At 40.4% G+C, this 144,179-nt stretch overlaps 5 protein-coding genes across 12 annotated transcripts in view; all 5 read right to left on the bottom strand.

Moving 5' to 3' along the window:
• The window catches only part of dip2bb (disco-interacting protein 2 homolog Bb), a 93,508-nt gene extending 78,747 nt beyond the window's left edge, over positions 1-14,761 (bottom strand). The window contains exon 1 of the mRNA XM_083972415.1: positions 14,486-14,761. Coding sequence (XP_083828541.1) covers positions 14,486-14,570 — 85 coding nt within the window. The 5' untranslated portion in view covers positions 14,571-14,761. The remainder of the gene's footprint in view (positions 1-14,485) is intronic.
• Positions 14,762-23,745: 8,984 nt separating this feature from the next.
• atf7b (activating transcription factor 7b) lies at positions 23,746-37,628 on the bottom strand. Of its 8 annotated transcripts, none has more exons than XM_083972388.1 (11): positions 37,533-37,628; positions 35,438-35,499; positions 35,129-35,225; positions 33,915-34,060; positions 32,985-33,119; positions 32,727-32,878; positions 31,322-31,418; positions 30,400-30,522; positions 26,939-27,127; positions 25,620-25,725; positions 23,746-24,372 (listed from the first exon to the last, which is right to left on the bottom strand). In XM_083972388.1, exons 2-11 carry the CDS (start codon positions 35,483-35,485, stop codon positions 24,101-24,103), a joined length of 1,365 nt encoding a protein of 454 aa, XP_083828514.1. In that variant the 5' UTR covers positions 35,486-35,499; positions 37,533-37,628; the 3' UTR covers positions 23,746-24,100. The 8 variants fall into 8 exon arrangements, with proteins under 8 accessions (XP_083828514.1, XP_083828515.1, XP_083828516.1 ...); XM_083972389.1 differs by having other exon boundaries at positions 23,746-24,363; XM_083972390.1 differs by having other exon boundaries at positions 23,746-24,360.
• A 4,977-nt stretch (positions 37,629-42,605) lies between these two features.
• Positions 42,606-61,184, bottom strand: larp4ab (La ribonucleoprotein 4Ab). The gene is made up of 15 exons (XM_083971598.1): positions 60,667-61,184; positions 56,785-56,923; positions 56,265-56,529; positions 55,444-55,580; positions 54,993-55,096; positions 54,646-54,756; positions 53,982-54,035; positions 51,694-51,909; positions 51,071-51,171; positions 50,094-50,315; positions 48,542-48,593; positions 48,282-48,446; positions 47,575-47,720; positions 46,132-46,342; positions 42,606-44,037 (listed from the first exon to the last, which is right to left on the bottom strand). The coding sequence occupies exons 1-15, from the start codon at positions 60,667-60,669 to the stop codon at positions 43,642-43,644; spliced, it is 2,322 nt and encodes a 773-aa protein (XP_083827724.1). The 5' UTR covers positions 60,670-61,184; the 3' UTR covers positions 42,606-43,641.
• A 9,555-nt stretch (positions 61,185-70,739) lies between these two features.
• On the bottom strand, positions 70,740-74,408 carry pfdn5 (prefoldin 5). Its single transcript, XM_083971633.1, has 6 exons — positions 74,319-74,408; positions 72,680-72,782; positions 72,354-72,385; positions 72,160-72,234; positions 71,954-72,059; positions 70,740-71,073 (listed from the first exon to the last, which is right to left on the bottom strand). Exons 1-6 carry the CDS (start codon positions 74,382-74,384, stop codon positions 70,997-70,999), a joined length of 459 nt encoding a protein of 152 aa, XP_083827759.1. The 5' UTR covers positions 74,385-74,408; the 3' UTR covers positions 70,740-70,996.
• Positions 74,409-103,063: 28,655 nt separating this feature from the next.
• On the bottom strand, positions 103,064-140,849 carry LOC310985546 (separin-like; the record flags this gene model as incomplete). The annotated part of the gene is made up of 32 exons (XM_083971161.1): positions 103,064-103,265; positions 105,803-105,967; positions 109,680-109,763; positions 110,037-110,152; positions 111,387-111,491; positions 111,618-111,788; positions 113,085-113,234; positions 114,590-114,712; positions 115,951-116,078; positions 116,638-116,846; positions 117,792-118,005; positions 119,645-119,776; positions 121,920-122,166; positions 122,281-122,334; positions 123,454-123,936; positions 124,793-125,520; positions 126,631-126,740; positions 128,019-128,175; positions 128,319-128,459; positions 129,168-129,339; positions 130,158-130,274; positions 130,387-130,521; positions 131,212-131,351; positions 132,094-132,253; positions 132,403-132,547; positions 133,201-133,443; positions 134,619-134,812; positions 134,948-135,075; positions 136,338-136,449; positions 136,933-137,034; positions 137,912-138,697; positions 140,814-140,849. The coding sequence occupies 32 exons, from the start codon at positions 140,847-140,849 to the stop codon at positions 103,064-103,066; spliced, it is 6,189 nt and encodes a 2,062-aa protein (XP_083827287.1).
• Between the last annotated feature and the right edge of the window lie 3,330 nt (positions 140,850-144,179).

Below are 144,179 nucleotides of genomic sequence, written 5' to 3'. Positions count from 1 at the left end.
TGAGTTTGATGATGAGGGAAACCAAGAAATCCCATAATGAGCCTCCGTAGCGTAGCTCTGAGCAGCTCACGGCTCTGCTCCGCCGTTCTAAAAACAGCTTGCACCGACAATTAAAGGTAACGAACCTACTGCTATGACTATAGGGATTATGGCAATGGGCCAATTTGCCAAAATGTTGAACTATCCCTTTAATTAAATGAAACATCTTTGAACTTTTACATGTTGAGTAAAATGAGCAGTTTGGTGGAACTGATCTGTTTTTATTAATCATCGATTCATCTGCTGATGATTTTTTAAAGCACATTATTTATCGTTCAATTTTAAAGTTCTTAAAGTTCATTTTTTATTCTCTATATTGTAATAATATAAACAGTGAAGAGCTGTTTCACACTTCGACAGCTTCACAGCTTCAAATCGACTTAATGAATAATTAATCAAAAGAAAATAACTGGTGATGAATTTTCTGTCAACTGACTTTTTATTTACTTTATTCATTATTCAGTTTTTCTATTATTAGACCACTGAGCTGAAAATGGATTTGTATTCACACTCGTCACTTTCATCTTCTATTTATTTGCACAACGTTCAACTGGTGAAACACAACGCAGCTTTATTTTGGAGAGTATCAAAGCTTCATTCAAGCTTCCTGTTGTTCATGTTGCACAGTGACTGATCATATTTCCACCATCTGCCACGCGACACGACCGAGCTGGAGTTTCACCGCCCTCCTCCTGGTTTTACTGTTTCTAAGGAGCAGCACCTGAATGTCACCTACAAATAGCTTGCTGTCGTCATTAATTAATGCATTACATCATTATTATTATTAAATGAGATAAAAGAAGAACTAAACATAAACTGTACACTGCAAAAACTCAAAATCTTTCCAAGAATATTTGTCTTATTTCTTGTCAAAATGTCTCATTTCTAGTCAAAACTAAACTCTTTCCACTTTAAATAAGACTCATCACCTAAAAAATTACTTGTTTTTAGATCATTTTCACTTGTTTCAAACTAATTTTCACTTGAAATAAGTAGAAAAATCTGCCAGTGAAAGCAAGTTTTTTTGTGCTTGTAATAAGAAAGAAAAACCTTTCTACTTATTTCAAGTGAAAATATGTTTGAAAGAAGTAAAAAAATGTCTTAAAACAAGCAACTTTTTTATGTATAACTATGTATGTATATGTATAAATATACGTATTTTAGGTATAATGACATTTGTTTTGACTAGAAATAAGACAAATATTCTTGGTAAGATTTTGAGTTTTTGCAGTGTAGACTTCTACTAAAGAAACAGGAACAATAAAAGTCCTGTCTATAAATAAAAAAAAAGGATTCCTGTCCACTGAAATCACAGGGCTTTTACTGTAATAAAAAAAGGAAGTGATCACTTTAGCAACAGATAAGAAAGGTCAGACTAATTATACTGTCAAACACAAACACAGATAATGAAATATGATCATTTACATAAAGAGCAGTTATCGCTTAGTCAAATCACACAATCACTGAGGAAACTACGGTGGCTGAGAGGGACAAAATAACTTCTAACTTCTTTCTCTGATTGATTCACACGGACAAACATCACAGCCCAGTCTGTGTCTTTGAGTTTTGTGTTTGGTGATTTTGTGAACGTAAACAGAAACAGAAATCTGGCTCTGTAGAACCAGTATATATACGTATATACAGCTCTGAAGACCACTTCAAAATGATCAGTTTCTCTGGTTTTTACTATTTGTAGGTTTGTGTTTGAGTAAAATTAACATTATAGTTTTATTCTATGAACTACTGACAACATTTCTCTGAAAAATTAATAATAATGCAAAGAAAACATGTTCATATTCATTGCTCAACAACACAACACAAATATTTTAACTTGGGAAGAGTTTATTAATCAGGTTCGGTGGGAAAATGTCAATGTGAGTTTTTTTTAAACTGGAAACTTAAAGCAGAAGTGAGTGATCCGGTCGTTTTCGTTTTCGCGTTCCAGGCAGGCTTTTGAAATCGTAAATTACAGCTTCAAGTCACAACTTACGACTTTGTAGCGTTCCAGGCAACCCACTCGTGTTTCTCCGACCTGTTTTACCGGTGAAAGTCACTATAACGGCCACTCGTAACTTCCGACCCGTGAACTCGTACCAGATCGAACTGGTACCACTTCACGGTCGGAAAAATACGAGTTTCCTTGAACGCACCATAACAGTCCTCGTCGCTACGTCACCACATTCACGGCGTTCCTTGGCTGCACACACAGCCCTGCATGCCGTTCTCTCTCCTCATTGGATAAAAACTGTAGGATACGATAAATGTTTTCTCTTCGGCTCAGAGCAGAGCAGAGTGACTGACAGACCCGTGTTTCAGTCCAAACACTCTATGTAAGTGATTGCTGTCGGAAGATATAACTATTTAAGACTTATATTAACACAAATATATCACTCACTTCTGCTTTAAGAAACATTTGTAAAAGTGGTCCCTTAATCTTTTTGCCAGAGCTGTATATATACTGTATATGTAAGTGAGTGTCTGATGCTGTTTTCACTGATGAAGCATCATTGTATTTATTCATTATCATTATTATTTATGAGTTAAAAGCTGCAGAAATGAGAAAACAAGCAGATCAGAGAAGGTCAACTACTCTCATCATCAATGGAGTTTTGTAAAGCACAACGACAACAAAGCTAGAACAGGTTGGAGAGCCACCTGCAGTGTGTGTGTGTGTGTGTGTAGGTGTGCGCTCGAGTCACATCTAAATTATTCAGCCTTTCTTGTGCACAAAGCTTCAATGCCTCCTCAGTGTTTATGTGTGTGTGTGTGTGTGGGTGAGTGTGAACGGTGAAATTAGACACATAATGTGTTATATAATAATCGTGATTCATTTCCCAAAACATGAATCCTGCTGCTGCTGCTGTGTTCCTGTGTGACACGGTGGCAGCAGCAGCAGCAGCAGCAGCAGCAGCAGCAGAGGAAGAAGAGAAAGAAGAAGAGGAAGAAGAGGAAACTCCGTGTGTCCGTGGTGTCAGACTGAGTGTGTGGCCTGCAGGCCGCTCGTCTCCTCTGCAGCAGTTAATGAGCTTTTAAAGAGATATAAAGCTAAATCAGCTTCCTCTCTGTCCCGCTGCTGCAGCTGACACACAGGCAGCGTTATTTAACCCCACGGCTTCAAAGGATCAGGCTCAGGGTTTCCTACAAAACCAAAACCAATGAGCACTTCAGTCTAAGAACTATCCCTTTAATGCACAGACAGATATCTGGTGTTTCCCTGCACATGATAGATCCTCTCTCTCTATTTGATCCCAGTCTGGATGCAGATCCCTATGCACTCACTGTACTGAGGAGGTTTAACCTACATTTACATCACACACACATACATACACACACATGTCACGGCCTGTCCAGACCAGACCGCTGCTGTGCCGAGCGTCTTGTGTTGACTGTGTCTTTACCAAGATGAAAACTCAATAAACGTACGAGAGGATTTTATATATTTGGAGATCATTTGTAAATATTGAAGTTGGAGCATAAGAGATAAAGAATATACCGCTGGTTTTTGGTCTTTTCATTGGATTGGAAAGAAAGAAAGAAAGAAAGAAAGAAAGAAAGAAAGAAAGAAAGCGTCTTTTTTTCATAAGAGGAGGAAAAATCTGAAATGAGACAGTAGGAGTGGGAATCTTTTACTATCTCACGATTCGATTCGATTCGATTCGATTCGATTCGATTTGATTTGACTACGATTCGATTCAAAATGGATTTTCGATTCAAAACGATTTGATTCATAATGATTTCTGCTTCAGTCTCTCGGTGTGCAAAGGATCCTCATGATCTACTCCAGTCTGCTTTACAAGACAAAATGACTAAAGTGTCTTTTTCACATTTATTGAGTTTTAAACATTTATCCATGCTTAGATGGAATTGTTGAAACTGTAAAATAAAAGCATAAAAGCAAGCATAAAGTGCCTCTTTATTAAAATAAATAGTGCAGTTAAACACGCTGCCTTTTAAATTCTAAGGAAATGGAGGCCGACATCCACCAGATTTGTTTCATTTTTTTTATTCTTTAAAAATCGATTTTGGGACATTTTATATCGATTCTGAATCGTATTAAATAGGACGAATCTCCTTGTTGTTTACAACTACTTCCGGGTAGAAAACCAGCATGAGAACAATAGTGACGGACGAGAGTTTCACTAGGCTATCTAATTTTTCATGTCACTATATCACCGTTTAGACTAATCTGATGTTTGTAAAGTTTATAAAACCAATGATTGGACAAACATTACTATTTCTGTGTGCACATTTTTGTAATTAGTCATGGTTATCATAGATTAGCCGGGCTAACGGTTAGCTACCTGTTTAACTTTAATAACTCAGTGACTCAATAAACGCTCCATGAAAAAATATTTTCTCCAGCGGATATCTGAGTTCCAACATGACTGAGCTAACTGGAGTAGTTTCATGTCGTGTCCCACAACGGGAGGGTTTTAACAGCTGACGTCCTGCTGTTAGCTTAGCTACCGTTAGCTTAGCTACTGTTAGCTTAGCTACCGTTAGCTGTCCCTGTCAGCTGAACCACTGATGCTTTCTAGACACCGTGATTCCCCCCAAACTGAATAAATACAACACATAGCAACACAAAACACACACACAGAAATAGTAATGTTTCTTCAATCATTTCAGATTTGTCTAAACAGTGATAGGGCGTGAAAAATATGATATATAGCTAAACTCTCGTTTGTTACTATTGATCTCATTCAAATTACGTGCTGGTTTTCTACCCGGAAGAAGAATGTAAACAACAAGGAGATTCGGTCTATGAGAAAATCGCGATTCTTATGTGAATCGATTTTTTGGCACAGCCCTACAAGACGGCGATGGGAGGAAACAGGAAGACTTATAGACAGATAGAGAGAAGGTGGCGGTGGCGTTGTCAGTGCCCGATCCGTACCCGGAACAAGATCCGTTCCAGACTTCTGCGCATGCGCCCCTTTACGGCATTAGCTTCAAAGCTATGCTAACTGATAGCCTAGCAGTAGAGCAGCTAAAAGTCGCCGTAGCGTTGTTAAAACATCACTTTATTAATTTTAAATATTTTTTCATGCGAGAAAGTCACAGTTTAGAGTCCTGATCTGTGGTCAGTTTATCCAACTGACGTCTGTTTGGAAGTTTGCTCCGAGGTTTTGGGAGAAGTGCAGAGCTAGCTGGGAGCAGAGCTGGGAGTAGCCACCGGGAGCTAACGTTAGCTCGCTGCTCGGCTCATCTCAGAGGCAGCAGCGGCCGGCTGAGGTGATCGACCGGTCACCCAGACGTCGTCACACCGGTGGAGAAAGGAGCAGATTAATTTATGGTCTCATTGATTAGTTTGTGTAAATGAAAAGTGAAGCTTCAGGAGGAGCTGGTCAGAGGAGCAGTGCTGACTTGCTGCTGTCTGTATGTGCAGAAATCACCACATTTACATCAATAAATAAATGTTTTACAACTAACTGATCGGTCTACATTACATTTAATTTAATCAGAAATAGAACAGAGGGGAATTCGTTGCGACGTGCTTGTGTTTTTCCTCATAAAACGTCTCTGTTTTCATCCATATCCGCGGTGTCTGCCGTAAACTAAAAGAAGGGGGGAAGTGCGCATGTGCGTGCGCATGTGCAGAAGCGTCCTGGAACGGATCGTGTTCCGGGTACGGATCGGGCACTGACAGGCGTCGGTGGCGTCATCAGAGGAACAGATCCCCAGCAGCAGCAGCAGCAGCAGCAGCAGCAGCAGCAGCAGCAGCAGCAGTTCTGCCCCAGTGTGACTGACTCTCAGGCTAAATGAGCCGGCGTGTTGTTGCCCCCTGATGCTCTGTGACCTAGATTGAGAGACGCAGGCAGGACTGTAATCTCTCTCCTCTTCTCTCTCCTCTTCTCTCTCTCTCTGATGAAATCCTGCTTCTCTCTCTCTGCAGCAGCATCATCACCACAGACTGACAGCAGGAAACATCCACACCACCACATCGTCCACCGCTCGGGTCGGACAGCGACAACAGTAGCTGAGTCGCTGATCAAGTTACGGAAAAGCAGAAAAAAACGACGACTGTGAGGAAGAGTGTGTGTGTGTGTGTGTGTGTGTGTGTGTGTGTGTGTGTGTGTGTGTGTGTGTGTGTGTGTGTGTGTGTGTGTGTGTGTGTGTGTGTGTGTGTGTGTGGTGCATTTACTGCACCCGACGGCACAGATGGCACGCATCACAGCTCGTGAGCAGCAGGAGTACTGTGGGCCGTATCACTATGAACACCTAACAGACATCTGACACTATACAACAGTTTCTTTTAATCACACTAAAAGGGATAGTTCAGCATTTTGGCAAATTGGCCCCATTGCCATAATAATCCCTATAGTCATAGCAGCAGTAGGTTCGTTACCTTTAATTGTCGGTGCAAGCTGTTTTTAGAACGGCGGAGCAGAGCCGTGAGCTGCTCAGAGCTACGCTACGGAGGCTCATTATGGGATTTCTTGGTTTCCCTCATCAAACTCATCAAATACACAATCCAACAACTCCACAACGCTCTGGTGGACAAGTTGTGACCTGCACATTCACCACGCTATGAGATAATAACACAACGTTACCACAGAGAGTTGTTTTAGAGGGAAATACAGAGACTGTTGATGAAAAACTGTCCCCGACGGAAACACGTATAAGCAGTTTTGCATGAATTTACGTATCATGAAGCTGTATTGCGATATATTATGATGTGATTTTTCTTTCATAAAGTCTTATTTTAGTTTGCACAGACACTATTTTCATGCGTTCCTGTACATTATGACTCAGCTTGCACCTTGCACCTTTATTTCTCAGTTCCTATCACATCCTATATCAGAGTAGAAACATCCAAGAAGCTCAAATACAACACAAAACCTCTGTCACCATGAAAACTATATTCATAAAATATCAATACAGCCGATCACATTGAATGAATGAAGAATAATTAACAAATTAACTAAAACGGCCAGTTTTGATCCTGGTGTGACCGTCAGTCGTCCTGCTGCGTCTGTTCAGAGTTTCAGTTTGTTCGTGTCACTTTCTTTCACACACCAAAACAGGACACTGACTGCAGACACTATGAAGACCACACACACACGCACAGACACACACACACACACACACACAGATACACACTGAGCAGCTCTAACAGTTGTGGTCCAGTTCACTAAATTCCAGTCCGGCTCAATCACCAAGTCCTTGATCTCCTCAATGGTTTTCTTTGTGGCCTGACAGTCGAGGAGGTTATAGTAGGTGGAGCTCTCTCTCTCTGTCTCTCTCTCTCTGCATCACACACTGTTGTGCACTGTACACACACACACACACACACACACAGACAGATACACACACTGCAGCCCACGACTATTGTAGAGGAAAAAGTGCTGATGCATATTTTCCTCTGTTTGTTGCTAGGGGAGTTTCATCCCTGGCGACAACAATGGGCTGATTGTTGCCATGTAACAGATATCCATGAGAAAGTTTGGGAGCAGCTGCTGCTGCTGCTGCTGCTGCTGCTGCTGCTGCTGCTCGCCTGCTGCCGTCGGCCACCGAGCAGACGGCCGCCGCCCTTCATCATCATCATCATCATCATCATCATCATCATCATCATCATCATCATGGCTCTGTGAGACGTGGACACGGCAGCAGCAGAGCATCTGGACAGTGACGAGCAGAGAGAGAGTCGTGTCTGGGTTCATGTTACAGAGAGACCGACCACAACAGAGTTCTGGTGCTGAGAGGCTGCAGAGCTGCAGCAGAGTTATAATAGAGTTATAATAGAGTTTAGAGCTACAATAGAGTTATAATAGAACTACAATAGGGTTTAGAGCTACAATAGATTTATAATAGAGCTACAGCAGAGCTACAGCAGAGTTACAATAGAGTTATAATAGAGCTACAGCAGAGCTACAATAGAGTTATAATAGAGTTTAGAGCTACAATGGAGTTATAATAGAGTTTAGAGCTACAATGGAGTTATAATAGAGTATACAATAGACCTACAGCAGAGCTACAATGCATTATAATAGAGCTACAGCAGAGTTATAATAGAGCTACAGCAGAGCTACAATAGAGTTATAATAGATCTACAATAGAGTTATAATAGAGTTATGATAGAGCTACAGCAGAGCTACAATAGAGTTATAATAGATCTACAATAGAGTTATAATAGAGTTATAATAGAGCTACAGCAGAGCTACAATAGAGTTATAATAGAGTTACAATAGAACTACAGCAGAGCTACAATGCATTAATAGAGCTACAATGGAGTTATAATAGAGCTACAATAAAGTTATAATAGAGTTATAATACAGCTACAGCAGAGTTACAATAGGGTTATAATAGAGCTACAATAGAGTTATAATAAAGCTACAATAGAGTTACTATAGAGTTATAATAGAGCAACAATAGAGTTATAATAGAGCTACAATAGAGTTATAATAGAGCTACAGCAGAGTTACTATAGAGTTATAATAGAGCAACAATAGAGTTATAATAGAGCTACAATAGAGTTATAATAGAGCTACAGCAGAGTTACTATAGAGTTATAATAGAGCTACAGCAGAGTTACTATAGAGTTATAATAGAGTTACAATAGAGCTACAGCAGAGCGACAATAGAGTTATAATAGAGCTACAATAGAGTTTTAATAGAGCTACAATGGAGTTATAATAGAGTTATAATAGAGTTACAATGGAGTTATAATAGAGCTACAGCAGAGTTACTATAGAGCTACAGCAGAGTTACTATAGAGTTATAATAGAGCTACAATGGAGTTATAATAGAGCTACAGCAGAGCAACAATAGAGTTATAATAGAGCTACAGCAGAGTTACTATAGAGCAGAGTCCTGCACGGGTCCAATTTTGGAAACCCGCGCCCGCCCGACCCGTTGGTTTTTAAGCCCGTGTCCCGACCCGTCACCCGTGATTATTTCTGACTACAACCCGGATCCGACCCGCCCGTCAATATTAAGACCCGCTGCCCGACCCGCTGCCCGTTAGATCGCCGTCATCACCGGCGATAACGGGGGTACAGCCGTACTCTTTAGAAAAAAGAAAAAAGAAAAGAGAGAGGGGGGGGGGGCGTACTCTTTCGCGGCTATTTCCGGAACGGAGAATGATAGCGACGTAATTCTTTTTTTAATGAAAGCAGGACACTTCAGCCTTTACATTGATCCCATCGGTGTGTTTGTAGCTCACCCAGAAGCCGAGCAGTCAAGCCATGACAGGCTAAACTCCAGGGAAAGCTGTGAGCGGTCACACGAGCGGCCAAAGATCGTTTATTTACATCAAGATGCTGCTCTGTTGTTGCCGTGAGTGATAAAAAAATAAAGATCTGCTACGCTGGTTCATGCAGCTGCGCGTGAGTTTTCCTCTGTAGGCCGACACATACACCCGCGTACCCACCCGTGTTCATTTGAGTTCCGCCCGTGCCCGACCCGTGAATTTTCACAAGACAGCTTATCCACCCGTTGAACACCGTTTTTGCGGGGTACCCGTCGGATACCCGCGGGGATCTGACCCGATGCAGGACTCTGCTATAGAGTTATAATAGAGCTACAATAGAGTTATAATAGAGCTACAGCAGAGCTACAATAGATTTAGATCAACAACAGAGCTACAACAGAGCAGAGATGATCGACACACTAAACCTGTCGCAGGCGACTCTGGCTGCAGAGTTCATACAACAGATCAGTTCTGCCAGAGCATCTCACCAAACTGGAAACTACAAACTATTCCAATGCTTCACAACTTCACAACTCATCATCACATAATAATTCATAAACAATTTCCTCATTCAGCAGGAAAACTATGTTAAACATCAGGGCTGAGAAAGGTTGTGATCTTGTGAGCTGGATGATATGTTGCACAAACAAAGTTCATTTTTATACACTGCAAAAACTCTAAATCTTACCAAGAATATTTGTCTTATTTCTTATCAAAATGTCTCATTTCTAGTCAAAACAAATCTTATTATACCTAAAAATAAGTATATTTCAGTCAGGACCACTTTTGTCAAAATAATCTTTATTTACTTGCACAGTTTTATTTGGCGGTATGATACTGTTCTGGGACCCCCTGCTCTTCCACGCGCTTGCGTGGAAAGCCTGAGGCAGGAAGAGCACCTTCCTGCCCTTCACGAGCCATCATGAACGGCATAAGCAGGGAGCGCAGCAGCAAAGAAAACCCAGACAGAGCAGAGCAACCAACATGAATACAGGAGGAGCTGGGGTGGAGGTGGGTTGCGAAAGTGCCAGCAGCAGAGGAAGCAGGAAGGAGGGTCGGGCGAGAGCAGTTTAAATACCCCGCTCTGAATACAATTTCCCAATAGGGAGCGGGCACGCAGAGTCAGCTGAGCCATCAGCTGATCTGCGCCGGCGATGACAGCTATGCAGTTAGAGCTTGACGTCGTGGCCTGCCAGAACTAACGCTACGCTCAATTTATACATATACATACATAGTTATACATACATAGTTATACATCTTTCAAGCCTATTTTCACTTGAAATAAGTAGAAAAATCTGATAGTGGAGCAAGTTTTTCTTTCTTATTACAAAAACAAAAAACTTGCTTTCACTGGCAGATTTTTCTACTTATTTCAAGTGAAAATTAGTTTGAAACAAGTGAAATTTATCTAAAAACAAGCTAATTTTTAGGTGATGAGTCTTATTTCAAGTGGAAAGAGATTAGTTTTGACTAGAAATGAGACATTTTGACAAGAAATAAGACAAATATTCTTGGAAAGATTTTGAGTTTTTGCAGTGTACCTTCATGCTCAGAACAGTTGCACCTGTATTTACACTTCACACACACTTTCATATTAAAAATACTTTTTGTACACTCAGAAATCAACATCTGCCTTAGAAAGTTAAAAAGAAAACTCAATAAATTCTACAGGAAGGATCAGATTAACATTAAGAGATTAAATGTCACTGCAAAATCCAACAACACTACACTTCCTGTAAAAGATCAGAATACTTCATGTACCGTTGGAAACTGTTGGCGACCTCGACCTCAGTCTGTGTCACATAGTTCAGATCTTTCTAAATGAAAATGAACTCAAATTCAAGTTGAGACTTGACGATGATATTATATTTTATCCATCGCTTCATTTTAAATTATGTCTAATTACTCAGAGAGACCAGAGCAACAAAACGTGTGTGAGGATTTTCTGGCTCTGAAAGTGAAATGTTTTTGTACTTTTGGATAAAATACAATCTGAAGATGTGTTGCCACTGGTTTTTAAACCATTTAAAGTTCAGATAACTATCTAATAATGGTAATAATCATTACTTTGGGATCCTCTGGGCTCTATTAAATATATTTACTACAAATAAACAGTCTTTTAAAATGTTTCTTGCTTTGTTTTGCTCTAGCTTTTGCAGCATAAAACTGTTCCATCTGTCACACTGCAAAAACTCTAAATCTTACCAAGAATATTTGTCATATTTCTAGTCAAAATGTCATTTCTAGTCAAAACAAATCTCATTATACCTAAAATAAGTATATTTATACACATACATACATAGTTATACATAAAAAGTAGCTTGTTTTTAGACACTTTTTACTTCTTTCAAGCCTATTTTCACTTGAAAGTAGAAAAATCTGATAGTGGAGCAAGTTTTTCTTTCTTATTACAAGCACAAAAAAATTATTTCTACTTATTTCAAGTGAAAATTAGTTTGAAACAAGTGAAAATGATCTAAAAACAAGTTAATATTTAGGTGATGAGTCTTATTTTAAGTGAAAAGAGATTAGTTTTGACTAGAAATTAGACATTTGGACAAGAAATAAGACAAATATTCTTGGAAAGATTTTGAGTTTTTGCAGTGCAGACTGTTTCTGTTGTTCCAAACTTTAACTCGAGGATTAATAATAATATATTTCTTTACATCTCAGGACTGTGGTGTTGACAGGAAACAGAGAAACTACTGTCATCATGAATGTGCATCACTGTTTTGCACACACGATGAAGTGACCTCCCATTATCATCTCACCAGTGTAAAGTGAGTTGAACACACACACACACACACACACACACACACACACACACACACACACACACACACACACACACACACACACACACACACACACACACACACACACACACACACACACACTCCTCCTCCTCCTCCATTATCCAGCCTCATTATCACACTGTTAATTGCAGTCTATTAATAACTACTGTAGAGCACATTCTCAACTCTTCAGCAGCAGCTCAGGTCAGAGCAGCGTCGCTCTGTGACAGCGTGGTGGAGGAGCAGGTGGTGTGAAGGGAAACCGATGGAGAAGAAGGTTTGGAAGGTTTTTCCATCTTTGTTAAAATCCTCAGCGTGTTTTCATGAATGGAGGCCTGAAGTACGCTTGAAACGCTGCTGATGTTGTTGGATGTGCTAAATAATAAAAGCACATAAAGGTTAAGCTTAAGTGTGTGTTCTCTTTTCTTTTTTTTTTCTTTATCTACATTTATTTTTGAGGCCAGCGCCTTTTTAATTGGATCATGTGCGTGACCTTTCTACTTTTTGTAGCTACACAGTTCAGCTGTTTCCACTTCACCTGCACTGCAAAAAAATCTAATATCTTACCAAGAATATTTGTCTTATTTTTTTGTCAAAATGTCTTATTTCTAGTCAAAACTAATCTCATTCTACTTAAAATAAGACTCATCACATTAAAATGTAGCTTGTTTTTAGACACTTCTGAAGATGTGTTGCCACTGGTTTTTAAACCATTTAAAGTTCAGATAACTATCTAATAATGGAAATAATCATTACTTTGGGATCCTCTGGGCTCTATTAAATATATTTACTACAAATAAACAGTCTTTTAAAATGTTTCTTGCTTTGTTTTCAGCATAAAACTGTTCCGTCACACTGCAAAAACTCAAAATCTTACCAAGAATATTTGTCTTATTTCTTGTCAAATTGTCATTTGTAGTCAAACAAATCTCATTCTACCTAAAATAAGACTATTTATACATATACATACATAGTTATACATAAAAAAGATTTTTTTTTTACTTCTTTCAAGCATATTTAAAATGGAAATAAGTAGAAAAATCTGATAGTGGAGCAAGTTTTACAAGCACAAAAAACTTCCTTTCACTGGCAGATTTTTCTACTTATTTCAAGTGAGAATTATCTAAAAACAAGTTAATTTTTAGGTGATGAGTCTTATTTTAAGTGGAAAGAGATTAGTTTTGACTAGAAATGAGACATTTTGACAAGAAATAAGACAAATATTCTTGGAATGATTTTGAGTTTTTGCAGTGTGAGCTCCCACACAGGCCCAGGTATCTGTGTGTATGTGTTTGTATGTGTGTGTATGACTGTCTGTTTGGTGCAAGAGGGACCAGGCCATCCTCGCCATCATCATCATCGGTGGCCCATCCAACCCCCTGCTCAGCGTCTCTCTCTCCACGTGAAGCATAACATTACTCATCCACCCCCGGGCACCTGAGAGCAGCTCAGCACCAATCAAGCTGCTGCTCTGTGATTCACAGTGTGAGGAGGAGAGAGAGACTTCTTGCATAACAACAGCAGCTCCATGTTCCTGTTCCTGTTCCTCTCTTCTTATAAAACCAATAACAGCCCAGCCAAGTGTACGAGCTACGAGCTGCTGCTGCTGCTGCACGGCTGCACGGTCCAGAGTCAGAGTCGGAGCATCACTCAGAGAGAGTCGGTCCACTGATGTCTGAGGAGGATGCACATGCACGAACACACTCATGCACACACATAAGGCCTCGGGGATGACAACCGTGACCCATTTTCCCTCTTCAGGAGTTGAATCTAGCAGCAGAGATGATCAGGACTGTAGCTATGACACATATGAGGAGAGGAGAGGCAGAGCAAGGCGATTTTATCTGTATAGCCCGTTTTTACCACCAGTTTGTCTCAAAGGGCTTTACATGGCATCGTAACAACATCCTCTGCCCTTAGACCCTCACATCCACTGAGGAAAAACTCCATGGAAAACCCTTTTAACAGGGAAAAACCAGGAGAAACCTCAGGGTGAGCAACAGAGGAGGGATCCCTCACCCAGGACGGACAGACGGGACAGAGATGTTGTTACAGGAGAGGAGAGGAGAGAAGAGGAGGAGAGGAGAGTGTGGATCAAAACAAGAACCAGAACATGGAGGAGGAAGAGGAGGAGGAGGAAACACACTTTCAAACAAGCAACACACATAACATGACATGTACTCATAGTAGCCTAACATGGTTTCATTTCCCTGTGTGAACATACAAGAACACTTAGCCCATAGAGAAAATGACAGCTGTAGAGAAAAAAAAGGAGGTCAGTGTATCATCATGAGCTGTAGTCGTGTTCAGCTCCTCTGCAGCAGCTCAGCAGCTCAGCAGCTCTACGTGTAAACACGCTCAACAACATCCGCACTGACTGGAGTCAAGTGAACCGTCTGCAGCCCGGGCCAGGCTGCAGGTTTCTGGGGGTTTCTGGGTGTTTCTCTGGGTCTCTTACCTTCCGACAGCTCCAGGTCCAGCTCCGCCAGCTGGTCCCGGACCTCTTTAGGCAGAGCCGACAGATCGACGCCGCGGTCGGCCATGGTCGGCGGCTCGGCTCGGCTCGGCTCGGCTCGGCTGCGGGATGGTCGCGATGTTTCCGGATGAAAGCGCGTAAAAGTCCAGCATGAAGCGGCAGAAGAAGGAAGAAAGAAAGAGAGGAGGAAGGAGGAGGAGAGGGAAAGCGGTCAAGATGTAGTAGTGGTGGAGGAGGTGTTTATAACTCCATCTCCTCGACTCCCCGACACCGCCATGACTGAGGGAGAGAGAGATGGAACAACTCGGCAGGGGAGAGACGCTGCTGGTCACATGACCGAGCTGATGGAGCTGTGGCTGGGGCAGGATGAGGAGGAGCAGCGGCCTCTCTGCTCCCTCTGCTGGAGGAGGAGGAGGAGGAGGAGGAGGAGTTAGTTTTAAGTTGGATATTTGACAGACATTCTCTCCTTCTCAATACATTAAAAATTCATAGAAAATATAAGATGTGTTCAAATGCAATAAAAACAGGTGTGTGTCATAGAGGAGGCTTAGCCCTACCATCCTGTATTGATTTTGAACCAACAGGTCACATGACCTGGGAGTTATTGAGCTCCAACGCTCATATAAAATATATTAAAAATTCATATAAAATAGTAAATGTGTTTAAATGCAATAAAAACTGGTGTGAGTCATAGAGGGGACTTAGATCTTCTGTCCTGTGTTGAGTTTGAGACAACAGGTCACATGACCTCGGAGTTATTGAGCTCTAACGCTCATATCTGTATAAAATAGGCTATATAAAAAAAAATCATGTGACCTGTTGACTCAAAATCAACACAGGATGGTAGAGCTAAGCCTCCTCTATGACACACACCTCTTTTTATTGCATTTAAAACATGTAATATTTTATATGAATTTTTATGTATTGAGAAGGAGCGAATGTCTGTCCAATATCCAAATTAAAACTAACTTCACTGCGGTTGCCCCCTCCCTCCCCCAGGTGGTTTCCATATGGGTTCACTTTAGGCTCCCCAATAGCATTGACTTTTGGGCCACATGTGGCATTTAGCTGGCACCTCTGGCTGAGATGTGATATGGCAAAATGTATGAGGACCAAATCATAACCACATACGCATTGCCATATATTCAAATTTGGAGGGAATTATTCTTCTGGTACACTTATTTAACTGAGGCACTTGGCCCAGATAATAGGATATTCTTTTGGGCCGCATGTGGTATGTGACTGGTAAAATTGGAGGGAATATCTCTTCTGGGGCAGTTCTGTAATAGAAGCACCTGGCCCTATGTAACTGACAAAATGGCAAAACACATGAGGTCCACATCATAACCACGTTGGTTTTGCCATACCTTCAAAATTGGAGGGAATTTTTCTTCTGGCACAGTTCTGAAATAAGGCACTCTCCCAGATGATAGATGTTAGCTTTTGGGCTACAGTTGGCATGCAACTGGCACAAGTGGCCATGGGTGGAGTTTATTCTGCGACACCCTCCGGACATTTTCATTTTCTCTCACTCAGTTTCTGGACTGGCTGCTGCTTTGGGTAAGTGAATTTTAAACCTTTTACATTTTTGTTGAACTACTGATAACTAATGGCACACACTAGACCTACATCTTTAGAGGAGAAAGCTACAAGTTAGCCGAACAGAACTCGGTTTTAATTTAATAAAGCGTGTGTTTGAAGCCCATGGTGGCAAGAGACAGGCTATGGCTGTGTTAGCAGCTTTAGCAGCTTTGCTAACCCTACTGCTACTGCTCCTGGGATGAAAAAGCTTGATTTAAGTTACTCCAATGTCTGATTTATTTTATTTTGATTCACCGGAACTTCACACAATGTTTTTTATAAACGCGTTAACGCAAAAATGATTTTAACGGCACAATTTTTTTTTTTTTTTTTTTTTTTAAGAAAAAAATAACGAAAAAAGAAAACGCACGATTAAGTTAACGCTGTGACATTGGAACCTCAGCCGTTGCCGTCTTGTAATGTTACAGAAAAGCTGCATGTTGACAGAACTTGTTCTTCTTATCACCAAACAAGGCTGCTCTCTCTCTCTGACAGCTGATTTTTAAATACCATGAATGGAAAGCATAAGAAACATCCAGATGTTTCTTTTCTTATGTTTCTTATCCATTCATATTGCTGTGATTTCAAGCAAAAAAGAAAACGATGCGATTAATCACGATTAACTTAGGAAATTTTGAGATTAATCGCGATTTAAAATTTTAATTGTTTGACAACCCTAACACTACTGTTTCAAAATGTCCTGTGTTCTCAAGGTGGCGTAGACGAAACCCTGACTGCAGCTGTTTCAGACAAGGAGGTGGAGGTGATGGGAAACTGGGCCTTGGTGTGAAGAGAGACAAAAAATACAAGCTGAAACTGACAGTTAAGACAGACAGTTTTGATGCACAAATTAAACTTTCTTCATTTCTAATATTTCTACACTGTTCTTGTATTTTTGTACAGTATTACTGCAGCCTATCAGTTTTTTTCTGATTCTGTTTTTATATGGATGTAATTTCTACATGTTCTGTACAGTTCATTGAAGGCAATTTTGAAGAATGAAAAAATACAATTTTAAAGGGAAACTTGTGTGTTTCTTAATTTCTCATATTGATTTTGTGTGATTTAAGTGATCTATATAGGTATTGAACAACTTAACCAGTTCTGCTATTGCACTAAAATTATCATTTTTTAATTTTGGCGCCAGAATTGACCTGTCATTCTCTTCATAATGTGGGGCAGATGGAAGGTGTGTTATCTGATGAAAAAAAAGTACCAGTTTTATTCTGTCAACCACATGTGGGCCACAATGATTCAACAGAACTGAGCCACACGTATTCTGTATGTGACCCATGAGCCATATAATTATTTGAATTTAGTTTACTCCTGGTAGAAGTCTGGTTTTGTTATGGTTCAGTTTGGGCTTATATACCTTAGGGCCAGATGTGGCCCATCATTCACTTCCAAAAGTAGGCCAGATGAAAGGTTTGGTGTATATTAGTTTAGGTTCTGGGTAAAATCTGGATTTTGGTCTGTCAGCCACATGGGGGCCACATAAGAGCCAGTAGGCTTTACCTGAACACAGCCATACAGGCAGGCCCTATGAAGCCCAGCTATAAGCCATATGTAGTTGGTACAGTTCTGGTAGAGGTCTGGTTATGTTATGGTTAAGCATAGCTTTCATATACTTGGGCCAGATATGGGCCGTCATTCACTTCCGTAAGTGGGCCAGATCTTTGCTGTTTATTTGGGCCACATCCAAGCCAAAGGAACTTTGCTAAACAGCCTATTTTCTTATGTATTTATTTTCTGTTATAAAAAGCCTTGCAAAATTGTATTCATGAAAATTGATGCCTTGTACAAAACAAAAAAACAATATGTTCATATCGAGAGCCTATGTAAGTAGCCTACTTGAAATGTTCAATAAAGTTTGTAATTTGTTTTTTTTTTAGGTCTTTAGGCCTCAGGTAGATAGATAGATAGATAGATAGATAGATAGATAGATAGATAGATAGATAGATAGATAGATAGATAGATAGATAGATAGATAGCAAAGACTATATATAGAATAGAAAGAATATAATATAGGCCTAATATAATATAACAGATAACAGACTTTATTGTGTCCCCAGAAACACATGCTGTTGAGTTGGGGGGTTTACAGCAAGTTTGTGTATTTTCTTAAATTGCAGTGCATTGAACCCTCAGGGCCACCATACATACTAGCTATAAACTTTATGTATTTTGACCATTGGCTGTAAGAAACAATCAATATATAGGGACTAGAATAATAATAATTTCACATTTCTCACTTTTTTCAGTCCAGAACTACCCTAACATAATGATTTCTGAATAAGTTTATAAAAAATAATAATAAAGTGATCCGATTTCAAATAAACTTCATAAATTGTGTGGAGGGATATGATCGATTTAAAAACTCAATTGAAGTTGATTAAAATTAGAAAGGCTTCGTTAATGCTTAACAAACTTAAAGCATTTCCTCATCCAGCAAATATGAGACTTTTATTTGATATTACCTCCATAATGTCTAATTGTTGTGTATTTGGTCCAGACCTGCTCCTAGAAGAGAAACATCTGGCTCTTCCACCTCATTCAGTTTGTCTCTGATGTCGTTGTTCACTCGCTTTTAGAAATAACAAAAAAAGAGAGAAAACATTAAAAACAGGATATGCTGCATGAGATGGGATGATCAGGGCCGTTGCTATGAATTCTGGGCCCCCTTAAAGAATACTAAAGTGGGCCCCTCCCCCTAACTTTTCCTTTTTTTTTCTTAGACTACGTATGTATTATCGTTTTTTATTTAGCCTTCTTTGTTTTGATGCTAATGCAGCATTACACTGCAAAAACTCAAGTATCTTAGCAAGAATATTTGTCTTATTTCTAGTCAAAATGTCATTTCTAGTCAAAACAAATCTCATTATACTTAAAATAAGACACATCATATTAAAAGCAGCTTGTTTTTAGACACTTTTTACTTCTTTCAAGCAGATTTTCACTTGGAATAAGTAGAAAAAATCTGATAGTGGAGCAAGTTTTTCTTCCTTATTACAAGCACAAAAAACTTACTTTCACTGGCAGATTTTTCTATTTAATGTGAATTTAAGTGAAAATGATCTAAAAACAAGTTCATTTTTAGGTAATGAGTCTTATTTTAAGTGGAAAGAGATTAGTTTTGACTAGAAATGAGACATTTGGACAAGAAATAAGACAAATATTCTTGGAAAGACGTTGATTTTTTACAGTGTACTATGAGTATCAGTCAGGGTCTTATGCAGAATAAATCAGTCATACAAAGATTAGACTACTGGGGTTTTTTATGGGCCCCACTGGGCGCTGGGCCCCTAGAGTTATCATCACCTTTCTCCCCTATACAACGGCCCTGGGGATGATTAATTCTTCAGTAAAATAAAAACTGAGTTGTAATGGAAGCAGAGAAGAAACACAAACTAAAGCTTGGTGAAAACATACAGATGCCTGCTTTGTTTTCATTAATTTATTTTATTATTTGCCCGAGACAACTTATTCATTAGTTGAGACTATACACAAGTTATTTTTCCCATCTTGAGGCCTGAGTATTTGACAAACACCGCCCATACCTAATATATCTTCTTCTCCTTCTTCTTCAAGACATATTTTTCATGTGTTTCAACGTCTTGTTAAACACATAAAACACATCCAATGTTCTTAAAACAACAAAAATACAGAAACCTGTTATCACACGGTGGAAAAACAAAACAAAAAAAGAAGCCTAACATGCCCACAGAGAAAAATAAACATCTTGAAACAATGACATGTTATATATATATATATATTAAAAAAAAACAAAAAAACACAGAGTGATAAGGGGAAAAAGCAATACGATGCTCCTGGAAGTACGATGCGGTATAAAACAATCTGCATTTCAAAAAAGAAGCACCTTGCACAAGTTATGAAGTCTACTTCATGATATATAAGACGGCTTTTCAAATGTTGGAAAGCACCCAGGGTCTGGAACATCTGCAGTTCCCTACAGATGTGCATTCGTCAATCAACCAATCAATCAATCAATCAATCAATCGATCCCATTCATTCACTCATGAAAACTCATCTTCACATTTTCTCTGCTCAACTCATCATCACTTTAGCTTTCGACTGAAATAGACCAAACCGCCCTCATTAATAATATTAAAGGGATAGTAGCATTTTTTTTTTAAAGTGGGGTTGTATGATCTACAAATATCCCCTAAGTACTTTAATTGCAGTAGAAGACTCTCTGCACTCCTCCCGTTAGCAACGCCAGCCCATAATAGCCCTGCCCAGAGATTTACAACATACAGTGTTGTGAACAGACCCAAAGAAACGGCCTATTTTCACGGCCTAAAAGAGGTTTTACCTGAAACCAGCCCTTCAAAGTGCAGGAAAAACACAGTTTTTATTTGGACCTAACCAACTGCTGATCGGCGGGTGCTAACCCTGGGCGGAGGGATACGTGAGGTGGTTAGGTCCAAATAAAAACAGCGTTTTTCCTGCACTTTGAAGGGCTGGAAAAAATTATATTATAGTGAGCAATCGAACTGTGTATTTTTTTTTCAGGTAAAACCTCTTTTAGGCCGTGAAAATAGGCCGTTTCTTTGGGTCTGTTCACAACACTGTATGTTGTAAATCTCTGGGCAGGGCTATTATGGGCTGGCGTTGCTAACGGGAGGAGTGCAGAGAGTCTTCTACTGCAATTAAAGTACTTAGGGGCTATTTGTAGATCATACAACCCCACTTAAAAAAAATGCTACTATCCCTTTAATATTAATAATATAATGATGGTGGCGGTGGCTGGGCTACACACGCGTCAGCTAAATACAACAAGAACATTGATATTCAATAGAAAAATATATTGCACTACTCTTTCCTCAACTGAAATGCCAGGATAAATGATTTAAAATCTACTGTAAAATGGGTTTGATTATCATTTAAGGGCGTCCTAAAGCTAAACCGTTTCAAAAAGGAGTGAGGATGGAATTGTTACATAAACAAGGAGAAACTCTCTGCATCATCAATACCGTAATAATCTGATGTGAAGAAACAGAAGTAAAAAGTAGCAGATCAGTAATAATAACCAGTGATAGTACGAAGTATGAAGCGCATACAGACAGTGGTAAATTCCTCGTAAATCCATGCAGCCTGTCGGGGGGTTCGATCGATACATAACACGATTAATGTAAATGGCGCCCATTGTTAAAACAAATGGGTTCAAAACTAAAAATAATGCTACAAACATTCACAGGGGAAAAAACTGTGCACACGTCGAGAATTTGGTGTTTTTTTGTAGTTACGCACTTGGCCGGGTAAAATAAAAACCGTTTGTTTGTCTTTATGTGTTTTTTTTAAAGGAGAATTAAACCGAAAAAGTGGCAGAAAAGTGGCAGAAAAAAGGGATAGTTCAACATTTTGGCAAATTGGCCCATTGCCATAATCCCTATAGTCATAGCAGTAGGTTCGTTACCTTTAATTGTCGGTGCAAGCTGTTTTTAGAACGGCGGAGCAGAGCCGTGAGCTGCTCAGAGCTACGCTACGAACGGAGGCTCATTATGGGATTTCTTGGTTTCCCTCATCAAACTCATCAAATACACAATCCAACAACTCCACAACGCTCTGGTGGACAAGTTGTGACCTGCACATTCACCACGCTATGAGATAATAACACAACGTTACCAGACAGAGTTGTTTTAGAGGGAAATTCATGCAAAACCGCTGATGCACGTTGCCTTCAGGGACAGTTTTTCATCAACAGTCTCTGTATTTCCCTCTAAAACAACTCTGTGTGGTAATGTTGTGTTATTATCTCATAGCGTGGTGAATGTACAGCTCACAACTTGTCCACCAGAGTGTTGTGGAGTTGTTGGATTGTGTATTTGATGAGTTTGATGAGGGAAACCAAGAAATCCCATAATGAGCCTCCGTAGTGTAGCTCTGAGCAGCTCGCGGCTCTGCTCCGCCGTTCTAAAAACAGCTTGCACCGACAATTAAAGGTAACGAACCTACTGCTATGACTATAGGGATTATGGCAATGGGCCAATTTGCCAAAAATGTTGAACTATCCCTTTAAACAGACAAGGTGGAAAAATTAACAACAACAGCAGAAGCAACAGAAACATTTTTCTCCAGCCAGGCTGCGTTTTACTGCGATCGGCCAGAAACTTTCTCTCTGTCGTCGACGTCAGAGAAACACAACATTATGGGATGTGAACGGCCGGGTTCAGGCACATAAACGAACTCACACTCTTGCATGAACATGAACATGAACAACACAGGACATGTTACAGTAAAAACCATCAGCCTGGGAAACAACAATCAAACAGACGACCTCATCACAGCCAGCGTGTGGGACAGAGTCGGATCGAAGCTGCATTTTTTTTTTTTTTTTAACCTTTTTTTTTTTCTTTAAAAGTGAAATGAAAACAAAACAAACGGGATGAGATTTTTTTTCATTCGTATATAGGCCTACAGCTCTGGAAAAAAATTAAGAGACCACTTCAAAATGATCAGTTTCTCTGGTTTTTTACTATTTGTAGGTTTGTGTTTGAGTAAAATTAACATTTTTGTTTTATTCTATAAACTACTGACAACATTTCTCCCAAAATTGAAATAAAAATATTGTCATTTAGAGCTTTTATTGGCAGAAAATGACTAAACTAGTCAAAGGTCTTTTCAGACCTTAATGCAAAGAAAACATGTTCACGTTTATTCCTAAACAACACAGCAGGAATATTTTAACTCAGGAAGAGTTTATAAATCAGTTTTTGTGGGATAATGTTTAATCAATGTTTAATCCCAGCAGTGGTTTTTATAATCTTCCTATAAAACCAGATAGGTAGGGATAGTTCACCCAAAATTGAAATTATTATCTCCCCCTCATGTGGACTAAGGGCTGGGAGAAGTTTCAGAGTCCTCCGTGGCTTCTCTGAGTTACAGGGGGTCTTGGCGTAGCAGTGCATGTCCATATAACGGTTGCAAATGGATACCAACTGTCTTCGTAACAAAAAGACACACCAAAAAACATCCAAATACCTCCATGCTGCTCGTATGTAATGTCCGTCTTGTATTGAAGCCCCGAAATGCAAAATTGTTCCGAAAAAAATTAAATAAGTCTATATTTCAAGCTTGTTTTGTAGGGGAAGTTCCTCTTCCTGGTTCGTCCAAATTTGGACAAACTGGGAAGAGGACGGACCCTGGTTCGTCCAAATCCAAAGGTATTTGGATGTTTTTTGGTGTGTCTTTTTGTTATGAAGACAGTTGGTATCCATTTGCAACCGTCATATGGACATGCACTGCTACGCCGAGACCCCCTGTAACTCAGAGAAGCCACGGAGGACTCTGAAACTTCTCCCAGCCCTTAGCCCACATGAGGGGGAGTACCGTAGATAATAAGTGCAATTTCAATTTTGGGTGAACTATCCCCTTTAAGTAGAATGAGTTGTGTTTGTGTTTAAAAAAGAAAAGAGAAGAATGACTGTCATACATGTAGATATGCTTTTAAGAAACATTTGTGAAAGTGGTCTCTTGTTTGTTTTTTTCCAGAGCTGTATATACTATTTCATCCCACATCTCAAACCTTTTACCTTTTCTCCTCCTGCCGCCGTAACTGAACGAGAAACCCCCCCCCCCCCCCCCCCCCCCCGCTCCCCCCCTGAAGCCCCGAAGCCCCCGAAGCCCCGAAGCCCTGCAGAGTGAGTGTCCGACGTGTTATTCATATTTACATACATAAGAAAGACAAAGAGTTTCTCTGGACAGGGGGAGGCTGCTGGGATGGAGGCACTGTGCCGTGTCTGTGTGTGATTATCATCGGCTGTGAGGGAGGAAGGGGGGAGGAGGGAGGGAGGAGGGAGGAGGAGGAGGGGGGGGGGGGGGAAGGGGGGAGGAGGAGGAGGGAGGAGGTGAGGGGGGGTCGGGGAGCATCTTAGTCTCTCCTTCTCCTTCGTCTCTTTTCGAAAACATTTTTGCACCAGCAGTTCCGGCCTCGGACATAAAAAGCCACTCGGTTTAAGTCCATCTCTTCTTCCTTCCCGCCGTCAGCACATCCCATCATCTCGGGGTCGACTGTGGTGACTGCGTCGCCATGACAACCCCTCCTCCTCCTCCTCCCCCTCCCGACCCCATGCCGGCCAGGACCGACATGGCGACGGCCTCGGCGGCGCGGACGCTCAGCCCGTTGATGGTGGCGGTGGCGGCTGAGCCCGGGCTGGGCGTCGCCGCGGCGACGGCGGGCGGTGACGGCCCGTGTTGGATGACGGCGGCCGGCGAGCCGATGGGTTCGGTGGTGGAGGGTTCATCTCCTCCTCCTCCTCCTCCTGCAGCTACAGACAGAGAGAAACATTCACCCTTAAGAGAGGTGAGCGAGTGAAGAGGAACATTAGATGGATGAGATGACGATGGAACCTCACAGAACAACAACTGATGCAGAGGTGGAGGCGGCGGAAAATTCACTTTCTACATGAACTAGTTCAAAGTTCAGTTCACAAATTTTAAAATGAACTAGTTCAGTTCATAGTTCATAATTCAAAATTTTGAACTATTGCTGCGTTCAAGACAACTCGGAAGTCGGAAAAAAACGAGCTCCGAGTTGTAAAAAATGAATTGAACAGCGTCGAACTCGGAAATTACAGGTCGGAAACTCGGGTATCATATCAGAGCTCCGACTTTCCGACTTGACGTCACGACAACATCAAAACATGGCGGCCCTCGTCTTAAACGATTAGAATTTAGACATTTTAAGTTGTTTGTTGAGGTTTGGATGCAGATTTTTTGTGTATTATTGCAGTAGCTGGCGGGTTCGAACCCAGAACCCTCTTGCTGTGAGGCGACAGTGCTAACCACTGCACCACTGTGCTGGGGCCCTTCTGTGTGGAGTTTGCATGTTCTCCCCGTGCATGCGTGGGTTCTCTCCGGGTACTCCGGCTTCCTCCCACAGTCCAAAGACATGCAGGTTAGGTTAATTGGCGACTCTAAATTGCCCATAGGTGTGAATGGGAGTGTGAATGGTTGTCTGTCTATATATATGTCAGCCCTGCGATAGACTGGCAACCTGTCCTGGGTGAACCCCGCCTCTCGTCAGCTGAGATAGGCTCCAGCTCACCCGTGACCCTAGTACAGGATAAGCGGTATAGAAAATGAATGAATGAATGAATTGCAGTAGCCTATATGAAATGCGTTTATATTAAGCTGTGATTGTTGTATGGTGTGAAATTGTGGTTCCTCGTATATCTCCTCGTATATCTCCTCCAAACTAAACATAATTTACTGCTGCATTTATTGCATTTATTTTTCGTATTCAGCGATGAGCCACAAGATGCCAAACTTCCTTCAGGTATCCATGTTTTTTTTTCTTCCGAGTTCCTGCAGCGTGAACGCAATGATGTCGGAAGACGGAAATTTCCGAGTTGGGAATTCCGGTGGTGTTATATTCTATGTAATTAAATTTGTATGTTTCATCAAAAAAATAATAATAATAATAATAACGTGATTATTTCTCTGACAATAATCGTGTAGGAAAAGAAAACCCAGAATCGTGACATCCTCCAGCGGAGAGTCTGTGGTGTTTTACCTAAGAAAGCTGCCTTCTTCTGCATGACAGTGACGGGACAGTCTTTATGGGCCAGGAGGAGCTGCTTCAGCTGGGCCACCTCGTTCCTCAGCAGGCCGACTTCATTCTGATGCAACACACACACACACACACACACACACATCATTCCCAACATGCCCCTGCTCACCACATCATCAAAGAGACGACGGCGCTGTGCTCAGGTATAACAGGGTTTATACAGGAATCTTGAAGTTCATTTTAATACCTTTTTAAGACTTTTTCAAGACCTTCTCAATATTTTTTAATACCTCACTGCCACTTCAAGCTGTGACCATTTACATCAGTGACACTTAGTTTGTGATAAAGACTATAGACCAGTGTTTCTCAACTGGTGGGTCGGGACCTAAAAGTGGGTCTAGACCCGTTCTGGATGGGTCGCGGACAGCTGGTCAAAAAAGTAAATAATATTTAGTGCACATCTGATGTTGGACATGTCTTTTATTTTGAAAAATAACTTATTTTGAAAGGCACACGAGTCACGTGAACACATGCAGTTGTAATGCTCCTCCTCACTTTCTTATTATTTGCTCTGAATGCAAAGATATCAGTTTCTTATTAATGTGGCCTGAATGCAGTGAATCTTGTTTTTGTGGGTCTTTATTTTGTGCAATTTGATATTGATTCACTTTTGTGAACATGCTCTGAATGCAGAGATGCATTACAAGTCAAATATATCGTTTTGTTGGTCTCCATTTTGTGCAGTTTGATATTTTTTTATTCACTTCCGTACATGCAGTTGTCATGGTAACTCCTCAGTTTCATTCATGTGCTCTGAAATGCACTTTGCTCAATAAAGACCAAAATTAGTTTTTAAAGGCTTTAAAAAAAATAATCTTGGTTTGAATTCTATAAAAGTGGGTCGTGACTTAATGACCATGGGACAATGTGGAGCCCAGAGTGAGACTAGTTGAGAACCCCTGATATAGACCACTATGATACAACAGAATTCAAAATAGGCTGGGGGCGCTCTCAGAGACAATTTACGAACGCACCCACAATAGCCTTGTTTTTTATTTACCGGTTCATCTTTGTTTTTTAATAAAACGAATAAATTCACACACTTTCACAATGTTTTTTTTAGGACTCAAACTCTTGGACAGCTAATTCAGAAAAATACCTTCAAAATGTAAGACTTTATGAAGTCATGAAAAGACTTTGTAATACTTTTTAAGGGTCTTAATTTTCCCACAATTGATTTATCACCTTTTAATACTTTTCAAGACCCCGCGGATACCCTGTATAAATATTTGATGGCGGCGTGGACACTGAGACAGACTCACTGAGAGCGAGACATTCATGTTGGCCAGGTCCTCGGCCTTCTTCTCCAGAGAGTTCACCCACAGCTTCCGTTTCTGCCGGCAGCGCGACGCCGCCGCCCGGTTCCTCTCCAGGAAACGCTGCCTCCTCTCGTCCGGGTCCATCTCCGAGGCTCGCCGCCGCCGGCCGCCCGTCGGCTGAGCCGGGGACACCTGAGGAAGAGGAGGAGGAGGAGGAGAATGTGGACACAACTATGTAATAATGTTCATGTATTGAATTACAGAAACGTTTCATCACAGGGAGGAAGATATTTGCACAAACATGAGAACTAACTATGTAATTCCGTTTGTAGTAAATATCATAAAGTGTTATCTATCTATAAAGTGATATTTTGGTTTTTTTTATGTCATTCTTCTTGCAGACACCAATATAATGTCATGAAATCGGTAGACATCACATTAGCACATTCACAACTCGACAGAATAACATTTTCTGTGTGTGAAAACTGCACCTGTAACAGACTAAACAACAACTCAGGTGCTTCAGAAAATATGCAAATAATTATGCGAGATTATAAATGACTAAACCTATGTTGTCTTAAAGGTCCAGTGTGTAAAATAGGTGGGGAAACCGTGACATCCAGCGTTCAGATTCTAGACTGCAGCGCTCGCTCACGGTTACCCCTCCCGTCGACGGTGGCCTCTGAGGACAAACAAACGTGTTAACCACGACTGGGAGTATTTCAGCAGCATGGAGCGATGAGGTGAAGATCTAAACCATTTTACCATATGTCTGCGGTTTCCTCCTCCTTTTTGTTCACAAAACTTGCTAAACGTGCTCTCCGTTCGGGCTGCCATAACCAACATGGCGGCGCAAGATGGCGACACTCTCTAAAGCAAGACCCTTGTTATATGCAAATAAAAAGGAAGAATTAACGAATTAAAGAGACCCAGAGGAGTTTGCTTTTGGTTATAAAAGAGTCTCATATTAATGTGGATGAATCTATGTTACCCACACCACACTTGTTAACGGGTCCATTTTTGATAAATATATCGTTTTGTCTTATAGTTATTTTCATATTATTATTTAGTGGTCAACAGTGGTCAGCATTTTCCTAGTTTCGGTTTCCCGGACGCTGCCCGGCGGGTCATGGGAATAACACCGTCGGATCGCTAGTTGGCATCGTTTATGGGCGGAACTACGACGGCATCTGATCGTCTTCCAACCTCCAACTTTCATTCTTGATCAACGAAAACATTCTTGGCAAATGTTTTCGCTTTCGTCCGTCTTGCGCCGGTCCAAGAATTTCACCGTGTGCGCGGAGGCTCATGGGAAATGTGGTGTGAAAACGCTTTCCGAAACTCATTGTAGTCACTTTAAACTAATTTTATTTTATAGCGAAAAGACGAGATGCAGAGCTACTTGGAGCTAACGTCTGGAGAGCTGGGACTATTTTTTCACAGTGAGGCTATTTTATTGGATAATATGTATTTCTGGTTGAATAAAACTACATGAAATTGATTGCGTATCCCTCTTTCATATTGCCTTTATTGGTAACCGTTTTATAAAAGCAATATATCACGACAGGCCGTGGTCTATGCTCATTATACCACTCCAAGGGGGAACAACGCCCCTTAGCCGTAGTATATTCAGATTTTTTTACGCACTGGACTTTTAAAGAATGATCTAAAAATAAAAAGTCCCATGCTCTGTTGGTATTTAGGTGTTTGGTTTCTATCTGAGCCGATACAGAATGCATGCTACCTGTGGTTGAGCAGGTGACGGTGCATCTGAGTTTTGAGTGGGCTGTTGGCTCTGTTCCTGCCGCTGTGGGACGGCAGGAGAGGGTCCTGCCCCCCCACCAGCCCCATCGTGGGCTGCTGCAGCCTGATGACTTAGAGCTGCCTTGAGCCGCTACAGAAACACACGCAACACCCCACGTGAGGCAATTAATGTGAAGCTCAGGTGTCTATTGTTTCTCTTGTGGTAGTTTCTTGTATAATCGCATTAAATATAGAAACATAATTCAAGTGTGATAAGTTATATGTGCCAAATATTAGGGCTGGGTTAAAAAAAAAAAAAAAAAGATTTTCCGATTCATATCGATCTTCATTTATTTAAAAGATCTGATATCGATTCATAAAATCCTTCGATTGATATTTTAATGTATGCGACTTCCTGTTTCCTCTGTTTGATCTGCACAATTATCACCCACAACTGCACTGAAGAGTTGCACTGTTTACTTCGGTAGTGAGTCATGTTAAATAAATGTGCAGTGATGTAACTGCTTTTGGGTCGATTCTGTATGTAAACATTGATATTTTTGATAATGCACCAGATTAGAGAGGTTCCATCTTCTGTGAAAATCTCTTTCATAACCGAGCAAAATTGGTATTAAAACGGAAATATCTCTAAATGAGCCAAGTCAGCCAATATATATATAAGATACCAAAGGCAAATTTCCACTGTGTTTTTAAACCATTGGACAATAAAGTCTTTTTATCTTATCTTATCTTATGGAATCGAATCGGAAATCAAATCCAAATGGGACCTTGTGAATTGATCCAGTAAATCAGATTCATAAAATCCTTCCATTGATCTTTTAATGTATGCAACTTCCTGTTTCCTCCGTTTGATCTGCGCGATCGAGATTATCACCCACAACTGCACTCAAGAGTTGCACTGTTTACTTCTGTAGTGAGTCATGTTAAATAAATGTGCAGTGATGTAACTGCTTTTAGGTCAGTTCTTTATGTAAACATTGATATTTTTGATAATGCACCAAATTAGAGAGTTCCATCTTCTGTGAAAATTCTCTTTCATAACCGAGCAAAATTGGTATTAAAACTGAAATATCTCTAAATGAGCCAAGTCAGCCAATATATATATATATATATATATATAAGATGCCAAAGGCAAATTTCCACTGTGTTTTTAAACCATTGGACAATAAAGTCTTCTTATCTTATCTTATCGAACCGGAAATCGAATCCAATTGAGACCTTGTGAATTGATTCAGTAAATCAGATTCATAAAATCCTTCAATTGATCTTTTAATGTATGCAACTTCCTGTTTCCTCAGTTTGATCTGCACGATTATCACCCACAACTGCACTGAAGAGTTGCACTGTTTACTTGCAGTGATGTAACTGCTTTTAGGTCAGTTCTTTATGTAAACATTGATATTTTTGATAATGCACCAGATTAGAGAGGTTCCATCTTCTGTGAAAATCTCTTTCATAACCAAGCAAAATTGGTATTAAAACCGAAATATCTCTAAATGAGCCGATATCGAATCGAATCGAATCGGAAATCGAATCGGAAATCGAATCGGAAATCGAATCGGAAATCGAATCGGAAATCGAATCCAATCGGGACCTTGTGAATTGATGCAGTGAATCAGATACCCAGCCCTACGACATGCTGTTATTCAGGGCCACCAAACACAAACACAACAGCGAGCAGAGCGATCCGATGGTCTCACCATCTTGGTGTCAGAGTGCATGCTGTAGCCCGAGGGCGAGGACGAGCCGCTGCTGCCGCCGCCGCCCACCGGAGGTCCTGGTATCCCAGGGATGTTAGGCACTGCGTTCACCGTCCTCGCCAGCTTCAGGGCCCAACAAACAGTCACACAGAGAGAGAGTAGAGAGTTAGAGATACGGTGAAGTACAGAAACATCATCAGGATCATTCGTTTTAAAGGGATAGTTCACCCAAAATTGAAATTTCACTCATTATCTCCTCCCCCTCATGTGGACTAAGGGCTGGGAGAAGTTTCAGAGTCCTCCGTGGCTTCTCTGAGTTACAGGGGGTCTCGGCGTAGCAGTGCATGTCCATATAACGGTTGCAAATGGATACCAACTGTCTTCGTAACAAAAAGACACACCAAAAAACATCCAAATACCTCCATGCTGCTTGTATGTAATGTCCGTCTTGTATTGAAGCCTCAACATGAGAAATTGTGCCGAAAAAAATTAAGTAAGTCTATGTTTTAAGCTTGTTTGTAGCGCGATTTGACGCTGGCGGAAATCGCGCGACATTTGGACGGACCAGGAAGAGGAGCTTCCACTACAAAACAAGCTTATAATATAGACTTATTTAATTTTTTTCGGGACAATTTCGCATTTCGGGGCTTCAATTCAAGCTGGACATTACATACGAGCAGCATGGAGGTATTTGGATGTTTTTTGGTGTGTCTTTTTGTTACGAAGACAGTTGGTATCCATTTGCAACCGTTATATGGACATGTACTGCTACGCCGAGACCCCCTGTAACTCAGAGAAGCCACGGAGGACTCTGAAACTTCTCCCAGCCCTTAGTCCACATGAGGGGGAGGAGATAATGAGTGCAATTTCAATTTTGGGTGAACTATCGCTTTAATTTAGAGACTTTTGAAAAACGACTTACAGATATAACCGAGGTCATCTGCACTGGACTGGGCAGCAGAGGGACATTATGCCCGTTAGGGAAGTGCCTCACCAGTGGAAACGCACCTGTTGGGGAACTGTTGACAAAGACAAACACACGTGTAAACTGACTTAAAGCAACGCTTTGCAGTCTCTCCACTTTAAAATACTGTTTCTAAACTCAAACTCTAAACTGGTAGAAAAAAGGGTAACTAGGATGAATCGTGTTCTACAAAACCGGTGCAATATTTAGTCTGTCCGTGTTCAGAAACTTCAGTGTTGCTTTAATTCAGACTGAAGACACATATGGCGCTTTTCCACTACACAGTCACGGCACGGTACGGCTCGGTTTAGATGCTTTTCCATCACAGCTGAGTTATTCATAGTTCCTCCACAGCGGGGGCGGGGCCGTCATATCACGGCGGTAAGGCAAGGCAATTTTATTTGTACATGTATAGCCCGTTTTTACCACCAGTTTGTCTCAAAGGGCTTTACATGGCATCACAACAACATCCTCTGTCCTTAGACCCTCACATCCACTGAGGAAAAACTCCATGGAAAACCCTTTTAACAGGGAAAACCAGGAGAAAGCTCAGGGTGAGCAACAGAGGAGGGATCCCTCACCCAGATGTTGTTACAGACAAGAAAACAGTTTATAACAGAGAATGTGGGAGACATGGAAATGTTAACAAGAGGTGATGAAGCCACGGCGTCATCTCTCTCTCTTTTTTCGATCCTTTCATCAGCTCCAAACTCACTCGTCTGCACTTCGATTACAGACCGCAGCGTGGTTTTCTACACTGCAGTCATTTAACTCACATGAAATAATAACAGTTTCAGTCCAGATCAGTGGGCGCTGTTGTCAGTGTGTTTTTAAATTTTGCGGGTTTGATTCTCGTGTCGGAAGTCACGCTCGCGACTCTTCCAGCAGTGATGACGCTCTGGCCAATCAGTGGAAGGCAGTCGACTGATGTCACGTTTAGTATCGCTTCAGCTCGCTTGGAACCAGGGCTTAGGCGTTACCAAAATAGTACCAGATACTAGCTAGTTGAAAAGCAAAAAAACAGAGTAGAGCCGTGCCGTACCGCGCTTAGTGAAAAAGCACCAATTGATAGACTTATATTTTCAGATGAACACAGGAGCCTCTCTCCAATGCCACATGCTACAAGGCTCACACATCTTAGATTGATGCTAGTTCAGACAATCCTGTGATAAACATCTGAGTGACACTCTTCACTTTTACTTTCACAACGCAGTTTCCATCTGGACGAAACATTAAAAAACGTTTGTGAATTCACTGGACCCCCGTATCCGTGTGGACGGACTCTTCAGCTGCTGATGACCCAGGCAGGTACGGTAATCGTACAGAAATACCAATCACAACAGGAACACGCTGCAGTTTTTACCCTAGCTGTCTGTTGGAGGGTGGAGCTTGCGTGATGACAGACGTTGGAGATGGCAGAGTCGGGTGTAGCGGCTCGTTACTCAGATGAAGGGGAAGAGAACCTGGACGCACGATGGTTGGAGTCGGAGTAGAGCTGGGTTTTGTGATAACCTCCTGCTGACAGATTAAAAAATATATATATTTTAACATTCATTTTCCAAAAGATCAGTAATCTTCTTTTCCATTCATGTGTGCAGCAGTATGTGGCCACGCCTCATACCTTGCCTCTCACCCTGTCACTGCTGATGTCTGACATGCTGGAGGAGGAATCTGGACTCCCGGGAGGGGAAGAGTCCACTTGTAAAGGCCCCTCGTCCTCATCTTTCGCTTCCGACGGTGTTTGTAAAGGTGCAGCCTGAGCGACAGAGAGAGATCAGATCAATCAGCTGTTTGTTCATCTTATATCTATAGGACGAATCTACTAGTTCCGGGTAGAAAACCAGCATTCGAACAATAGTGACGGACGAGAGTTTCGCTACATATATCTAATTTTTCATGTCACTATATCACCGTTTAGACTAATCTGATGTTTGTAAAGTTTATAAAACCAATGACTGGACAAACATTACTATTTACGTGTGCACATTTTTGTAATTAGTCATGGTTATCATAGATTAGCAGGGCTAACGGTTAGCTACCTGTTTAACTTTAATAACTCAGTGACTCAATAAACGCTCCATGAAAAAATATTTTCTCCAGCGGATATCTGAGTTCCAACATGACTGAGCTAACTGGAGTAGTTTCATGTCGTGTCCCACAACGGGAGGGTTTTAACAGCTGACGTCCTGCTGTTAGCTTAGCTACCGTTAGCTTAGCTACCGTTAGCTGTCCCTGTCAGCTGAGCCACTGATGCTTTCTAGACACTGTGATTCCCCCCAAACTGAATAAATACAACACATAGCAACACAAAACACACACACAGAAATAGTAATGTTTCTTCAATCATTTCAGATTTGTCTAAACGGTGATAGGGAGTGAAAAAAATGATATATATATATAGCTAAACTCTCGTTCGTTACTATTGATCTCATTCAAATTACGTGCTGGTTTTCTACCCGGAAGTAGAATGTAAACAACAAGGAGATTCGGTCTATAAAGGAAAATGTTGCATCATTCATTCATTCATTCACTTCATTCATTCGTCGTGTACATTTATCATTGATCTCCCTGGATGTTTTGTTCTCTGATCATCGTCATGTGCTTTGCAAAACTCCTGTTCAAAGGAACTGGCCAGCTCGTTAAAGAGCCCGACCTCCTCGCAGTTCTTCAGGAAACGTGTGGGCGTGGGGGTCTGGTCTGTAAAGTAGAAAGGGCAAAAAACAAAACAACATAAAAAGAGTGCGTATACTGTGTTAGTTAAGAGGTTCAGAGGACGGGTGCTATCAGACAGCAACATACACGACTCTACATGATTGTGTCATTACTAGAGCTGCAACAATTATTCGATTAATCAAACAATTAGCGATAATTTAATTAATCGTCAACTATTTTTATAATCTAATAATCAGTTTGAGAAAAAAAAGTCCAGATTCTCTGATTTCAGCTTCTTAAATGTGAATATTCCTGGTTTCTTTGTTCCTTTATGAGAATAAACTGAGTCTCTCTTTGGTTTGTGGACAAAACAAGACATTTGAGGACGATGTCGTCTGGTGGATTTAGAAACACTGATTGACATTTTTTAACATTTTATTCACCAAACAACTAATTGATTCATCGTTTAAAGCAGAAGTAAGCAATATTTTTGTGTTAATATAAGTCTTAAATAGTTGTATCTTCCGACAGCAATCACTTCTATAGAGTGTTTGGTCTGAAACACGGGTCTGTCAGTCACTCTGCTCTGCTCTGAGCCCAGGAGAAAACTTTCCTTGTATCCTACAACCTTTATCCAATGAGAAGAGAGAACGGCATAAAGGGGCGGTCCTCTCTGTGTGTGCAGCCAAGGGATGCGCCTGAATGTGGTGACGTAGGGACGAGGACCAATAGATCCATGACGAGGGCGGGGGCTGCTAACTCCATCGGCTGACAAGACGTTATGGTGCGTTCAAGGCAACCCGTAACTCGTGTTTTTCCGTCCTGTGAAGTCGTACCAGTTCGATCTGGTACGAGTACACGGGTCAGAAGTTACGAGTGGCCGTTATAGTGACTTTCACAGGTAAAACAGGTCGGAAAAACACGAGTGGGTTGCCTGGAACGCTACAAAGTCGTAAGTCGTGACTTGAAGCTGTAATTTACGGTTTCAAAAGCCTGCCTGGAACGCAGCATTAGCCAAAACGACCGGATCGCTTACTTCTGCTTTAAACAATCAACAGATTAATCGATAATGAAAATAATGGTTAGCTAGCTGCAGACTTAGTCGTTACCCACCTGCAATGATAACAGAGTCTGTTCTGGCAGGACCAAACTTTAATGTCATCTCATGTTTGTGTTTGTGGACTGACAGGTGGTCTTCATTGGTGAATCTCTGCAAACATGAGCACAGCAAATAGGAAACGTGTGTCATATTATTTAATATATTATTAGAGATGTAAAGTGTGTCATCATTAGTGTGTCTGTTGGCTGTTGTTACATGAATAATATCAACAGCTTCAAGTGCAGAAGGCTCCACAGTGACTGTCCATCGCTTTAACCTTATAGTCCGGTCTAATTAACATGATAATATGAATAAAATCATACCTGCCCACATCCAGGGGCCGTGCATACAAAAGGTCGGTCGTCCCCCATCTCAGATAAATGTTCTGCAAAAAGAGAGCAAACGGTTATCCATCTACCTCAGTCATTGAAGCACACAGGCTAACACAGTCACACACACAGCTAACTCAGTGTATTTATATACTATATAAGACGAGTTGAGACTGAGCTGATGAACGTTTTAAATGTGAAGCTACTTGATTCATCTCTAACGGCTCTAACAGGGCGTTGAAAACGTGTCGATAGGAACAAGTGGCTGACCACAAAATGCTTTCATGTACAGTAACTGTCCTGTGAGTTAGCATAGCTCTACCTGACATGAGTGACATGCACCTGTTGTTGAGAGGCTGCTATCTCTGGGTTCGCAGAATTTAAAGGTGAATTTAAACATGAATGAATGAATGAATGAATGAATGAATGAATGAAGGCTTTATTTCAAACATGTGAGTAATATATAACACATTTAAAGCAGCTTTAGACAATACAACTTTGCATGTTTGAAAAGGAGTAGGAAGAAGCATTAGCGTATTTAGTCCTGCCCCTTCTCCACTTCGTGCTTTAGTACTTGTTTAGCCGACTTCCTGTGTGTCCTGTTTAGTTGCTTGTATCGACAATCCTAAATAAAAAGAATAATTTACAGATAGGTATATAAACAAAATGTGAGAACCCTAGTGTTTGTACCGCTGTTTGAACATGGTTGCTCATGGTTGGACGTTGCCTGAGCTGCCGTGTTAGTCTGTCCCACAATTTCACTCCAAATACAGAAATACAAAAGCTTTTCAAACTGATGTTTTCCCCACAGATAGATTATATTCCCCCTCTCTCTCTGAAAAAAAAATGTGTCCAAATCCATGTTTGGACATTTACTGGGAGTTTATTTGCGCCGTTTGAAAAATGAACCAGATGAGTGAGTTTCAATATTGTTTATTTTAAGAATGAAGGATTTGTGTGTTCTCTGTAACCAGTGTTATGAATTATCCTAATAACTCTTTTTTCTTTTCTTTTTTTTTTTACCAGTATTGGTGTGGGCTAATTTGTTATAGTGGGAATAGAGGTTCATACCTGTATCACATAGACTAGTTGGATTTGTTGCAATGGGTATAATGAAAAAATAATGCATTTTTAGTGGGTATACCTGAGTATCACATTGTATTGCCCCAAAATTTATGCACATTAACTCAAATATGGTAGCATCAATGAACTGTAAGCCCACACACAGACACACACGCACACATAGCACCGACTGACAGCTCATCGGGAGGTAAACAGGCCAACAGACAGACAGTCTTCGGCCTCATTCAAGCTTTTTTCCTTTCAGGCTCTATGGAAGATAATCATCAGGGACTAGCATCCACAAACGATGATGAAGAAGCAGAGCTGGGGCAGAGCTACAACATAATCTGCCCTCCTTCCTCTCCTCCTCTTCCTCCTCCTCCTCTTCCCAGTGTCATCAAGTCGCTGGTGGGTTAGCTAGCTAGCCTGGCGGTCACGGTCGAGTTGGTTTCCGCTGTGCTAGTAGCTGCTAGCTCTTAGCTGAGGTGGCTTTTAGGTTACGGACCTCAGGGCAGGTTAAACACCTGAGGAAGTGCCTGTTCTGTGGCTCACTAACTCTGATTTTACGAGAGATCATGGGCCTCAACAAGCTACCAACAAGCTAACACAACCTCACCTCACCGCTGAGCCACGACAAAACTAAAATATTACAAGTTTCCCTTCTCTGACAGCGGTGTCATTATAACGACTCTGGAGGCTAACACACAGCAAACTATAAGTATAAATAAAAGACAGCTGGATACGCTCCGAAAAGTCACATTTTTTTGTTTATCTGCCAGTCACAACACACACACACACTAGCTATGCTAATAATGCTAATGCTAACTGCTAATGTGATGCGAGTTCACGTTATAACAGGGTTAGTTAGCAGCTAACCGTTAGCCCGCTAATGCTAAAGAAGCTACATGCTCGTTAACGGAGCTACGGGTGTTTCATAGACCTACACGCTTTGATATTAGTGACTATATATGTTTTAAAAAATATCAGATTTTGCTTTATTTGATCGGAAAAGCGGAGACTAACTCACCCAGCGGTGAACCAGCCTCTACTAGCCCCCCTCCCTGCTCCGGACAGCGCCGCTGTGCTGCTTCTGCTGCCGCTGCTGCTGCTCCCCGTTGTTGACACTCTGACACTTCCATTAGTCAAATATCGCGAGAACTGCAACTTGGCAGCGTTATTACGTAACACGAACGAGAACATGATGCTGATGTTTTTTCCTTTTTTTTTTTTTTACTCAAATAACATACATGTTGTTCTGTTTGGGCTCCCCTGACCTGAAAATAAACAAGGAAAAAGCCAACATAACTTTTATTATCAACCTTATTATTTTAATGGCAAAATTACATATTCACAAATGTAAGTTCATTAAAAAAAAAACCTTCCTTTACTGCTTTTAACGGTGAGCTCAAGCAATACATAACCTCCATCAAATTTTCAAACAACCAGAAAGCGATTAAGACTATCAATATATGTGAAAACTTGAAAAAATAAGTGTAAACTTATAAATTCCCCTGGCGTATAAATGTGCTTTATAAATTGCATTTTACCATGAAAAACTGTTTTTGTATTGTGAAACAAAGTTTTGAATAAAAAAAATAATAATAATAACATATACATGTGAAACAAAGTTTTGAATAAGAAAAATAACCCCAAAACATATACATTAAAAATAGAAAAAACAATAAAGTGATAATTTCTAAAGCAAAAAGAAAGAAAGAAAGAAAGAAAGAAAGAAAGAAAGAAAGAAAGAAAGAAAGAAAGAAAGAAAGAAACGGGACAGCAAAAACAAAATATAAGATGATGCAATGTAGATAATAATCTCATCAGGTAAATTCCAAACCTTAATACAAAAGGCTAACATTAATTTAAATGAACACCAATATAAATGAATAAATGAACACTTCCATGAGTCAAACATCTTGAGAACTGCAACTTGGCAGCGTTATTACGTAACACGAACGAGAACATGATGCTGATCTTTTTTTTCTTCCTTTTTTCCCCCTCAAATAACATGTACATTAAAAATAGAAGAAACAATAAGTGATCATTTCTAAAGCAAAAAAAAAGAAAGAAAGAAAGAAAGAAAAAAACGGGACATAGCAAAAGGCAAGGCAAGGCAAGGCATCTTTATTTATATAGCGCATTTCATACCAAGGCAACTCAATGTGCTTTACATAAAGACAAAACATTAAAGGAGTATTATCGCAAAATTCGGCCACTAGATGGAGCCAGGCGGAGCTTATCAGATATAAACAAGTGGGCAGCTGTCAGAGAGAGAGAGCAGCCTCGTTTAGTCCCCCCCGCCCCCCCTCCTTGTCCCTCCCCCCTCCTCCTCCCTCACCATGGCTGAATGAACGTGCAATCGCGGGAAAAAGAAAACTCGCTAGTGGAAGCGGCAGCTCTACGTCGCGCACAACCACAACAACGACAACAACAACTGAAACGTCCTCCTCCTTAATAACGCTGAGAGGACAGCTGAAGAAAGACACAGGGACGTGGAGACAAAGTGTTCTACCAGCGATTCAGTGACTGTGAGCACCCTAACACTGCTACATTACTTACTGTTGCATATTTGTCCGGTTCGGAGGTCGGATTTGCGAGTTCCGAGTGCATTTTAACGCAGCAAGCGCCGGGCCGGCTTGGATCATAACAAAGACAAATGCTGCATTTGCCCCACGGACACTACACTGTTGGCGATTTTTTTTGTAAATTTAGTTATGGCTCCCCCCGACCCATCTTTTGCATATGTCAGCTTATTTTATGCTATTACTGCTGTATTTGCGATAATGCTCCTTTAAAAAAAGAAGCATAAGACAGAATAAAAACTAACAAAACACTAAAAACAGAGTTAAAAGCAAGAGCAAATAAAAGTAAAATAAAAGAAAAGAGATAAAGTTGTAAGTTCTCAGCTATAAGCACGTGAAAAGAGAAATGTTTTTAACCTGGATTTAAAGGTGCTTACAGTTGGGGCTGATTTCAGTTCTGCTGGTAGTTTGTTCCACTTGTGAAACAAAATATAAGATGCAATGTAGATAATAATCTCACCAGGTAAATTCAAACCCTTAATACAAAAGGCTAACATTAATTTAAATGAACACTAATATAAATGAATAAATGAACACTTCCATGAGTCAAACATCTTGAGAACTGCAACTTGGCAGCGTTATTACGTAACAGGAATGAGAACTTTTGTTACAAGTTTCTTTTATTTATTTGCACATGTTAAAAAAAAACAAAGAGTTCATGTGGAGAAGAAGGGAAACAGCGCTTATTTATGGAGTGACCCCACCATGGTATTACCACCAGTTACTTATGTAGAGAAAACAGTTTCAAATAAATAACGATAATAAATATATACAAGAAAAATAAAGGGAGAAAAAAAGAGAGTACAGAAATGTCAGGCAAAAACATAGTCCAACAGTTACAGTTTTTAACAACTCAATAAAGGGACAGGTGCATATGAGAAAAACACATACGTATGTGTAAAATGTATTTATAAAATAAATAAAGGCTAGGGCTTCTTTTGTTAATCATATTTATTAATAATACGAAACAGTTTAATGGCATCTTTCTTCTTTTTTTGCATATGACTGAGGGCTTTTATGAAATAAAGAAATTCATTATGAAACATGTAAAACCTAGGAGGTGATTTTTAGGAATTTGCACTTGTATGTGTATGTCAAATTTACCCAGGATGGGAATATTTTTGATGAGAAAGTCATCTTCATCTTCCAAATTGTCAGTGACAAGTCCATCATGATAACATAATGTTGACTCTAGATCTTTTTTTTCTTTTGTTATTTAATATAATATTTTATTACGCAAAACATTTTTGGTATTTCATCTCATTGAAAATATTAACATTCAAAATAGAAGACAATAAATCGATACTTATGAAGCCAAAAAGAAAGAAAGAAAAAAGTGACATAGATATGGACAATACATACAATACAAAACCAAAATATAAGACGCAACATAGATAATGAAATAAAACTAAACACATTTTATTCAGCAAGATCATCCTTAGTTAAATTCCAGTTCCTATTACTAATATCTGAAATAAAAATCTAACATTAACTTTATGAATGAACTACAACGTGGCCATGTGACTTAAATATTATATCGATAAGAGATAGATTTTATCTGATTAAAAATGTGTGTAACGGCATAATTATGACTGTGTTCACACTCACAAATGTTAAGACAGAAATGTTTAAAAATAAATCTTTATTTTTCATACATCAGGCTCAGTAATAAAATATTCAATCGATAAACCAGTGTGTACTTGGCTGAAAATTGCAATCCCGTGTTTGATTGATTGTGACAGTAATAAGCCGGATGCTCATATATATATATATATATATATATATATATATATATATATATATATATATATATATACACATATCTATATATATATCTATATATATATATATATCTATATATATATATATATATATATATATATATATATCTATATATATATATATATATATATATCTATATATATATATATACACATATCTATATATATATCTATATATATATATATATATATATATATATCTATATATATATATATATCTATATATATATCTATATATATATATATATATATATATATATATATATATATATATATATATATATATATATATATATATATATATATATATATATATATATATAAGACTGACATTGCATTGACAAGATAACATAATGAACTGTATCATACTTTACGCACTTAGCAATGGAGAGACAAAGCATGCACATAGTAACACATACACATTTAGCTCCACTCCAGCCAGCTGAGGCTACAATAATCTGAGTTTTTTTTTATTTAATTTTTTTTTTTTTACATTGAAGTGTCATGAACCAACTAACCAGCCTTGATCAGTGTTATTAATAACTCACATGCTCAAATTCTCGCACTCTTTTAAATTTTTTAAAAATTAAACACTGTTAAGGCACTGGAGGTTTGGTTTGAGATAATAATAGTTCCATGTAGTCTTGAAGAAGCAGAAGCACCACACACACTCCCTCACTCTTTCACACTGTCAAGCACAGACAAATACACACACACACACACATTAACAGCTTGACTACTGATTACACACAAAAAGAAAAAAGAACAAAAACAAAATACTGTACATCGCAGTAAATTCCCTAGAAGTGGACGAGTCGAATCACTGATGTAAGGCTATTTATTTACTTACTTATTCCCCCTAAATCGTTAATACTTTGTCACTGTCACTCATCTTTTGTTCATTTCCGTTTACACCAGGCTACTGTGATGGGAATGAAAAACACATTGAGATATAATAAGTTCAGTATTTACTGTATGTGCAATGTCTTTCTACATCTACTGTTAACTTCTTTTAATTATTAAAAGCCTTGAGATCAAAAGGATATAGTGCACTAACTTAACTTCACACCACTGTGAGTATGTTCTGCTCATCGTTATATGAGCTATATGAGCCCCGACTTGTACAGCTCAGCGTCTGACAACAACCACGTTATCTTTTCTTTTCTTAGATTTGTCAACACAACAATTTTACAAATGTTAAAAGAGACACAATGAAACATGAAAAGAGAGAAAAAAAGAAAAGAAAACACATTCAAATTGGATAGAAAAAGAAAGTTGAAGACGGCTTCTACAGCAGAAAAAACAAATACAGTAACAATACAGATCAAAAATAACCCGGTATATACACACACTCAAGAGAGCTAATATATATATTTATATAATAGACATTTACAAAAAAAAAAAAATCAAGCACGAACATGAATTTACGCCAACAGACTACAATCATCTGAAGCCTCATGTGTCCACTCAAAACAGATGATAAACTGACCACAGCATCAACCATCAGAAAGCAACTCAAACTTCTATAAGGAAAAGAAAAAGAAGAAAAAAAAGGTCCCACAGACCAGTCGTTATGTTTTAACACTTCACATGCAGGTGTTAGTTATTCACTGATCAGTCTTCAACATCTAATTAACCAAAAACTGCAGAACTATCCATAATATATCATGTGTGTGTGTGTGTGTGTGTGTGTGTGTGTGTGTGTGTGTGTGTGTGTGTGTGTGTGTGTGTGTGTGTGTGTGCGCGCACCACATGCTACAGTGGTGAGCTAGTTTACTGCATCACTTTTTAAACTGGTCCCAGTTAAAAAGTGTTTGAGAAAAAGCATAAAGAGCTTAAACCAAAAGTTGGCAAGTTAATACATTAATTAATCTTGGTTTGAGACAAGACACTAGATTTATACACACAGAGAAAGAGAAGAGAAGAGACAGTCTCACTGCTCCTATTGAAACAAAATAACCCCAATACAAGTCATAAAACTGATTTAAACACATGATTCAAATCATACGAAAAAAAATACGAAATTATCAATCGTCTCTAGACTTTACTCTAGTGCTCATTACAAATATCAGTGATGTAATAGACGACGAAGACTACACCAAACATTCAAGGATTATTAATCATTACATGATGCAATGTTGTTTTTTTTTGGATCAATGTCATGTAGTATTTCACAGGATCGTTTATAGAGTGAGATTTTCATCTTATCATGAGGATTTTCTCTTCAAACGCGGCTACTTTTCAAAAATTTAAACCTCTGTAGTGAATCACACGCCCTCTCAGTTATCCTGCTGTGGACTCAAACCTCCTCTCCCTTTCATAAATAATTATCATGTTTCCAAAAAAAGAAAAAAAACAAATTTGATGGAAAACTGAAGATGAATCACATGCAAAACACGAACCACTCATTTTGCATGTAGACAACAAAGTGTGCTAAATATTAGAACACCAGATATTTTAGATGATACAGATCACTCTTTCTCTTCTCCCTTTCGCTCTCAAACACAACACATCCACATGTTTGTGTTTGGTGTGTTTGTGGTGACGTAACTTCACTTCTTCTGTTTTATCACCTCGACGCTGCTGCTTCCTAAAAAGTAGAATCTACTTAACGTCTTTTTTCAAATAATTTCAGGTCTGCTGCAACGACGACCAACGACGCTTAGGGATTTGTCTGTCTGTCTGTCAAATGAAATATATTCACCTCTCTATTTACATATATTATGTATTTACATAGAAGTTTCTGTTTCAGTTTCAGTTCGTGGTTAAGTTACTTTGGCGACCTCGGGGGAATGTTCTGCTCCTTGCCGCTGCGCCTGGCTCCCCGCTGTGGGGAAAACTGTTTCCCGTTGTTCAGGCCTCTCTGATGCTCGCGGATCTTCAGCCCGGCTCCTCCGGCTCGGGCCTGACCGTTCCCGTTCCCTCTGAAGGAGCGGAGCGGCTGGCGGGGGGGTCGGCCGTCGCCAGCTTTGTCCTGTTTGTCCGTCGTCGTCGTCGTCCTCCTGGAGTTGTTGTTGGAGTTGGAGGAAGGTTCTTCGACCCGGTTGACCTTCAGCTCCTGCAGCGGCTGGCCGGCTGAGGAGGAGGGAGGGGGAGGGGAGGAGGGTGGGGGGGGGTCCTTGGCCTTCCTCTGACACACCTCCGCGTAGCTCAGCTTCCGCAGTCCCTAATAACAGAGGAAAATGGATGTAGTGTTTAAAATCATGAAATGAAATGTTCAAGAACAGGGATGCAAACAGGTCAGGACCAAAAAAGAGAGGAATTGTCTGGCGGAAGGAGGGGGGTGGGGGTGCTCACCATTAACAAATAATTACATTACAATATCACGCATGTCCGCGGCACACAGCTCCACGGACATGCACGGGGGAAAAAACGCGCATGTCGCGCGTCTACAGTGGAGGGAGGCTGTTACCAGTGTAATCAGAGGGAGAAAAGAAGACAGATTCAGATATGTTTGCCGTCTGTACATATAGGGAGGAGAGAAATGAGGTGTTGCAAAGGGATTTGACTACACAGATGTTATCTGTGGACTCACATTTAAAGGCCTCATGCTGTGCACTTTTCTCTGGGTTTATTTACCTGCTGATATCCCTAACAAGATGTATCACTGGTTTTGAGTACCTGTGATCTGCTTAATATCGTTATACTGCCCCTTTCTGGAGCCTCTTTCTGGAGCTCTAGCAGGCACAGGTCATTTGGCCAATCAGAAGAGAGAATGAGAACCTCTCCTCTGATTGGCTCACTGTTTTTGAGTGGCATGTGGTCGGGCCAATCACAGGCAAATAACTGAAAACTGGGGGAGTTACCTTGTGTGTGACATCACAGAAAGGAGGAAGTGCTATCTGCTCGTCTTAAAGAGACAGTTCCTACAAATGGCCGGTGTGTGTTTCTCCGTTTATGACCAGTTTGATGCATGGGGCAGTAAATACGAGGCCCAGAGACCTCCCCAAGCACCAAAAAATAACCAAAATCACATTTTTCATGTCATGGGGCCTTTAAGACTTATATTAACACAAACATTCACCTTACTTCTGCTTTAATATCCATTTTCACAAATAAAACAAAGCTGTAGACAGTTGCTGGCATCCTGCCATCACAACATTTGTGATTCAGATTTTTTTTTTAAATCAGCAATACAGCTTCAAAATGAGTCTTGTTTCAGTGTGACCACAGCATGAACCAGCCTATTGCTCACTGATTCAGAGATGACTGGGATGAATGAGGTCTTTAAGTTTTTCTCCCCCCGTCAGATTAAGACTTAGTGCCATGAATGGACACTGCCTTGCCCAATGACAGGGGGCCTGCAAGTACATTTTTCATCTATTTGAGCATTTGCAATTTGGATTTTTCTTTTAACTCTGCTTAAACAAGACAGGGACAACTCGAGAATCTGGACTCTGTCATTACAGGTTTCAGGCTCATGTGTGTGAGGATTATAAATGAAAGGAAATGCGAATATTTGGTTTGCAAGTTGATTTACATTGTAAATTTTTGCTTTTTTTTTTTGCACTCCTAAAATTTTAAGTTAGGGGCCACTGCCACTAGTAAAAAACTTTAAGTCTGGAGCCCTGACATTACTGTAAAATACTGTGCAAATCCTCCATCATTAACACACTGAGCAGAGGCAGTAGTGGATTTACCTGCGATAGTAATTTAGCAGGGAAATAGAAGACAACTTTCCTTAAGACTTTATTTTATGGCCTTTTTTTTTTTAACCAGGGAGAAACATCAGCACAATTACACAAAAAAAAACTACAATAAACATGTGGCACATACGCCACTTGCACCAAAATATATTCTCCCATCAATTTCTCTCCCTTTCAGTTTCATGATTTGTAAAGTACGAACATCTGGACAAGGGATGTCACACTTCCTCATTTTTCCATTAAGATCTATCAAGCAACTTTTCACTTCAGACCATTATGACCTTGTTTTTTGCCTCTAAAGACACAACTACTACTATGAAGGTGTTATTATCCATTACACACACACGACAAAACAAGCACGTCACGCCGAATTTCCCTCTGTAAATTAAATTGAATGTAGACCGATCAAGTCATTGTAAAACATTAATTTATTGATGTAAATGTGGTGATTTGTGAACACACAGAGCCTCGAGTTTAAAATGTTCAAAATTAATCGCACTACATAGAATATTCTTTTTGTTGCGTACTAATGTGGCTGCAGATAATGTGTATGGTATGTATGTGTATGTGTATGTGTATGTGTACGTGTATGTGCATGTTGGACTTGTTCTTACCAGATCTGATGTTGGTGTTGCAGGAGTCGGAGGAGAAGGAGTTGTTGCCTCTGTGGAAAGCGACTGGCTGCAGCTGGAGGAGGAGGAGGCCGGTGGTTCTGGTGCTGCTGCTGGAGAAACGGGCTGCGTGGACGAGATGGACGAGGAGCTTGTTCCTTCTGGAGTCTTTGGCTCAGCTTTTTCCTCTTCCTTTACTGCAGGAGGAGGAACACTGAAAAGACAAAATAGAAAGATGTAGTTTTAGCAAAGATATTCAATAAATGGAAAGATACACCATGAGCGGCTGCTCCAATGATATGAAATGGTTTCACTTCCTGTCTCTCTAAATGGGCGTGGCCAACCGTCACCCCACCTCGTCTGTGAACGTGTGTGTGGATTTATACAATTTGTAGGTAGATGAAAGTGAGATATTTATATTTTCTTATGATAACATTAAATATTTACACTACTAACAGTCATATTTAGCATGACAGAAATAATTTAAATATATATCCATTGTATATCCATTTTCACAAATAAAACAAAGCTGTAGATAGTTGCTCGCATCCTGCTATCACAACATTTGAGTCTAAGTCAGCAATTTCCAAACTATCCATCCACTCTATTCTTTTTTTATATATATAAAAAAAAATTTTAAATCAGCAATACAGCTTCAAAATGAGTCTTGTTTCAGTGTGACCACAGCATGAACCAGCCTATTGCTCACTGATTCAGAGATGACTGGGATGAATGAGGTCTTTAAGTTTTTCTCCCCCCGTCAGATTAAGACTTAGTGCCATGAATGGACACTGCCTTGCCCAATGACAGGGGGCCTGCAAGTACATTTTCATCTATTTGGGCATTTGCAATTTGGATTTTTCTTTTAACTCTGCTTAAACAAGACAGGGACAACTCGAGAATCTGGACAGGTTTCAGGCTCATGTGTGTGAGGATTATGAATGAAAAGGAAATGTGAATATTTGGTTTGCAAGTTGATTTACAGTGTGCGCCCCTACATTTTTTGCTTGCAGTACTAAAATTTTAAGTTAGGGGCCATTGCTCCTAGTAAAAAACAGTTAGTCTGGAGCCCTGACATTACTGTAAAATACTGTGCAATTCCTCCAACACACTGAGCAGAGGAAAAGTAGGTGAAGGTGTCATTATCCATTACACACACACACAGATGTGGCTTGTGAAAAATGAGTACAAAATTTACTTCAGTGACTGTAGTGTAGGAGAAAGAATCGACCATAATCTGTGTTCACGTTCAATTTTCCCATTGGAGTCAATACACTCCAGGCTGCCTCTGGTCTCCCTAAAGGGGCGTGGCCGAGCAGAAGCCTAGTGACATCATACAGGAAGCTGACTCGTCATGGAAGGTCTTGGTTTATAAACCGTCTTTGGTTTTAGTATGTTGTCCTTGTTCTTAACAGACATTTTGTTGTGTCTCGGTAAAAACTGTACCTTGAGGTGGGCACCGGTGTTTGTGGCATCACAGCAGCAGGTTTGGCAGCAGCGGGGGCCACAGACTCTGGTGCGCTCACGGTTTCGACTGAGGCGACTGTGGGCGGAGCTGGAGTCTGGGTCACGTTAGCTTCTTGGCTCACAGGCTGAAATAACAAAGAATTCAAAATATAAAATGTACGTTTACTCGGTTTTGGCAAACTGTATGTTCTGAGGTTAGTGGGATAATTAAACAGCAACTACAGCCTATTCCAACACTGTGTTTATTGGGATATATCCCTGAATCAATAAGATCACATAAGAACACTGTACACTTTTTGCTTATGTTGGGCCGAAAGGCTGTTATGACCAAATGGGTAGGAGATGAACCTCCTTCAATACATCTGTGGAAGTCTTTGATATCAGACTATATTTCTCTGGAAAGACTAAGATTTCGTATCAACGGTCAGAAAGAATGACCTTTTTACAGCAAAGTTTGACAAAGTGTTAAAGTACCTGGGAACTCAGAATGCAACTGCCTGAAATGTTAAGACCTAACAAGGACCTTTGAGATCATTGCTGTGAAATATACTCTGGATTTGCTACATACTGTATCCATAATCTGTATGCACTGGACTGGACTGTTATAATTTTACTTAAATAAGTTTACTAATCTAACTCTTCAAAGTAGAACGAACTGAAAAAAAAAAAGACGACCCCCCCCTTACCTTGTTGGTCACCTTCATGCCACGCACGACATCAGAGAGGCGCATCTCGGGTGTGGTTTCTCCCCGCGGACTCACCACTGATCCAGGTAAAGGAGGGAAGTTGGAAGCTGCCAGGTCAAACTTCGGGGGAGGAGAAACCTTGGCCTCCATCAGAGGGATGGGACGCTGCAAAGTTTCATTTTCACTCAGTTAATTAAAAAGTCAAAGTTGAGATAAGAAAATAAACCTGACAACGGACAGATCTAAAAGATTATACTGACCATGGTGTGTTCATCTTCTCTTTTCCTCCTCATGCCCCTGTGGCCTCCTCTCCTGCAATGAAGAGAGATCATTTACATTAGAATTGTTTTTGATAACCTACATTTACAAGTTAAAATCGTCACAACGTATTTTACCTCAGCCATTAGAGGTGTGCCAAAATATTGATCACATAAGAATCGCAATTCTCATTTAATACGATTCAGAATCGATATAAAATGTCCCAAAAAATAAAATAATGAAACAAATCTGCTGGCTGTCGGCCTCCTTTTCCTTAGAATTTAAAAAGGCAGCATGTTTAACTGCACTATTTTTTTTTTTTAAATTAAGAGGCACTTTTAATTGTGTTACTTAAGCAATATGTGATATTGGTGTTATGCAACAGTTTCAACAATTCCATCTAAGCATGGATAAATGTTTAAAACTCTTCCAACCTCTGACTTGAATTCTTGATGAATGAAAACATGAGTCTGTCTTGCGCCGGTCAAAGAATGTCACAGTGCGCAGAGGCTCATAAATGTAGTGTGAAAACGCTTCGCTTTTCCAAAACTCCTTGTTGTCCCTTTAACTATATTTATCTTAATATCCATTTTCACAAATAAAACAAAGTGTAGATAGTTGCTCGCATCCTGCTATCACAACATTTTAGTAGTCTAGTAGACTAGTCTAAATCAGCTTTGGAAATTATCCATTATCTATCCACTCCATTCTTTTTTTATATACTTAAAAAAAAAAAATCAGCAATACAGCTTCAGAATGAGTCTTGTTTCAGTGTGACCACAGCATGAACCAGCCTATTGCTCACTGATTCAGAGATGACTGGGATGAATGAGGTCTTTAAGTTTTTCTCCCCCCGTCAGATTAAGACTTGGTGCCATGAATGGACACTGCCTTGCCCAATGACAGGGGGCCTGCAAGTACATTTTTCATCTATTTGGGCATTTGCAATTTGGATTTTTCTTTTAACTCTGCTTAAACAAGACAGGGACAACTCGAGAATCTGGACAGGTTTCAGGCTCATGTGTGTGAGGATTATGAATGAAAAGGAAATGTGAATATTTGATTTACAAGTTGATTTACAGTGTGCGCCCCTACATTTTTCGCTTGCACTACTAAAATTTTAAGTTAGGGGCCACTGCCACTAGTAAAAAACAGTTCGTCTGGAGTCCTGACATTACTGTGCAAATCCTCCAACACACTGAGCAGAGGCAAAGTAGGTGAAGGTGTCATTATCCATCACACACACACACACAATCCCATCCTTTGCACACCGATAGACTGAAGCAGAAATAATTAGGAATCAAACCGTTTTGAATCGAAAATCCATTTTGAATCGAATCGTAGCCCCAAAACTCAGAATCGAATCGACTCGTGAGATAGCAAAAGATTCCCACCCCTAGCAGCAGCCATTTTCACTGAGCACGATAAGCCTGGAGAATATGTAGATTCCTCTCAAATTAAATAAATTCTCCCCGTGTGCACACACATGCTCTACATTCTGGTTGTAAAGCTTCATCTCTGTGGTGTTGACACCAGATAATATCATCGACCCACCTTCCCCGTCCACCGCCGCTCAGATCTCCATTGTGTGTCTGCAGAGAAGCTTCTTTCAGGTTGAAGGAGGACAGAGAGACGGGATCAGAGATGCTGCCACCTGGCGCTGGATGTGGAGTCACGGGAGCAGACAGGCCGTCCATCAGCGCCCCCAGGGCCAGAGAGGAGGGGGGGGAGTGAGGGGCCACGTCGCCCGGTCGGTGGTGACCCTTCACATGGTTTCTGGGAAAACACAGAGGAAACACAGGAATTACATGTCAGCTCCGCCACGGAAGAGGTCAATTTGATATTTTTAGGATTGTGTAGGGGTTGATTACTTCATTCAGAGCCATGTTCTGATTGGTCAGTTCTTGAACAGGTCGTAGTAACCTCTGACTGTATATATTTTGTTCCTACATGTAAAGAATGAACTGTGTATTTTTAGTATTTTACAAGTTTCTTTTGGATGGAAATGATTTATATGATGATATCTAATGCAAAGGACTTAGACCCTTTTGTACTAGCGTCATATTGCATTTCAATTATGTATTGTATCTAAATGATGTAGTACTGTATTGAACTTATGTCTTGACTGTTGCTTTGCACTAGTAGTGTATTTTTTTTTATTGTTTTAGACATATATTCTATCATATATTTCCTCTTTGTATTTTATTTATTTCCTTTGCACTTTTCCTTTTGGAGAAACCTGGCATAAGAATTTCCTTTGGGATAATTAAAGTTATATCTATCCATCAATCTATCCATATATCTATCGAGTACAGTTCAAAGGGTTTTGTTAGAGGCTTTGAACTTTTGTGTGATACTTAAAAATATAACGGAAGAGCATCTGTGGTGTAAGTGAGGGGGAAAAAAAAAAACTACAACAACCAGTCTGTGTTTCAGAAGAACACTGTGGCAAATGAATATCCTCAGAGTCAACATTTGATCCCAGTCAACAGTTAAGTAATGGAAGTTGTGTCATCGTGACTTGCTCTTACCGGTTCCTGTTCATGGGTCGATGGGCGCTGGAGCCAGAGTTTGCTTTGTAGCTCCCGGGATTGTTGTAACCATTCACAAAGCCGCCGTTAGGGAAAGGTGCCTACATATCAGAACAAAAAACAAAAAAGAAACTAGGTCAGATAGTAGAGGAGCACAGAGTTCAAACCAGACATGGTGAAGCAGCATTTAGCTGTGACGCTGCACACAACTGGAACAAACTACCAGCAGAACTGAAATCAGCCCCAACTGTGAGCATTTTTAAATCCAGGTTAAAAACATTTCTCTTTTCATGTGCTAATGGCCGAGCTCTTTTAAAGAACCTAACAATTGTTTTAATACAAATCAATATTTCCTGCATGTTTCTGTACTTTCTTTTATTCTTTTCTCTTGCTTTTAATTGTATGTTTAATGTTTCCAATTTTTACTATTTCAAGTTTTACCAGTTGCCCCTTGGTATGAAACGCGCTATATATAGTAAATAAAGCTGCCTTGCCTTGCCTTACATTTCAATGGTAGCATCAGTTTTCAATTTGTTAAGAAGCCTCTGGTCAATCACATGTTTTATGCATTTACATATTTGTGAGAAATACTGTGACTGAGGTTCCCGACGGTCCAAACTCACCAGTGGTGTTTCGAAGTAAGGCATGACTGAAGGGCTCCAGGAGGGCGACACCACAGGGTAAACCGGGTACTGCTGCTGCTGGGCGCTGTACATCTGCTGCATGTAGACAGCCGAGCCGTACTGGGCCTGAGGCTGCGCGTGCTGACTGTACACGCTCGAGTCCACGCTGCGGAAGCTGTTCTTACCAAAGAACGTGTTAATGGCCTTGATGCGCGCCTGTGGAGGAGAGGAAGAAGAAGGAAAGCTGTGAATAAGGTGTATTTTGTTTCCATTAAAAGGGATACGGCAACTTTTTTCGTGTCTTGCCTCACTCCCGAGTCCATGACCAGCAGATAGACACCATCCTTTCGACTGTGCGTGCAGTAACAAGGGAGATAGAGCCGTATCGCGGTAATTAGCTTAGCTCAAACACTGGAAGTGTATGGGTAGTGTTAGCCTGCCTCCACCTAAAGTCATCAGAGAAACTCTTCAGCAACTCTAAACGGAAACCGGCGGGCCGATCTTCCTCTCAGAGCTGACAAAACTCTCCGGTAAGGCATCTTGAGCGGTCAAATGCCGCTAACGGGACAAGATCGGTCAAAACGGAGGGTTCAAGCAAAGACGCTTTATTTTGGTTCAAGCTAGCTACATCGAGGGTAGGTTAGCTTCCTATTTCAGAGTAAAAGCACAAATTCTATCGTCGTGGTTTTCTCTATGTAAAGGGCAACGGGTGTTTTTATTTTGTGAAAGTAACCGGAAGTGCGTTGGTCACAACGGCTAGCTTGAGTAGCGCCGAATTCGTCCGAACAAAATTGTAAACTGCTGGTATTTAGACAAATTAACGACACACTGCTGATCTAAACGGCTACTTTCTCGCTAGCCTCGTAAACCAGCCTCTCTCGGAAGTGCATTTCATTTCATTCCGAGGGAGAGTCTGGCCTCATCCCCATTCTAAGCGTTTGGACTGAAACCCTCAGAAGGCCGAGCCAATCAGCGTCGCCCGCTGTGATTGACACAGCACGTTGGCCAATCAGGGACCGACTGGTGCAAAGCCCCGTCACTACACCAACTTGCTGATTGGCTGAATGCGGTTGTCTGTCAACGCTACTACCAAAGATATTAAACCGTCTTTGCTACTACTCCCGCCCAGCTCCCGCCCACCCCAAACGCTTGCAGGGGGGATGAGGCCAGACTCTCCCGAGAAATGAAATGAAATGCATTTCCGCGAGAGGCTGGTTTACGAGGCTACTTTCTCGCCTAAACATGTTTGAAATGTTGATAAAGTGATATATTTACAGAGATTAGAGCTAAAATGAAATCAGCTTCTGACTGCTGATTTCGGCTCGAGTAGGAGGCAGGCTAACACTACCCATACACTTCCAGTGTTTGAGCTAAGCTAATTAGCGGTGCGTCAGCTCTGCCCGTATCTCCCTTGTTACTGCACGCAGAGTCGAAAGGATGGTGTCTATCTGCTGGTCATGGACTCGGGAGTGAGGCAAGACACGAAAAAAGAAAAGAAAAAGTTGGCGTATCCCTTTAAAGAGACCTGCGATGAGGTTCACTGTATCTCTGTAAACTGTCCCATTTGTCCCCTCAGATCTCATAATCTCACGGTCATTAGGCCATTAAACACTGCTCTGTCTAGGGGAAAGAAGGCAGGGGGAGGTAGAGGGAGGTGGGAGGGGGAGGAGGAGGAGAGGGAAAGAGAAGGAGGGTGAGGGAGAGTAGAGACAAAAAGTAGAAGCAGTACAGAGATACAGTAGATATATAGAAGAAAGGTTCCTCCCAGGCAGCCACAGTGCTTTATGGGTCCTTCCAAGCGCGATACTGATCATCACAGGGGCTCATAGTGGACTGTTACTGTGTCATGGCCGAGTTTGTTTTATCAGGGGGTGGGGAAAAATAGGGCAAACAAGGTCAAATCAAAGTCCAGCTGAAAAACAATTCATTAAATACCTAACCTGAAACGCAAAGTGTAAATGTCATGTTGTGATAAGAAGGGCAATCAAACTGTCAGTAGTTTGTACAACAAGCGGAGCAGAGAGCACTGGGTTTTCCTCGCTGCTTATCAAGTCCCTGTGCACACAAATCCCAAGGTCACTCCTCAGGCCACGGCTTAGCCAAACAGTGACGTAACGGCTGACAACACAACTAGTCTTGTGTAACACGTGGCCACGCTGGGGTCTAAATTAGGCTCAGTCAGTTACTGCTTAGTGATGGTTCTGGTATTTAAAAGAAACCTAAACCTGTACATAGTCAATCAATTAGGTCAATCTTAAATGTGCATTTTTTTTAATGAGAAAACTCACCATGATTGGTTTTCCCTGGAAAGTTTTCACTTCCTCTCTTAGGTATCTGTACGCCTGAGGACAGAGAAATGAACCAGACATTTACACAACTGTAAAATCTACTGCGTCCACTTTTAAATCTCTGTCTAAATCTTTTAAAAACTTTCCTGACGTCACTCCCAAAGCCATTGTTTAACCTCTAACTTGCGCACACTATTTTTCAATAGGATCTAATTCTAACAGACTACATTAAACAGAGTGAACAAACCACTGTGATCACCTTTGGTTTAAAAGAACAATGAAACCACAGCAAATAACACAATTAACCGCAGTATTAAACGCCACAATTAATTAATTGTAAAGATGTCCAAATACTGTCACTTTCCAAAAAAGATTATGTAGGAACAATATCAGCAGTTAATGACTTGAATATTTCAAATATTTCCCCTGAGGGATTAATAATTGGTCATATAGATATAAGTAGTAATGTCATTTATATTTTGATGATATTTGGTTTTACACATTCATGGTGTTGTGAAATTAATTAATACATAATAATCGTGATACCGTGATTATTTCTCTGACAATAATGATGCCAAGAAAATCTATAATCGTGACATCCCTAGTCACATCTAATGATGACAAAGATTCTGTAAAGTGAGTAGTTATTGATGAGCAGACGTACCTGTAGTGCATCCATGTCAGACTGAAACGTTATGTACCAGTTGCTGTTGTGTGCAAACTCAACACTCAGGACTTTTGGACAGTTTTCACTCTTAAAAAGAGCCTCCACCTCCTGCAAGAGAGAACAACCAGCAACAACTTTAATGCAGTTCTGCCTCTAATATTAAAAACATACCACATCTTCTCTCAGGCCACCATGCATGCTCTATGACAGACTTTAAATAAGTGTATATGTGTTAAAACCAGTGTTAGAAGCAGGCACTGTGAGTAACTATCTATAACTGACTACTTGTCAGCACAAGCACGGTCATGTGGCGGCATCTCATTTGTAAGATTTACTGAGTTTACCTCCACTGGTGTAGTCTCTGGCACCTCTCTCAGGATAATAATGCAGCGGCTGTGATTTGGCCGGACCTTCTCTCCAGCTTCATCAACTTGCACCATGGGAGAGGCTGGAACAAAGACGCAGCTTTAAACATTATTGTTTTCACTTCAGAGCCCCTCATACATCCACAGAGCACTGGTGGAGAACATGCCTCTCTCTTTTCTTCATGTCTGGAGGTTTGTCATAACAATAAAATACTGGGTATATGTGGAAATTCAACAAATTATAGTCAACTCTCAACAAAAGCCTCACATGACATAAAATGTTCAGCTCCGATCGATACAAAACTTCATAATTAACAGCTGCAGGAGGACCATGCCTTCCCATGTACGTTATAAAAGATTATTGAAGGTAACAAATTTTAAAACTTTTAATGAATAATCTCATCATCAGAAACACAGGGAGCAATCGAACCTCGCAGCACATCCAGAATCAGGTCCATGTCGGTGGTGAGGGCTTTGATGTCCTCCATACAAGCGATGGTCCAGATGGGAACAAACTGATCACTGTCCATCTGGGAGATCAGGTACAGGTCCTTGGTGAGGTTCTCCCTGAAAGAAACAAAAACAAAACAAAAAACATTATAATAAGTCTAGAAAAAGTCAAACTCAACTTGTAGATGACACAATTTCTCAGCATTAGAGAGGAAACAGAGAGCCTGAACTGCTCCAGGCGTTTGTGTTTACATGGTTTGATCTCTCCCCAGACAGGACTAATCCTACTCATCAATGTAATAACTGTATAGGTGTGCTGACTCATTTAAATTCTGGCAGTTGGACACATATTACCGTCTTACTGGGTAACACTTTATAATAAGTTCACACTATTGAGCATTAGTTATAAACTACATACTAATGAGTATTTATTTATGCAGTATAAATGAAGAATTCAGTATTTATTAATGCTTAATAGTGTGTACTTATTATAAAGTGTTACCGTCTTACTGTAATTAAAGGACAATTCTGGGCAAATTCAACCTGGGGCTCTAGTTTTCTAACATTTTAGGTCTAAAAGAATGAATCTGAAGATTTTCTTTTTATTTATTTTTCTTCACGGGAACAGACCGATCTTACCTGTTGAGGCTGTTTACATCCCACAAAAAGAAAATCTTGAGAATCATTGTTTTAGACCTAAAATAATAGAAAACTAGAGCCCCAGGTTGACTTTGCCTAGAGTTAAAAATAAACTAAATGCAAAACCAATGCATCTAGATTGCAACTCTTCTCTTTTCTCACCTAGAGAAGCAGAACTCGAGCTGTTTCTTCAGAGATTCCCTCAGTTTCTCCTCGGACATCGGTTGATCCTTGGAAACGTCGTCATCGACTACGGCCGATTCGTTTTGCGGGTCAAAGACTTGATAGCCCAGCTCGGGGTGGTCGACGCCGTTCACCAGGCCCTGCTGCTGCTGCTGCTGCTGCTGCACGGGGGCGTAGTCTGCTGCGCTCTCCGGATACTCAGCGCTGTATCCTTTACACCCTGCAGAAGGAACGTCGGAGTAACCTAAGACAGAGAGAGGCGGCAAGGCGGTGAAGTACGTGATTGTGAAATAACTGTCACGTTTGGACAAAGAGGTGCAAGCAACACTTTCAACAAGCTTTGTCATGCTTCAGGGTTACACAGTGCATACAATTTCCTCATATACCAACCGTGTAATTATCTTGGCAAGGTTTAAAAAAATACCTTCTATGTCTATACGTGTCATAAGTGGTGGTTTATTATTATTACCACAGAATAAAGTGAATATGCTGCTCATACCGTTGGTCATCTCAGCAGGAGGAGGGTAGGTCTGCAGCCAGGAAGAGTCCTCCGTCCCCTCTGGGATGTCGCTCTGGTGGGCAGGGACCTCCTGCCACACTTTAGCGTTGGGATTCAGACCTGCTCCCTTTGTGGTAACCTGCAGGATGATAAGACCACAGCGTGAGTTACAGAAAATAAGCTTTGGATTCATAACGAACAAAAGATTGGTGCAGTTAATACAGGACTAGGGCGGCGTGTTGATCAATATCCTTATTACCAGTTGCGACAAAGTGGCTGGTATCATTTTCACTCTATGTGTGTGTATGTACTGTAGCAGAGACTAAAACAGAAGTGGTTTTAAGTCATTTTTCAGATGTGTGGCTGCCGTGAACACATTTTGTCACTGCCACGGTGTGTGTGAAAGAATAATAAACTCAAAATGTACAGTAGTTGGTAGAAAGAGGAAATGTGTAGTTGACATGAAAATAACTTCATGCAAATGTGGACAAAATGTGTTTGAGCAAGTCAGCTGGAAAAAAAAGGGGGTTAGAAGAACGACAGTGGCCACTGACACATCAGACACATTTGGTACTACAGACCATTTTGACCAAGGTCAGATTATTACTATTCACAACAGCAAGGCCGAGTATTTGTTTTAGACACTCACAGCCTACTTTACGAGTGTGTGTGTTCATGTTATCACGGCTAAATGTGATCCTAAAAACTTCTAGATGTAGTGGGAGCTACCACAAAGGTGGTTTTGAGTAGGGATTGACCAATTATTGGCTGATATTTGGAATTTTTACGATAATCGGTATCAGTTGTTTTTTCACAGATAACTAAGTGATCAAATAAATTTATTTTAAAACACGCTCCTTTGGCTCTGAAGCAGCCGCCTCTCTGCCTAAAGTCACCACTGAACCAAGGTTTGTGTTGGAGTTTGTGTTATTTTAGAAAATGTTAAGGTTTTTTTTATTCACAGATTTTTACAGTGTACAAAATAATAATTTAAAAAAGTATACTGTATTCAGCCTGATCCCAGGTGTGATCAGTTATCAGTTTTCCTTGATTACCAATAATTGGTATCGGTCGATCCCTAGTTTTAGGTACTTTATCTGTCTGGGAACAGATTTTTGTCAGTGCAACGGCATCACAACCTGCAAGACACATGAACAAAAGCTAACAGGTGTGTAGCTGAAATCAAAATGAAGGCAGAGTCTTAAGATGGGTGTGATCCGACCTACCCATAAGCACAGACTATGTAATAATGACTGTTAAGTAATCATAGGTGGGAACATCAACAGGTCGACAGGTGCGGCAGCCGGAGTAAAGCAGCCATCTCAAAAAAAAGTCTCCAATTATACAAGACATCGTTTTAAGAAATTGATATTCAAACTGATTTTTGGGGATCAAGCAGGCAGGTATGGATAATCATCATGTGAGCAGAGTAAAGTGAAACCAACCAGAGAAAGTTAGCAGAAGCTTCTGCACAGAACAAATGACCAGAGACACAAGACCAGAGGTGTAGCAGTCAGAAACAACAGAATACCCATGTTTTACCATGACCCAAGGCTGCAGACTAACATTTTTTACAAGGAGCACAGTGGCCCATAACTTTAAACTTTAGCAGCACAAGCAGAAACTTTAGGGGCGCAGAGTGTAAATCGACTTTTACAGCAAATATTCACATTTCCCTTTCATCCATGCCTCCATTTAGGGGCAGTCGGGAGCCCTGTGACCTCTGCTATAACCTTGATTTTTAATATTTAAACCCCTTCAACCTCACGCCTGATAACACAGTATTAACTGGACAATTACTCTTTTTAACTTGAGAGGTTTTTTTTAATGTTTTATTTATATTCAGTTGTATCTTTTGTACTTTTACTTATTTAACTGTCCCTCCCCTCTTGTTCTTTGCACTTTACACCCATGTCAAATCTCTTCTGGGTGTAAGAACTGCTTAAAAACCAGTCTTGATTCTGATTTCTGTATAAAACCAGAGATGAAATCAGGATGCAATTATAGAGTCATGACTAAGTTAAGCCTTTAAATGCTACTACTGCCATAGCTCCACACTAGCTGACCTTACTTCCTATCACAAGACAAGACAAGACAGCCTGATGGATTGACCTGCACACCTCTACATATTCTTTATAACTTGATCTTTTTCTTTATGTTTTATTTATATTAAGTTGCTTTTGTATATTTTGTACTTTTACTTATTCAACTGTCCTCCAGCCTCTTGTTCTTTGTACTCAACACCCATGTCAAATCCCTTCTGGATGTAATAACTGCTTAAAAACCAGTTTTGATTCTGATTTCTGTAGAAAACCAGAGATGAAATCAGGATGCAATTATAGAGTCATGACTAAGTTAAGCCTTTAAATGCTACTACCACTACTGCCATAGCTCCAGCTGACCTTACTTCCTATCACAAGACAAGATGGTGGATTGACCTGCACACCTCTACATATTCTTTTTAACTTGAGCTTTTTCTTTATGCTTTGCTTTTGTATATTTTGTACTTTTACTTATTCAACTGTCCTCCGACCTCTTGTTCTTTGTACTCAACACCCATGTCAAATCCCTTTCTGCTTAGAAACCCGTTTTCATTCTGATTTCTGTATAAAACCAGACAGTCATGACTATAAATTAAGCCTTTAAATGCTGACTTACTACCACCACTACTGCCATGGATGGCTCCAGCTGACCTTACTTCCTATCACAAGACAGACGGCCTGATGAATTGACTTCGTAACAGCCTATAACGCAGCAGCTCGGTGTCTTTTGCACACACACGCATCGTCTCATTGAGATTTCATTGGCTTCCTGGTGCCTCACACACACTCCGCCTCTCTCAGCGATCACATGTAACCATACATGGCGCAGGACTGGTACGCCTGCGCCTTGAACAATACAAATCCGACTTGACATCCATTGCAATAAAATAAATGTCTCCCAACTACTGTAAGCTTGAGTCATTGATAATAATAAATAAATAAAAACAAGCAAAATGGCTCCGAGTTATCAAAACCTCCTTTGTGTCTATTACAAGTCTATATCCAGTGGCCCACGGCTGAGCAACGTAACATGAGGGTCGGCCAGGCAGGAAGAAAAGCGCAGAGCACATGGCGCCGCCGTGCTCATGCAACTTCCAGGCAATCCACCCAACCGCATACAAACCCGATCGTTTTCGTTTGAATGTGAATAAACACAGTTGACCGCACACTAATCATTTGTGGGTTAGATAGATTTATTAAATCATCGCCACCACATTCATGATCTTTTTTTTCTTTTTTTTAAGTTAGCGCGGCGCAGTGCCATGACCTTTATCACGAAAACCCCCGTAGATGGCCATTTATTTAGCTCGTGTTGTGTAACAGGCAGCTAACATTTAACACCAATCACGTGCAGGAGATGCTACACATCGGGGTTGAATTGTACGTCTAATGCAATATGCTACAGAGGTAAATGTTGTATATTATTATCATCATCACCAATTGATTAAACATGCTCTTAAACACGTGTCGTGAGGTTTGTTTGAAGGTTGTCTCCTCGGGCTCCATATGGTAACGTAACTAGCTTAACTTTACTACCAGACCAGTGCGAACCGGCTGCTACTCCCTTTTAGCCAATTTGTTTGACAGGTTGACACTAAACACACGTTTAAATGATTGTGTAAAAATAACAATACATTAAAGTGGCCATTTTAAGGGCATGGAGATTAATTAAACGCTATCTGAAGTGAAAAGTTGTTGCTACACTACACGCTAATTAAAAAACTGTTTCTGTCGAGCCATACGGAAGCTAAAAAAAAAGACGCAAACAGGTTGTCGCATGTTAGCTCGCCTGCCGTGCTGTGCCGTGCCGTGCTAGAGTCCAGGCCCCGGACTAACTCACCATGCTGCCTCGGTCTTTTCACGGTGTCCTCCTCCTCCGTCTTCTAAGTTACTTCGTCTTCTTGTTCTTCTCCGGTGGGGGGATTTAACCGCTCTGTTTGTATTTATTCTCCGCGGCGACGGGAATTATACCGACTGTGTAGTTACTTCTCCACGGTAGCCCCGTCGTCGTTGCTGCTGCTTTCTCCGGCACTTAACTACCGTCTCCCCGGCAACTGGTAACGTTACGTTACGTTACGTACACGACGTGCTCCCTCCTATGGTCCTAATAACGGCTTGTCCGCGTGAGCCTCAACTTCTTCAAAAGATTCGAACTTTAAACCGCTCCCGAAACGTATATTTTTCAGGGAAAAACGTCTCCCATTGTACGGAATGGGGAAAAAACAAAACGATGCCGCTTTGCTCAACTGCTCATCGCAATGTTTCAACACCAAAGACGCCGTCGTAGTAGGCAGGCAGCCTATATTCCGCATGTGACAGCTGCGTCCTCTGTCTGCTGTGCTGCCACCGTCCGTCTCAACAACAGGCTGCACTATGCACTACTCCGCCTTCTCCGTCTCCCCGGCAACTGTTAACGTTACGTTTACGTTACGTTTACGTTACGTTCACGTACTATGGTCCTAACGGCTTGTCCGCGTGCGCCTCAACTTCTTCGATAGCTTTCTAACTTAAACCAGAAAAAAACAAACGTATATTTTCTGGAAAACTTGTCGTCTCCCAATGTACGGAAGAAGAAAAAACAAAACAATGCTGCACTGTTCCAACCAACACCCAAGACGCCGTCGTTCATTCAGACAGAAGAGAGGCAGCAGCTGCGTCCTCCGTCTCAACAGGCAGCCCTGTTCACTCCGCCTCCCCGGCAACAGCAGCGCTAACACCGCAGCGTAGCAACCGCCGACGGTGACCTCTACACGGGGACAGTGCGGCGGCTGCAGGGGGAGGAGGAGTGGAGCACAGACCCATCCATAGACTGTAGTAGCCTACTATATAAAAGACCTTGATCTACAGACATAGCATACTGAGCTGACATTATACAGGGTTCCTACGCAAGTATGGAAAAGTATGGAAAATGGAAATTATTGTATGGAAATATATTTATCTTAATACTTATCTGGGTTTGGTCTTATCTGAAGTTATCTGGGTTAATTATTTTTGTATGCACTATTGTACCTATAGCTAGTTACACAATGGCATACACATTCAGAATAAGGAAAACAAATGATTAATTGCATGACTTTTATTATATAATGCACAACTAACTATTTACTCAAATATCATAAATTATTTGATTTTTTTTTTACAGAGAGAAGTCTGGAAATTATGGTCTGGAAAAAGTATGGAATTTGGAAATTTCAAATATGTAGGAACCCTCATTTTGGACCCAAAAATAGAACTAATTGTAACAGAATGTTTTTCACCATAAATCATTTCTATGAGGTGTCCAGAACAACATAATAAAAGTCCTAAGAAATCCTAGTTGGGATGGGGAAATATGTTTAATTTGCATCATTATTTACTGTATAAAGTCTATGGTGCCTATAAGGTACCATAGACGAATGGTAGGAGTAAAGGAAGAAAATAAGCCTATTCGGGTGTATTTTGGGCATACAGTATTACCTTAGTGTTTTGCTCATTTGCATATTAAAATTAATTTTCCAAGAAACTTGTAATACAAAAAATGTTACTTTTCATGTCTACTTTCATTGTGGTAGGAGTAAAGGGAATACAAATAAGCCTATTCAGGTGTATTTTGGGCATATTTGATTAGTGTAAGGCTCATTTGTATATTCAAATTCATTTTCAAAGAAACTTGAAATACAAACATTTTTTAGTTTTCACGACTACTAAAAATAAGTCTATTTGGGTGTATTGTTGTCTGGCCTTATTGGCACCATAGACTTTATACAGTAAATAATGATGCGAATTAAACATATTTCCCCAACTTTTAGTATGTTGTTCTGGACACCTCATAGAAATGATTTATGGTGAAAAACATTCTGTTACAATTAGTCTGTCGTAAAACGCTATTTTGCCTGGACTATTATAAAGACTCCCTATCAGTAGAAAGAGTTGTCTAATGAGATTACTTATACTTATTACAAGTACATGTCTTGCACTGAAAGTCCATCTGTAAGTAAAAGGCAATGGCTGTTACAATATAAAAGTCAGCTGTGACTGTTTTACAAACTCATATCCCTGGATTATTATCCAGGGATGCAAACGGGTCAGGACCAAAAAAGAGAGGAATTGTCTGGCGGGGGGGGGGCTCACCATTAACAATATCACAGAAAAGTCTATTTCCAGTAGTTCAACCCCAACCAAGTGTTGAGTGCATATAGATGGACATAGTTTTCAGAAGGCCAACATTTCTATATTAAAAATGCTTTAAAAAAAATAAAAACCATTGCAATATTTCAATTTTGGAGATACTGATTTTTAGGTCTTCACTGAATGTTAGTCATAATTATTACTATTAAAATAAACAGAAGAAATAAAGACATGGGATTTAACATCCCATTCAGTGTGTAATGGACATATAGGCCGATATAATGTGTTAGTTTCACTTTAATTGAACACATCCTACATCGCGGAGGCGACGTCTCTCCTTCACCTCTGAAACGGGGCAGAGCTCCGTGGAGACACCTGCCTGACACAGCAACGGACATGCACGGGGGGAAACGGCGGCGCCGTCGCACCGAATGCACGCACGCGCCGCTTTGGGTAACGAGCGCGCACGTCGCGTCTACATTGGAGGTCGGCTGTTATCAGTCTAACCAGAGACAACCATGAATGAGTTGTCGCACACACTGAGGTGAGCAGCAGAGCGGCCGCACCGTGACCGCGGTCCGCTCCAGCTGCCTGGTGTCTCCATTACGCACCACGGGTCTTTTCAGTCACTTGTCCAAGTTCTCCTTCACTGTTTTTTTTCGAGACAACACTCATTCTCTCTGTCTCTTTTATCGGCGGTGTCAGCTGATGTGCACGTCTGCAGCAACCCAAACAAATGCACATGTTACTGTTGACTGGCTCTATTCCAGCCACATGATTGGTTCGGCGCGGTGGAAATCTCATTATCATTGGTTATTTGTATCGTCTGCCAAAACATGGATGAATGAAACCTATCGTCGACCACGTCTCATATTTCTATCGAGGAAAAGTTATTTCAATTTATAGACACAACACCGACAAGCACTGAGAGCCGCATGTTGCAGTGACGTTATATAGGCTATAAAAAAAAATCCGCAAATAATAAGCCGACGAAAAGGTGCAACTTGCCACTTAACTTAATTTAATTTAATTTCCTTTATTTGTTTAAGAGGGACAGTGTACATTAATGAACATTTTAAAAGAATAAAATGTAAATGCACCCAATTATAGCCAACAGGCTAATTTCCGTTGGCAGTCCCCCTGCTTCGATGTATTATTTGCGGGAGCTTTCGGGGATCTGCTGACGGTGGAGGATCTGGGACTGATTGACTGTGGACCACCACCAGTCTGATCAGGTCCATCACAGCACAGCAGCTGCAGCAGTGCCCCGCTGTCACATGACGCATATCAGCGCAATCTGTTTACATTAAACCGACATCAGGAGAATAATGAGAATTATGATTAAAAAATATATATATATTTGTTTCCAATTTTGGCCCCTGGATCATGATTTTTTTTTGGGCGCATTCTTGGTAAAAAAAAAAAAAAAAATCCTCTAAAAAAAAAAGACAGTTGGGATGCATAATGTGTCTCATAACAGTATACTGTGCGTCATGTTATGAGACAGCAGCGGCTCCACGGTGGGGGGGGGAGGGGGGGGGGGGCAGCTTCTGCTCACCTGACTCTGTGCAGCTTCTTCATTAAATCCAAACAGTCCGACACAGCGACGCACTGCTCCTCTTTGACTCTAAAGTCTCTGTAGCTCATCAGCCCGGAACTCGCCGTCATGGAGAAACGACGGCGGCGTTTGGCCTCAGTGTCTCGGACTTCCAGAGCAGCTACAGCAGCGTTGTGACCTCAACCATGGTTGGTGAGAGCAGAAATGTTGTTGTAGGCCTGTGCATATTCTCATTTGTCCAGGTCATAGTATTTCAAAGGAGGTTAAATCGAAAGCAACTGGACTTATACTGAGTCTCCACAGCAGATAGTTGGACCAGTCTCAGCCTGGTCAGATGCTACATGAACTGATGAAGCCTCTTGGATGAAGGTGAAACGTCTTCCTAGACAAATAACTAAGTTCAGTTTAACCTCCTTTGAAAAAAAAAAAAAAAAGTTGTTGGCGGGCTCGTGAATTTTTTTTTTGACACGAGTCAGAAGGAGCGACAAACCGCGTATCTCGCGTTTGGTCGCGCGTCACAACTCGAGCGAAAAAAAAGCGTTCCTCGTGTTTGGGAAGCCCCTTGTGGGTGTTCCCACCAAACACGATGAAATAGACGAAGACGCGAAGGTCCCGTCGCACAAAAAGAATCGCGTGTATTGCGTCGCAAAAAAAAAAAAGTCGCGTATACCGCGTCTCGCGCCTAATCGCGTCTTTGCGTTACGGCCTTTTACACCGCGGACGTAACGAATAAACGGTGACGGTGTGAACGAACAACATAGAACAGGACCAGACGTGGCGTTGTTTCCTCTTTTCACCTACAGCTCCACTCTCCCTTACTTACACAACTACTGTTATTGTTGAGGCCAGAGAATTGTGGGATTTGTAGTTTTTGACCAATCGCAGGTTGTGCTCTTTCTGTTTTTGTGATTTCCCTGGTTCACACATGTATTTTTTTTTTAGGGGCAAATGCGAGTGAAATGCTCGCCCATGGTGGGCATAAGAACATTTAAGACCTGTCTAAAATAATTTAAGACTTCAACACAATAATTCAACAAATTTAAGACATTTTAAGGCCTAAAAGTGTGTAATGGACATACGTATAGCCTATATAATGTGTTAGTTTCACTTTAATTGAACACATTCTACATCGCGGAGGCGACGTCTCTCCTTCACCTCTGAAACGGGGCAGAGCTCCGTGGGAGACACCTGCCTGACACAGTAATGTACGTACCGACTGCACGCGGCTACGCACCGCTTTGGGTAACGAGGAGGTAGGCAGTTATCAGTGTAATCAGAGACAACCATGAATGAGTTCGCCTCAGTTTCACGTGATTGTCACTGTCAGCCTGTTAGAAAAACATTTTACTGACCCCAGCTGAGACGCTGAGACCCCCCCCCCCTCAAAACAAAAACTCTTCGGATCTGAATGATTCACACAAGTCACCTAATTGGTCATGAAAAAAGCGAGTTTCGCTTTTCGGCGCGCTGTTTGCATCCCTGTCATTTGCATATTAAAATTAATTTTCCAAGAAACTTGTAATACAAAAAATGTTACTTTTCATGTCTACTTTCATTGTGGTAGGAGTCTGTTACAATTAGTCTGTCGTAAAACGCTATTTTGCCTGGACTATTATAAAGACTCCCTATCAGTAGAAAGAGTTGTCTAATGAGATTACTTTAATAAGGGCATTTTAGCAGATATTTGACCAATCTGGGAACTAAATCCTTACCAAGAAATTTCTTCACAGTTGTCTTTAGGAACATGCGTAGTATGATGTCTTAAAATGTTGAAATTCAACTCCCGTGGGAAACCCCCTAAAAAACGACTCAAAGTTGGGGTACCCGTAACTGGATTTTTGAACATTCCGAAATGTTAAATTTGGCCTTGAGTAACTTGTGAGGGGTCAAACTAGGGGTTTTTCATGATTCTGAGTTGATTGCAAACATTAGTTTTACACCCAAAACACTCCTTGGTGGAGAAAAAAACAGCCACACCCACTTTTCTTGTTCATCGGAACCCCCATCACCACCACCAATAGAATGTATTGCAGAGAAGCCATTCCTTATCATTGCAGAGGTTGTGTTACATAATACTACTAAATACTCAATATAACTTTCTACCTTTTTTCTATTTTTTTTTCTATTATATTTCTACAGACCCTCCAGGATTTTGTGGTGTCGCTAAATTTATTAAAAAAGTTATTATAGATGTAATTTATTATGCAGATCGGTAGCAAGCAGCGAGAGAGAAAAGACAGTGGACATGCACCAGATTTCACATACCAGCAACAACTGAAACAAGTTTGTTCGAAATGAAGATGGGAAAAGTACAAAAAAAAAACAGTGGTGCTACATTGATTGCAAACATGATAATGTTAATCTGCACACACACTGAGCATCAATCTCCATCGAGCATCCAGGCTCTAAGAGGTCGTTTTTGAAGAATGGAAAAAGATGTTGCAGTGTGTCACAAACTTGTTCATTCCAGCTTGGGCCTATTGCTTGGTCATGGCCGTGGTAGCTGTTGTAGTGTATTATGGGATTTGTAATGTGAGTAATGTGAATGCTATATTGGTGGGCCATTATTAACATAATAGGGCCATATAAAAGTGTCGCAGGACAGATCTGGCCCCCAGGTTTTTGACATGACATTGACGTGTGTGCTAGATTAATGTCCAACAATGTAAAAAGGTAGAATATAAGTTATATTAAATATTCAGTAGTAATAGTAGAAGTTTTTTTGTGACATTAAAGAAAACCTCTGTCATACACAGGAATAGCTGATCTCTAATGTATTCTATTGAGTATAGTAGATCACCTTTATTATAATAGCCTAAACCGTTCTGCAAAAATCCTTGCGATGACAATAGGCCTATGCCATGTTTTCCTAGCTTGATAGCTAATGGGGCAGTCAGCTAGCATTTAGGAAAATAAAATGGTCAGAGATGGTCATCAGATTCAGTCGCACATAGGAGTTGGCTAACTAACCATATTATTTACTGTTATTTACCAACTAACAGCCATTTTGGTAAGACTTTGACGCCTATCTCTATAATGCATTATAACCATACTTATAATGAGTTATAATGTGGTTATAGCACTGTATAACTATAATTATAAACATTCATAAATTATCATAAGGCTTTATAACAATAATCATAACACACTATAAAACATTGTATGATGACTTATAAGGTCAGGTATAATAATACGTTATAATTGTTAGTAACTGGCTGACAATGCCCACGTCGATAATACATCGTAAATATAGTTATAATGTGTTATAATTGTCTTATAAAAGTGTATAACCATCATTATAAATACTCATAAATGATCATAAGGCTTTATAACAATAAGCATAACACATCATAGAGCATTTTATAATGGCTTAAGGTCAAGTATTACAATAGAGTTATAATGGTCTATAATATGTTATGCTTATTGTTATAAAGCCTTATGGTAATTTATGAGTGTTTATTATGATAGTTATACACAACTATAAGCCAATTGTAACACATTATAACTATATTTTAATGCATTATCAATGTGGGCATTGTCAGTGAGTTCCTAATAGTTGTAATATATTAATACCTGACCTTATAAGACAAGATAAAATGCTTTATAGTGTGTTATGATTATTGTTATAAAGCATTATAATCATTTATGAGTGTTTATAACCATAGTTATACAGTGCTATAACTGCATTATAACTTTTATTATTATAACCCATTATAAGTATGACAATAATGCATTATAGAGATAGGCATCAAATAAAGTGTTACCACAATTTTTAAGTTTCTTATGCATGTTATCAACGCAATGACATGACATATTTCAAGTTCTTATGCTCTCACATAAGGTGTAAAAAGTGTCTGTCAATGATCTAAGGTTGTATATGGCTTCAACATGTCTAGCACTAGCTAACTCCAAAATTCCTCACTTTTAATGCTAACCAACTACAACTACCACTAAACAATACTTAGGCCGATTTACCATGGCAATAAATAAAAAGTAGAAGAAAGCAACCTTTTAATGTACATGTACCCAATAGTGAGAAGTGTGTGTCTGTGTGTAGGCTATGTGTATGTTTCCGTTTTTACTGGTATGTGAAATCTGGTGTGCACCTCATGTCTTTCCTTCTCTCTCGCTCCCGATCCGCATACAACTTAATGTTATATGAAAACAATAACTAGTAATAAAAACACAGACATGCAAAAAAACGTAATGGAAACACTGTGGCCACAGCTGACCACAGCTAGTAGCCACAGCGATCTATGATAGCAAATTTGCTGAAAAGTTGCAGTGGTAAGGCCAAAGAATTCATGATTGAATTTGCATTAAAGTAACATTGCGGAGTTTTTCGGCCTTAAAATAATGTTTCCAGACTCATTGCAATGGTAGAAAAATGGTTAATAGGATGAATGGTGCTGCCGCTGCAGCCTGAGCCGGGTCGCGTCGGCTGAAACTGCACTATGGAACTTCCCTGCACCAACATTCTATTGGTGGTGGTGATGGGGGTTCTGATGAACAAGAAAAGTGGGTGTGGCTGTTTTTTTCTCCACCAAGGAGTGTTTTGGGTGTAAAACTAATGTTTGCAATCAACTCAGAATCATGAAAAACCCCTAGTTTGACCCCTCACAAGTTACTTAAGGCCAAATTTAACATTTCGGAATGTTCAAAAATCAAATTACCGGGTACCCCAACTTTGAGTCGTTTTTTAGGGGGTTTCCCACGGGAGTTGAATTTCAACATTTTAAGACGTCATACTACGCATGTTCCTAAAGACAACTGTGAAGAAATTTCTTGGTAAGGATTTAGTTCCCAGATTTTCATATGTTGCCCTTACTACTTATACTTATTACAAGTACATGTCTTGCACTGAAAGTCTATCTGTAAGTAAAAGGCAATGGCTGTTACAATATAAAAGTCAGCTGTGACTGTTTTACAAACCCATATTATCACTGAGGCCATAAATATGACATTTTACTGCTGCAATATGAAGTGAGTGCATGATAAAGTTGTAGGCAGCTGATGATGAAATTTGATTATGGACTCAGCTACCGATCATTTTGTTGATTGACTGGTTTGTAAATTGTGCAAATCATCTTCAAAAAAAGAGGAATCAATTAAAATCCTCATACATGATAAACTGTGTAAATGATAATTTACTGTCAGTCAACTGATCAGTGTATGGCTCTATTTTAATATGTATCGTCAGGTTAATCTTTAACAAATTGTCATGTTTTTGGTTTGCAATAACCTGAATTTGTGAGCTAGTCACTTAAATTATCAAATAAATGTAGTAGAGAGGAACAATGACAATATTTTCCTCTGGATTTAAGTACAAGTATAAGCTTTTATGAAAAGAAAAGAATTAGAACTGCAAGGGTACTGAAGATACACAGTATTAGGTAACAGTCAAACTCCTGAGCTGAGTGGAAAAGACATTAATATGAAATTCACTCTTTCACTTTCCATTTAAGGAGTCTGATGTGATACTAATGTGAGGGTTGAAATTAGTATGTATTAAAACCTGGCAATGCCACAAAAAGGTCCAGAGTCAATGAAGCTTAAAGCAGATATCAGCTTCACGGCCGTTTCGGCTAATGCTGCGTTCAAGGCAGGCTTTTGAAACCGTAAGTTACAGCTTCAAGTCACAACTACGACTTGGTAGCGTTCCAGGTAACCCGTAGCTCGTGTTTTTACCATCCTGTTGTCTGTGAAAGTTCCCTATAACGGCCACTCGTAACTTCCGACCCGTGAACTCGTACCAGATCGAACTGGTATGACTTCACAGGAAGGAAAAACACAAAGTACGAGTTTCTTTGAACGCACCATGAGTTAGCAGCCCCCGCCCTTGTCAGGCATCAATTGGTCCTCGTGCTACGTCACCACATTCACGCGCATCCCTTGGCTGCACACACAGCCCTTCATGCCGTTCTCTCTCCTCATTGGATAACACTTGTATCCCACAAGGAAAATTTTCTCCTCTGGTTACAGCAGAGCAGAGTGACGGAGAGACTCGTGTTTAGGCTGAAATACTTCATGTAAGTGATTGCTGACGGAAAATAGGACTATTTAGGACTTATATTAACAAAAACATTCCACTGATATCTGCTTTAAACAGAGCTGAAAATGTTTAGATTATTTCATATGAGGCAGTGTAACACATCAGCTCACCTGTGAGTCCAGGTGAATCTGAAGAGATGAAGATGTAACTGAGATACGGAGCTCAAGAGTCAGACAATTAAAAACTTCAACGTTCCTCGAGTTCACAGTGAAATTTATTAAAAGTAAGTAGAAGCTTTTGCTTTGCCATGATGACTAATGAGCTACTTTACATCACTGCTGTTCGGGTTTGTGCACTTAATTCAGTAACAAAAAAAAACGATTTAATTTCTTTTATTCTACTGTATTGAACATGTTCTCATTAAGTTAACAAATGGCATCTTATTGTCTTACAACAGCAGGTTTACATTTTTTCCCACACAAACATAAAAATGATGAAGAACAGGTTTTGTCATTAGGCCTTGGTGGCTACGGCCGTCTGTTGGCTCTGCTGCAGCTGCTGGATCTTCACGTTCATCACTTCCAGCACAGCTGCAAGACAAAACGCAGTGTGTTATACAAACAGGTGTGTCTCAGGATAAAGGAGAATTAAATATTTACTAAGATGTTCTTATATTTATCCGTGGTTTCTGTTGAATCTTTGCCACCATGTTTTTTTCAACGCATACACAGCACAATAGTGACCCGATGACATTTTCTTTTACATTACCGTAATATAATGTCTGGGTTCTATTAATACAGGGTATATAGTATATACAGGAATCTTGAAGTTAATTCTAATACCTTTTTAAGACTTTTTCAAGACCTTATCAATATTTTTTAATATACCTCACCGCCACTTCAAGCTGTAACCATTTACATCAGTGACACTTTTAACTTAACAGTTCTAGTTTGTGATAAAGACTATAGACCACTATGATACAACAGTATTCAAAATAGGCTGGGATAATAAATAAAAGGCAAAGTTTATAATAAAAAAAAACAAAAAACATTGCTCCACTCTCAAAAAACCCAAACAACAATGTTCTTTTCTTTTTTATGTACCGGTTCATCTTTGTTTTTTAATAAAATGAATAAATTCACACACTTTCACAATGTTTTTTAGGACTCAAACTATTGGACAGCTAATTCAGAAAAAATACCTTCAAAATTTAAGACTTTATAATGTCGTGAAAAGACTTTTTAATACTTTTTAAGGGTCTTAATTTTCCCAAAATTGATTTATCACCTTTTAATACTTTTCAAGACCCCGCGGATACCCTGTAATAGCTGATGTGAACACCGCAGCGTTTATTTTCAGCCAATATCAACCGTTGTAAACATTTGTCTCTGTGATGCATGCAAATCATTTTTATGTTATGACTGAAATAGTAACAGATAAGAGACAGAACATCTTTGTAATGAGACTTACCTTGTTTCATTGCATGTTTTTCCTGGAGGGCCGGCTGAATTTTCTCTATTTGCTTTGTGAGGAAGTCTATTTTGCGTTTGAAGAATGCCTTCGAGTCATCCACATTCTACAGAGACAGACAAAATTAGCAGTAAAAAATAAAATTCACACACCAAAATACCACTTTAGTAGAGTAAATCGTGTCTAATGTACTTTTTTCTCCTTACCTTTTCAACATAATATCCTGTTCCCACATCCACCAAACAATGTTCCACATCATTTAATGTTCCCGGGACGTACATCTGAGAAGACGCCAGGTTAAGGACAAGTGCGGACACAATTTCATTTTAAGCACAATTCACAACACAGGAAAATAATGAATATGAAAATATAAAATATGAATAGCTGTAATGAAGGATACAGAGCTGGTGAGAGGCACGAGCAGTTCTTTTCCTGCACGAGAGAGAAGAGAAATGTTAAGGAATGATGAACAGATTCAAACATGTGGATGATTACATGAACTTTAATAAAGACGCTGCACCTCTGGAGACTAAACACACACCGAATCATGTTGTTCTGGATATTTCAAGTATAACAGAAACTTCTACAATAAAGTTAACTATTTCAACACAGGAGGAGGATTTATCACAGTAACCAAAGTAAAGAACCACTGTTGATCTTTAATCTTTCACTCCACTAAGTGATAAAAAACATGTGTCTAGAGCATTTAAATAAAACCAAACTCACCTTTATTGTTTTGGCTGAGGACGTTCAGACTGTCCTTTGCTTCAACATACTTGGTCTGGACAACTTTGAGCTGGCCTATTGAAGATGTCAAGAACTCAATCTCCTGTAAAAATTGACAAAACAATCAAAAGTCAGAGTCAGTAGTACAACAAGTGATCAAATAACTCAACAACAGCAACTGCTCACAATCACTGAGAATTACAACCAAAAGCCAGAGACCCATTTGAATCTGTGTAGTTACATTTATGAGCCTCCGCACCGTGAAATTATTTGACCGGCGCAAGACAGACTCGTGTTTTCATTCATCAAGAATTAAAGTCAGAGGTTGGAAGACGATCACATACCGTCGTAGTTCCCACCATAAACGGAGATTCGGCGGCGTTATTCTCATGACTCGCCACGAAACCAAAAGTAAAAAATGCTGGTCGGCTCGACCAGCATTTCCACCACCACTAATAATAACAAAATAACCATAGAGACAAAACCATAGATTTATCTAAAATGGACCATTAACAAGTGGTAGCGTAGATTCATCCACATTAACGTTAGACTTTTTTATAACCAAATAGAAACTCCTCGTTGTCCCTTTAACACCTACTACAAACACATTAAAACACCACTCAAACTTACACATATTCACCACCAAACACCAAGAAACAGTGATAAAGTTGCACAACCTTGTGGCCTCAAGTAACATGATGTAAAGGTTTATTGATGATGTAGGTATAATTGACTTTTCAAAATGATAATAATGCTAATATTGGACTGGTGCTCCATCTTGTGGTTTGGTCTGTTCAAATTCAAAATAGTGGAAATGTTGGTTTCAGTTCCTCTAACTGTAATAAATGTGACAGAGAAATTGGTACCTAAGTTCTGGGTTCATAAAGACATTCCTACATTGAATGATTGGTACACGGAGGTAATGAGTATAGTCCCTTTGGGAAAATTGACTTACAGCCTTCGTGATAACATGGACAAGGGTATGGCAACCAGTTTTAGATGCTGTGGACCTCACTGAGTGGCATAACATGGATGACTCTGGTGGTGTATTTATGTGTTTATGTAAGTATGTTTGTAAGCTGTGTTACTCGCTTTGTTATGTTTATTCATAAAAGGAATAATGCATGGTTCTGTGGAAATGATATGTAAAGGATAATATGTGGTCTGTTTGAACCTTAATAAAAACAGAGAGAGAAAAAAAAAGTGGAAATGAGTCTAGAGTCTAGAAAAACAATTAAACTTGTATAGACACTGATGAGGCCATTGAGGAAGGAAAACACAGCCATGTTAAGAGAAGTAACTGCTCTGTTTTAGTTATTAGAAGATTAAAACAAATACACGCACATCTAAATAGTAAAACATCGCTTATTAATTGTGGGATTATAATATTAAAGGCTAATATTTAACGTGGAAACACAACATTAACGTGACAAACACACAAACACACACCGGCTATTTAAATCACGTTTTGTAAGTTACCGTTAGCCTCTGCTGGTGGCGCTAGTTAGCCTGTTAGCTTCCCCCTCCGCCCTGTGTTTAATTCATCTAGATTATTATTATTATTATAACATAATCCTGATAGAGTCGATGTGTGACCACACGTTCAGAAGTTAAAAAGACTGCAGTTTTGAATGGTTACCTGGTCCAGCTGCGTCTTCAGCCCCTCTAGCTGAGGCAGGGAGAGGTCCGTCAGATTCACCGCCATGTTGGAAGCGCGTTGCCAGGTGACCCCGCGAGACAGAGAGGGAGAGGGAGAGAGCTTCCGGGTGACGCAGCGGGTTTAGGTTTAGTGTGAAAGGAAAGGGCGCCCCGCAGCGGAGAACACGGGTAATACACATTGAACACATTGAACATTGTTGTCCACCTGGCACTCTTTCCTACCCCCCCACGGTCAAATGAAAGGTCACTGGGGGCTGATTTTTGGCAAGGGGGTGTACTTTTGGGTCAACTCTGGATGTCCCGAATTTCAGAATGATAGTCCAATTTTTGGGCCCGTAATGTCCACCTCTGCCTATGGGATTTTTAATGCATTTTTGAAAAAAAAAAAATTAACCAACAGGTATCACCATGTAACGTTCCAATTTTATTACTCACATTTAGACAAACATTTTTTGTATTACAAGTTTTCTGAAATTTTATGTTTAAATATGTAAATGAGGCAATATCTAATGAAATATGCACTGATTTGTTTACACTTACATTTACATTTCCAGAACTGAAATGGATAAAGCTATTTTCAAAATTATTTTTTTACTTTGTTGACATATTTGTGTCTAAAGTTTTCACCGAGGGAATTTTGGATATCTCTTTTTATCACTCTGTAAATAAGAAAATACTGTCAATACCATTAAAAAAAAAATCATATTTCGCCATATCCGTATGAATAAAATGTTGTATGAATGATATATCAACAATGCACTCAGAAAAAAAACCTTCAGAATATAATACAGACTGGAATAAAGAATACATTTTTTTTTATTATTATTATTATTTTTTTTAAATCAATGAAAATAGAGAACTCATATGTTGTTGCTGCAACAACAACTGGCCAGGAAGGGGTTAAAACATTTTGTAACCCATGTCAAAAGTGATTTTTATGATAGGTCAAGATCCAGCCTTATATGTATCACAAACATTTTGGGAGTAACTGATGTCTAAATGTCTCTTACTATAAGTTGAAATTTTTGTCCAGGGGTAAAAATTGAAAAAGGCTGAAGGGGCACCTGAGGGTTAAAGGAGACACTACAGGTGAATTGGGTAAAAAAAAATAATTAAATAACAGATATCACCATGAAACTTCCCAAGTGTATCACTTACATTAAGACAAATATTTTTTGTATTACAAGTTTTGTCAAATTTTATGTGCAAACATGTAAATGAGGCAATATCTAATGAAATATGCGCAAATTTGCATAGTGCATACATTTACAGAACCGAAATCTGAAAAATGGATAAAGCCCCTTTCAAAATTCTTGTTTTATTTTGTTGACACATTAGAGTCAGAAGTTTTTACAGAGGGGATTTTGGATATCTCTTTTTATCACTTTGTAAATGAGAAAATACTGACACCAGCCCTAAAAAAAACATTTTTTTCCATGTTTTTAGGAATAAAATCAGGCTTTGAATGATATATCAACAATCCCCGCTGTAAAAACCTTCAGAATAGGTATAGAAGTAGTAGTAGTAGTATGGAGGGTGACGGTTAGGCCTCCCTGTCCGGTGCACCGGGGGTTGGCCCTGGCTCCGATGGATACCACACTGGCCCCAGGCCCCTGATGGGCTCTCAACAGTGTTCAGAAGCACACAGGCACACCCCCCCTGCACCTTCTTTTATGCACTATATCTACTATCAACATTTATCTTCCCCCACTCCTCACCTCTTCTTTTTTTGTTTTCACAGTCCTTCACCTCCCCCTTTCTATTTCACTACAGTCACTAAAATATATTTAAAAAATGCATTAAACTCTGGAATGGTTACCACCCCTGTGGAGGTAATCCACTCAGACAATGCAGACAAAAAAAAAAATCGTAAGTTGTGACTTGAAATGTAATTTGTAATTTACGGTTTAAAAAGCCCGCCTGGAACGCAGCATTAGCCAAAACGACCGGATCACTCACTTCTGCTTTAACACATGGTAAGTGGTATTCTATGGTTGTAATTAGTCTCAAATCTCAAAATAATTGGTAACATTTCGACATAGAGAAGTTATGATGTTACTATTTTAAGTGTTCTAGGGATATAAGCCTTTTTTACACTACACAAGACCACAAAACTGTTCCAGATGAGGACCTCCTGCAGCTGATGATGACAGGATGAAAAGTGTGTGAAAAGCTGTCATCAAAACTGGAGAAAGCTCAGGGTGAGCAACAGAGGAGGAATCCCTCAGCCAGGACGGGCAGACGTGCAATAGATGTTGTTACAGACAAGAAAACACTTTATGCATCATAGTGACGTCATCATTGGTCTCATCCGTGATTCTGCCACACTGCAAAAACTCAAAATCTTTCCAAGAATATTTGTCTTATTTCTTGTCAAAACTAATCTCTTTCCACTTAATATAAGACTCATCACCTAAAAATTAACTTGTTTTGAGACAATTTACATTTATTTCAAACTAATTTTCACTTGAAATAAGTAGAAAAATCTGCCAATGAAAGCAGGTTTTTTGTTCTTGTAATAAGAAAGAAAAACTTGCTCCACTATCAGATTTTTCTACTTATTTCAAGTTAAAATATGTTTGCAATAAGTAAAAAACTGTTCCAGATGTTGAGTTAACTCATTAGAATAAACACATAATGGGATTTTTTGATTTCCCTCATCAAATACACAATCCAACAACTCCACAACGCTCTGGTGGACAAGTTGTGAGCTGCACATTCATTGGAGTTGTTGTTTGGTGTGATTGATTACATTGTTGATAAACTGTGTGAGTCTGAGTGTGATGTTAAAAGATCTACACGCAGGAGACTGATGACATCCAAGGTTTATTACAACATGCATGACAAAGCTTTGACATTCAGTTTTTGTCTCCATGGTGCATTGCATCACATTAACACTATTTGTTTGATCTAATTGGGATAAAAAAACAAAACGAAAAAACAACATTACAAAAACAACATTGTTATGCAAATAATGCAACATAGAACAGAATAAAGTGCCATCACAATTGATATAAAGTGTTATGGGGCATTACATTACAAAAGTAAAGAAAACTCTACAACTTACAACCTTTTAGCCTAAGATGACTGACACATTGGTACAGTACAGTAAAGTGCAGAGAATAATGTAACATAAATATAAAGGAAGTCAATCAAACATCAGTGCACAGCCTCAGGTAGAGTCGGGACCTGGTAGGCAGCAGGAACGTGTGACAACAAACCACCACACACACACTGACATTGACTTTACTATTTATTAGGAACTAGAGTTTAGATTCTCTGGCTGTGCCTGAGTTCGGGTTGGACATCGGACCGGGCTTAGCCGGGATTTCCCACCACTTTCCTCCTAAAGGGACAACGAGGAGTTTGTATATTCAAAAAGTCTCATGTTAATGTGGATGAATCTACGTCACCCACCTGTTAATGGGCCCATTTTAGATAAATATACCGTTTTGTCTCTATCGTAATTTTGTTATTATTATTAGTGGTGGAGGACGCTGCCCGGCGGGTCATGGGAATAACGCTGCTGAATCGCCGTTTATGGTCGGAACTACAACGGTATCTGATTGTCTTCCAACCTCCGACTTTAAAGGTACAATATGTAAGAAATCTAAAGCAACTGGCCGTAAAATCCTCCTAATATGTCACAGAGACTCATGGAATAATATTCATATAACATGATGAACTCACTAACAACAATAGTACAGCTAGAGTATTCGCATTAAAAATCTTTTTTTTGCAGATGTAACGGATGTGCACTCACTCCACCCATAAAAGACGTGCTAACCAACCCGCCAAGTGGTTGTCAACCTCTTGGCGAAGAGGTTAGCATCGTCGCCTCCGGTGCGGGAGGTCGTGGGATCGAACCCCACCTAGGGCAGGCCGTGAGAAACACAACGCAGAGGGCCAGATATGACATCGGCTACACAGACTGCAAATCATGTTTATGTTTTGAATTTACGTGTTGGCATGTTGCGCCACCTAGCCCTCTCTCCCAGTCACGTCTGTTTCCACTGAGCTGCCGCTACGACTGGGAGAAAAAAACAGATCACTTTGTTTTGAATTTGACTGCAGTAACCGTTTTTGGCCACATTCTTACATATTGTACCTTTAATTCTTGATTATAGTCTTGCCAACAATGAGTACCCGGAAATGTTGAGTACCCCAAAGTTTTATGTTAGAAATATATAGTATGGGTCCCCAGTATTCAGAAACTGCCGGATGCTAACTTATATATATTGGACAATTAGCATAATTGACATAATTAGCATAAATTATGGGCAATATTTCAACTAAATTGACTTGGCTGATCTGGGTAATATTGGAGTGGTTTTAGGGGTTATTGATGATGCTGAATCCATTTCTGACATTTTCAAAATTCAAAATGGCTGTCTAAACCGATGACCAGATTTTGAAATCCATCAAAATCGGCCCACTGGCGGTGAAAATCTGGTCACTTCCGGTTTAGACAGCCATTTTGAATTTTGAAAATGTCAGAAATGGATTCAGCATCATCAATAACCCCTAAAACCACTCCAATATTGCCCAGATCAGCCAAGTCAATTTTGTTGAAATATTGCCCATATAGGCAAAATATGCTAATTTATGCTAATTATGTCTGTTATGCTAATTGCCCAATATATATAAGTTAGCATCCGGCAGTTTCTGAATACTGGGGACCCATACTATCTATTTCTAACATAAAACTTTGGGGTACTCAACATTTCCAGGTTCACAATGGGGCCCTATGGGCTGGCAAGTAGACTATTAATGAAAACATTCGTCTTGCGCCGGTCCAAGAATTTCACCGTGCGCGCGGAGGCTCATGGTAAATGTAGTGTGAAGACACTTAGCTTTTCAAAACTCCTCATTGTCAATTTAATATTGGCCTGTAACGTTTATTTGTTCTGTTTTTTTAATGCTGTTTTTTTTTTTAACGCAGAAGTAAGCGATCCGGTGGTTTTGGCTAACTTCTTGTCCTTGTCATGGAGTTAGCAGTCCCCGCCCTCGTCCCTACGTCACCACATTCAGGCGCATCCCTTGGCTGCACACACAGAGAGGACTGCCCCTTTATGCCGTTCTCTCTCCTCATTGGATAAAGGTTGTAGGATACAAGGAAAGTTTTCTCCTGGGCTCAGAGCAGAGCAGAGTGACTGACAGACCCGTGTTTCAGACCAAACACTCTATAGAAGTGATTGCTGTCGGAAGATACAACTATTTAAGACTTATATTAACACAAACATTCACCTTACTTCTGCTTTAATTAATTATATAAAATATAAAAAAAAGTTTTATGAGAAACCGGTTTAAAGAAATATTTAAGATTTTTACCAGCTCCTTTTGTCCCTTAGCTCACAAACGCGCCCTGTAACCCGTAATCTTGTTGATGACAGATGGTAACACTGGTTGTGTCTGATCCCTCCTCCCTACTCACTATATGGTGATTTCAATATAGTGACTATATATTGAACTCACTGGTCAAATGAAAAACACTTTGGGACACTACACAGAATTAAAACGTTCCGACCACGATCGTAACGGCGATCCATGACCGCAATGCATGATGGGGTATCTTGCTTCGGTCAGTGACCATCGGATATTCACTACATTTAGCAGAAAACGGATTCTTGAAGAGCATGTAAACGCGTGAAATGCATTATTTGCATTAATGGATTATTCCTAATAATCGTTTTTTAAAGCAACATTGCGGAGTTTCGGCTCAGTGCTTCCACCATCTGGTTGAGAAGCGCTAGCTATCGTCTGGGGGGAAAAACGAAACTTAACGAAATGAAACTTTCGCGGCGGCGGCGGCCATAGACAGAGAGGGTCGGGCTGGATTTTTTTGGTCTGATCTCTAGCCTATTAATAGTGAACAACGTGGTAACCCTGACAAAATCCATTGTTTGCTCTTAATATCAGGAGCAGCAAAGTTTGACCAGGAGAACTGATGCTGCTGCTAATACTGCTGCTCCTAGTGCAAAATACAAACCGGTCCTTCCACGACTCTCTGGTCCTGACGACTCTGGTCCTGGTCTCTCTGTTGGTCTCTGAGTCTCAGGTTCAGCAGCTGCTGTAAAGAACATAAACATGTGGTACAGGGCGGTGCGTGGCGCAGTGGTTAAAGCGGCCGCCCCATACAGTCCTCAACGCAGTTCGAATCCCGTGTCGGGCAGCCCTTTCCTACATGTCATTCCCCCTCTCTCTGCTTCCTGTTATCCTGTCTATCTCACTATGTGCTATCAAATAAAGCCAAAAAAAGACAAAAATACATGTGGTGATTCAGCTGAAGAAGAAACTTTCTCCTGTTGAGAGACTGAATCAAACCAAAAGTCATCTACAGTGAATATTATCTGGTTCCAGCTTCTCTAATGAAACATTTTTTTCTGTGGAACAAGGTTGTAAAGTGAATACTATTTAGTGTTTGGATGTGTGAATATTGTGGGAGGGCGACAGTGGATCTCTGGGTAATCCTGATGGACAGTCTGATCCAGCTTAATGTCTCTATAGCCGTTTTCCCACTAAAATTAGCGGGTCGACGCGGGTTTTTTAAACACGGGTCGACCCGCTAACAATCGGCATTTGGCCCCCGATTAAAGGCGATTTTAACCCGCGTCGCTTGCCGAGTCGTTTGACCCGCGTCGACCCTCGGTGCGCCTTTCCCACTGTCACCAAAAGCCGATTGTTAGCGGGTTTAAACGGGTTTTTTGGCCAGTGGGAAAGGGGTAAGAGGTAACGTCAGTTCAAACATCTCAGCAGCTGTTTTGATGGGTTCCTGTGTTTAGCATGATAACATGATAACATAAACTGATGTGTTAGCGTTTAGCTTGAAAATTGTAAGAGTATACGCACATCCCTTGCTTGGTGTGCTGGGCTAAGGGGGGAAGCTTCAAAAAATGCAATGTAATTTTACCACCAAGAGCCACACTTTTACGCATCCCCTTATGGGGAAGCGTTTTGACATTAAAAGTATTATTACGTGTACTACCACCAATGTAATATATTTACATAAATGTCTGTGTGGGTTAAGGATAAGTGGGGAAAACGAATTGAGCATTAAAAACACGCATCGCAGAGCATAGATGCAGCATACGAAATCAGGACCCTATGAGTCCAGTAGCTATGCATTTTCTGCAGGCAAAACATAGTGTGGCATCCCTCACATATCAGGGAATTGAACATGTAAAACGTCCGAGACGAGGAGGGGACGTTGACAGACTGTTGTTGCAACGGGAATCCTTTTGGATATTCACTTTGGGCACAATGTCTCCCAGAGGCATGAATGCGGATTTTCCTATCAATCATTTTTTGTGATATGTGATTTTTGTGGTTATATATGGATTGTATTCTAACCTGATCTCTGTTGGTATGTTTTTTAGATATAATGTATTAATGTTAAAAGTTTCACAATAGGTAAGCTGCCTTCATATTATAGGCTATTGTGAATTTTTGTAAATGTTTTTTGTGAATGATCCTATGTTCGATGACATCACCAGGTGGGCGTCTACATATATATAGGCTGAAACACATTATGATAATGACCTGATGAAGGGCTGAGGAAACGAAGCCCGAAACGTTGTCAGTAAAAATAGCATAACGAGGTTGTGCGGGGCTGTTAGCGTTTAGCTTTAAAGGTGTACAGAAAAGAAAATTGAATTTCAGCCCACTCTGGGTCATAACATTAGTGTGATAACTCATCTATCAGACGTTGTAGGCCAAACTTTGTGCAAAGTTCTATTTTTGAGTAAATCCGGGATGAAAGTGTGTATTTTTTTTTCGCATTGGATAATGCAGGCGCACGGATTATACGTCAGCCTGTACACGATTCACCAGCCACTGATATTGGATCCGTCATCCGTCATTCAAACGTCTGAGACACACGCACACACACACGGAGCTCGGTCTCGCCCCAAGCTTTGAATATCCCGCCCGCTCGATAACGACCAATCAAATTCATTTTCCTTACTCGGGTAAACTCGTGTTGCAGCTCGTGACAACTCGGCGCGACAAACAGGACAAACGGCCGTTTCTGTACACCTTTAAGTTCCACTTTTTAGTCTACTTGCCAACAATGAGTACCCGGAAATGTTGAGTACCCCAAAGTTTTATGTTAGAAATAGATAGTATGGGTCCCCAGTATTCAGAAACTGCCGGATGCTAACTTATATATATTGGGCAATTAGCATAATTGACATAATTAGCATAAATTAGGATAGTTGTCTATATGGGCAATATTTCAACAAAATTGACTTGGCTGATCTGGGCAATATTGGAGTGGTTTTAGGGGTTATTGATGATGCTGAATCCATTTCTGACATTTTCAAAATTCAAAATGGCTGTCTAAACCGATGACCAGATTTTGAAATCCATCAAAATCGGCCCACTGGCGGTGAAAATCTGGTCACTTCCGGTTTAGACAGCCATTTTGAATTTTGAAAATGTCAGAAATGGATTCAGCATCATCAATAACCCCTAAAACCACTCCAATATTGCCCAGATCAGCCAAGTCAATTTTGTTGAAATATTGCCCATATAGGCAATTATGCTAATTTATGCTAATTGTGTCAATTATGCTAATTGTTCACTATATACAAGTTAGCATCCGGCAGTTTCTGAATACTGGGGACCCATACTATATATTTCTAACATAAAACTTTGGGGTACTCAACATTTCCGGGTTCACAATGGGGCCCTATGGGCTGGAAAGTAGACTATTTCCAGAGGACAGTCTCACAGAGCATGTCAGCGTGGCTGTTAGCGTGGCTGCTGAACTGATTCAACTCACCAGTGACGTTGAGATGATATTTTTCCAGGTTAGCCCACTGACCATGGATGTTGACCTGGCACCGGTACTGTCCTGAGTCCTGAGTCCTGAGTCTGGACAGATGAAGTCTGACTCGTCCTTCTCTGAGTGCGTCTATGTCACAATGGACTCGTCCTGAAAACTCTTCATCCTGAGACTCGTCAACACCCTCATGTAGATGATACAGGGCTAAGCGTGTGTCACCAGTGAGCAGACAGCAGTTAACAATGTGGGGCTCTGATGAAGTGCGGCCGTTGGTGGTGAAGGTCCACTCCAGTGTGATGTTCTGGTTCTGCTCTGCCTGATAAGAGCTCTGTGCCACAACATCTAGAAACAGAAGACAGAGGGAAAGTGAGCAGCAGAATAACTGAGGACTTGTATTAGTCTGTAGAGAATAAAGTGAAGCAGTGAACTCACCACAGAGACAGTAGTAGAGAAGCAGCAGGATGAAGTAGCAGTCCATCTTCACCATCCTCTCTTTGACCTCTGGGAGGCGCTACAGGAGCATCTAATCAAGGACAAACAGACTCAAAAGGTTTTTCTCCAGAGTCATGATCATGCTGAATGCAACACGCCTCCCCCCTCCATTGCTGCCAGTGCAATATTTTTATATTTTACTGTGAATCTGCAGAGAAAAAGTATTTGCCCCCTTCCTGATTTCTTACTATTTTGCATATTTGTCACACTTAATATCATCAGACAAATTTTAATATTAGACAAAGATAACCCAAGTAAATATAAAATGCAGTTATTAAAGCAGATATCAGCTTCACGGCCGTTTCGGCTAATGCTGCGTTCAAGGCAGGCTTTTGAAACCGTAAGTTACAGCTTCAAGTCACAACTACGACTTGGTAGCGTTCCAGGTAACCCGTAGCTCGTGTTTTTACCATCCTGTTGTCTGTGAAAGTTCCCTATAACGGCCACTCGTAACTTCCGACCCGTGAACTCGTACCAGATCGAACTGGTATGACTTCACAGGAAGGAAAAACACAAAGTACGAGTTTCTTTGAACGCACCATGAGTTAGCAGCCCCCGCCCTTGTCAGGCATCAATTGGTCCTCGTGCTACGTCACCACATTCACGCGCATCCCTTGGCTGCACACACAGCCCTTCATGCCGTTCTCTCTCCTCATTGGATAACACTTGTATCCCACAAGGAAAATTTTCTCCTCGGGTTACAGCAGAGCAGAGTGACGGAGAGACTCGTGTTTAGGCTGAAATACTTCATGTAAGTGATTGCTGACGGAAAATAGGACTATTTAGGACTTATATTAACAAAAACATTCCACTGATATCTGCTTTAAATGATGATTTATTTTTTAAGGGAAAAAAGCTCACATAATCTTTGGTGAGATTTTAACAGATCAACAATTTACACACATTCACACATCAACAGGTTCCCGCATCAGCATTTAACCTGGAAACATTTAATTTATGTTCACAATGGGTTAAGTGCAATGTCTCAGCACACCTGAAGATACAGGTGCGTAGGAGGAGGGCATAACCCAAAATGCGAAAATCAGAAGAAGCTGTCTCAATCTCAGTTACAGTTTTATTTAAAGGGATAGTTCACCCAAAATTAAAATTTCACTCATTATCTCCTCCCCCTCATGTCGACTAAGAGCTGGGAGAAGTTTCAGAGTCCTCCGTGGCTTCTCTGAGTTACAGCGGGGCTCCGTGCAGCAGTATTTGTCCATACTGTATAACGGTTGTGAATGGGGCTCACTTTTCTTGGTCCAAAAAGACACACCAAAAAAACATCCAAATACCTCCATGCTGCTCGTCTGTAATGTCCCCCTGGTATTGAAGCCTCGAAATGAGAAATTGTTCCGATAAAAATTAAATAAGTCTATATTTTAAGCTTGTTTGTAGCGGAAGAGCCCAGTGTCTCAGTTCACTACTCTTCCTGTGTCAGTGCAAATCTCGCGTGTCGCGTGATTGCACAATACAAGAGGGACATTACAGACGAGCACTATGGAGGTATTTTGATGTTTTTTGGTGTGTCTTTTTGGATGAAGAAAAGTGAGCTCCGTTCTCAACCGTCATATGGACATGTAGTGCTGCACGGAGCCCCGCTGTAACTCAGAGAAGCCACGGAGGACTCTGAAACTTCTCACAGCCCTTAGTCCACATGAGGGGGAGGAGATGATCAGTGACATTTGAATTTTGGGTGAACTATCCCTTTTAGCAACGACATTTGCCCACGCCCACATTTGCATTTCAGCCAATCAAAAGTGACCTGTAGTCCCGCCCTGTTGGCAAACCAGAACCTGTTGAACCTGTTGAACCTTACGGCTTCAATTGTCACAGGTGTAACTTGTGTTTTCCAAAAGTGCATTATAACGGAAGTCGAACCCGTAACTTCCTACCTGTGAACTCGAACCAGATCGAACTGGTCGGAAAAACACGAGTTAGGGTTGCCTGGAACGCACCATTAGCCCTAAACTAAATATTTGTTAGTCAACACTTAGTATACTAGCTCTACCTGATTCCTAGTAAAATTGGTGCAACCCATTTTAATTCAGGAATGACAAAATCTTGAGTAATCTTGAGCAAACTTTAGTAAACACTTTAAACTTTTTTAACACTTTTACTAAGATTGGTGCTTAGTGAGAGGTGGTGCAACCGGCTTTATAGAAAGTGATTAAAGTTTCCTCACCGACATCCAGAAGTTCAGAAATCTGCTTCTCCACGGTGCAGGTGACAAGTTTAAGTTGAACTGTCTTAAACGTGTATAAACTTTTCCCCAGAAAATCCGACTGACGGCCCGGCGGTGTAGGGGTGTAGCACGTTGAAACGTGGTTAAACCAAGCTGGAATGCTACCTGGCTCAGGTACTCAGGTGCTCAGGTATCAAAACACGAGACCTTTAGGTTCATGACGTAAAATCAGATTTTTGCCATCTCCCTTTTCACAGTCGTAAAATAGGAACAGATTTTGATCGTATACATGAAATTAAACACAGGGCTTAAGTTAGGCTATTTGGTCTAAACACGTAGTCTGATATAAATCCTTATTTAGTTCAGTTTGGTCTCCTGTGACTGAGGGTTTGCAGGTTGCTGTTTTCTTTAGGTAATTAATGTGCTGTCAGTCAGACTGTCAGAGTACGGAAGTTAAACTAAACATACACAAGTTTAAAACTGATGAACACAGTTTATCTTTGATTTATCACCTGCACCAGATCTGTTTACGATAAGACGCGGGGATGCTGTTTCAGAAAGTCTCCGAAATTGATGGGGCCATGAATGCAGCACCGTGAGTCAAGAGAGGGAGTAAAGCAGAGTTCTCCCTCCTTTACCACATGGTACCCTATGTGGTATTGTTCCTTTATTATTCAATCAAAAAGAAAACATTTGAAACCAAAAAATAGATTTGAAAGCAAGAGTAGGCCTAGTGGCAATCAAAAAAGAAAGAAAGAAAGAGAGATCGAAACAGAACAGGTTCCAATTGAAAAAAAGGAGAGCATATTTCTTCAACTTCAATCAAAACAAACAAAATCAAACATAAAGACATAACTCTGTGTAGCAGCCCTTGGTTCCCCAAGAAAGGAGGCGGAGAGTTCCATATGGGTGCATAAGTTTGTTGCCCTGGTGTAGCACCGTGAAAACTATGTGGGAATATACAAGAAAAAAAACACAAGAAGAAAAAGTTAAACACATTACACTTCACATAGAATTTCCCCAACACAGATTCAAAATGCACCAAACTTATCACTATAAAAAAGGCAAACAAACAAAACTACATTTTATTAACCCATTACAATTACTAAAACCTTATTTAAAGCAGAAGTAAGTGATATTTTTGTGTTAATATAAGTCTTAAATAGTTGTATCTTCCGACAGCAATCACTTCTATAGAGTGTTTGGACTGAAACACGGGTCTGTCAGTCACTCTGCTCTGCTCTGAGCCGAAGAGAAAACTTTCCTTGTATCCTACAAGTTTTATCCAATGAGGAGAGAGAACGGCATAAAGGGGCAGTCCTCTCTGTGTGTGCAGCCAAGGGATGCGCCTGAATGTGGTGACGTAGGGACGAGGGCGGGGGCTGCTAACTCCATCGGCTGACAAGAAGTTATGGTGCGTTCAAGGCAACCCGTAACTCGTGTTTTTCCGACCTGTGAAGTCGTACCAGTTCGATCTGGTACGAGTTCACGGGTCAGAAGTTACGAGTGGCCGTTATAGTGACTTTCACAGGTAAAACAGGTCGGAAAAACACGAGTGGGTTGCCTGGAACGCTACAAAGTCGTAAGTCGTGACTTGAAGCTGTAATTTACGGTTTCAAAAGCCTGCCTGGAACGCAGCATTAGCCAAAACGACCGGATCACTTACTTCTGCTTTAAGGAATTAAAATATAATGTGAACGGCATCACCCAAAACAAAAAATAAAACAAGACATCAAAAATAAAGTAATAGCCCCAAATTCAGATACACATACCTTGTTCCACAAACCAAGGGAGCTAATACAGGATGGAAGGTGCCGACTCTACTGTCTGTCTCCTAATGCAGGGTTCCTACAGCTTAAGCCAAGTTAAATTTAAGACTTTTTAAGACTTTTTTAAAGCCACTTGAAATGAAATTTAAGACCAACTTCATAATAAACACAAATGCAGAAAAAAGAAAAAAAAAACACCACATCAATTACATAGGGTTAGGGACAATTTGACCCACTTCCCTATGTGATCCAAAGTAAAGTGACTGCTACATGAACATTGGATTGTGTCTCTTTCCAGCTGTCCTTTCAAAATAAATGCATAAAAAGTCCGGAAAAAAAAAAAACACTGACTCGGGAGCTAGTGGTAGTGAGAAATTTAGCGTTGACGGCCGCCACTAACTTCTCTATGTCAGAATGTTACCAATTATTTTGAGTTTTGAGACTAATTACAATCATAAAATACCACTTTCCAAGTGTTAACATTTTTAAGACTTTTGAAAAATTGATTTAAGACATTTTAATGCCAATTAAGGCCTTGTTTTTAGATTAATGAATTCAATGCCTTTTAAGACTTTTTAAGGATCCGTAAGAACCCTGTAATAACAACAAAACAAGACCAAACTATGAGGGAACCCGCAAAAACACAAAGATTACAAATAATTCTACAAAGAAACTCACTCAAAGTGCCAAGAACATGGTCCAAACAAAAGGCCAGCAGCACAACGCCGGATGATGGAGATGCGCACAGGTGAGCTCATAGACACACAGGAGGAGCTTACAGGTGACAATAGTCTCCTCCCTTTTATACCCTGCTCACCGGCCACTAGATGGCAGTAATTCACTGGCATTTACACTCTGTATGTATGCTGTCATTTCCTCTGCCCCCTCTCTTTCCAAACAGACCTCTGTGAATTTGTGTATTTTAAAACTCTTTTTTCATTGTGTGAGATTTGGTGTGGTACCCAGGTAAACAGTGGGCGATGTGTTCAGTTTTTACCATCAGGGACAGATGGGAGCATCAAACCAACACGCATCCATGTTGACTTCCCAAAAAACATTGTTATAGGACACTTTTACCACAACTGTGACATCTCTATTTCTACAATCCCATTATTTTCCTTTCACCTTCTTCCTCCCATCTTCACCTTCATGACTCTTTTTACAATTATATCTTAAAGTAACAGATAAAAACAGTTTTATCATGGATTTAATCTGAATCCCTTTGCGGTGTGATACATTGCCAGATAAAAGTGTCAGGAAATTGACTGACACACTGGAATTGTTTTCGAAGTCATGTTTCTTACCACATAACACGTTTTAACACGCTCACAGTCACAGCAGTTTGGTTGCATTTCATTTACTCATTTACTTGTGTGTTCTTGTCTTTATATATCACCCAGAACCAACTCCACATTAAAAAATAAAAAAAACTGTGAGATTTTTAAAGGTTATAATTTTAATTTCAGTATTTAGCTGAAACGAGAACAAAGTTACAGAAACTGTGCCATAAAACTGCAAAGCTCCTGCTCTCTACATGAATGCGACTGATGATAAATTATTTCCACAACAGACACCAAACCTTCTGAATGCCAGAAAACATTTATTCAAAAATCTGTTCAATCGACACATTAAAAAGTGAATTCAAACACTTAAAAAAAAAATACAAAGTTATATCCCTGATGGAAAACCATAAAAACCAAGTTGAGCAGAGCAGAGCCAGTGTTAAAGGACCACTTTATTATACATATTTATTATCTTGTAAGTTTAAAGCATTTAAACTTACAAGATAATACTTATTTTGTGTAGGCCTAATGATTAATTTAAATAAATCAGTGTTTTTTTTTTATTATATATTATTAATCTCAAGCCATGTTTTTCTTACCACAGGAACACACTTTTTAACACGCTCACGGTCACAGCAGCAGGTTGGTTGCATTTCATTTACTCAAACTGTGCAGTCTGTGCATTCTCATCTTCATATTATTCACATCCAAAATAAAATAAAAAAAGAGTGAGATATTTAAAGGTCATAGCTACCAGCATTTAGCTGAAATTAGAACAAAGTTACAAGGAAGATGAAGATGAGACAAGAGATCAATATTGGCCTTTATTTTATTTTTACAATCCAGATATGTTAAACAACTTATAAGTATTGGAACAGACGGACTTGAAATTGATTAAAGTGAATTATACTGAATATCTTTTGGCAAATCCTTTGTTTACAACATCTGCATCAAGTCTATTTGCAAAAAGACCTGAAATTGAAGCAGCTGGTGGAGTTCTGGACAGACAGGATATCAGATGGAAAACACAGAATAAAAGTAAAGTTTAAAGGTTGACATGATATCACACCACCACTGACACTGAAGAACGAAAACAAATCTAAAGTTATTTCAGTCGTAGCCGATCATCACTGTTTTGGCTGAGTCTCCTTCAAAACCTGTTCAAGACGTTCACATTCAAAAGTTGGTAACTTTTACCGATGAAAGTAACACTATGCATTGACATTCAGTTTTTATCTCCATGGTTATTTACACAATTAGTTTGATCTAACTGGGATAAAAAACAAAACAAAAAACAACTTGGTCTATTAATAATGCAACATAGAACAGAATAAAGTGTCATAAAAATTGACATAAATAAGCATCTTTCGATAAAATATTTTCTTGGCAAAAGAAAGAAAAGTATACTCTGGTTATTATAATATAAACAGAGTTGTAGCTGGCTTACAGTGTTTCAACACAGTAACATGTAGCATTTTATTAAAGGTCCAACGAGAGTGGGATTCAAAAAGCACAGGGAATTTTTTAGCTTACTGAAACTTCTACACATTGATTCAGTACTGTATCAACCATCAGTGCACAGCCTCAGGTAGAGGAGCTGGTAGAAATGGACAAACCACCGCACACTGACACAGACTTTACTTTTTACTGGAGTGAACAACATGACTGAACCTGACGTCGAGCCGTTCTGTACCTCTGACCAAACCTGTTGTTTGCTCCTGATAAATGTCTGTTAAGCCGTTTTCCCACTAAAATTAGCGGGTCGACGCGGGTTTTTTAAACACGGTCGACCCGCTAACAATCGGCATTTGGCCCCTTTCCCATTGACCAAAATGAGCCGAGTCTGACCCCCCGCTGAGGGATCAGACAGAGCATAAACCAGTCGCCCCGCTCTCATCCGCGGTGCAAGAGACACACACAGTCATGCCACAGCCGCCCGCCGCGGAGTGTCCGTCCGCCGAGGCAGACTCTCTGGCTGGCTGACCTGGAGCACCAGGACCGCGGAGGACAGAGAGTCTGCTGCGGCCGGATGACGGACGTCCGCGGCACAACACGTCAGTTAAACAGACTGTCGCTTCTTTTCTTTTCTTTTCTTCTATCGTTTTTGGTCAGTGTTCTCTGATCTTTTGATCCCAGTCTCGGATGAGAGCAGAGCGGAGCAGAGCTTTGTTTTGGTACGTGATATGAGACGCGACCGGCGCGATGACGTAGCGTCACGTAACGTTCAGTGTCATCACGTAAATTAGCGGGTTGACGCAGGTCTGGCGTTCCCACTGCAAGCCGAGCAGAGCCGAGCCGATTGAAGGCGATTTTAACCCGCGTCACTTGCCGAGTCGTTTGACCCGCGTCGACGCGGCTCGGTGCGCCTTTCCCACTGCCACCAAAAGCCGATTGTTAGCGGGTTTAATCGGGTTTTTTGGCCAGTGGGAAAGGGGTATTAGGAAGGACGCAGGAGCAGCAGCGTTTGACCAGTTTGACCAGTAGAACTGATGCTGCTACTGCTCCTAGTGCAAAATATAAACCGATCCTTCTACGACTCTCTGGTCCTGGTCCCTCAGTTGGTCTCTGAGTCTCTGGTTGAGCAGCAGCTGCTGTAAAGAACAAACATGTGGTGAATCATCTGAAGAAGAAACTTTTTTTAACCAATCATCTACAGTGAACATTCTATTGTTCCAGCTTCTCTGATTAAAGACTTTCTCTGTGGAACATGGTTGTAACATGAATATTTAGTGTTTGGATGTGTGAATACTGTGGGAAGGAGACGGTGGATCTCTGGGTAATCCTGATGGACAGTCTGATCCAGCTTAATGTCTCTATGACCTTGTTCACACTGCCACTCCAAATCTGTAATAAAACTTTTGTCATATCCAGATTGTATCTAGTTTGATTTTTTGAAAGTCTGAACAGCCAAAAACCCCATGAGATCTGATTTTTCCAAAATGAATTAAAAACACATATGGAAGTGGTTTCAAATGTGATTCTGACTGGATTCAATGTGAACGGCTGTTGCTCAAATAGGAATATCAAAGTGTCATCTGTGTCACTTGCAGCGCAACAAAAAAAACGACGCGTTAAAGGGACAACGAGGAGTTTTGGAAAGCGAAGTGTTTCCTACTACATTTACCATGAGCCTCCGTGCGCACGGTGAAATTCTTGGACCGGCGCAAGACGGACGACTTGCCAAGAATGTTTTCATTCATCACGAATTAAAGTCAGAGGTTCAAAGAGGTTCAGATACCGTCGTAGTTCCGACCATAAACGGCGATTCGGCGGCGTTATTCTCATGACCTGCCGAGCAGCGCCCGCGAAACCGAAAGTAAGGAAACGCTGGTCGGCTCGCCACATTCAGGCGCATCCCTTGGCTGCACACACAGAGAGGACCGCCCCTTTATGCCGTTCTCTCTCCTCATTGGATAAAGGTTGTAGGATACAAGGAAAGTTTTCTCCTGGGCTCAGAGCAGAGCAGAGTGACTGACAGACCCGTGTTTCAGACCAAACACTCTATAGAAGTGATTGCTGTCGGAAGATATAACTATTTAAGACTTAGATTAACACAAAAATATCGCTTACTTCTGCTTTAATATGAGACTTTTTTATTGTCGCGGAATTTTTCGTTCTGCCGATGGAGAAACTCCTGGTTGTCCCTTTAAATGACCAACACCAACAAATCTGCTCTCACATCCAGAAATGTGAGCGCCACATTGAATGTCCAACATCACCACCACGTGATTTCACCAGGCATCGCTCAGATCTGATCTGTTGCAGTATGTAATGTGGACTGTCAGTCAGTGAGATCGGTATTTATGCTGCAGTCTGAACAAGGTCTATGGCAACGTCAGTTCAAACATCTCAGCAGCTGTTGATGGTTCCTGTGTTTAGCATGATAACATGATAACATGATAAACTGATGTGTCAGCGTTTAGCTTTAAGTTCCACTTTTGCAGAGGACAGTCTCACAGAGCTGTTAGCATGGCTGTTAGCATGGCTGTTAGCGTGGCTGCTGAACTGATTCAACTCACCAGTGACTTTGAGATGATATTCTCCCAGTTTAGGCCGTTGACCATTGATGTAGACCTTGCATCGGTACCGTCCTGAATCCTCAGTCCTGAGTCTGGACACATGAAGTCTGACTCGTCCTTCTCTGAGTGAGTCTCTGTCACACTGGACTCGTCCTGAAAACTGATCATCCTCAGAATATTCAACACCCTCAATTAGATGATACACTACTGAGAGTTTCACATAAGTGAGCAGCTCACAGTAAACAATGTTGGGCTCTGATGAACCATCAGTGTTGGTGGTGAAGGTCCACTCCAGTGTGATGCTCTGGTTCTCCTCTGCCTGATAGGAGATCTGTGTCAGATCATCTACAAACAGGAGACAGAGGGAAAGTGAGCAGCAGAATAACTGAGGACTTGTATCAGTCTGTAGAGAATGAAGAGAAGCAGTGAACTCACCACAGACACAGTAGGTCAATGTGAAGAGCAGGATGAAGCAGCAGCAGTTCATCTTCACCCTGCAAGAGGAGACACAGCTCAGAGTGAAACAAAAACCACAGAGAGGAAACATACATGTGAGGTTAGTTTCACCAGTTTCCACTAGTCTGCCCTCCTCCAAATGGAGATTCCCTAAACCAGGGGTTCTCAACTAGTCTCACTCTGGGCTCCACATCTTCTCATGGTCATTAAGTCGCGACCCACTTTTATAGAATTCAAACCAAGATTTTTTTTAAAGACTTTAAAAACTCATTTTGCTCTTTATTGAGCAAAGTGCATTTCAGAGCACATGAATGAAACTGAGGAGTTACCATGACAACTGCATGTACGGAAGTGAATAAAAAAATATCAAACTGCACAAAATGGAGACCAACAAAACGATATATTTGACTTCTAATGCATCTCTGCATTCAGAGCATGTTCACAAAAGTGAATAAATATCAAATTGCACAAAATAAAGACCCACAAAACAAAACCAGATTCACTGCATCAGGCCACATTAATAAGAAACTGATATCTTTGCATTCAGAGCAAATGGAGCAAATAATCAGAAAGTGAGGAGGAGCATTACAACTGCATGTGTTCACGTGTCTCGTGTGCCTTTCAATATAAGTTATTTTTCAAAATAAAAGACATGTCCAACATCAGATGTGCATTAAATATTATTTACTTTTTTGACCAGCTGTCCGCGACCCATCCAGAACAGGTCTAGACCCACCTTTGGGTCCCGACCCACCAGTTGAGAACCACTGGCCTAAACAATTCAGCACTGATAGTTCCTGTTTGACCTGCTGCCTCTGGGAGGCGCCACAGGAGCATCAAATCAAGGACAGACAGACTCAAAGGTTTTTTCTCAGATTGTGCTCATCAAGGCCCATCCTCATGTATGAACCAGACAAGCTCTGATCTATTTGATCTAGTGAATAAAGTTTTCTCGCCAACATTGAGAAGTTTAGGGTTAGGGTTAAATCTGCTGCTCCACGGTCCTCACACGTCTCTTTATGAGTTTTTTGTGCCCACAGAGTTGTAGACTGTGGTGCAGCTGGTGCTCATCAATTTCAGAAACTTTCTTAAACAGCTCTGGTGCAGTTGACAGGTTAAAGTTTAAGACACAGTGTGACTGACAAACAGCAGGCTGACACTGTTGTGGTGGAGTAAACCGTCGGTACCGAGGTGAAATGGGTTTTATACTCGACATTTGCTTATTTCTGCTTCAACACGATCTAATTGAGAAGGAAAGGTCAGCCCCTGTAGACAGCTCTGTCAGACTCAGGGTTTCTTCAATAATAATAATAATAATAATAATAATAATAATAATAATAATACATTTTATTTGGAGGCAGCTTTAAAGTCACCCAAGGCCACCAAAAAGAAAAGTGAAACTGTAGCCTACCTTGATAGTATAACGGTATCTTTGGTAACGTTAAACCTGCCAGCGAGCAGGAGGTTCACACAGTCAGTTATGATGGTGACTGACACAGAGTTTAACTTTTGATTCATGGTGGTGAACGTTTTCACATGAACCACTTCCTGAAATAACACTGCTGCTGCTGCTGCTGCTGCTTCCTCACTCAGCAGCAAACACATTTCAATGTCAGCACACTGAGCGAGCTACAATTAAAATACTGACAGCAGCATTAAAGGGGACCTATTATGCTTTTCCAGCTTTTTAGACTTTTATATATGTTTAAAATGTTGGATAATGGTTCTAGAGGCCGTGGAAGTGTCATATCATTTGGAGGTAAACCCTGCTAGATGATTGGGATTTCTCTGCACACCGTGTTACACTCGGTTGCACTGACTTTTTTTTTTTGACATGAGGTGGCGTTGACATCATGGCGTGCCGTACTCCCCTACATGGTCATCCAATCCAATCCAATCCAATTTTATTTATATAGCACGATTTAAACAAACACAAGGTTTCCAAAGTGCTTCACAGCAAGATAAAAAATACAACAAGTAACACAACAGAAGCACAATAATAAAACAAAAATGCCGAGGTATCTGCTGCAGCCGCCCCGCCTCCTCCCATGCTGCTCTGTTGTGGCTGGGGTCACAGCGGAGCGGAGCGGACTACTTCCTGCTTTTTCCCTGCATGTTGTAGTGTCTCTTTACTGAGTTTTAATATATTTAGAAGTTTACGCCGACGTTTCATGTAAGTGAAGCTGTACCTGTGTGAGCAGCGACGTTGTACATGGCAAAGACTAGACTCTATACCAGTGGTTCTCAACTGGTGGGTCGGGACCCAAAAGTGGGTCGCGGACAGCTGGTCAAAAAAGTAAATATTTAATGCACATCTGATGTTGGACATGTCTTTTATTTTGAAAAATAACATGAACTCACTTTCTTATTATTTGCTCCATTTGCTCTGGATGCAAAGATATCAGTTTCTTATTAATGTGGCCTGAATGCAGTGAATCTTGTTTTGTTTTGTGGGTCTTTATTTTGTGCAATTTGATATTTATTCAGTTTTGTGAACATGCTCTGAATACAGAGATGCATTAGAAGTCAAATATATCATTTTGTTGGTCTCCATTTTGTGCAGTTTGATATTATTTAATTCACTTCCGTACATGCAGTTGTCATGGTAACTCCTCAGTTTCATTCATGTGCCCTAAATGCACTTTGCTCAATAAAGAGCAAAATGAGTTTTTAAAGGCTTTAAAAAAAAAAAAATCTTGGTTTGAATTCTATAAAAGTGGGTCGTGACTTAATGACCATGGAACAATGTGGAGCCCAGAGTGAGACTAGTTGAGAACCCCTGGTCTACACCATCTTTGGTTAGGGTGAGACTAGGTCATGGGCACATTTCATTACACAATGTAGACTGGTCAGATGCAGACTGGAGATACTGGCACTTTGCCTACTGCAGATTTAGCTTTTGTTTGCATACTGCATACTACATACTGCATTTTGGCCAAATCTGTACCTACTAGTAGTAGACATCGTCATGGTGATGCAATGCTGAGGGAGTGGCTCATTTGCATTTAAAGGGAGGGGCCACTGAAACAGACTGTTTTGCACATAGCTGTTTTTGAGAGGATGAACAGAGTGCTGTGATTTTTTTGATCTTTGGGGTATTTTGACCGAAGCACGTCACAGACATGTCTTTAAGACACCCAGGAACTATTTTAGTTTGTGGAAAAGGAGCATAATAGGTCCCCTTTAACCTACATGAAAATAAGTTTGATCTTTAAAGTTTGAATGTTTTTTTTTATTTCAAATAAGTATATATATATATTTTATGTATAATCTCAAATCGAATCATGCTTGATAACCAGGGAGGGAGTTGAGGGAGACAATCGGCCAATCACTGAATGCGTTTCAGTTCACATCAATTCAAATCAAATCAACTTTATTTATGGAACTTTTCATAGCTTTGAGTAGCCTCACAGACTGAAATAAAAACAAAAAACCATGAACAACAAAGAAAAATCATGAAAACCCAAACCTCCCATCCCCAGAGATATACACACACACTCAAGCACATAGGCACACAGACACACACATCTGGGTTTGACATTAACATGAAGGTGAGACAAGAGATCAATATTGGCCTTTATTTGATTTTTATTCTTTTTTTTTTTTTTTTTTTACAAGTATTTACATCCAGATATGTTAAACAACTTATACGTATTGGAACAGACAGACTTGATTAAAGTGAATTATACTATTTATTGAAAAATCCTTTGTTTACAAATTCTGCATCAAGTCTGTAATTTGCAAAAGGACCTGAAATTGAAGCAGCTGGTGGAGTTCTGGACAGACAAGATATCAGATGGAAAACACAAAATAAAAGTAAAGTTTAAAGGTTGATATGATATCACACCACCACCACTGACACTTAAGAAGAACGAAAACAAATCTAAAGTGATTTCAGCCGTAGCTCCTTAAAAACATTCAAGACGTTCACATTCAAAAGTTGGTAACATTTACTGATGAAAGTAACACAAAGCATTGACATTCACTTTTTGTCTCCATGGTGCTACATTTACACAATTAGTTTGATCTAACTGGGATAAAAAACAAAACAAAAAACAACATTGTCAGTTGATAATGCAACATAGAACAGAATAAAGTGTCATAAAAATTGACATAAATAAGCATCTTTGGATAAAATATTTTCTTGGCAAAAGAAAGAAAAGAAAACTCTGGTTATTATAATAATGCAAACAGAGATGTAGCTGGCTTCCAGTGTTTCAACACAGTAACATGTAGCATTTTATTAAAAATCTGACTTGGAATTAAAAAAGCACAGGGAACTTTTTGTAGCTTACTACGACTGAAACTTCTACACATTGCTACATTATGTGTTAAGTGCAGTTTTAGGGACGAGAATAATGTAAAGGAAGTCAATCAACCATCAGTGCACAGCCTCAGGTAGAGGAGCTGGTAGAAATGGACAAACCGCTGCACACTGACATAGACTTTACTTTTTACTGGAGTGAACAACATGACTGAACCTGACGTCGAGCCGTTCTGTACCTCTGACCAAACCTGTTGTTTGCCCCTGATAAATGTCTGTCAGGAAGGACTCAGGAGCAGCGGCGTTTGACCAGTTTGACCAGTAGAACTAATGCTGCTACTGATACTGCTGCTCCTCCTACTGCTCCTAGTGCAAAATATAAAGCAATCCTTCTACGACTCTCTGGTCCTGGTGTCTCAGTTGTTCTCTCAGGTTGAGCAGCAGCTGCTGTAAAGAACATAAACATGTGGTGAATCATCTGAAGAAGAAACTTTCCAATATTCATCTACAGTGGACATTCTCTTGTTACTTTTCTCTGTGGAACATGGTTGTAACATGAATATTTAGCGTGTGGATGTGTGAATACAGTGGGAAGGAGACGGTGGATCTCTGATCCTGATGGACAATCTGGTCCAGTTTAATGTCTCTATGACCTTGTTCACACTGCCACTCCAAATCCCTGACAAAACTTTTGTCATATCCAGATTGTATCTACAGTAGTTAGATTTTTTGAAAGTCTGAACAGCCAAAAACCCCATGAGATCTGATTTGTAGAGATAAAAAAGATCTGATTTGTGCTGCAGTCTGAACAAGGTCTACGGCAACGTCAGTTCAAACATCTGTTGATCATCGGTTGATGGGTTCCTGTGTTTAGGATTAATTCTAACCCTGCTAAACTGATGTGTTAGCGTTTAAGTTCCACTGTTCCAGAGGACAGTCCCACAGAGCTGTTAGCATGGCTGTTAGCATGGCTGCTGAACTGATTCAACTCACCAGTGACGTTGAGATGATTCTCTCTGACGACCCACTGACTGTTGATGTTGACTTTGCACCGGTATCGTCCTGAGTCCTCAGTCCTGAGTCTGGACACATGAAGTCTGACTCGTCCTTCTCTGAGTGAGTCTCTGTCACACTGGACTCGTCCTGAAAACTGATAATTCTGAGACCCTGAGAGCTCAACACCCTCACGTAGATGATACAGGACTAAGGATTTCTCATCAGTGAGCAGCTCACAGCAAACAATGAGGGGCTCTGATGAAGTGCGGCCGTAGGTGGTGAAGTTCCACTCCAGTGTGATGTTCTGGTTCTCCTCTGCCTGATAGGAGATCTGTGTCACATCATCTACAAATGAGCAGACAGAGGGAAAGTGAGCAGCAGAATAACTGAGGACTTGTATCAGTCTGTAGAGAATAAAGTGAAGCAGTGAACTCACCACAGTCACAGGGAGTCAGTGTGAGGAGGAGGAGCAGGAGGAAGCAGCAGCAGCAGTTCATCTTCTCCCTGTGAAACCACAGAGAAGAAACAAACAGGTGAGGTCAGTTTCACCAGTCTGCTGTCCTCAAACATTTCAGCATGGATAGTTCACAGTCAACACCCATCCCATCATCCAGGCACGTGCACACATAGGGCCCAAAGGGTGCTTGAGCCCCTGCCCTTTTTGCCTCGTATTAAAAAGTGCCCTTTTTTAAATGTTTTTTTTGTTTAGCTCAGTGCTTGTTAAGAGTTAAGCCCCACCCCGTCCTGAATGTAGTGAACAACAACAGCAACAGGAGGAATCACTCACTCAGCTTGATTTCACTGACTATTTGAATTTGTTTCCAGATGTTGAGTTACTGGTAATTGTGACTTTGCTGTTGTAAATATTGCTGCTGTTCTGAAATATGTACAGTAGCAGTCACAGTAGTCACTTCTTGGTTTTGTGTGTGTAGCCTGTAGGCTTCGCCTACTTCTATTTTGCACTTGCACTCACATGATTTTTTTTTCTGCAAGCCATGTTAATGTGCACCCAATACCATATTAGCCTTAGCCTACCAGTTCAGAAGTCATGACTCTGCAGTCCTGAAGGCGTGCAGGCTTTCTCTACGACTAAATAGTAACTGTAATTTAATTTAATTTATTTATTTTGATATTAAGGCCTGAAAATGTTTTACATACTGCCCTTTTCTGATGTTGAGCCCCTGCCCCTCTATAGTCATGTGCACGTCCCTGCCATCATCTGTTTGAGCTCTGGGAACCAAGGATAAACAGACTTAACTTTTTCTCCTGAGCCGTGAACATGCCCCCCTCACCTCCCCCTCTTACTGACAGTGCAACAGGGACTCCGTTGCTGCTACAATCCGGCACATTTACATGTTTTTATATGTCCATTAATGTGCATTGTCCCACCCAAATAAACCAATAAATAAAATAAAATAAATATAGGTACTTCACTATACGGTTTAAACCTCATTGGAACGGGTTTTCAGCCATTTCTGAGTAAAACGTTTAACCCATGGATGTATAACCTTTTTTAACCTCCCGGCTGGGAGTTTTTTTTTTTTTTTCGCAACTTTATTTGACAAAATCATGTAGCCTACAAACAACATGGCATATATCAAAATTAACATTCCACAGGAGCAGGTGCATTGAGGAATGCAGAATACAGACTTAACTTGAGAAATAAATAAATGAAATATAAAAAAAATAAAATAAACAACTTTAGCTAGGGCTTTTGTCGCAGAGCATATTTTGGGTGAAACTGAAAGCTTGGGGGGGGGGGCTCAGGCCCCGTTATGTCACATGTCACATACAGTCAGTCACATCATGTCCCTTTATGATTCTCCGGATGCACTTCTGAGCTTCTAATCTCGTCCTTAATTCTCTACAGAGCTGCTGTAGAAAATTAACTGTCCTCAATTCGTTCATAAATATCATGTAGCTATCATAAAGTCACATATCCTCAAGTTAAACATAACACGAGCTCTGATCTCTTTACTCTCATATAGAAAGTGAATAAAGTTTCCTCACCGACATCCAGAAGTTCATAAATCTGCTGCTCCACGGTGCTCAAATGTCTCTGGATGAGTTTCTTTATAGAGTAATAACGTTAGACTGTGGTGATGAGGATCAATTTCAGAAACTTTAACAGCTCTCTGCGTCTAGTAAACAGCACTTCCTTGAGACGCGTTTTGTAAAAATCATGTTTTTGGTCCTTGTATCATAGTCTATGATGCTATAACCATGGTGACAGCGTTTCGCCTCAGACCCACACACAGCCCCGACTGCCTCCTCCCTCGCCTCACGTCGGACTGGACAGTGTAGTATTGTCGGTCAGAACGAGATGTGTTTGTCTAAGGGGGAGGATCATCGGACTACACGCAGGCGTAGCTCACAGGCCGCCATATTGGGACGGGCAACTCGCACAGAGACACCATAGACTGTATAAAGAAGACACTTGCATTAGTTCAGGTGTTCAGCGAGATAACCTGGCCAGAGTGTAAAAATATGTGGCAATTGTAATTTGTGTGTTTGTATGTGTCTGGTGAAACGAAATGTAAATGGTAATGTGAAAAATAATTTCCCTAGAGGGACAATAAATGTCTAAAGTCTAAAGTCTACTTGCATGTTGCTATAATGTAAGTTTTACAAAAAAAAAGTACATGATTAAAATGATCCGTGATTTTAAGTAGCTGCATCATAACTGCATAAACGTTCATAAAAAATCAAACCGTTTGGAAATCGGACAAAAACTGATGAAGTTGGGAGAGTTGCCCGTCCCAAGATGGCCGCCGTGTGGCTATTGAGAGCATGGATGTATTGATTGAGAGTGAGGAGTCACGTGCCTATGGTCGGCCATGATGGAAGGAGACGCTATCGGTTGCCAGGGGCAACGTCATCAGAACAGCACAGAGACGGACTAAATTCTAGCTCTTTTTTGCGCCAACAGATCAACAAATTACTAGAAAGAATAAGGAGAAAGTAAATCACTGAAGCAGTTTTTAACACAGCAGTGATTTCCGGCATTGTAAAACAGTAAATTACGGAGTAGACGATTTTGTTTTGCCCATAGACTAGTAAGGCTTTTGCCACCGGAATCCTTCCATCATGGCGGAGAAGGGGGGCGGGGCTCTGACATGGATGTATTAGGGCTCTGAGCTGTGACGACAACTCCTCACTCGCTTTTGTCGCAGATCATATTCAAATAAACTGAAAAATGTAATTGCATATTTACTTTTCATTATGTTAAGGGCTTTGGTGAAAGAGAGAAACTCGTTATGAAACACATAGAACCTAGGTTTCACTTTCATATATTTACATTTGTGTACCTATGTAAAATGTTTCGAGGATGAGTATATTGTTTACCACAAAGTCCCATTGTCAATAACAACTCCATAGATAATGTCTTTTTGAGAAACGGTTTTTTTGTGTGCAGCCAGTAGGGTGAGTATGCGGCCTGCAAGAGAGAGGCATGTCGAGTAGGGGGCAGCTTTATGTATCTTTCAGGACCTCCACTTAAGGACTGCGCCAGAGCGATAGATATAACATATTATATAATGTAATAATAATAATAATAATATATATATACAACATATGTTATATCTATCGCTCTGGACTGCGCATACTGCATTTACTCAAGTTCGGGCGCAACGAAAATCAAACTGCAGCTCGCAGTGACAGCTCCGTCAGACTCAGGGTTTCTTCAAGTAAACCCGAAGACGGTTTAGTAACCGTATACTAGGCTATAGCAGGTTATGTCAGGTGACATGCAACCAAAGTCCTTACAGGCAGCGACTCTGATGCAACCAACCTGCTGTTATCACAACTGCGGTATAAGGGTATAACTGATCGAAACCTCTGTGATGTGGTGAGTGAGCAGCTTCCGGTTTCAGTCTGTGCCTTGATAAGGAGAAAGATGAGGGAAAGTTAACCTCGACATCAGAGTGTGGCTCTGCTTATCGCTCCTTACATCTGTGCATTATCATCTTCATATATTACCCACATCTAAAATAATGAACTCGCATCCAGAACAAACTCCACAGGTAAAAAAAAAAGAAAAAAAAAAGACACATTATAAGAGATATTTAAAGGTTATAGCTACAGCCTCCAGCTGAAATGAGAACAAAGTTACAAGGAAAGAAAAAGTGGACATCAATTAAACTGCAAAGCTCCTGCTCTCTACATGAATGTGACAGATGATAAATTAATTTCCACAACAGACATCAAACCTTCTGAATGCCAGAAAACATTTATTCAAACATCTGTTCAATCGACACATTAAAAAGTGAATTCAAACACTTAATAAAAAGATATTTAAAATCATCATTCACACACTATATTAACATTGGTTTAAAAAAAAATTGAAGTATTGGTTTAAATTAAAAAACGATGCAGTTGAATGAGCTTTAAAAATCTGGACTGAACTGGTTCAGTTAGCATAAAATGTTACAGTTTATCTGCTAAAATAGACAAAACGTTTAAATACTGCACATGAGGCTTCTACTGCAGGTGAACAGGTAAACCGTAGACCACAGGTGCAGCTCCTATCAGGTGTTTGAGGTGCGTAGCCTGACGTGACGGTCCCATGTGGTCCAGGAGAGCAGCTCCACACCCAGCAGACAACCACGACTCCAACAAGGCTTTGGTGAAACGGTCGATGTCCCGGTCCGTCACGTCCCACAGGTTCCCCAGCACCAAGGGGCTGAGGAGGGACGGAAAAGGAAAAACTGACTTTAGATGTGACTGTTTTAAACCCACGATACACGTTTAATGTTCAGTTGTGTTGCTGTTAATTTGACAGTTGTGATTCGTTAAGTGGCCAATTCTATCACGTAAATAAACATATTTATGGCCGTTTTCCACTACACAGTTACCGGTATAGCACTACTCGGCTCGACTGTGTGTGTGTGTGAGTGTGCTAACAATCGTGTGAAAGAATAATTTGAGTTGTAGTACAGATCACCATTTATTTGTTTATTTGTAACGGGACTCTGCATTTTCATGAACATACAAAAAAAATATAATTTGTTGTAAATATGTCAGATTAAGCTAAAGAGAAAAAACAAGGGTACTCGCAACTCTGCAGGACTCAGCTATCAATTTATTGTAGTGACGTACGTTTCGAGCAGTGAAGAGCACACCTTCACTGCTCGAAACGTACGTCACTACAATAAATTGATAGCTGACTAGAGTACAGCATAATTTAATATTTTCAGGACAATTATTCCAGATGTTTTAACCCCTCTAACAGAAACACAGTGTTTTTTTTTTTTTTTACAGTAGTTCGAGTCTTTGGTTTCTCAAATAACAGTGGTCTTCTCAGGTTATAACTGGAATCCTTCATTTAAACAGATTCTGGATATCTGGAGGAAGAAGTTTATTTTTTGCTTTGTACCTGGTTTGTATTGTAATGTAATAAACTAAGTCCCTGAATTTCAAAATGTTCAGGCGACTAAATAGTGAGTTGGTTGGCTCACGGAAAGGTTTATTACTGATGATTCTTATAGCCTTTTTTTGCAATAAAAAAATAGAATTTGTATTTGTTCTGTATGTGTTTCCCCAGACCTCAATGCAATATGTCATATAAGGGGCAATTAATGAATAATATAATGTGACTAGTGATTGTTGAGAGAGGAAAGCTTGGGCTTTATGTGCGTGTCTACTCTGGGTTGTTCTTAGATTAAGCTGAAGAGCCAATTTCCATCTGCAGTCCCATGGTCCACTAATAAAATTACAGTAAACAAAACAAATGATAAGCGTAGTACAAATACAACACATCACACAAAGTTGCATCAGTCGGAAGGAACAAAAGTGGTGAAATATTAAAGTGCATTTAATGTTCTAATGTTGTAAGGTGCTATTTGAGATTCACTAAAGTGCATCAGTATCTGTCATAAAGTGCTATTTTTAAAGTGAACGGAGTAAAGTGCCTACTGTTGGAAATAAAAATAAAAGTAAAAAAAAACTTCCCTTAATGTTCACAGCTGGTTTTTACTGAACAATGTTTTTAGCCGTTTCTTAAATGCTACTATGTTGTGCTTTCTCTTATGACCAGTGGGCATTTTTCCCCTAAAATTTGAGACAGTGCAAGTAAATGTGCAACAGACAACCCCCCCTCTCTCTAAAGACCTGCTTTTGGAAAAAAAAGACTAATTGAATCTTTTTTAAATCCTGTTTTCAGTATCAGTGTCAGCAGTGGTTGGAATATTAATAATATCATTTATGTAATTGTATGTGATTTTTTAGACACTTCTGAGCTGAACTGTATCATATCTGAACCTCCGTCAGCTTAGACTGTTGACCGCTGTGTGTGTGTGTGTGTGTGAGAGAGAGAAAGGAAGAAAAGCTCTGAATCGCTTGGGGGGGGGGGAGTCGTTTGGCGCCACCTGTTGGTTTGCATGTGCAAATGTCAGGACCCTAAATATACAGCTCTGGAAAAAATTAAGAAACCACTCCCAAAATGATCAGTTTCTCTGGTTTTACTATTTATAGGTATGTGTTTGAGTAAAATTCAATTTAAAAAAAAATGTTTTATCAACTACCGACAACATTTCTCCCAAAATTGAAATAAAAATATTGTCATTTAGAGCTTTTATTGGCTAATGACTAAACTAGTCTAAATAACAAAATATCAAGTCTTTTCATAACTTGAATAATAATAATAATGCAAAGAAAACATGTTCATATTTATTCCTAAACAACACAGCAAGAACATTTGAACTCAGGAAGAGTTTATAAATCAGTTTTAGTGGGATAATGTCAATGTTTAATCCCAGCAGTGGTTTTTATTTATAATCTTCCTATAAAACCAGATGTGGTTCAGGTGACGACCTCATCAGGGTCTCATTAAGGAGAATGAGTTGTGTTTGTGTTGGTGTTTAAAAAAAGAAAAGAAAAGAATGACTGTCATACATGTAGAGATGCTTTTAAGAAACATTTGTGAAAGTGGTCTCTTATTTTTTTTTTTTTTTTAAGGCTTTTTCAGACTTTTTCCGAGGGTAAAAATACTGTCTTATTTTCGGGTCAATACGGTAGCATAAACTGTCTACTAACTGGGTCGGGTTCAGGCTGAAACTGAGAACTCTAGGTGACGCCACCTTTTAGTATCGGCTCAGTTTGCTTGGAGCCTCACTAGAGGTGTTAGGAAAAAAAAGTTTTTATCCCTGATGGAAAAACATAAAAACTGAGCAGAGCAGAGCAGAGTCGGTGTTAAAGAGCCACAGCAGCCGGTCGTCTCACCAGCCGGCGATGAGGTAGCTGAGGATGATGCCTTGTCCTTCCTGGTCTCCGCGTACGGCCAGAGCGGCGCTGCTGCAGCCGAACAGCAGCGACGCCGCTCTCATCTGCCGCTTCAGGACCGACTGGCTGTCCAGGAACCGAGCGCCCGCACCGTGGCCCACGTAACTGAAGAAGGACACAAAGACAGAGACACAAGACTGTAAACCCTCATGGACTCTTATGGCAAGGCAAGGCATCTTTATTTATATAGCGCATTTCATACCAAGGCAACTCAATGTGCTTTAAATAAAGACAAAACATTAAAAAAAGAAGCATAAGACAGAATAAAAACAAACAAAACACTAAAAACTGAGTTAAAAGCAAGAGCAAATAAAAGATTATAGCTGCTGCGCAGCAATGGGTCGGGTCCGGGCTAATTTTGGCAAATTCTGAGCAACAAACAGGAGAATAGGAAGACAGGATGGTTGACCTTATAATGTTCAATTTGCATCAGTTGAGGATTGAACCCGCAACCTCTGGAACCAAAGACCATTGTCTATCACACTGAGCCAATTGACAAGTGGCAGTTCAACAGTGGCTTCACAAATTGAGTAAGCCATTCACTGTCGTGTAGGCAGATTTGAAACCACAGTAAAAAGAAAAATCAGTTTTTGAGGTAAAATAATGATATGTATTAGTCAAACATCTACTATGAATCTAAGATGTTAGGAGCCTTTGCGCATGGACCAGTCCAAGCTATTTGGATTTTTAAATTTAGAGGCTTGCTGTGATGCCACCATTAGGACAATTGTCTTGTGTTTCGTGTTGAGGACAACTGACATTTTGATCTGTCATCATCATCATCACCCTTGCTGGGTCTCGAACTCACAACCTCTGACACCAAGAACCAGCTTTTAACTCGCTGAGCTAATTAGCTGGTAGTGAGACCTGCTGTGTAGCTTCCTTTATCCACTCAGGTGAGCCAGTGCCCAGGCAGCTGTTGTGATGAAATGGTCAAAATGTCAATAATTCAGTCATCTAAACAAAAATCTGATAAAACATAAATTGCATCTTGACAGCATGGAAATGTTGGTGATTTGTTTTTAATGATAAGTGTTTTGCTTCATAAGAGAAAATCTGATGTTTATAAATTCCACTCTCACATTGACTGCAGTTGTTCCCATGAGAGCAGAATTCAAAATGTTCTAGAAAATTCAGTTTTTGAGTTAAAATTCTGATATTTGCCAAACTTCATCAACCATGACTCCAGAATATTCTCAATTTTTTTCAGGAAGATTGAAAATGTATTTATCAAGAATTTGATGGTATATGTTTACAGTACTGTTTACAGTCAAACGTTTTCATGCACTGTAGGCTCAATTTTTGCTTAATCAAAAATCCGAGAAACAAGTTTTGTGGAGGACGGTCTGGAGATGCTCTGTAGCAAGTTTGGTGTCAATTGAGCAAAAATTGTGGGAGGAGATACATTTTAAAAGTTTTACAGTTATTGAAAAAAACAGAGTGATGGACTTCATAATTTGTAATAAGTTTAAGTGGACAAAAGTTTCTGCCGTATCTGGGCTATGTTGTGGTGAAGTTTCAACACTGTAGCATCTACCGTTGGTTTGGTAGGAATTTTTTAAGTTTTTAAATTTAAACGCTTATTGTGCCCCCCCTAGGAGGGGGGGGCACATGTCCTTGGAGTTGAGTGAATCTGGCATGGGACTGGACCTTTGTGCAAAGTTTGGTGAGTTTTCACCCATGGGAAGTATGACTTCCTTGGAAGAAGAAAGAAGAAGAAGAAGAAGAATTCCTAGGAATACAATAGGTTCCCGGCAGCTTAGCTGCCCGGAACCTAAAAATAGATAACCGTATTTTCCGGACTATATGTCGCACCTGAGTATAGAGGGTATGCGTTTACGTCACGTTGCCCTCGGCAACGCCCCGTTCGATCGGACTGAGTGGCAAAACAAACCTCCCTCAACGTGCTGGCGGATAGCGGTGGACTCATAAACTGGATAAAATATCTTATATCAAAACAAATTGATGTCAAAAGGAATCGACAACCAGCTCCCCAAAACCGTCTGCTGCACGGACACTTCCTGTAACGCAGTGTGACCGCGGTACCTGCAGAGTGACTGACAGGCTCAGTGTTACTGTGCAGAGGGACGAGATTACAGCTGTGACTGTCGCCCTGACAGTGACTCCCGACACTAAAACACAAGCTGCTTTTATTCTGAAAAACTCTGACCAGTCAAATTGTGGGATGTGTTAAGAGGACTAATTTATCTGTCTAAACATCAGAACTATGACACCTGAAACTGTAAACACAGCTGATCGATCGAAAAAAATGACCGCTCCAGTGAATTTACTTTCCGTCATTGAGAACAGGTTCTTGAATGTAACTCGGTCAAAGTGAGACGTATCCTCAAGATGTTTAGCAGCTCTGTTAGGTCATGCTGCTTTACATGCTGGCAAAGCTAGACATGTCAGACTTGTGTGGGCTTGGAGAAAATCGCTTCGTTACTTGCTCGTTTTTTAACTTTGGCGGCTCTGCCACTCGTCTTTTTGCCACTCAGTGGACGTTCCACAGCGACTTCCGAGTACCGTGACGTCATGTGCATACCCTCTATTAGTCGCATCAGTCAAAAAATACGTCATGAAGAGGAAAAAAACATATATAAGTCGCACCAGACTATAAGTCGCATTTATTTTTCAAACATTTAATTAATAGCCGGGTGTCATATAATGGCCGGGGCTTTGTTTACACGAAAGGCCGGCACCTATAGCGCGCTGCTGTTATGCATGCGCGCTTCTCTGTGGTGTGTACTATGTGTGTGTGAGGATGCGGAGAGGATGCGGAGATGAATGAAGGCGATCGTCCGACGGGGGGGTGGGGGTCGGCGGCGGCGAATATCGCTACTTTATTTTTTTTTTAACACGTTAGTTTAGGCGGCAGCTCTTTCTTTCTTAGGAAAGCGCTGCGGGAAACCCTGTGATCAGAAACCCTTAGTGGACTCTGTGAAGACGGACGGGAGTGAAGCCGACCTCTCCTCTGCTTCAGAGAGGGACAGCCTTGCACTGTCGGACCTGGCTCTCTGCTCCGTGTCCGGAGCACAGTCGGGACCGGAGCAGAGACCGAAGACGGGCCGCAGAATACGCTGTGAAAATACTCTGAACTGACGGAGTGAAGCGCTACGGCGCAACGGAGACAGGCCAGACAGCGCAGCGAGGAGAACAGCACGTGAGGAAGTTGAAGATGAGCTACTGAATGAGGAGGGATTTAGAAATAAAAGCCGTGCTTCCCTCTTGTGGTCATAGCGTAGGTTTTTTTAAATATATAAGTCGCTTCTGAATATAGGTCGCATGGCCAGCCAAACTAGAAAAAAAAACGCGACTTATAGTCCGGAAAATACGGAAAGTTTTAAGTTCTCAGCTATAAGCACGTGAAAAGAGAAATGTTTTTAACCTGGATTTAAAAGTGCTGACAGTTGGGGCTGATCTCAGTTCTGCTGGTAGTTTGTTCCACTTGTGTGCAGCATCACAGCTAAATGCTGCTTCACCATGTCTGGTCTGAACTCTGAGCTCCACTATCTGACCTGAGTCAGTAGATCTCAGAGCTCTACTGGGTTTAGACTCTACTAACATGTCATTCATGTATTCTGGACCTAAACCATTCAGTGATTTGTAAACCAGTAGCAGAACTTTAAAATCTATTCTGTAGCTGACTGGGAGCCAGTGTAAGGTCTGAAGAACCGGGGTGATGTGATGTGATCTCTTTGTTCTGGTTAAAACTGGAGCTGCAGCGTTCTGAATGATTCTGAATGAGCTGCAGCTGTTCAGTGAGCATCACGTCTCCTCCCTCTCAGTAAAAAGCTTGACATCATCAGAGACTCACATGTACAGATCTTTGGTTGCCACGGCCTCTTCCAGCCGGCCGGGCTCAGGAGCAACGCCACACACACCGTCCCAGTCCTGTTTACTGTGGAGCAGAGGAGAAACGTATTTCAGGCTATATACAGGAATCTTTAAGTTAATTTTAAAACCTTTTTAAGACTTTTTCAAGACCTTCTCAATATTTTTCAATACCTCACCGCCACTTCAAGCTGTAAAAAAGAAAGAGAGAAAGAAAGAAAGAGAGAAAGAGAGAAAGAAAGAAAGAAAGAAAGAAAGAAAGAAAGAAAGAAAGAAAGAAAGAAAGAGTAGTGACAGAGAAATCTAGTTTTCTACTTTAACCGAGTCTCGGTCTTCTCACCTGCTGAACCACTCCTTGAACCGGTCCTGAGAGTTTCCTAAGTTGGCGTCAGGGTCCAGAACATAAAACACCTTGGCCGTGTCGACGCCGTGCTGCAGGATGGACTGAGAGTCCGACTGAAAGGGAGAAGAAAGATTTAAGTGATGAGACGTATAAAACTCTGAACTTTAACCCTTCTGAGTCTACGTATGACATTGGTCTGTAGTGGTGTCATATGAATATGGAAAAATCTATATGATCAGAAAAAGTAAGGAAAATAAGTTTCACATATATAGTGTCTAAAAAGAAGTTTATAAGATTTTGTGTGTGTTTCCAACTAATACAACTGTTTTTTTGAGGTTTTGGGGATCAGGGGAAGGAGAATAAGGGCTCTAACTATGATAGAATTTATATTATATTATATATTGATATGATCCCATCTCTTGGTCTTAGCTTGTGTAAAATGCATAAATGGTAAATCTACGCATTATTTATTACATTTACGTCCGATTTTCCGATAACCGTGATCATACAAGGCAACAGAGCATCAACCGTCTTGATGTAAATGTCTCCAGTTGGACACGGATGTTTGAGCCAGGACTACTCTGCTTCTGGTTGAGGAGCTACAGACTCTTTGTAAAGGCCGAAGTGTCCCGCTTTCAATAAAAAAAAAAAAGAATTGCGTCGCTATCATTTGTTCATTCTGGAGATAGACACGAGTAAAACCAAACCCGACCTCAGAGTAGTATAGTGTTGTCACGATACCAACATTTTGGTATCGGTATCAACATGTTTTTCGATACTTTCCGATACTTTTCGGTACTTTTCCAAATAAAAAGAGAATACAAAAAATGTCATTATTGGCTTTATTTTAATAGAAAATCTTAGAACTATAACATATGCATCAGTAATCAGTAAATCAGTAAACAGTCACTGCTGCTGCAGGATTAAATTTCCATCTATATTAATCTGAACTCTTCCTAAATTAAAACAATAGTGGTCTGTTTAAAAATGAATATCAACTTGTTTTCTTTGCATTATTTGAGGTCTGAAAACACTGCATCTTTTTTTGTTATTTTGACCAGTTGTAATTTTTGGGAGAAATTGTTATCAGTAGTTAGAATGAAACACAAACGTTCATGTTACTCAAACACACACCTATTGTTTCCCATACTGTACGTAGACTTCACGTGGCGACGTCACCGCTGCCGGCGGCGCAAAATGAAAGTACCGGTCCCATCTAAGCGCAGTATGCTACCTTTTTAAATGCGTCAGTAGTACCCCGGTACCACTCTAGTACCGGTATACCGAACAACCCTACCTCAGAGGGTTAATGGTACATCAGTTAGCAAATGACTAGTTTGACCTCACCTCCCTCTGGACGCTCAGGCCGATCAGCGAGTGCAGAGACGGCATCCGACTGACGGAGCGAGACGACAAGACGGAGACGCTCTCCCACGGCAACTTCTGGAGAAACTGCAGAGGGAAACAGGACGGAGGATGAATGAATTCTAGCTCCTTCATCTACTACGAAGTCAGACAACAACAACAACAACAACAACAACAACAGGGAGAGGATTTGACAGAGGCGATGAAACCGACCCGGTCCAGAATGAGGACGACGTGACCTTGCGGCTGCTCGTCTCTGTCCGACAGCTGGGACACGGCCGAGTGGAGGAGCCGGTCGCACTCCGAGTCCCAGTGAGGAGAAAGACCCAGAGCAAATCTGTGGAGGTCGTCGTCAGAGAGCAGAGGGGAGGCAGAGAGCACGGCCTGAAACACAACCCAGAGAACAAGAAGTCAAGTAGCTGCTGTGTTTCTGCCTCTCAGGTCAGGTTAGGGTTACCACACGCACCCTAACTCACTGTTTTTGGTCATGTCGAAAACTGCAAATGTATTGGTCTAATGTAGCCTACTATCTGAAATGGAGAAGATATTTGGTTTAAAACTGGAGATGGACCCTGTGTCTCTCATACTGGGCCTCCCAAATCGTCTTTAACATCAAAACATAATAAGAGGCTCTACTGTATACTTACTTATGCAGCGAGAAAGAATATTCTGTTACAATGGATCAATGACAGTTTGACCTAGTGCCATTAGAGTACCTTACATGCATATTACATTTAAAGGGATAGTTCGACATTTTGGCAAATTGGCCCATTGCCATAATCCCTATAGTCATAGCAGTAGGTTCGTTACCTTTAATTGTCGGTGCAAGCTATTTTTAGAACGGAGGTGCGAAGCGGCGAGCTGCTCAGAGCTACGCTACGGAGGCTCATGGGATTTCTTGGTTTCCCTCATCAAACTCATCAAATACACAACCGAACAACTCCAAAACGCTGTCGTGGACAAGTTGTGAGCTGCACAATCACCACGCTATGAGATAATAACGGAACGTTACGAGACAGAGTTGTTTTAGAGGGAAATTCATGCAAAACCGCTGATGTGCGTTGCGTTCAGGGACAGTTTTTCAGCAAGCAGTCTCTGTATTTACCCTGTATTTACCTCGAAAACGGCTCCGTTTCGTAACGTTCCATTATTATCTCATAGCGTGGTGAGTGTGCAGGTCACAACTTGTCCACGAAAGCGTTTTTGAGTTTTGGGATTTTGTATTTGATGAGTTTGATGAGGGAAACCAAGAAATTCCTTTAGCCTCCTTAGCGTAGCTCTGAGCAGCCTGCTGCTTCACTCCGCCGTTCTAAAAATAGCTTGCATTGACAAATAAAGGTAACGAACCTACTGCTATGACTATAGCGATTATGGCAATGGGCCAATTTGCCAAAATGTTGAACTATCCCTTTAAGAACAGACCAATTCCATAAAGTTTGGGAACCCTATTTGAAATATGTAGAGCCTGGTGTCTCTTGTATAATGTTGCAGGGATTTTCTTGAATGCTCATACTGTATATTTCTTCTTACTGGAACCCTAATTATATAGATCTGAGCTGACGGTTGTTGTTTGTCTACTTGTTTTGCTTTTCATTCCTGTGGATCATATTATGTATCCATCCCTTTCTTGTAAAAGTTAAAAATCAATAAAAAATATTGTTAAAGGGTTACCACACGCACCTTGAGCATCTCCTGGCTGCAGGCCGCTCCTCTGGCGGCCGCGGCGCTGTGGAGCCGCTGGGCCTGAAGCGAGAGCTGTGGGTCTGAGGCGACGGGGAGGAGGAGGCTCCTCCAACATCCCAGCAGCTCCTCCATGTCCCTCAGCAGCCGCTGGAGGGAACAAATCAAAACAAAAATATAAATAAACTCAAAAAGGAGGGAGTATATAGAGTATTGCAGGATTATTACACCAGTCTCTAGATCAGGGCTGCCCAATTTGGGGCCCCACGGCCGATTATTTTTGGCCCGCTGCCAATGCTTGAATTTTTAATTTTTTTAATTTCTATTATTTTCCCACTGTAATGTACGACTCCGACCACTAGGTGGAGTCTTTCACCACTGTTGTTGTTAACGTGTTCATAGAAGAAGAGACAGGACGTAAACACACAAGTTATTTTGACTGTGTTCGAGCTTTAGCACCGCGGGAAAGGTGACGGCAAGTTTTGTTTCACCAGCGTTACAAAACAAAAGACAGGCAACTTCACTGGTTGCACATGTGCACAAGTAGATGACAAATTTACTGGCACTGTCCCAAATTTTAGGGGCAAAATGCCCCCATTTTGGGGCAGTCTGGAGCCCTGTTTAACAGTGAAACACAATAATCAATAGTGTTATTTAAAAAATACTTTGTATGAGTGTTTATTTTGCACAATTAACCTATGTTATAGGCATATTTAATTTGAATGTTTAATTTTGGCCCGCGACCCTCCACCCCGATTCATTTTTGGCCCTTCACTGAGAAGAATTTGGGCACCCCTGCTCTAGATATTATTGCAGGTGAATGCATGTATGTGGAAACTGCACACATCAGTCAAAAGGTAAAGGGCCCAACAGGGATAAAATAATGACAATAATTTAAAACACCACAAGAAGCGTCAGACTCATATTAAAATGTCAAATCAGAATCATTCAGATTCATTTTAACAGTCATTTCCATCCTGCATTTGCATACATAAAAACAAGATAATGTTTAGCTTTAAAAAAAAAGAAAAAAAGAGAGAATGAATACAAGGCAAGATTTACAAATATTAGTAAATAATCATAAATAAATAAGATGAGAATCTATGCTCATTTCAGTGGCAGTCTATTTTCCAGATAGATAAATATAGATAAATTCAACATAAGACAAGAGATAAAAAACAAAACCAAAAAGCATAAAAAACAATTATGATCCAGAAAATGGATAAGCAGGTACAATAGGAGTTAAAATAGAAATAAGGGTGACCTTACTGAAAGGAGAAGGCGGCTTTAGGGCCCTAGTGTTGAGCAGGTTTGTTAATCAGAGCATGGATGTAGGCAGGAATGAGAGCTTATTATAGCGATTAGTTTTGTGTCTGTTTGCTCTATAACGTTTCCCTGAAAGCAGCGTTTCATATTCAGAAAAGATGCCAACACCAACAACATCATTTAAATATTTCTGTGAATTGAACCCTCCAGTTCACTTCTCTTTTCTCATCATGACTCACCTCGACTCGAGCGTCCAGCGCCCGGCGTCCCTCCCACCACTTGGCTTTCTCCGACACGCAGCTCACGACCTTCTGCTCCGCCTGGATGGCGTCCATCTCCTGCACCAGGCGGCTGACGGGACGCTGCACAACACGGAGAGAGAAGTTACAGTCAGGGTTATTTACACTGTTGTTTACCTGTGTGGGGGTCGAACGTGTTTCCTCTGCTGCTACGTTTCCAATGTCTTGATTCTCAACTCATCTGGAAACTTTCTCTGCACTTTTACTGATTTCGATTCATTTCTAAATTCTACTCCTCTGAACTCTGATGGGCCGACGATGTGAAGTAAACCAATGTCAAGTGGTGTAACCGGTATTTTTCCCATAAAAATCTGACTATATTCAGGTAAATAAATCTGGACTCAAGCGTGGAATATGTGTAATTCACTTTTTGTTTAAAAATGCAACACTGTTTCTTTCTTAAAGCAGAAGTGAGTGATATATTTGTGTTAATATAAGTCTTAAATAGTTATATCTTCCGACAGCAATCACTTCTATAGAGTGTTTGGTCTGAAACACGGGTCTGTCAGTCCCTCTGCTCTGCTCTGAGCTGAGGAGAAAACATTTATCGTATCCTACAGTTTTTATCCAATGAGGAGAGAGAACGGCATGCAGGGCTGTGTGTGCAGCCAAGGAACGCCGTGAATGTGGTGACGTAGGAACGAGGACTGTTATGGTGCGTTCAAGGAAACTCGTATTTTTCCGACCGTGAAGTGGTACCAGTTCGATCTGGTACGAGTTCACGGGTCAGAAGTTATGAGTGGCCGTTATAGTGACTTTCACCGGTAAAACAGGTCGGAGAAACACGAGTGGGTTGCCTGAAACGCTACAAAGTCGTAAGTTGTGACTTGAAGCTGTAATTTACGATTTCAAAAGCCTGGCTGGAACGCAGCATTAGCGAAAACGACCGGATCACTCACTTCTGCTTTAATAAGTTGTCACATTTAGAATAAAAGCATTTTGTTTTTAGATTCTTAGGGTTTTCACTATTATTGCCAACACTGAGTCACTGGAACAGACAGTGAAAAAAAAGACATTTTTGTAAAGAATAAATCAGATTGCCAAAAAAATATGATACATTATACATACACTACATACATCATTTTAAAGATTTTTTTATTTAATTTGGGAGACTTTCTCCCGTGGTTCCTAGACTCCATATTGCTCAAGTTACCAGTTTTCACATTCTGGTCCTTTCTCACCTTGATTTTGAGCTGTGTTTGTTTTGATAAAACTTGTTTAGAAGAGAAAACACAATCATCCATCTCAAAATAATATAAAATAATTATTATTATCATTATCATCATCATCATCATCGTCACCTGCTGTTTAGCTGTGGAGATGTGAACGGTGACGGGGACAGATCCTTTCTCCAGACGCGTTAGAACGACGCTGTCGCCCATCTCACCGGGTTTCACTCCGAGCACAGACATCACACACACCGTCACTCCTGCACAACACACACAGACAGGATTTAACACAACTCAATATGAAACCATCAGATCAAGTTATAGACGAATTATATATATATACACAGCTCTGGAAAAAATAAAGAGACCACTTCAAAATGATCAGTTCCTCTGGTTTTTACTATTCATAGCTTTGTGTTTGGGTAAAATTAACACTTTTGTTTCATTCTATAACCTACTGACAACATTTCTCCCAAATTGGAAATAAAAATATTGTCATGTAGAGCATTTATTTATTTATTTGCAGAAAATGGCAACAGGTCAAAATAACAAAAACATTCTGGTGTTTTCAGACCAAAGAAAACAAGTTTATATTCATTTTAAAACACCACAACACTACTTTTTAAAGGGTTTAGAAATCAAAATTGGTGGAATAATCCCAATTTTTAATCGCAATAGTGTTTTTTTTTATTCATTTATAATCTTTCTTCCTCCTTAACATTTTGGAGCAGTGGTCTCTTTATTTTTTTTCCAGAGCTGTATGCATATTTATATTCATATTTATTTGTATAATGAGGTAAAAAGTGTTGATGACTGCACCTGGAGGAAGGTGTTGAAGTTTCTGTGTGAAGTCTTGACAGTGGTTCTGAGGGAACGACGAGGAATCGGCCGTAGGAAATGAAAACACGTCGTCCAGCTGCTCCAACCTCTGCTGCTCCGTGGAGGTTCTGGACTCGGTCGGACTGAGCTCGTTCAGACTCAGAGCGTCCATCTTGTCCGTCAGCTCGGTCGACGACTTCTTCAGCTTTCTGTCAGAAACGTACAAAACAACAGAAGAAGCTCAGTGATGACATCATGCAACCCAGTGTCAAGTGATGTAACTGGTATTTTTTCATAAAAATCTGATTAGAGTATATACATTTTTTTTTTTAGGCATCTGGAGGTTTTGCTCCAACAATATTTCATTGTAAATGCACTTTGACAAATAAATAAATAAATATATCTGGACTCAAGTGTGGAATAAATGTAATCTTCTTCTCAATGCAACTCTACGTTTCTTGACAAATTTAACACAATTTGTCACTTTATTTAGAAAAAAAAACCATTTAGTTTTTAGGATAAGTCCTGCCAGGGTTGCTACACACACTCAATTTTTTTTTTTTTTTTCTTTTTCCTGTCTTTTACATGTATTTGTGTTTTTGGTTTTTATTATATTATGTAGTATTATTTTGTGTTGTATGTTGTGTTCGTGACAGCGGAAGGCTGTAAATTTGTGTTATTTTTCTGATGAGCTTGTCTTGCTGTCAATGTAAATCAAAAATTAAAAAGAAAGTTATATAAAAAAAAAAAAAATTAAACAAATCTGCCGGCTGTCGGCCCCCATTTCCTTAGAATTTAAAAGGCAGCATGTTTAACTGAACTATTTCTTTTATTAAGAGGCATTTTTTATTTTGTTACTTAAGCAATATGTGATATTGCTTTTATGCAACAGTTTCAACAATTCCATCTAAGCATGGATAAATGTTTAAAACTCAATAAAAGTGAAAAAGACACTTCAGTCGTTCTGTCTTGTAAAGCAGACTGGAGTAGATCATGAGGATCCTTTCACACCGACAGACTGAAGCAGAAATCATTAGGAATCAAATCGTTTTGAATCGAAAATCCATTTTGAATCGAATCGTAGCCCCAAAAATCAGAATCGAATCTAATCGTGAGATATTAAAGATTCCCACCCCTATAAAACACGCTCTTACTTGAGACAGCTGGCTAAATGCCTGACGGTGCGATGGCGGCTGGTGATGCCCAGCGACTCGGCGTGCAGCATGGCGGCCGTCACCGGGTCGTCGTGTCCCAGCGTCAGCGCCAGGAGAACGGAGAGAGTCGGGAAGACGGTGGGAGAGGGGAAGTGGTGCAGGGCGAGCCACGCGGAGCGCAGCAACGTCTCAACGTCCTCCAGAGACACGTCATCTGACAATACACACATTCATTACACAAAAGGTCAAGACGAAGGTAAGAAAATATAAAAGGTTACATGTAGGGATGTCACGATTATAGATTTTCTTGGTACGATTATTGTCAGAGAAATAATCACGATATTACGATTATCACGCATTAATTAATTTCACAACACTATATAGTATGTGTAAAATCAAATATAGTCTATTGCAATGCTAATTATTTACACAAACATTAATAAAAGGACCAATTATATTCCCCAGGGGAAGTGTTTGAATTATTCAAGTCATTAACTGTCATCTATACCAATTGTTTAAGTTTATTTTAATTGTTTTTTTGTTTTTATTTTAATTACAAATGACAAGCAAACTTTTAAATTCCTACCAATTCAATGTCACATTAGTTAAATGGACCAGTATCTGTGCATTTACCGTTACTTTGGCGCCACATCTGTCGATACGGTTCCGACATAATCTTTTTTGGAAAGTGACGGTATTTAGGAATCTTTGTGATAAATTAATTGTGGCGTTTAATACCACAATTAATTGTGAAAACAAGTAATCGTGACATCCCTAGTTACATGTAAATATAAAAAGGTTAAATGGGGGTTTATGATCATTTGACGCTTTGAAATGGCCGTAAATAAGAAACTCGGTCGTCTGGAGCGCTGCCGTCAACTTCACTCAAAAGTGTGGATTTGAAACTCTCAACCAGTTTTTATTGTTAATCAAAGACCAGGAAACATTCACAGCATGTTTAGTCAGAGGAAAGGAAAATATAATAATTTAAGGGGATTGTTTTACTTCACGAAACCAAAAGTAAGAACTACAAGGAAAAGTTTTTGCGTGTCTATATGTGGTGTAAAACTATGGAACAGTCTAAACAAACAAATAAAAGCAATGTCCAATCATGAAGCAGTTCAAAATGAAGAACAAAAACATGACGAAAGGGACAGTGAACAACAAAAAACTAAACAATGGGTACTTACTTTTTATTTTGTAATGAGGGGCAATTAAGGAAGTGGGACAAGTGTTCGATTTATTTATGATTTGTGGAAAAGGGGTGGGATTCAATAAGCAAAGCTATTTATCACTCCTTTTCAAATATGTATGATTATGCTTTTGTGTTTTTTTGTTTCCAATTTTTGTTCTTCAGCTTATTTATGGTGTTTGCAAACGAAGGAACAAACTGAAATTGTGCCTTATTTTGTTTTACATGTTCGGAAAAAAAAAGAAGAACTTTGATAAACCACGTAAAACCAGAGATATGACAGTTTTTTATAGTACAATAAATATTTATTCGGGAGATGGGAGGAGGAGACGTTGAATTTCTTTCCATATATTCGTCATTTTTTTGTCATTTTACAAAACGAGAAAAAGTGGTCGAATCAGTCGATGACGTCTGACGTGGATCGGGGGAGTATGAGGTTTGGATTTGATGTATTTTTGGGTCCAATTTGTTAATAAAGTAGGTTAAACTGAAAAAATAAATATCAGATCAAATAGATGAAGTTGTGCTGAAAAAAAAAGATACCAAGCACAAGCATCTTAAACATACTATGTTAAACATTTTTTTATGTGGTATATTAAAGGCAAAAATCTAAAATAAGATCTAAGATCTAGTATAACTGTATAACTGTAGAGCTGCTCACCTGGCCTGGTGTCTGAGTGAGACAGCTGAGTGTGTAGACCGTCTCTCAGGTGACCTCTGCTCCTCAGCTCAGACACGTCGTCTCTCTCCAGGTCGCAGCACAGATCCCTCCGCAAGACCTCCAAGTCCACGTCTGCACCGGGACACAAGACATTAGAGCTACAACAACAAAGCTGCTGCTACTACAACAGCAACAACTGTCCAGATACAGGTGGACAAATGGACACTGAAAGGACCATTATCGATAGTTCCCGTCATTCTTCATATATTAAAAGGAGCTGTATGTATGCATGCAAGACTGTGGCCCAAACTGCTGCTGCAGCCTGATTTCAAAACACTGCAGGAGTCAATACGACGTAGTAACAGAAGGAAATGAAGCAGATAAATGTGTAAATATGCACTGGGAAAAACTGATTATTGTGTAAAAAGAAGCTAGGTGTGTGTACAGGAAAATTAGCCACTTCCTCAAGTTCCTCTCTTTCAGCTTTCAGTCGTCTCTTTTCTTTTCTCTTTTTAACTCATCTCCTCCTGTGCAGATTCTGGTTTTGTTTCTGCTTTTGTCATCATAGCGAAGTCTTTTAATGTTAGTAATAGTGGTGTGCCAAAAAATCGATTCACATAAGAATCGCAATTCTCATTTAATACGATTCAGAATCGATATAAAATGTCCCAAAATCGATTAAAAAAAATAAAACAATGAAACTAATTCTAAGGAAAATCCATTTCCTTAGGATTTAAAAGGCAGCATGTTTAACTGCACTATTGTTTTTTTTAATAAAGAGGCACTTTTAATTTTGTTACTTCAGCAAAATGTGATATTGCTTGTATGCATTGCAACAGTTTCAACAATTCCATCTAAGCATGGATAAATGTTTAAAACTCAATAAAAGTGAAAGAGACACTTCAGTCGTTCTGTCTTGTAAAGCAGGCTGGAGTAGATCATGAGGATCCTTTAACACCGACAGACTGAAGCAGAAATCATTAGGAATCAAATCGTTTTGAATCGAAAATCCATTTTGAATCGAATCGTAGTCAAATCGAATCGTGAGATAGTAAAAGATTCCCAGCCCTAATTAGCAATGTCAGACATTAATAATCCACAGTGCTTGTTTGTAGCTGCAGCTCAGTGGGAACTGGCAACCTGGATGATGCTGAACTGCTACTGACTCTGTGACTGGGAGATTGATGTGTCTCAAAGCAGAAAACATGATTTGGCTGTACTATTGTTGTCAGTTCGATCAGTATATTTCAAATGAACATGATACCTTAGCGTCTGGTGACTTGTCGTACATTTCCTACATATAGCTCCTTTAAAGTTTCAATTTTTTACTTTTACTACCTCAGAAGAAACTCCTCCCTAATATTACCATCTGCAGTCACAGCCCTCAACAGTAGAAGAACTCTAACAACCTAAAACGACTTGCTGCTATTGTGCTTTTTATTTTTGTAAATGTTTTTATTGCCTTATTGTGTTTTTATTGAGTGTATGTAAAGTGATGAGCCCTGTCAAAGACAAATTTCTGCTACCCTTGGGGCAGACAATAAATTATCTATCTATCTATCTATCTATCTATCTATCTATCTATCTATCTATCTATCTATCTATCTATCTATCTATCTATCTATCTATCTATCTATCTATCTATCTAAAGCAGAAGTAAGCGATATTTTTGTGTTAATATAAGTCTTAAATAGTTGTATCTTCCGAGAGCAATCACTTCTATAGAGTGTTTGGCCTGAAACACGGGTCTGTCAGTCACTCTGCTCTGCTCTGAGCCCAGGAGAAAACTTTCCTTGTATCCTACAACCTTTATCCAATGAGGAGAGAGAACGGCATAAAGGGGCAGTCCTCTCTGTGTGTGCAGCCAAGGGATGCGCCTGAATGTGGTGACGTAGGGACGAGGACCAATAGATCCATGACGAGGGCGGGGGCTGCTAACTCCATCGGCTGACAAAACGTTATGGTGCGTTCAAGGCAGCCCGTTTTTCCGACCTGTGAAGTGGTACCAGTTCGATCTGGTACGAGTTCACGGGTCAGAAGTTACGAGTGGCCGTTATAGTGACTTTCACAGGTAAAACAGGAAGGAAAAACACGAGTGGGTTGCCTGGAACGCTACAAAGTCGTAAGTTGTGACCTGAAGCTGTAATTTACGGTTTCAAAAGCCTGCCTGGAACGCAGCATTAGCCAAAACGACCGGATCACTTACTTCTGCTTTAAGATACGATAATAAAGTTCCCATCATGCACACAGAATAAATCCACAGCGGTATCTTTACTTGAAGCGGCGTTTCCCTCCGTCTCGGTGTCTGACGTCCTGAGCTGCTCGATGCTGATGTCCAGGACGTCGTCGTCGTTGTGTTCTTCCTCCTCGATCGTCCTCAGCTTGTCCGGCTCCTCCTCCTCCTCCACCGTTTCCTTTCTGCTTCGTCCTCGTCTCGTCGTCGCAGGTTGTTTCTTCTCGTCCTCGGACGACGACGTGGTCGGGACCAGGGCCGCGGTTTTCTTCGCCCTGGTTTGTCTCGTCTTGGGAGGGGCTTTCTTCTCTGCCGGTGGATCCACTGCTGTTGCTGTTGTTGTTGCTGTTGTTGTTGTTGTAGTTGTTTTAGTTCTCCTCGTGGTCGGCTGCTTTTTAGCCACCTGGGCTTTCTCTTTTGTCTCCGACTCAGAGTCGCTCTCATCGCTGAACTCCACCTGTGTTAAAAAAACGTAAAAAAAAAAATATATATCATATCATTTCATAACCATGTTTCTTTAAAGATGAACTCTCCAAGTCTGGTCTCTCCTCCTCTGTGTCTCCAACCCTCCTCTCCTCCATGTGCATTTTGTGTTTCTTTTATTTTTTATTTTTTGTCATTTACTTTTTATTGGTTTTGACTTTACATGTTTTTTGTTTCTTTTAAACACCGGTGAAACTTAGAAGGGACAGCTCAAAGAATCTGGAATCTGTCATTACAGGTGGCAGCCCACCATAAATTACAATAAAGGACATGCAAATATTTGCTTTGCAAGTTGATTCACAGTGTACGCCCCTAAATTTTCTGCTTGCACTGCTTAAAAAAAAGGGATAATTCAACATTTTGGCAAATTGGCCCATTGCCATAATCCCTATAGTCATAGCAGTAGCAGGTTCGTTACCTTTATTTGTTGGTGCAAGCTATTTTTAGAACGGCGGAGCAGAGCCGCGAGCTGCTCAGAGCTACGCTACGGAGGCTCATTATGGGATTTCTTGGTTTCCCTCATCAAACTCATCAAATACAAAATCCAACAACTCCACAACGCTCTGGTGGACAAGTTGTGACCTGCACATTCACCACGCTATGAGATAACACAACGTTACCACACAGAGTTGTTTTAGAGGAAAATGCAGAGACTGTTGATGAAAAACTGTCCCTGAAGGCAACGTGCATCAGGGGTTTTGCATGAATTTCCCTCTAAAACAACTCTGTGTGGTAACGTTGTGTTATTATCTCATAGCGTGGTGAATGTGCAGCTCACAACTTGTCCACCAGAGCGTTGTGGAGTTGTTGGATTGTGTATTTGATGAGTTTGATGAGGGAAACCAAGAAATCCCATAATGAGCCTCCGTAGCGTAGCTCTGAGCAGCTCACGGCTCTGCTCCGCCGTTCTAAAAATAGCTTGCACCGACAATTAAAGGTAATTAACCTACTGCTATGACTATAGGGATTATGGCAATGGGCCAATTTGCCAAAATGTTGAACTATCCCTTTAAGTCTGGGTGTTTAATTAAGGTAAAAATGTAGCATTAGTTCCTCTTTAAATAATAAAACCTGCATGTGATGAGATTCGTACCTTGAAACGTGATTTCTTGGTGCGTCTCGGAGCGGCGGGAACAGCTTGAGTTTTCTCCTGAACCGGCGACAGCTCCTCGTACACACGAAACTCGAGCTTGGACGCCGTCTTCTGTGATTTCTGCCCCGACGCCGGAGCTTTAACCCTCAGCTTCTGAACGGGGGTGAACGCCAGAGTCGGCACCACGGTGTTGAAGTCGAAGGAGCCGAGGTCTTTGGGTTTCGACTTCACGGCGACCGGCGTCATGGGAACCGGTCTCTTCGCCCTGGAGGAGCTCGTCGCTTCAGTCTTGGGTTTGACGGCTTTGACCTTCTTCGGCTCCTTTGTTTTGTCGGGAACGTCCGTGTTTTTACTCGAGTCTTTAGACTTTTTAACCACCGACGACGAAGAAGGAGCCGTCTTCTGCTCCGATTTCACATCTTTCCCGCCTTTTGTTCCGGTCCAGGTCCAGACGTTGGAGAAGAGCTCCTCCGGGTTGCAGCCCTGTGGGAGAAAAAATAGATTTTTACATCAAATTTTTTTTTTTTTTTCAAAAATCGATTTTTTTTTCAAAAATGCACATTGCACAATATTTTAAAAAAAATTAAAAAAAAAAAAATCGATTTTTTTTCTAAAGAATTATTTTTTTCAGATTTTTTTCTTTCTTTCTTTAAAAAAATATATCGATTTTTGAAAAAAAAAGAAAAAAAGAAAAGAAAATCGATTTCAAGATTTTTTTTTCTAAAAAATTATAAAAAAAAAAATAATTTTTCGATTCGATTTAAATCTATTAATTTTATTCTATTAGATTTTTTCTAAAAAAAAAGAAGCTTTTTTTTATAATTTATAATTATAATTTTTAAATAATTTTTTTTATAATATCGTAAAAAAAAAGCATTTTTTTTTTTTATTATATTGTGCAATGTGCATTTGTTCGCCTTTTACAGAGAGTCCAGGTTTTGAAAAGGGTTTAAGTTCACTTTATAATGGAATATGTTAATTTATAGGCTCCTACAGTATTTGTGTGCAGATAAATGTTAAAATGTAGCAGTTTACCTCAGTCTATATCTCATTTTGTTTTTTCTATACTCTTTTATTTTTGCCTCTTGCAGTCCAGGCTTTTGAAAAGAGAGTAAACATACAGGTATTGCTGCTGAATAAATCTTAAAAACGGACTTACATGTGATGTGTATGTGTAGACAATCATAATCATTCAACTGTTTCACTGGTGTTAAAAATGCTAAAACTAAAAATCAAGAAAATCGGCAATATCGTAGAATCGCAATTTAAATCGAATCGGCATCCAAAAAATCGCAGAAGAATCGAATCGAGAGAAAAGCGTTGTCATCCCAGCCCCTACCTGTTTGGCGGCCAAGGTGATCAGCGACGCGACGGCTTTAGTGGCCATGAGTCCTGCTCTCACCGGCCTCAACGCCGGCGACGGAGACGAATCGACAAACGCCAAACCGGCTTCCAGGACTTTCCACACGCCGCCGCCGCTGACCTTGCTGAGCCGCGGCTCGAGCCCGGTCAGCGCCATGGAGAGGTAAACACGGCCGACCAGGTCCTGCATCAGCGAGGGTTTAGACGTCGGGGAGGAGGAAGAGGAGGAGGAGGAGGAGGAAGAGAGTTTATCGGAGCCACAAGGAGGGAAGAGTTTCGTTAGTTTGGCGCCGAGCTTGGCCGTGACGCTCTTGCATCGAGCCAACGCCGCTGACCGCAGCTTCGGTGCGACCTTGGCGTCGTCGTGGGGGTGGAGCTGCAGCTGCAGGACGAGGTCGGCCTGCGCGGCGGCCCAGCGGGCGGTGGCGCGGCCCAGGCACGGCTCGGAGCAGCAGGGGCAGGGACAGTCGGCGGCGTGCGCCAGCGAGGAGAGCCAGCGCTGTGGCCGCGGCTTCAGAGGCGGCGAGCAGCTCGGGTCCGAGGCCGAGGCCACGACGCCGACGGGTTCTGAGGTGATCCACCGGGTGCTGAGGACGTCCTGCAGCTCGTCGTCCACGCCGCGGAGAGGAGACTGGCACCGCTGAGCCGGACGACCTTTCCTCGGTTTGATTTTCACTCCCGGTTTCTGCACCTGGTCGGAAAAATCTGAGAAAAAAAACACACACAAAAAAAAAAATCTGTCATGAAGCTCAAGAATCACGACAGATATGATTAAATATTTACAGTTTTTCTCATTTGCTAAAACTCTAAACCCTGTTGTCTGAACCAAATGCTCAGTTGCCTGATTGAATCAGTCAAAACCATAAACACTTTTCACCTGTTTAGACTTTAACACCTGTGTTGCAAAATGCTGAGCTCAGGTGGCAAAAGTCAAACACAACTAAAGCACAGGTGTCACCGGTTGAACACAACAACTCAAAATGGATCACACTTGTGTCCAATGATGTGAGGGAACATATAATACTGTACTGTAATAAGCCAGTTCAGGATGAAGTCCTGTGGCCTGATGCAGTACGGAGAAATGATGCTGTGGCTGAGTTATGCACTTCTCATTTCTATATTTTTTTTTACTTTTTTTTTTGTACAAGTGCTAAATGCATAAGATTTGTTTTTGTTTTTTTACTATGTACAAGTGCAAAATGCACAGGTTTTTAGTTTTGCAACATGCATTTAGCTACAGTGAACGCTAAACATTTATTTCTACAGCTTCATGTCCTGAGCGTTGTGTTTTCTATTTGTCTATGTAGTGTTTAGTGACTGCTCAGTAGTGTTTTAATTTTGATTGAGTCAGTTTTGAGCACAGATTGAACTGTTTTGAGGTGAAAGTTTGGTTTTGCAAGAAGAGTCTGAGGTTTTGTACAATTGGGGTTTGTGTTCACAGTTTAGAGAGAAGGAGAGCAGCTTTCCAGAAATGTGTCTTAGCAATCGAGAAAAACTGATATATTTCAAACTGGGGATGAGAGATCTGCATGAAAACTTCAAAAACACACAAACACAAAACAGAAATTTTAACACAATTTACAGAAAATTACAATTCAGTTGACTTATAATAATAAACAGTAACATAATAAACAGACAGTATCATCGCTACACAACTTCACTGAAGGTCACAGATGTTCTGTGAATCTTTAGCTGTGTTTTTAAGGTAGATGTAGGTACTTTATTAATCACTCAGGGGGAAATTTCAATGTCACAGCCCAAAATACATTTAAAATACACAAAAAACAATACAAATACATTAAAAAGGACACGTACCTGTGCAGAGCTCCAGCAGGTTTCTGACTTTGTCTAAATCGATCCTACTCTCCTCTCTCTCCCCCTGCATCAGCTCCAGCTCGGCTTTCATCACCAGCAGCTCAGCACATCTAAAAAAAACGTGAGTAAAGAGAATAAAGAGTAAAAAGAGTACGTAAAATGGTATAAAGAAAAAGATTAAACTCCATTAAGAAAACTAAACACAGGTTGATCTTGTACAGTGTTTATACAGGGTATATACAGGAATCTTGAAGTTAATTTTAATACCTTTTTAAGACTTTTTCAAGACCTTCTCAATATTTTTCAACACCTCACCGCCACTTCAAGCTGTAACCATTTACATCAGTGACACTTTTAACTTAACAATTCTAGTTTGTGATAAAGACTATAGACCACTATGATACAACAGTATTCAAAATAGGCTGGGATAATAAATAAAAGGCAAAGTTTATCAAAAAAAAAAACATTGCTCCACTCTCAAAAAACAATCTTGTTTTCTTTTTTTATGTACCGGTTCATCTTTGTTTTTGTTTTTTAAATGAATAAATTCACACACTTTTACAATGTTTTTTAGGTCTCAAACTCTTGGACAGCTAATTCAGAAAAAATACCTTCAAAATTTAAGACTTTATAAAGTCATGAAAAGACTTTTTAATACTTTTTAAGGGTCTTAATTTTCCCCAAATTGATTTATCACCTTTTAATACTTTTCAAGACCCCGCGGATACCCTGTAATATTCAGCTGCATCCTGGGACAGTTTAAATGTATTTTATGTTGAGCCATAACTGAATGAGCATTTGGTAAAAAAATTAATTCAGTTAGTACAGCAGTTTAAAGTTACACCTGTACAATTCAACTGTGAATACACTTTTGAACCCTTTTAAATATAAAAACCAGTAAATCACAAAAACAGCAAATCAATGACAGTCTATAATAAATTGTACAAAAATCTTCATAAAATCCAGATTCGCTAGACAATGAAGTGTAACTCAGCAGGTGAGCATTTTAATTACTAAGTAAAATAAAAGTACACCGTCTACATACTCCACATTTAAATTATATCAACTGCTCCCAGTTAAATCTACAGATTCTGTAAATATGCTTAGAGATTGTTTACTGTAAGTAACTTTCACAGTTCGTCTTCACTATTTTTACATCTTCACCCACTAACGAGTGTGAGAGAGAGAGAGGAAGAAAAGCTCTGAATCTCTTGGGGAGAAGCTGTTTGGCGCCACCTGCTGGTTTGCATGTATAAATGTCTTTAATGGTCTTTTTCAGACTTTTGTGTGTCTGCGTTGTGTGTGTGTGTGTGTGTGTGTGTGTGTGTGTGTGTGTGTGTGTGTGTGTGTGTGTGTGTGTGTGTGTGTGTGTGTGTGTGTGTACGTACTGGCTGAGCGCCTGCAGCTTGATGGCCAGTTTCAGCGCCTCCAGACACTGCAGTCTGGCGTCGTTAACGGCTCCACAGCTGCTGCGGACAGAAACCATCTTCATGGAGCAGCTCAGCAGCTCAGAGAGCAGCTGCCACTTCAGCACCAGGTTTCCTCCTGCAAGAGGACAAGAAGAAGGAGAAGAAGGAGAAGAAGGAGAAGAAGGAGATAAATGACAGAGGAAGATATAAAAACATGCAAGTGAGGGATTTTCAGGGTTTTTTTTCCTCCAAAGAAGCGAGTAAGACGTTCTTACGTACCTTGGTCGATGAAGCGAATGTCAGAGCTGCTGCTGCTGCTGCTGCTGCTGGTCCCGTACAGGCCTTTCCCCACCAGCGTGACCATCAGGCTGCACAGAAGCTTCAGACTCTCATACAGAGCCGAGTCCGGGCTGGAGAAACCTGAAACACACAAACACAGGGCCACACCATGAGATTAAATACTTATTAATGAAATAAAATAAAATAAAATAAAATAAAAAGGCATGTTAATATATTGCAGCTCTGGGAAAAAAATGAAGAGACCACTTCAAAATGATGAGTTTCTCTGGTTTTTACTATTTATAGGTTTGTGTTCGAGTAAAATTAACATTTCTGTTTCATTTTGTAAACTATTGATAAACTGAAATTAAAATATTGTCATATAGAGAGTTTATTGGCAGAAAATAGGTCACAAACTAGTCAAAATAACCAAAAATATTAAGTCTTGTGAGACCTTGAATAATAATAACGCAAAGAAAACATGTTTATATTCTTTCCTAAACGACACAACACAAATATTTTAACTTAAGAAGAGTTTATAAATCAGTTTTGATGGGATAATGTCAATGTTTAATCCCAGCAGTGGTTTTTATAATCTTCCTATAAAACCAGATGTGGTTCAGGTGATCGATCACCTCATCAGTGTCTCATTAAAGGGCAATTCTGGGCAAATTCAACATTCAACAACATTTTAGGTCTAAAAGAAGTAGAACGAGTTGTGTTTGTGTTTAAACTGGAATGAAACGAGTGCCGTACATGTTAGAGATGCTTTTTAAGAAACATTTGTGAAAGTGGTCTCTTAGCTGTATGATATGTATGATATGAAGTGTTGCAGCAGCTTGTCCTTACCGTGCTGCGTGATGCGGCTGCGTTGGGCCTGAGGCAGAGCGGCCGTGTCCAGAGTCAGGAAGCAGCTGCAGCTCTGCAGCACCTGAGCTCGCAGCAGGTACCAGCTCTTCGACTGACGCTGCTCGTTCACTTCTTTAAGCACCAGACACAGGTAGGACACGCCCTGACTCACCTGCAACAGCCACAGAGGAGAGAGGAGAGGAGGGATTTAATGAAGGAGAAGGAGAGGAAATCATCCTGTTCCAGAAAATATAAAGTAGTGGTGATGAAGTTACGGTATTTCGTCAGATAGTGACTGGGGCCTTGATTTACCACAAAATCCCAGAGTTAACAGGCCCTTATTGGAGGCAGAGAGGCCTTTATTTATAATTCCCTCTGTTTTATAAGTATATTTCCTCATATTTTAATATGGGGCCACCTTATTTCCTGTTTTCCTTCCATTCGCTCTGTTCATTTTTACACATTAGTGACCGTATGCAACAATAAGATCATTGTTCAGGAGTTTTTTTTTAGATTTTTTGTTTTTCCCGGCCTGTTTCTAGGGTCGTCCTTTATATTTGTCTGTGTAAACAAACCTGGCTATTATAAGAGATGATTGAATACCAGCTGATAATTTAGGGAAATACAGGATATAGATAGAGCTGTATCATTATGGAATGACCTACCTCCATATCTACGCTGTAGCAGGCATAACAAATTTGTCTTTAAAAAGAAACTTAAACTTTATTTAAAAATGTAAATTGACAACAGCATTGGAAGGCAAGTATTTTAGTAGCTTTTTGTTAATCTAATAGTTTTTTCCTTAAATTGTTTTGTGTTTTTTGTTTTGTTTTGTTACATTGGATTAATTTCTGGCTTGTAGGTTTTTATATGTATATTATATGTTTCATGGGGATCCCAGGAAGATCAGCTGAATGCTACAGCATCAGTTAATGGGAATCCGTAATAAAATAAATTTTAAAAACTGGTATGTGTGTAAAGGTTGTGTACCTGTCCAGTGCTGTAACAGTACTGAGCCTTCAGCAGCACAGCGAGCATGGAGAGGGAAGACGGTCCGTCAGTGGTGGAATCAGCAGCGAGATGTTCTTCTGCTTGTTCCAACTGGGTCTAAAAAACAGGAACAATTAAAGAACAATTACGCGTATAATCAAAAAAATATGGCCGATAAATTCCAGTTCCCTTATTGGTATGAATGAATGAATGAATGAAGAATCGTTACCAAAGCCAGATCAGAGGCACCGAGCTCCAGAAGGAGGCTGGCTGACTGACAGAGAGCGCTGGCACAACCGTGGGCGTCACCAAGGAGACGTGAAAGTCCGACAGCGAGTTGGTAAGCTTCCAACGCCTTCAGAGGCTGCAACGGCAAATACGGAGGTTTTAATTAATTTTAGAAGCAAAAAAGAGATCACTTAGAATCATGTTATCTAATCTGGTAATTAAACTAAGACAAAAAATAGGCTTTTTCTACTTTTTTCACTGCAGGAAGAAACTTATTGAGGCAACTTTTATGTCAGTTTTAGACTATGGAGACATTTTATACAGACATGCATCAGCTACAACTTTACATCCACTTCAGCCCTGAGGTTTATTACTGGCCACAGCTACAACACTCATCACTGTGACTTGTATTATAAAGTTGGATGGCCTTCACTATCTACTCTAACAGGCGTGATCGACACTGGATTTTATTTATTTTTAAAGCTCTCACTGGTCTCTTACCATCTTATATTAACTCACTAGTATCTTTTATCAATAGGACAATTTAAAACCATAACTACATCTTATTTTACCTCTAACTGCTCCTGCTTTTAACTACACTTACTGTATGTTTCAATTTGTCCTTGTCACCTTTAACTTCCGGTATTCTGTTATGCTTTTGTATGTTTCAAATGTTTTGTTTTTATTTCTGTCCTTATATGTTTTGTGTTTAATCTCGGCTATATTGTATGTAATGAGGTTACTCCTCAACATACTGTATCTCCGAGTTTAAATAAAGGTTATGAAATTAAATGAAATGGTTGCCTACATCTTCTTGTCTTCTTACCTTCCCCATGAGTCTGAAGAGAGCTGCAGCCAGAGCGACGGAGCTGCAGGTCTGTTTGTGGTTCCTGACCGAGGGCAGAGTCGGAGTCTTCAGGAGAGCAGACCACTCGTCCAGCGCTCGCTCCAAAGGTTTGCACAACTCTTAAAAATAGATAAAATAATGAATGGGAGGTAATCATGAGGAGGTTTTTTCGGACACCTGGAGAAACTGTGGTCCACACATTGGCAACCAGACCCACATATCATTTGGTTTTGCCCACGAAACTGAAAACATTCTGGGAAGAAATGTTTGAAAAAAGTGGACAAATATATTACAACAGACCCAACGCTGGTTCTATTAGGTCTATCACCAAAGGGCATCGATGGAAAAGCCAAAAAAATATCGTCTACAGATACTACAACTACTAACAATGGCAATTAAATGTATTACAGTAAGGTGGTTAAAGCCCGACCCTTCAACTTACAATATGTGGACTGAGAAAATAAAGGAAATGTATCAAATGGAACAAATAACATACTGCCTGAGACTTCAAAAAGATATATTAATTATAAGGTGGAGTCCTGCCATGGTTATACTATCACAGTGAGGAACCCCTTTATACGTTTTGAATCCAATCTATATTATTAATCTTATATTTTTTATTCTATTTTGTTTTATTTCACTTTATTTATTTCTGTTATTAGAGTCTCTGTCTCCTTTGTTGTGTCCTAATTGTTATCCTGTCCCTAAAGCTCTCCATTATATTGCATAAATGAGTAAAAAAAAAAGAAAAAAAAGAAAAGATGAAATAATGTTTTATCATTAAACACAGAGCCAGCAAGTAATGAGCAGTTACAATAGATATATCATAATAAAGGATAACATGAGAGAAGTGTCTCGTACTGTTCTCTGCAGCCAGGTTGAAGTGCAGGCCTTCGTAGACCTGGATGTTGTCCTGCGTCTTCTGCTTGTCTTCATAATCAAAGTCATTGGTTCCTATGGGGTTGGACACACGTCGAGTCTGTTCACGCAGCTCTCGCAGCTTTTTGTCCTTCTCAATGCCCTGGACACAAACACAAACACAAACAAACAGTGGTGTTTATTATTTATTTATCAATGCATCACCCACCTTGATGAGACTGTTTTATTGCGTCCCAATAAATAAAATGACATTGTTTTACATGATTTTGGAGTTACGTAGAGGAAACTCACGTCCTGCAGGTTCTTCTCTAGAGTGCAGATGTAGAGCCACAGTAAAGCATGAGCCTTGTCGTCCTTCAGTCTGTGAGCGTTGTCCGCCGTCTCTGCTTCTTCTTCAAGCAGCCGCAAAGCTTCATGGGTAAAATCGACGGCCGAGCTGTGGAATTACAGAGAAACATAATGAAGAATATTCAACAAAACTATGGTTTAGCGACGTGTCTTCCTCTTGCTCACTCAGTTTTTCATTTGTTTCTCACATGTTTGCATATGAACCAACATATCAGATTGGATATTCACAACGGAGACAACAAAAACAGGGTATATACACAGGAATCTTGAAGTTAATTCTAATACCTTTTAAGACTTTTTCAAGACCTTCTCAATATTTTTCAATACCTCACCACCACTTCAAGCTGTATCCATCAGTGACACTTTAAACTAACAGTTTTAGTTTGTGATAAAGACCATAGACCACTATGATACAACAGAATTCATCAAAGTTTATCAAAAACAAAACAAAACATTGCTCCACTCTCAAAAAACAAAAACGATAATCGTCTTTTCTTTTTCATGTACCAGTTCATCTTTGTTTTTTAATAAAATGAATAAATTCACACACTTTTACAATGTTTTTTAGGACTCAAACTCTTGGACAGCTAATTCAGAAAAAATACCTTCAAAATGTAAGACTTTAAAAAGTTGTGAAAAGACTTTTTAATACTTTTTAAGGGTCTTAATTTTCCCAAAATTGATTTATCACCTTTTAATACTTTTCAAGACCCCGCAGATATCCTGAAAAGGTTTATTTACCAGTCGGTCTGTTCACTGAAATCCTGGAAACACACAACTTGGGCCATCTCGCAGAGGTAGACAGCTCGTAGGTGAGTGTGTGAGCTGTCCTCGTGGCAGATGTCCAGCAGGTCGCAGAGTGTGTTGTAACGCTCCTGAGCCGTGTCTCCGGCCACCTCCTTGTAGGCGTGCAGCTCCTCCTCCAGAAGACGGAGCATCACCGCTTCGTCGGGAACGTCGGCGCCAAAACCGTCATGCAGAGTTCTGTTCCCGGACGACAAAACAGTTTTATGTTTAACCCTTAACCCTTCATTCAGAGTCTATGGTTATTTTCTTCTGTATTTCTGTCTCTTTGTGTATTAATCCTTGTAAAACCTCAGTCCTGTGATGCACAATCCAGTTTTAACATCCTTTTTTTCATGACAACCTGAGCTTTCAGAATATTAACACTGTTAGTGGTGTCATATGAATGTAGAAAAAGCTAGTATATGATCCAAAAAAGAAAGGAAAATAAATTCCAAACATATTTGAAACAGAGAACATATGTATAAACTTCTTTTTAGACACTATATAACTGTTCTTGGGGGTTAGGGGAAAAAGAATAAGGGATTTTATAGGAAGATAATAAAAACCATTGCTGGGATTAAACATCGACATTATCCCACAAAAACTGATTTATAAACTCTTCCTGAGTTAAAATATTCTTGCTGTGTTGTTTTGCTGAAAAGACTTGATATTTTTTGTTATTTAGACATGGTTATGTTATGCCGTTATGCTGCACACAACTGGAACAAACTACCAGCAGAACTGAGATCAGCCCCAACTGTGAGCACCTTTAAATCCAGGTTAAAAACATTTCTCTTTTCATTTGCTAATAGCTGAGCTCTTTTTAAAAACATTATCTATTTTCTTTTACTTTTTTTTGTTCTTCTTTTAACTCTGTGTTTTTTGTTTTCATGCTGTTTTATGCCGTAAAAAAAGTTTTGTATGAAATGCGCTATTTAAATAAAGATGCCTTGCCTTGCCTTATTTAGACTAGTTTAGTCATTTTCAGCCAATAAAAGCTCTAAATGACAATATTTTTATTTCAATTTTGGGAGAAATGTTGTCGGTAGTTGATAGAATAAAACAATTGTTTTTTTAATTTAATTTTACTCAAACACATACCTATAAATAGTAAAACCAGAGAAACTGATCATTTTGAAGTGGTCTCATAATTTTTTTCCAGAGAATTGATGCATATATTTTTAAGTCACTACCCTTTGGCATTCTGGAGATATTCTCGATGAAGTAGAGCATAACCCACGTCGACTTCAGAGAGTTAAATAAAAACAACAACAACTCAAAAGAACCTCAGCGACACAGCCAACAGAAGATCTGGATATAAACACATCCAGGCAGATTTATTCTGAGACCTCAGTAGTTTTTTTTGTCGGTACCTGAGTCGGATGTCGTCCTCGGCGTTTCGCGCTGCATCGGTCTTTGTCTTCACCCACAGAGACACTGGTTCAGACAGATGTGTGGACATTTTGTCCCCCAGAGCTTTGAGCCACAGAATCACCCAGTCCAGCGCCCGGGACAGCTGTCCTGCACGGCGAGAGGTCTGCACCGCCAGCGTGAAGGGTCTGTTCAGCTGGGAGAGGACGACAGAAACAAGACAGGAAGTTCATTTCCACTACGACTCTCCAGGTTTGTTTTAGGTTAAGGCCACTCTAAGACAAATACGTGATATGTAGTAAAAAAGAAAAGATGTTTCTGAAGCTCTTACTCTGTCAACGGAGAGCGAAGCCGGACACTTCTTGCAGAGATCCCTGCAGACGATCTCCACCAGGGTGAAGGCCTGGTCGTAGAGACGACGGTTGTACAACCCACAGGCCAAGTTGCTCACGGCAACGACTACAAGACACACAGTCAACACAGAGAAAGAGAAAAAGTTATATTAATATTACAACATATTAATGTTTATATCTTAGGGAGCAGGTTGGAAACACTCGCATTAATAAAGTAGAGCAGTGATTCCCAACCAGTAGGGAAGGTGGAAACATTTATTAGTTTATTCCCAGGGTGAAAAGTAAATATTCCCATTCATTTCATAATAATCCCATCACTAAAATGGTACCATATGTTACATAAATGTCTTATAATAACAGATGTTTATGATAATATTTTCAAATTTCCAGTCAACTTTTAACATTGATCATAAGGCCTTATGGAATCACACCTTATAAATGCTACTGCTCCATTAATGAATCTGTTCCCTACAGGGCCCTGCCATCAGTCAATGGTCAGGGTCACAAAAAAACATGCTTGGGCACCGGTGGCCCAGCGATGGGCCGCGGATGGGCCGCCGGTGCCACCCTACCACCGGGCTTAACAAGTTTTCTGGGGGAAACTCTGCAACATATAACAGGACCAGACGTGGCGTTGTTTCCTCTTTTCACCTACAGCTCCACTCTCTCTTACTTACACTAACTACTGTTATTGTTGAGGCCAGAGAATTGTGGGATTTGTAGTTTTTGACCAATCCCAGGTTGTGCTCTTTCTGTTTTTGTGATTTTCCTGTATTTTTTTTTTTAGGGGCAAATGCAAGTGAAATGCTCGCCCATGGTGGGCATAAGAACATTTAAGACCTGTCTAAAATTATTTAAGACTTGAACACAATAATTCAACAAATTTAAGACATTTTAAGGCCTAAAATTTAGATTTTCAAATTTTAGACTTTTTAAGACCCCGTGGATACCCTGTTATTTCATATAAAAGTTTAAGTGCATACATATTTTATGATGCTGTGTATTTCAGGTGTAGGTTAATATACACACACCTCAGGAGGCCTGTCATTGATTGGTTAAAACAAGGTAATCAGTAGATGGGAATTAACGTCAGATTTAGTCACGGATCACCTTCAAACTCTCCTTGTCATGATATTTGAATTAATTATACATCAACACCAGCATCTATAAAAACCTGTTGATTTTTATTTATTTTTACAAATATTTTGAAGGCAGACAGATTCTTATTTAGGTATTCAGGAGCCAGTCAAGCCAAAAACATGTAATATGGACCCCCTCGAAACTGAGAAGGCACATCTCAAGGGGCTATCCTGTAAAATAAAGTCAATAAAGTCAATGTTGGGAACCACTGAAGTAGAATTTAATCACCTGCTTTGATGAGGAGACTTTCAGAGGGGAGTTTGTGCAGCTCAGTCATCATCTGTCCAGCTGAGGCCTGGCAGAACAGCAGCACTCGGTCCAGGGCCTCGCTGTTCTCCAGCTAAACACCACAAACCACAGATCACAGCGACACCGTGAGACTGAGAACGTTTAGAGCTGTGGAAACTAGGGCTGACCCGATTATCATATTTTGATAATCGAAGCTTCGCGGACATAAAATCGATTTTAATCGAAGATTCGGCGCCCGGCGGGGTGTGCAATCGCAACGTCTGACGGGGGGTGCGTGAGCAGAAATAATGAAAGTAATGGCAAACAAACACTGCATATCTCCAAAATCAGGCAGGTTTCCAGGCTGCCAAGTAGCCGACTCATTTTAATGTAACAGTTGCCGATGAGAACCGGTGTCAAAAAAGGAAAAAGGAGGAAAAAAATAAAAAAATCGATCACGGACTTTCATGATCCGATTACCATGGCAACGAACGAAGCTTCGAAGCTTCGAATTTTTTGGGTCAGCCCTAGTGGAAACGTGTCGCATCTGTCAGTTTAGCACCATCATCAGCAGATGTTACAGATGTTTCCTCACCTGTGATGCCAGCATGCTCTCATACGCAAACACGAAGCCCTGGTAGAAACTGAAGCAGAGAGTCTGCTGCAGTCTGCTGCCTTCAGCCGGACACGTTGTTGAACTCTATAGAGACAAGAAGCCACACATCAGCATCAGGATATTATATGTACACACACACACATTGAATCGCGAGGCCAGTTAAAGGGATAGTTCACCCAAAATTCCAATTTCATTTCTCATTATCTCCTCCCCCTCATGTGGACTAAGGGCTGGGAGAAGTTTCAGAGTCCTCCGTGGCTTCTCTGAGTTACAGGGGGTCTTGGCGTAGCAGTGCATGTCCATATAACGGTTGCAAATGGATACCAACTGTCTTCGTAACATAAAGACACACCAAAAAACATCCAAATACCTCCATGCTGCTCGTATGTAATGTCCGTCTTGTATTGAAGCCCCGAAATGCGAAATTGTCCCGAAATAAATTAAATAAGTCTATATTTCAAGTTTGTTTTGTAGCGGAAGCTTCTCAAAGGTCCTCTTCCCGGTTAAGCTTGAAACATAGACAATTTCGCATTTCGGGGCTTTCAGGGCGGGAAGAGGACCTTCGAGAAGCTTCCGCTACAAAACAAGCTTGAAATATAGACTTATTTAATTTTTTTCAGGACAATTTCTCATGTCGGGGCTTCAATACAAGACGGACATTACATATGAGCAGCATGGAGGTATTTGGATGTTTTTTGGTGTGTCTTTTTGTTACGAAGACAGTTGGTATCCATTTGCAACCGTCATATGGACATGCACTGCTACGCCGAGACCCCCTGTAACTCAGAGAAGCCACGGAGGACTCTGAAACTTCTCCCAGCCCTTAGTCCACATGAGGGGGAGGAGATAATGAGTGAAATTTCAATTTTGGGTGAACTATCCCTTTTAAACTCAGCCATAACACACACATGAACGTACTATGTACACACACACACAGAAAAGTTTCCCCTCCACTCACCTTCTTCAGTGTTTTTAACATCCTCTCCTGCTGCTCCTCCAGGAAGGAGAACCAGGCCAGGAGGCTCGGAGCAGTTAACCCCTTGTTGTGTCCGTTCTCCACCGCCCACGCCACCAGCGAGCATCCCTCCAGGACGGCGTGCGCCTCGCGGTCCCTCAGGTCACCAGGCAACGCCCGCAGCGCTCTGGCGCTCTCCGTCAGAGCCCGAGCGCTCTCCTCCTCCTCCTCCTCCTTCCCGCCGGCCTTCAGCGCTGCGTGGACTTTTACTCCACACCTTGCTAGCGACAGAGCTGCACACGGACGGTCGGAGCGCCGCCTGACCCTGAGCTCGCTCTCCGTTTCACTCAGGAAGGTGGAGGCGAGGTCGTAGCGTCCGGCTTTACACAGCAGCTTCACCACAATCAGCAGCATCTCAGAAATCACAAACACACGCTGCTCTGACCCGTCGCCACCACCGCCGTTCTCCTCCTCCTTCTCTCTGCAGATTCTGCTGAAAAGCAAGCGCACCTCCTGGAGAAGAAAGGAAGCATCGTCGTTGGTTACGCTTCCACAGCCGCTCTCAAACTCAGCGACGGCGTCTTCTGTGTAAACCAGAGCCTTGGAGACGGGGGGGGGAGCCGTCGTGGTGTTTTCTGTGCCCAGCAGGAGGAGGAAGCTCAGCGCCTGCATCTGGCAGCTGAATTTGACCCGAGGACTCAGAAGTTTCTTGTCTTTGGCAGCAGATACTCCGGTCCAGAGCACCGAGAAGCAGCTCCGCACCAGGACGTCGTAGTCCGACTCCTCGGCCTGTGAACCAGACAGAAGCCACCTTTACATCTGCATTTTTACTACAAATCTGATTACAGGGTATATACATACAAGAATCTTGAAGTTAATTCTAATACCTTTTAAGACTTTTTCAAAATCCTTCTCAATACCTCACCGCCACTTCAAGCTGTAACCATTTACATCAGTGACACTTATAACTTAACAGTTTTAGTTTGTGATAAAGACTATAGACCACTATGATACAACAAAATTCAAAATAGGCTGGGATAATAAATAAAAGGCAAAGTTTATAAAAAAAAAAAAAAACCAACAACACATTGCTCCACTCTCAAAAAACAAAAACAATCTTCTTTTCTTTTTTATGTACCGGTTCATTTTTGTTTTTTAATAAAATGAATAAATTCACACACTTTCACAATGTTTTGGACAGCTAATTCAGAAAAAATACCTTCAAAATGTAAGACTTTATTAGTCCTGAAAAGACTTTTTAAAGGGACAATATGTGACATTTACCCCCATCTAGCGGTGCGGTTGCATGTCGGCACGTATTCTTGCTGTTGCGTTTACGTAAACTCGGGCAGAAGTCAGAAAAACAACACACGCTGCATGTATCAGGATAAACAAGCCTCTATGTAAACAAACGGTCCGCCAGCACGAGGCAAAACAATACAGGCGTGACAATATGTTGTCATGGCGATGTCGTATTGTTTACCTGACCCACGTTTTACCGGCTTTCTCTCGTCGAGTAAAATAACATCCAGTTGGTTTGCCGACGGCGTCACTCACGGCGTCATTCAGGTGTCTGACTGCACCTGAAGGCAACACCAGTGCCTCCGTCCTTCCTCACACTAGCTACACGGTGGTGACAGTTTTAACAGGCGCTGTCTGGAAAACTTTCTCCCCGAGCCGAGAAGCTCCGGCGGCCCGAGTTTGAGGTTACTTACAGCCACGGTGACACTGAACGTAAAACATGGCGATTCAACATGGCAGAGAAGGTTCGGTGAACCCCCCCCTGTATGTTTGTAACGACTTGTAACATCTCATTCTAAGGTACGAGAAAGCGCTCGTTTGTATGCGGGCGCGATTCCACTTCAGTGAAATACGTATTTATGAAAGCGATATTTGATTTTTGTCAATAAAAAGCCAATAAAGTCCCATACTGTCCCTTTAAAGCAGAAGTAAGTGATCCGGTCGTTTTGGCTAATGCTGCGTTCCAGGCAGGCTTTTGAAACCGTAAGTTACAGCTTCAAGTCACAACTTACGACTTTGTAGCGTTCCAGGCAACCCACTCGTGTTTCTCCGACCTGTTTTACCGGTGAAAGTCACTATAACGGCCACTCGTAACTTCTGACCCGTGAACTCGTACCAGATCGAACTGGTACCACTTCACAGGTCGGAAAAACACGAGTTACGAGTTTCCTTGAACGCACCATAACAGTCCTCGTCGCTACGTCACCACATTCACGGCGTTCCTTGGCTGCACACACAGCCCTGCATGCCGTTCTCTCTCCTCATTGGATAAAAACTGTAGGATACGATAAATGTTTTCTCCTCGGCTCAGAGCAGAGCAGAGGGACTGACAGACCCGTGTTTCAGTCCAAACACTCTATGTAAGTGATTGCTGTCGGAAGATATAACTATTTAAGACTTATATGAACACAAATATATCACTTACTTCTGCTTTAAAATTAGCCAACATGATCAACACTGGAGCATTCCCTTTTACAATCTTCAATAATGAATGCTCTCACCATTTCAGTGAGATTTTAAACAGTAGGCCTGGAACAATGAGTTTTAAACCTCACTGGAACAGTTTTGCAGCTATTTCTGAGTTAAACGTTTAACCCCGCCCCGATGTGCATAGCTACTGTAGGTGCAGCAGCAGCGGCTTCTCGGCTGGGAGTGAAACTGTTACTGTTGCTATGTCTGCCAAGCTTTCAGTTTGACAGGGCGTAGCGAGCCAGTCCAGGCCTGTAGCATAGATGTTTACTGTCATGCTGTTGTTGTTCCGCATGTTCCCTTTATCTGATTCTTGCACTTTAGAGCTGATCTATTCTCGTCCTACTTTGTATAATGACAATACATTTCTGATTCTGATTTGGAAGTTAATCTATGAATATCTTTACAACTTTACCGAAGTGCTGAACTTTCCGTCCACCATGACATCCATCCTGCAGACTGTAGGATATAAAAAATGATGTAGGGCTAACCAGCAAATATTTACTTTGTTAGTCTAAATTTATGAGCTTGTGATGCTCTCAGCACTGTGATTCCACATCTGAGTCCTGGTGGTGTTACTGAGGGCTGTAATAAAGGACTGTATAACTTGATGCTTGGCTGATTCTGATCTCTAGCTTCGCCCCAGGGGTCTGTCAAAACATGGATGCTGACAACTCCTCTTAATTTGACTATAGCCTATAGATTAAGCAACAGTAGCCTACAGAACATAATGGGCATAGCTGTGTGTGAGTGATTCTGTCAAAGACAAATATTATAGCCCACATTACGCAAAATTCACCTGTGCACCTTACAGTGTACTATTACTAACTGTACAACATAATGCTCTTAAGTTAGCAAAGCTAGGTGTGAATAATTATCAACTTCAACAGCACTAACCTAAATAATATGACTCACGGACGCGCGCCTCCGCTCTCTCTCGCTCGCTCCTGCGCGTATCCGCCTCGTCACCATCGCTCAGCCTGAGTAAACAATAATCTACAGCCCTTTCGTACAGATGGTGTAGGGCAGGCTATAAAGAATGAGACTGCAGAGCTGCTGTACAGAAATACCGTAGGATAATTGTAGTTAATTCCTTCATAAGTATCATGTATCATAAAATCACACCCTCAAGTAAAAAGATGAGCTCTGATCTCTTTATTCTAGCTACTTAGACCTGAATAAAGTTTCCTCACCGACATCGAGAACATCAGATATCTGCCGCTCCACGGTCCTCACACACGTCTCTTCAATGAGTTTCTTTGGGCATCAATTTCAGAAACTTTCAGAAACAGCTCTGGCGTCTTGTTGTAGGCTACACAGACCTGCCCGGCAAGTTCAGTCATCCAGTTTGGGTAGACTAGGGCGCACTGGGCGGAGAAGCTGCTGGCAGAGGGAGGGAGGGAGGAGCGGGGGATGGAGCCAAAGGCAGAAGGTGATGCGACAGGCAGCATTAAGGGAAAAGGAAAAAAATAAAGGCAGTGGCAAATCACATGTGCCTGTAGGAGAGGAAGCTGGTGTGTGCGATCTGCAGCACCAAATCTCACCTAAATAAATCACACCCAATATCATATCACACCCAAAACTATACAAGTCTCAGCAAGAAGTGGCTCCTGAGAAATCAATGTTGCCAACACTAGGTGGTGCTATCAGGTTTTCTGTTTATCATCATGACCTTTTCTTTTGGTGCTTCTCCTCTCTCTGTTTATCTGAGCATTACTGATACACCTGTCACACAGTAGGCTACACATATGTCATTCTCACTTTATTTTTTATTTTTTTATTTTTTTACATTTTTATAATTGCTAACATTTCTATTACTATCATTTTTGTTTTTACTCGTCTTGCTGCTATATGAGCATTCTGCACTTTACAGTATCTACCTCAAATAAGAAAAACAGCACTTTATTCAAGAAAATTTGCGCTTTAATAATGTACATTCTGGCCTCGCACTTATGCCAAAAGCTGCTACTGGCCCACCTTTTAGTGTTTTGTGTGTTCCTCCATTTTAAATGAAGAAATGTATGTTTGTATGATCAGTATTGTCTCCATATTGTCCATGTGACTACCTGTGCAACTTGTGTGTGTGCTGCCTCTGTGCTGTCCATGTGTCGTCCAATGTTCCAAGCTCCTCCTGTATTTTATTGTGATCTGTATTTGTGAATTTTATGTTGGAACTACAGATGGAAATTAGCTGTTGAAGCTAAATCTGGTACAACCATGTTTTCATTGCTTTACAATTGATCAATGGTATTGTACATTGTCCTGTTTTAATCTCAAGTCAAGTCAAGTCATATTTGCTACCACAGGAAAAAAATTATCACCTTCATGGGTTAGGGGATGCACAAGCTCACTGTCTCTCTGGCTTCATTATTTTGGCTGTGTGTAACCAGAAGCAGTTTTCATAGTCAATGGTGCAAGGAGGGAACGAAGCCGATTGGCTTGTACATAAGTTCCACCCCTGTCACAAATTACAACAAAACAAATTTCTATGGCTAACAAACAGAGGGAAAAAAGGAGATAAAGTGCATAGATAATCAACGTTATATGAACAAAATGAGCAAAATGAGAAAAAATGAAGAGATAAGGAACAAAGTGATCAGTAACAAATAAAGACAATAGAAATAAGGTGCAAAAAAAAAAATCATAAAAAGACAGAGTAAGGATGTGGGATATGGAGAGAACGGGAAATTCAAGAAAAGTTCAGATGTATTTTTAGCTGCTTTTTAAAGAGTGAATAGGAAGATATGGATCTTAGTGAAGGAGGTAGTCCATTCCAAAACACAGGACCTCTCCTCTATGGGACATATTAAATGGATGGTGTGATGTGCGGCCGGATGAAGGGTAAATATAGAGTGAGATTATTACTGTGTCTTGTACGGTGAGAATGTACATTATGAGTGAAGGTAAAGACATTGAAAAGTGACAGGGAGATCTTGGTTCCTGTAAATAAACTTGTGAATAAAAAAAACTAATCTGATAGTTTGTGAATTGGTAGAAGACAAAACCGTTTTAAAAAATGGGGATAACTTTAGCGATTTTTAAATCATTAAATCAATCAACAACTCCACGGGTAAAAAAAGACAGTGAGATATTTAAAGGCTATAGCTGCAGCCTTAAGATGATGAGAACAACGTTTCAAAGGAAGAAACAGTGCACATAGATAAAACTGAAACAAAACTTAACACAAAAGTGTGAATTAAAACCAAAGTGTTCTCTGTCACCTGACCTAAACCCAACTGAGTTGGTTTGGGATGAGTTGGACCACAGAGTGAAGGTAAAACAGCAACAAGGTCTCAGCTCCTCTGGGAACTCCTTCAACACTGTTGAAAACAAAAACTGTTCCAGGTGACGAACTAATGAAGCCGAGGACAGAATCAAAAGTGTGTGAAAATCTGTCATCAAAGCAAAAGGCGGCTTTTGAAATTGAAGGAGGTGGTGGAGTTCTGGACAGACAGGATACCAGATGGAAAACACAGAATAAAAGTCTAAAGTTTAAAGGTTGATATGATATCACACCACCACCACTGACTTCCATGGTGTATATATCACATTTACACAATTAGTTTGATCTAATTGCGATAAAAAAACAAAAACAAAACATGGTCTGTTAAATAATATAAAATTGATATAAATAATCATCTTTCAACAAAATATTTTCTTTGCAAAAAAAAGAAAGAAAAGAAAACTATACAATCGTGGAAACAAAGACCAAGCTGGCTTCCAATGTTTCAACACAGTAACATGTACAATAGCATTTTATCCAACTGGAGTGGACATTATA

The sequence above is a fragment of the Trachurus trachurus genome (genome assembly GCF_905171665.1).
Source record: "Trachurus trachurus genome assembly, chromosome: 5".
Classification (NCBI taxonomy): Eukaryota; Metazoa; Chordata; class Actinopteri; order Carangiformes; family Carangidae; genus Trachurus; species Trachurus trachurus.
Note: the sequence above shows the minus strand (reverse complement) of the source record. Positions and strands in the feature narration are given on the sequence as shown.

Bases quoted from the DNA above. Each gene is read 5' to 3' on its own strand.
- atf7b (XM_083972388.1), bottom strand. From the start codon at position 35,485: ATGGGGGACGACCGACCTTTTGTATGCACGGCCCCTGGATGTGGGCAG. The intron at 33,120-33,914 runs GTACACGACGAA...TCTGTCGCTCAG, and splicing joins CAGGGAGATCAATGATAAAT to GCTGCACCTTTACAAACACC. The intron at 27,128-30,399 runs GTGAGACCATCG...CCTCTTCCTCAG, and splicing joins TGCACTCTGACACCAAGATG to GTGTCCCCGGCTCAGCCGAC.
- larp4ab (XM_083971598.1), bottom strand. The intron at 56,530-56,784 runs GTATGAGCAGCA...TCTCTGTCTTAG, and splicing joins TCCTGCTGAGATGACCAACG to GTTACTCCGACGTTCCTTCT. The intron at 46,343-47,574 runs GTACAGTTTTTA...TTGTCTTTTCAG, and splicing joins ACACCGGTGCCCACCTCAAG to TGTTCCTCCTCCTGCAGTAA.
- pfdn5 (XM_083971633.1), bottom strand. From the start codon at position 74,384: ATGGCGGTGAATCTGACGGACCTCTCCCTGCCTCAGCTAGAGGGGCTG. The intron at 72,235-72,353 runs GTATCCTTCATT...GCGTCTTCTCAG, and splicing joins TCGTGCCTCTCACCAGCTCT to ATGTACGTCCCGGGAACATT. The intron at 71,074-71,953 runs GTAAGTCTCATT...TTTGTCTTGCAG, and splicing joins AAAACATGCAATGAAACAAG to CTGTGCTGGAAGTGATGAAC.